Source organism: Schistocerca piceifrons, chromosome 3 (assembly GCF_021461385.2).
Source record: "Schistocerca piceifrons isolate TAMUIC-IGC-003096 chromosome 3, iqSchPice1.1, whole genome shotgun sequence".
NCBI lineage: Eukaryota > Metazoa > Arthropoda > Insecta > Orthoptera > Acrididae > Schistocerca > Schistocerca piceifrons.
In genome coordinates, this window is record NC_060140.1 from 218,449,846 (window position 1) to 218,578,312 (window position 128,467).

Genomic DNA, 128,467 nt, shown 5'->3' on the forward strand with positions numbered 1-128,467 from the left:
CTGAGCTCTTACTCTGTCTCTGTGACCTCATCATAGGTGAGACATTAAAATCTAATATTCTTGTGTATAACTGATAACTATTGAACAAATTTTATTCTAAATCTCCTCCGAAATGTATATTTAAGTCTACGTTCCAGGGAAGTCTAACGTGCAGCAGTACAGCTTTGTCACAAATGATTTTTGTGATCGTATCAACCTGTTTACACGCACTCGACAAGTGCAAATAGCTTCCAGAACTTTGTCATGCATGTGAAAATACTTTTAAAGAAACTAGAATGCTGTTATTTATTTCATGTCAGAAGCATATAAAAGTTCAATATGTGTGGCTATAAAATAAAGAACCTGCTGCTGTAGATCATTTTATTTCAATAACATATGTTTTTAATTAGTGTCACCCTCAATATAATCTCCTCCCTTAGTCCTAAAGCACTCCATGCGAATTTTCCATTGATGGAAACAACGATGGAAGTCTTCCTTTATGAGCTCCTTAATGACGCATGTTGCTTCAGTGGTCTGAAATCCTGTTCCTTTTAATGCAAATTTGACCTTGGGGAACTTATTAAAAGTGACATGGTGTTAGGGCAGGTGAATAAGATGGGTAGTCTAACAGTGGGCTGCTGTACTTAACTAGAAACCTCTTAACAGACAGTGTAGCACTAGCCACTGTGTTGTCGTGATCCAGAACCCACAACTTGTTCTTCCACAGTTTGACTCATTCCTTTTTTTTCCTCATGGAGTTGAACAAGAACCTCAAGGTAGCAGTGTTGATTAACAGTTTTGACCTCAAGGAACTCGGTGAAGATACACATTTTTATGACTATTGAAAAAACAATAATCATCACTTTGTATTTCGATTTTAGGTTGGACCCTTCCAGTGCATGGGTTGGCACTTAGTTTCTGGATTACAAGTGAAAAACTAGGGTTCATCACATGTTGTCACTCCTTCCAAGAAATCGGAATAATTTTCAGTGGTATTCAAAGTGTCAGTACAGACATTTTCACAAGCTCTTTTTTGTTTGGTCTTGAGAATTTTCAGCACCAGTTTTTTACACACTTTCTCATTTTAAATTGTTTATGTAAAACTTGCCTTACCCATTATTAGTTGATTCCTGCAGTTTCAGCAGTCGATCAGATACTCAACCGATGGTCAGATTGAATCAGATTATGTATTTTGCCAATATTTCCATGATGTTGAATGGTGTCCTGGGTGTGAATCATCTGCAGTGTCCTCTCGGCCATCTTGAAAATGCGTGAACTGCTAAAACCTCACATCATGATAAACAGTTTTTTTTTCTATACACATCTTTTAGTAAAAGATAAGTTTCATGTGAAACTACACAACCATTCATTGCTCTGTTATCACACATATCATGTTTCCAGCAAAACAAAATAACAGCTCATGCACAAATGAAGACCACAGCAAACTGATCCACACTTCACAGCTATTGATTGCTCATCTTTGGCATGTGCATACTTAATACTGTGACAGTATCAGTCCCAGTATTTTATAAAAACACCTCATATGTATATTAATATAGTATGACAAATAAGGTATAACACTATATAAAACATACAGTTAACAAAAACACCCAGACAATTTTATAAAACACAGAAAGTTAGACACTATCAGCCCAGTGTTGAGCCATGTTGTGTGCATTTGCATTTTCCTCAGTTAGGAGAAATGATCCAAACTGGAGTACCAATTTGTTACTGTGGATTAGATATGGGTCTACTACTTCACATTAGGAGCAAACCAGCATTTAAGTTAATGAGTGTAAGCCAGTACTGCAACAAAAGAAGAAGAATAATTAATTAATTAATTAGTGAAAAATGATTAATGAAAATTCTTTGTTGTAACTGCCAGTACATTTTATTTTTAAACAAATTATCATCACTTACAGGCACTAATTTGTCCTGCTTTAGAATGTATTAATACCCATAGTTTTGTGACACATAGATCAAAACTATAAACTGTTAGTGCAAATTACCTAGCAGTCTCTACTCAGTAACCAATTTCAGGTCAGAATAGATTTGCTTTCTTTTGGTGATCTTAAAAATCAGTTTGATTGCAAAATAGGGACAGTTACAGTCTGAATTAGATACCCTATTAATATAATGTTAACCACTTTGAGAGTTAGTGTGGCATTAGGATAACTGCCCACTTGTGTTTAATAAAAGACAAATTAGACATTTGGTAGAAATGTGCTGTTTAGTTATTTTTTTATTCATCCATGGATCACTGTTACAAGGATATTGAACATGTCATGGTGTCACAGCTTTCTTTTACTATTTCCTGTGTGCCTCTTTCTCTTGATGAAGGAAGTGTTTGAAAACTCCCCAAAGATAGAAATTCAGTACATGTATAATACGCTTTCATGTTTGTCAGCCCAATTCAGCAGATATTTTTGCTGCAGTTGGTAAGTGGACACTCCCCTCTTTCTGTCATGAATATATATTCATTTTGGTTTATTTATGAATGTTTGAGAGAAATTTTTGTTTCCGCTATGGCAGTGATGCAGATGCAAATAAATTCCCCCAATATAAATATTGGGGGAATGTGAAAATTTGCTTGTGAAACAAGCATTATGGAGCAGTGATAAATACAGAAACACTGTTATTATGGCACTGAAAGTAATAATCAGAGACATAAGACTAGTTGTGGCTGTAATATCAGGTAGTTAGTGATATTGCTAAATGTACCTGTTGTTATTTTGAAGTTAATCCAGGAAATAAATGACATTTTATGCATTTTTGTTGTGCAGATTGATTTCGGGATTCTGTGTGAGGTTGAATGGTTTCCTCAAAACCTTGTATCAATTTTATACGAGTGCAAGTTGAAACAAGTTGTTGTTCTGCTTTCTGTGATTACTTAAAAGGGTATGCAAATTCCCTACAGAAAAGTACCATCAACTAAAGAAAGTGTATTGTCACACAGTAATGAATGAAATAAATGCATGCAAACTGTATGAAATGTTGAACAATGCATGAACACATAGTCATAATGACATTCAACCTGGATGTCCAGCACTCACCACAGGTGATTTGAGTAATCAAGTGACTAAATAAAATGTTGCAAAGTAGAGCTGTAAACTAAGATGAATTACACATTTCTGCGCATCTCAAAATTGTGTCCAAATATTTTGCCTACAAAAAAATTTGATCCTGATGGCTTCTTTGACAACTGAGTGACCAACACAAAACACAGATGTGGCTGTAAAGGGAAATGAGTTTCTAGAACAAATTGTTTCAAAAGTCACTCCAATCAGTGGAGACCAATATTATCACAACCTAAGAAATCTAAAGTGAATCCAAAACCACAAACGTGGAATTTTTTTGATGGTATTGTGTTCCTTCACACTGCTGCTGGAACAAGACATTTGATTGATCAATTTAGACGGGATTTTTGATTGTGTATGCTACAGTGTGGACCCTGTTCCTTGGAGTTTCTGCCTTTATGAATCTCAGAAGCATCCCTAGGCAGAAAATGTTTCGGAGTCGAATAACTCAGTAAACAGCAGGCCTAATGGACGGACAACAGTTTACTCTGATATGAGATTTGTCCCCACCCCCCTCCATAAACACCTCAAAGAGTAACATCAATTCGACTGCTATGCTTCATTGCTTGGTGCTATATACACCCACACCATGCAGCTCAGAGTCTAATTCCTATTTCAGTTTTGTGGTTGTAATGCAAAGTCCCATTTCAGCTCAACAAATCTGGTCACTGCTCTTGGATTGCAGCATATTTGATTTGTGTTTGTTATTCACTGCAGTTGTAAAATTCAGTGTCTTGTGGTGATATTATTCATATTGTAAAATTAAACTCATATTGTAAAATTAAACTGTTGATTTTAAAAGATAGAATGGAGTGTTGGCTTAAGGCACTGCAATAAAATCCTGCCTCCAGAATTCAAAGGTAATTTGCCTGGAAGCTCAGCATCAACTTCAAAGATTTCTCATCAAGACTGTGAGATTCAAGGTGTTGATGTAATGACTTCATGCTCCATGGTTTCAAGCAGTAAGATATCTAAAGTGTAACATTACTGCTGGGAATTGGAGTAAATATAATTATTTGAAACTGCTAAATAGTAATGTTCACTTTCAAATCTTATTGAGTAGTCTCACCAAAATGAATAATAAAAGACAATCCTCCACCAGGTACAGAACACGATATGCTTGTACTGAAAATTGGGACTGAAACTGATAAGAATCAAAATGTCAGTAAAGTTCTTGGGTGATGTAAACTAGGCAATAGAATCTGATACTCAGCTTTTAGATCTTCATATCTGCTTTGCTGTAAGAAATTGTGACGATCTTACCACATTTTGGAAATCACCATTAAAAGTTCAGGAGTTGCAATAGATTTTTTTATTACTGTTTAGCTGGCATGCAGCAATGAACAGTTGGCATTTCAAACTGACTACATCTTGACTCTCTGAAAATTGGCTACAGTCTGCATAATGACAGCACTGTTGCACATCTATTTATATGTTTAATAACAGTCAATAGAATTGTTTAAGATGCAAATTTACAAAATTACTGTAGAAAATTAATACACATCGTAACTTAGGTACGTTATTTCCTGATGAGTACTTGTATGTATAGGTAGTTTGAGAAATAAACTGTTTAGAAGTCTGAAACAAGATAATACACGGGAATGAACAATGCAGATTACATTTCATTAATTTATAAGCAAAATATAAGTTGTGTCATTTTCCTAACATAATATGGAGTTACGAATTAAATATGCTGTTATTTAATAGTGGCCTCATAGTTCAAAATGATTGCTAGGGCTGAAAATCAGTATATGTTTACATGTATAATAAAGGTACTGCATAATTTCTCTCTAATTACAAACAATGTTGCACATATTTTACTTTGTTGATCTATTACACTGCAAACTTTGATTAAATAATGCATACAATGCAAACAGAAATGGGACAAATATAAATTATAGTTAACATTGGTAGTCATTAAAGGATTTGGCTAGTTAGTGGCTTCAGTGGCAAAAAAAAAAAAAAAAAAAAAAAAAAAAAAAAAAAAAAAAAAAAAAAAAAAAAAAACCCCACACATTCCCACCAATTACAGAGTCTGGATGTTAAGTTTACTTGGATCTGATGTCATGAGCTTTCTGTTTGGATTCTAATGAGAACTTCCTTACTAAACGCTGTGTAATTAGCATCAAATTGCAATATTAAAATGTTTTACAATATTTTATATGTGTAGTTGAGGCTTAATGGGTTCTTTGAGGTAGTCCTGTTACAAACGACTTACTGAAGGTGAAACAAAGAAAGTATGACAAAAGTTACATCAATTTCGAGTTTGTCAAGTCTTATGGCTCACTGCTCTGGATGTTACATAGCAACCTACTTTGAAATACTTCCATGGTACCTGCTAAGATGTGCTGACATTTGAAAAACTATACTGACCCATTGCAAAGACAAGAATGAAAAATTTTTTATATGTAAGAAAAAACAATTATTAAGATGTCAAGAAACTGTTAAGTATGCAACCCAAACTGAGTGAAAAAGCCACGGAGGCATCATATTTGTTCAACTATCACATTGCTCAAGTGGAAGAACCACACAGGATTGCTGAAAATTTAATAAAACTGTGTGTGGCTGACTTAACACAATATACAGGGTGTTACAAAAAGGTACGGCCAAACTTTCAGGAAACATTCCTCACACACAAATAAAGAAAAGATGTTATGTGGACATGTGTCCGGAAATGCTTAATTTCCATGTTAGAGCTCATTTTCGTTTCGTTCTTCCACCTACGCTCAATGGAGCACGTTATCATGATTTCATACGTGATACTCTACCTGTGCTGCTAGAACATGTGCCTTTACAAGTACGACGCAACATGTGGTTCATGCACGATGGAGGTCCTGCACATTTCAGTCGAAGTGTTTGTACGCGTCTCAACAACAGATTCGGTGACCGATGGATTGGTAGAGGCGATCCAATTCCATGGCATCCACGCTCTCCTGACGTCAACCCTCTTGACTTTCATTTATGGGGGCATTTGAAAGCTCTTGTCTACGCAACCCCGGTACCAAATGTAGAGACTCTTTGTGCTCGTATTGTGGATGGCTGTGATACAATACGCCATTCTCCAGGGCTGCATCAGCGCATCAGAGATTCCATGCGACGGAGGGTGGATGCATGTATCCTCGCTAACGGAGGACATTTTGAACATTTCCTGTAACAAAGTGTTTGAAGTCATTCTGGTACGTTCTGTTGCTGTGTGTTTCCATTCCTTGATTAATGTGATTTGAAGAGAAGTAATAAAATGAGCTCTAACATGGAAAGTAAGCGTTTCTGAACACGTGTCCACATAACATATTTTCTTTCTTTGTGTGTGAGGAATGTTTCCTGAAAGTTTGGCCGTACCTTTTTGTAACACCCTGTATACTTGATGAAAAATCTGTAAAACATCTTTCTACAGTACCCTTTTTGAATGACATTTTTCACACTAAATTAACTATCTCACAAGCTACATTAAACAGAACTAATAGGTTACCTTCAACACAACAAATTCGTCTTGCAAATGCATGAATCGACATATGTTGCTGGACTTACCATCTTGCAGATAATTGTACGGTATCCGTATAAGCATTCGCTCAAAGAAAACTTGCTTACGCACACATTGCTGCCAATTAACACTTTAGAAGAGAAATTTTGATTATGATTAACAATTTTATTTAAAAAAATAAACCATATCTTTTGGAACGATTGTATCGATATATGTACACATGGGGCAGAGGAATGAGTAGTAAAACAGCAAGAGCAGTAACGCTAATAAAAATTAAAGTACCAAACTGTAGTTCCAGCCATTGTATCCTGCATAGACAAGCACTTGTGATAAAGAAGATGCCATCAACTCTAAAACTGGTTCTTGATGAAGCAGTAAAAATAATCAATAATGTTAAATCATGTTGTCTTCAATGGCAGTTGTTTTCCGCATTGTGTGAAGATTATGGGAGCAAACGCAAAAACTACTGCTCCGCACCAAGGCTAGATGGTTATCTCGAGGTGAAATGTTTAGAAGAAGATGGTTCAAATTAAGAGCCAAATTACAAGCTTTTGTGAGTGACATTTCTTTCCAATTAAAAGACCGTTTGAGCGATGTGACTTGGAGTATTCAGAATGGCTTTTTTGGCAGATATATGTGGAAAATGAATGAAATCTATCTTCAGAAGGAAAACGTACAACAGTTTTCAATACTAATAACAAACTAACCACCTTAAGAAAATTAGATTTAAAAAATTAGATTTTTATGTTGTTTGTATTGGCAAGAAAAACAACTAAAAAGCTTTTTAACATGAAATGTGTTTGTTAATGAGACAAAAGCATTACCAAAAGAAATGCGTGAAGAATTGGCACAAGTTCTTCACAATATGTGGGCATCTTTTGAGGTGTATTTTCTTGAAGAGCAGAACACAAAACTGAGAATGATTTCATGGGTTCAGAAATGAATTCTTTTTAGAAATGACATCAGATTCATGGAATCATTGTTCAAAATAATGTTACTTAGTTATCTTTGGTGCAGGGTTCATGATGAATATCCAAAGCTTACCACACAGGTTCTGTCTGTTCTTCCCATGTTATCAACAACATACATGTGTGAAACAGGATTCTCAGCATATACAGTTAACAAGGCAAAATACTGCAATAGACTGGATGCTGGACCTGACATATCTCTTCAACTCTCTTCTGTCAAACCTGACGTTACACAGTTGGTCAAAAATATAAAATTACTTCATACCTGCCATTAAATGAAAACAATTTTATCAAGTTACAGTGGGATTGCATACAGTGTTATTTTGTGTTTTGTATGTTGTTGTTGTTGTAGTCAGTAGTGTATAGTGTACCTGTTTCTGTATGATTTTCATTAAATGGTTGTAATTAAAGAATGAACATAAAACCAGGTTTTGCTTATTTTAGGGCTCCGTAAAAGACCTAATGTTTCAAAGGACTTCCACTGCCAAAAGTGTTTGAGAAACACTGATTTAGAGAAACAACATAAGCTTCCAATTTGGAAGTTACACGTATTTGTTATTAAGATGTTTTTCTTTAATTTATTAATTCCATATGGCCGTTACTTCCTGGATTATCCCCATACTTACAACTTCTTAAATTTTGGTAACATTAGCTGAATATTCCTTAAAATAATCCGTAAACTGGAGGAAGTTTCTTCTGAATGAAAAGTATAGAGGAGTTAAGTTTGCTGGTTTATACATTTATTATAGCATTGACCGAAATATCAGTATAGTTTCTCACCCTTTTTCCTCTTGTGTATTACTAGAGCATTTTTATAATGTTTGTATTTGCATCATTACATCTGTTTCCTATTAATGTTTTTATTATCTCTATTTCAGTGATTGGACTCTCATGCTGTGTCAAGTGGACCAACAAATTGCATAATTTAGATTTTTTTTTATTACAGTGTTGTTAAAAGTTTATAAATCAGATACCACTCCTATTTTTTATTGTAACTTCATTGCAGTGATGTAGTAAAGCAAATACTTTGTTTTTAAACATACTTATACTTAATCAATCATTACTTCATTAAGATAGGGGACAATGTGCCTCAGTACATACTTTTAAACTTTTTATCATTACTTTGTAGTTATGAAGAGTGGCTGTGAGCAATAAAAAGTAGTTTTATTATTTGTGTCTCTGCTCTGTATAGAGAAATACTATTCTCAAATGATCTTACAGGCACATTACTCTAGTCAAGGATGCCATTCTGCAGCATGGTGTACACACGGACAAGGAAAAAAAATTCCCGAATTTTTCCCAGATTTCCCGGTTAAAAATACAGTTTCTCCCAGGTGAAAACACACTTTTTCCATGTTAAATGACATTATATTTTCTGTCGAAATTGTAAAACATATCAATCCCTTGAGTGGTTATGTTTTTATACATGGGTGTAGAATTTCCCGGCACTTTAGAAAACGAAACTCAGGGGGAGAAAAAGGTGTTTTGGAAAGATCTTTGATTGGCAGCAACATATACACTGCATATTTTCGTATTATGAAAGTATAAATTCGAATTCTACCAAACACCATATGTTACTTTCGGAACCATTGAAATCGAGATTTCGATGCACTTTTGGAAGCCAGTCATAACTCATGTCAAGTGATCTCGCCAGCCGATGACAGCAGATATTCAGACCATAGGGCACGTGATGTACTCAGCCAATAGCAACATCACTGTTATGTAGTGCAAATACACAAACTGGAAAAGTTAATGTTTTAAATTAATAGATGTAGTGTTGCTACTAGAAAAGCAAACCTATCACATACTGCAAGAGAAGCTAAGCTTTCATATATAATGTTGATCTTTTTTGCGTGTTTTACACTTTAGGATATATCACACAAATGTGCCAGCAAAATTTTTAGCCGAGTGTAGTGACTTGTCCTCGAAGTTTTCCACAAATAAATTAGTTGCCAGAGGTGAGAGAGTGCTCCCCACAGTACAACAACAATTTGCTCATAATAACGACACAGATGTCTGATCCTCTGGGCACAAAATTACTCTAAATGGCTTGTCACCAAAGAGTTGATTTAAATTGAGAGTCAAACATTCTGTGATTTAAGAAATTCATCTACATTCTCGCACGTAGTCCAACTTGCATAAAAATAAATTTACTTTAAAGTAACACTTTTCAAACCGCCAGTTGCAATATTTTCCCACGACATGTTAGAAACCGGTTTGTTTCAGTAGTTGCGAGAGAGCGCCAGATAACAGGCACCATTACGCTTGCGCAGCTACGACGATGCTGGAAGCTCGTATGTTTGTACATGTAAAACATTAAAAGATCTTACATTATGCCATAAAAGAAACAAGACATCAGAGGATACTCCAAGAGCATCGTAATTTCATGAACCATACTAAAAAGTGCACATTTAAATTGCATACTTAAAGTTCACATTCGTATGTCCAGATTCCCAATGAAGTATGCCTCGACCTAATATTAAGCTTTTCAGTGTGGTTTTCAGTACTGTATTGCCTCATATTTGGTTCTTTATTATGGCATAATGCCATACATGCTATAAGATGAATACGTACCCTTGAAATGCAGCGAGCAGTTGAAACTAGCCAATAGTGTGGAATTAAACACTTCGTTTCAAATACATTGACTGCCTCAGTGGGGGAAAAAAAAATTTTTTTCTTTATCAAACTGATAAAAATAACTTCATTGTTCTGCAAGATGATTAATGCTTGACTGTCAGAAAGGTGGAAATAAAATAAAATCTTAAACTAATAACATATTTTAGCCTTCTGCCATTATGTGAATGTATTTTAATTCACTTGATAGCTCCCAGCCACAGAAGTCCGATTTGTTTTCATTTGACGAGGAAGCAGTAAACGAAGAGGAAACAGCAAAATCACTAAAAGTAAACATGGGTCATGTGGAGATTGCACACTTCCCCACTGTAACTAATACTGCTCTCCGCATCAGCCCCGGATTTACGATATTTCCGCACCTGGGCATTACTAGATAGTGGCCCCCCCCCCCCCCCCCTCCCCCAATCCCGCCCTGCCCCGCCCTCCTCCATCGAGCGTTTGAAATATGATGCCAAAAATTTAAAAAAAAAATCGAATTTTCAAAAATATGTTCATTTTGTAATGCACATCTTTCTGAAGAGTGTGATACATAAAACACATGTGCTCGAGGAAATGTAAGACATGTTATTTGGTACTAAGTGTACCAAAGTGCAGTGTCATGCTTCTTCACACAGCATTCTTCTATGACACGTCACTGTATTTCACTCTGTGGAATTGAAATGCGTATATTTTGTAATGGATGCCATCAAACTATTATTCAGGACAGTGGAAATTAAAATACCCTGTGGTGCCTCTCCTGCTCCCAGTCGGCTGATTTGACATTCTGCACCTCTTAAAAAAACCTCGCAATTAATTCTTGATGGGATTATTTGTAATTGGGGAAACAAGAGCTCAGAATAATTGCACTGTTATTGACTATTAAGCAATAACTTTCTCTTTTGCTTGACATAAAACTAAATATAGGATACTTAAAACCAGTAAAGACAAGAGACAACCAATAATCTTGCTACAGCTTTACGTTGTGCTTTCCTTTCTGTGAAAGAATTGATTACCTCAACAAAGTTCGTCAAGTGTTTAGCTACACGAAAAACCAGAATGTCGTCGTCTAATACTGCGAAAGCTGTTAATGCAAATAGTAACCAAGACTGGTTTCTCAATCTGATTATGTCTATTTTGTCACTGTCTGCTAGATAAAACAAAATAGACCTTAAGTACCAATATCAAATGCCTATTTGGCCTACTACAAGTAAAAAGCTTCATGTTAGTTTCACATTTCATTCATATGCTCCAGTTTCTCAAGTGTGAGATTGAAACATAGTAGTACGAAATTTTTATATAAATATGGAATCACCATATTCTTCCATAATTTGTGTGATGCCCCTGATTCTTGTCCTTCCTCATTCTAACAAACAATCTTGTCTCACTAATTCTGGAACTATTCCTGCCACTGTCAAAACTTATTCGCCGGTTAACTTCACTAACCCTGCCAGAATCACCGGTGTACTTATCACACGATTATTCTTTGGTTATGCATTTTTACGTGTTCGTACAACACATCTTCCGTGCTACTTCCAGAATATAACTTAAGTGACTGCTAACTGGGGGCTGTGACTGGCCCTTACTAGTGCAGCGATCTGACCAAAAATTTTCTGTCAAAATTTCATTTTCTTGGATACACCGAGGAGATAATACATAATCTTTCTTACCTGTTATTCCTGTTGGTTGTTTATTTCCACTCTGGTAGTCTGAATCTATAAATTTCGCTAGTAATTATAACAATGCTGGTCATTCGCAAACCCAATCAACAACATAATCAGACAGGGATTGGCATTCACCCGTCCGGCTTTATTCTGCTCAGCTCATCTAGCCCCATCCCCTTTTGCCCACAGAAAACTTTATTTCTAGATACAACGAGGATTCCCCTAACATAGACATCATGTACACTATGCACGCATTCAAAAATCAACTTATTATTCTTTCAGAAATCAGCTTAGAATGTGTTCAAAAACCAGCAGGGATGCGTTTCAAAATCGTATGAGTAATCGGTAGACCAATGTGCGCTGGATGCTAGGCACTTTGTGAAACAAGGTTTTTTTCCTCAAGAATATGAATTGCCCCTTCAATAGATCCAGGCCTGATGCGCATGCGTGATTCTGGCAGGTTGGAGGCGTGATTAAAATTGTTCCCAGTTGCATCTAGCTGCTTGCTGCAACTGCTTACACAGCCAACAACCACATTTCTGTAGCCAGAAACAGGAGAAGGTACTATTCATCCCTGACTCAACTGCACATGCACATGAACCCGCTTGTAACTGCTAAAACGAATCTAAATGTAAACAGTTGTGATGTCACCTCATCGGAGGCAATTGTTGTTTTGAAGCATTGCATAGTCTCCCTAAAGACTTTGACACGTTTTGCTGTAGGCATACACCTGTATGAGCACTGTGTTTTGCTGCTGTATATTGCGCATTTCCTTCGCATTCTAAGTTGTTTCTCTCTCTCTCTCTCTCTCTCTCTCTCTCTCTCTCCCTCTCCCTCTCTCTCTCTCTCTCTCTCTCTCTCTCTCTGTCTAGTTTATGTTTATTGCTGCAGTATTATTCTGCAGTAATATCCTTTGTTAGGGTATCGGTTCTTACCAGTCAAATTTACAAAAAATTAACTGAAAACTGAAACAATTAAAAATTTCCCAATTTTTCCCGGTTTTCTCCCGGATTAAAAAATTACCAGGTTTTTCCCGAATCTCCTGGTTGTCCCAGGTTGTATACACCAAGTGCAGCCTTATGTTGATGTTAGACAGTTTTGAACCCCTTCAGTGCAAGAACACAATGCAACTTCTGCTTGAAATCCATTACTCATCTGCTAAGGAATTAAAAAAAAAAAGGAAAACAAATAAATCTGAAACATCTGTATAGAAAAAGAGTCACTCCAACATCAGTCAGTAAAGTTCTGCCCTTTTTCCATTTCTGTTGGTGCAATTAAAATTTAATATAAAGAGTACAAGCACACGCCACTAGGTTGCATGTAAAATTGTGATTTTACTCTCAAATGAAATGCCACCTAAACCATCATCACCAGTATGGGATGGAGGTCACCTCCTGAATCTGCTTACTGTAAGCCTTATTCTACAATAAACCACCACCCCCACCTCCTTCAAGTATCTAGCCATCTTATCCTTCTTTTACTCAGGCTGTGCCATAAATTTCTTTTTCTCCAGTTTGGCTCAGTACCTTCTCATTTGTTACTCAGTTTACCCATTCAACCCATCTAATCTTCAGCATTCCTCTGTAGCACTGCTTTTCTAAATATTCCATTCTCTCCTTGTGTTACCTCCATATCATCCATGTTTCACTTCTGTGCAAGGTCACATTCCAGAAAAATACCTTCAGAAAAGACATCCTGACACTTAAGTTTATATTTGATGTTAACAAATTTCACTTTTTCACAAACTATTTTCTTTTTATTGCCAGTGGACATTTTATATCCTCCATTCATTGGCCCTCAGTTATTTTGCAGCCCAAATATCAAAATTCATCTACTACTTTAGTGTCTCATTTCCTAATCTAACTCTCTCAGCATCACCGGGTTTAATTCAACTACATGTTATTATTCATTTTACTTTTGTTGATGTTCATATATCGTAACATCTTTCCAAGACATTGTCTGTCACAGTCAAATGATCATCCGATTCCTTCTTCATCTTTGAGGGAATTACTATCTCATTGGTAAGTCTCAAAGTATTTTATTTCTTCTTGCTGAACCTAAATTCCCTTCCCAAATTTCTACTTGGTTTCCTTTATTGCTTGCACATTGTACAAATTCAATAACATTGGGGATAGGTTACAACCCCGTTTCACTTCTTTCTCAACTACTATTCTACTTACATGTCCGTTGACTCTTATAACTCTGGTTTCTGTTCAAGTTGTAGATAACATTTCAGTTTCTGTATTTTTATCCCTGGTACCTTCTGAATTTCAATAAACATAGGTTTGTCTTTCTGTGGTCTATCTTCTAAGGTACTTCATAGTGTCAGTTTTATCTGGTGTGTCCCTACATTTCACTGAAAGTGGAACTGATTTTCCCCATGGTCATCTTCTACTAGCTTTTCCATTCTTCTGTAAATAATTCAAGTCAGTGTTATGCAACCACCTGTTTCACTAATATTCACACCTGTCAGCATCTGTCCTCTTTGACTGGTAATTGTTACATTGTTCTTGAAGTCTGAAGGGATTTTTCCTGTCACATATATCTTAAATACCAGGTAGAATAGTTTTTTCATAGCTGGCTTTGCACAGGATCTCAGGAATGTATCTACTCCAGGGGCCTTATTTCACTTAGTCAAATCGGCACTCTCTGAAATTCTTGTAATATCGTATCTCGCATCTCATCTTCATCTACTTCCTCAGTTACCTTCAAGATTCTTTTCCCTCATATTATAGACCCTCTATACAGGGTATTCGAAAATTCCTGTTACTACGGTAGTAACTTCTAGAACATCTAGAGGGGAGTGAGTACATAATATTTTGAATAGGAACCCATGTCTGGAAACATCTATTTCCATTCTGTGATGATTTCAATTCAGAAGTGCCATATCTTTCCATTCAAGCTAATTGGTCCTGTAGTCTTGAACTTTGTACAAAACATATTGGACCCATTCTTGGAAGCTGTGCCACTGAATGTCTGTCAGGATATGTGGTTTCAGAATGATGGTGCCCCACCTCCCTTCTTATGTGTGGTTCTGGCCATCTCAACAGACAATTTGGTGAAAGATGGATAGGTCAAGGTGGTCGAACTACATGGCCACCATGATTGCCAGATTTAATTCCTATGGACTGTGGGGTCACATGTAAAGTTCAATTTTCAACACTCCTGGCAGAGGCAGAGGAAGACTTATGGCACTACTTCCGGCCACTGCAGTAGATATTGAAGAGGTATCAGATGTGATGGAGAGTGTGTACCAGAACATGCTTCATAGGTACAATGTCTATAACAACACTGGTGGTTGCCACATCAAGCCCCTTTTGTAATGCTTCAGCACTGTTCTGTATACACAGTTTGCCGTGTTCTTTTTTGTTTTGGAATAATGTAAACAAACAGTGTTTAAGTGTGAATACAAACAAACGTGCTTAAGTGATAAATGGATCTTTCGTTAGGTTTCCTTTCAAATTGTTATCTAATAATTATATTGTGTCATGCCTAATTCAGTTCCTCAAGCAGACGTAGATGAGTTAAATATCTGAATTGATACAACCGTAGAAAGGAAACACTATATTTACGGACATGGATTCCTATTCAAAATATAATGTACTCCATCCCCTCTACAAGTCGTAGAAGTTTGTAACGGGAATTTCTGAACAACAAAACAAGTGAAGCATCCAGAAGACATGGTTGGGTGACAGTGTACACATATGCACTAATGGCTGGTATGTAAATAATTAGGATTGCCATTCACTGTGACAGCTAGTATGGGCACGAGAACATTGTTGTTGTTTGTGTTTAGTGTCGCTTACCATGTCTGGTAGGGTATTGAAGGCCCATGAACAGTGTTGGATGTTGAGTGATCACTGTGGAGGACATGGAGATGCCACATACTCGTGTGATACAGCGTTATCATACCTGACAGAGTTTGAAAGGGGCCTCATTGTGAGCATCCATTTGGCCAGCTGATTGAATCATACAGTATCCAGATTTTTTGTGCATTGTCATGAGACAGTGATCCATTGTGGCGCTGCATGGGAAAGTTAAGTCAGACAGACTCGTCAAGCTTCCAGTTGACCACACCTGACAACCACGAAGGAGGATCGCTGTGTTGTGCGCCAAGCACATCATAACCCCTTCACACCTTCACCTGCCATCCGAAAACAAATAATGAACTTCTTGCAACACTGTGTATCATCCTGCACCATTGGTCAGAGACTAGCAGCAGCCTATGGAATTAATGTCTTGTGTGCTGGCTCTATTATCATCTGTGACAGTACCTAACAGTTACTGTTACAGTAGTTGCTCTCCTAAACACCGTCCCATATGAGCAAACCTATTGCATCTTTACCTGTGGTTACTTGTACTTCAGGTGCCTGGGCTATGCATGACTCGGTTTAAGAAGAGTAGCTCAATGTACTCATAAGGTCGAGCCGCGCACATCTTTTTTCCCGCCCCACAGCTAATTCTTTGCAAATAATAACCTGTAGCTGTGATCCTGCAGTCAAATGTCTATACATTGGCTAGAATTTCAAGTCAATAAAATACGCGCACGCAAACGCAACTCACACACACGATCACAGTCTCAGGCAACTGAAACCACAGCAGCACCAGTGCATGATGGGAGTGGTGACTGGGTGGTATTAAGGAGGAGGCTGGGGCTAGGAGAGGGAAGGATAGTATGCCAGGGGTGGCGGACAGTGAAGTTCTGCGGGTTAGATGGAGTGTAGTTGGGGGGGGGGGGGGGGGGGGTAGCGGAAAAGTAGAGAAGTAAAAAGATTTAGTGTGATTGTGGAATGATGGCTGTGCAGTGCTGAAATGGGAACAGGGAGGGGCTGGATGGGTGAGGAGAGTGACTAATGAAGGTTGAAGTCATGAGGGTTACAAGCTAAGCTGCAACCAATGGATTCTATGTGGGCATGACAACCAACAAGCTGTCTGTCCACATGAATGACCACCGACAAACTGTGGCCAAGGAACAAGTGCTGAACAAGCTGCCAAACATGACATCCTTCATTTCAATGACTGCTTCACATCCTGTGCCATATGAATCCTTCCCATCAACACCAGCTTTCCTGAATTGTGCAGGTGGGAACTCTCCCTGCAATATGTCCTATGTTTCTGTAACCCTCCTGCCCTCAATCTTCGTTAATCACTGTCCTCACCCATCCAGCCTCTTCCCATTCCAACACTAGACAGCCGTCATTCCACCATCACATGCAGTCTTTTTACTTCTCTCTATTTCTGCTACTTCCCCCTCCCCCCCTCCCCCCAATCTCAACCTCTCCCCTGCTCTCCGTCTAACCTGCAGCACTTCACTGTCCCCTACCATACTATCGCTCCCCCTCCCCGCCCCAGCCTCCTCCTTATCCTCACCCAATCACCAATCCCATCATGCACTGGTGCTGCTGCTCGCAGTGTGGTTTCACTTGCCAGTTGCCTAATCCTGTGTGTGTGTGTGTGTGTGTGTGTGTGTGTGTGTGTGTGTGTGTTTATTTCTTTGTGTCAGGCTTTTTGTTGTGCCTATCTACCACTCAGCATCTCTGCTATATTGTGAATAGCAACTTTCCTTTTCATAATATTGTTACATTCAATCCTGCATTTTCCATTGTTTCAAGGGTTCTATTCTGATATCTGTAATTGATGTAGACAACAGGTAATTATGTTGAATAATGTTTACTTGTAAAGGGACACCTCAGATAAATGGGAAGTGGCCCAATGGTATTCAGTCAAAATACAGACAGAAAACACCCTTATCAAATGCATTAAAGTTATGTTGAGAGTATTACAAGAATGATTGAAAAATCCCCAAACTAAATAGTCATTACAGGTATGCAAAAACTAACACCATTTTATAATCACAATACATCAAATATTCACCTGCTCAAAACAGGTCTGAATTCTACACGATGATTTACAAATTAACACACGTGATACAAAGAAAAGTAACTGTTAACCTGTCTTTCCTAACTTATGTAATACAAGTGGAAAAAGTTGCGTTCCAACTCTGAAGCACATTCAGACCTCTAGAAATATAAAGTCTCTTCAGAAGTTAAAGTAAGGTAACGGCCGTTCACCATTCAAAACCAAACCCCTCCACTATTGAATACCATTATTTACCACAGGCAGGTGTACCTCCTTCCAGAAATTATTTAAATGTGCCCCAAATTGCTCCCTTGACCTCTTCACTTGAAAAAGTCTAGTCTCTATTTGACTCCTGTGTGTACTGCTACTGTCTGATTTCCCAGTGGCTGAAGGCCATCTCCACCAAAAATACATTGTTATCGAGTTCTGCAGACGTTATTTGACTCAACTTCACCACTTTGTGGACTAAACTAATATATTATAATTATATTTAAATAAAGAAATGTTATAAACATTCAGACTGTCCATAATACATATAAATATAGGTTTGTCCATAAATAAATAAGCCAGTATTCTCCCACAAGTGCACTAATGTTATGTGACAACAGATTGTTGTTAAATATTGTTCAAACTGTTATTTAGGCCTGCTTGTCAAAAGTGTCTTTTGGCACAGTTTTACAAAGGTGATGTCAGCTAACACATGTGACTGACTACTTCTTAAATTACCATGATTTTATATTATCAACTGCAATTAATATTTAAATAATGTTACTGGCAAAATAGTAAATGGTTCATTAAATAAATACACAAATATGACAGAATGTGAGGTATTATATTATAGAATGTGAAGTATTCATGCTGTATTCATTTGCTGTGTAATTGTGGAGAATGCAATGTTCTGTCAAATATTTGTGTAATAAAAAAGACAGATGTCATAAATCAATAAATAAATAAATAAAGAACAGTCGCCAGCAGGCCACCTCTGGGGAACCTGCTGCACTTCAGTTGTACAATGTTTTCTCAGGCATGCGGGGCTCTGTGTGAGTGGTCCCTTGTTTCCCTAGCTGCTCGTGGGACCCACTAAAATTTTCTTTTCCTCCTCCTGGCAGGATGGGTGGGCCACTGGGAGGCATTAACACCCAAATTAATAAGAGGGCTCGAGAAGCCAGCCCTCCAGATGTGAGAGTAAAGCAGTACACAGCAGTAAAGAGTAACAGAACAGAAGCCAGTATTCAGAATGTGTTTTTAGTAATAAAAAGAAAAGAAGGAAGTTCTGAGAAAGTCTCGCCTTTCTCACGTCCAGAAGGACTTAAAAGGAAATGTCAGGACTAAAACCTGTAAAGTGGTTGCGAAATGTTAAACTGTTGGTTGGAACATCCAGTTCTCAACAAGCTGTTAGCCTACAGAATGCTAAATGCCTGGGGGAATATGCCATTGACACAGAGCTCCACAGCACATTGAACTTCAGCAAAGGTGTTGTACCATTTAGGGACCTAGTTGATATACCAATCGAATAATTGAAGAATGAGTGGGCTTCAGAGGGAATTGTGGATGTTCAGAATGTTATGAAAAGGGTGGATGGTAACCTTGTGAAATCTGACTCCTTCATTCTTACCTTCAACACCCCCAAACTCCCAGATCAAGTTAAGGTAGGCTTTCTTCACCTAAACATATCGCCATATGTCCGAAACCCAATGCACTGTTTTAAATACCATCATTTTGGGCATAAGACCCTAGGGTGTAAAGGAAAAGTGACATGTGGCAACTGCGGTAAGGCTACTCATGAAGGAGTTGGTTGTTCATCTCTAGCCAAATGTATCAATTGCTCTGGAAACCATCCTGTGTGGAGTAGGGACTGCAGAATCTTTCTAGAGGATCGCAAAGTACAGGAAATAAAAACAACCCAGCTTGTCCCCTGTTGTGAGACCAAAAAGATCTGCAATTCCATGCAGCCTCCCACATTTGCTACATCTTTTGCGTCAGCACGTCAGAAGCCTACTCCAAAATCTGATGCCTTTACACAAACAAAAGTGATGAGTGTCAGCACTAACACTTGCATGTGTCAGTGCACTTCCAAGGCAGCAAGTGTTTCAGAGCCTGTAGCCCTCCAAGAACAGCAGACAAAGGTACAGTGGCCAACTTGGGCGAGCCCCAGGTACTGCCGAGGCTGTTCAGAAGCCCAGCACAGCCATCACGTATCCTACTCCAGCTCCAGGGAAGCCCGCAAAACAGCAAAATACTACTGTAAAGCAGCAGCAGCAGGTCAAATCAAATGGTAAACCGTCCGACCACGTTGACGTGATTCTACCTGATGCTTCATCCGACTCTTACCCAGAGCTGATAGAGTATTAGGTATGTGTGAACTGTGTCTCTGTCTCCATGACACTAATTTCCATCAATCATACACACACATCACACAGGAATTGGAGTAACAGTCATTAAAACAAAGCCGTTTTTCGGTGCGAGTGGGATCTTCTCACGATATTTCAATCACCAGTTATCTCCTTCGATTGCGAAAACATTCTGTTGGCACCCACCTACAATAGGGAGAATTGATCATCGTGATAAAATATGAGAAATTGGGGCTCACACAGAAAAATTTAAATGCTCGTTTTTCCAGCACGCTGTTTGAGAGTGGAATGGTAGTGAGATAGTTTGGAGGTAGTTCATTGAACCCTCGGCCAGTCACTTTATTGTGAATAGCAGAGTAATCATGCAGGCGTATATGTAGATGCTGGAGTAGTTCCCATAGTGTTGCCCTCACTTACAGCGTGGTAAAGTCCTTGGAGAAGATGATCAGCTGCCACCTTGCCTGGATCTTAGACTCCAGCCAACTCCTTAGTTGCTTTCAGTGTGGGTTCAGGAGGTATCGCTCCACCTTTGAAAACCTGGCCCTCTTGGAGATGACTATACAACAGGCTTTCCTGCATCGGCCTCACCTTCTGGGTATATTTTTTGACGTTAAGAAGGCCTACAATACTACTTGGAGGCATCTTATGCTCGAGCAGCTTCACAAATGGGGCTTATGTGGTTGCCTTCCCATTTTTATTTGGTCCTTTCTCTCACCACAGTATTTTTGATACTGAGTTGGTGACGCCCTATCTGATCACTTTGAGCAGGTGAACGGTGTTCCTCAAGATAGTATTTTAAATGTGTCTGTCTTTGCCATAGCTATTAATACCATTATGTCAGTAGTGAAAAGTCCAGTTCAGTTATCTTTGTTTGTGGATGACTTCTCTGTGTTTAGCTCTTCTCCAAGCCTTGCAACAAAACACATCAACTGCAACTAATTCTTCAATGTTTTGATGAATGGGCACAGAAGAGTGGTTTTAAGCTGTCAACTGGGAAGTCTGTTGTTTTCTTTTTAACCTTTCTCATTCCTTTTTAAACTTGGGTGAGTTGAGGATGAGGGACACTGTTCTTAATTTTAGTTGAGGATGAGGTACACTGTTCTTAACTTCAAAGGACACTTCTTAATTTTAAAGACACAGCGAGGTTTCTGGGACTCATATTTCACTGTAAATTACATGGTTGCTGTCTGTAAAGAGTCCAGTCTGCTGTACTGAGCACCCATTGTGATGGTTTCCTTTTGGGTTCCACTGTATCTGGCAGCTGAATCCAGATCAGGAAATAATCACTTCTGTGCAAATCGTTGACCACTTCCCATTGAGCTGTAGGAGCAATGGCTGGAGAGCAAACCGAGAGACGGATGCCAGAGAACGAGCCAGTTGCAGTGCAAAAGTGCATGCTCTCTCACATTATTAGCAAATATGCATACGCAACCATGTGAGGTCCTGAAAAAATCGTCACTTAAGACTCTTTAAGTATTTTAAAATGTCATAGCCACAGCACATGGCCAGCAGACAGGACTTGTGTGCTCCAGTTTTACAGGGCATTTATGCAATATCATCTTGATTATGGGTGCATGGTGTATGGGTCTGCGAGACCTTCTTATTTAAAGATGTTGCATGTGGTGCACCGTGAAGGGATTCATTTGGCCACTGGGGCATTCAGAACAAGCCCCATACCAAACCTCTGTGTGGAGGCTGGTCATCCACCACTTCATATCAGTCGATGGCTGTTTATGGTGCACCAGAAATATGAAACACTGTCCACATCAGATACATTCGCATACCATACCATTGCTCATCCTCAAATGAAAAGGCTTTTTTGGCAATGGGCAACAAGTCCCTATGGGATTTGCGCACAGGATTTTGCCTTTTAGAGTTATGTGTGGGCAGTCTTACGTTTTACATTGAGGTTGGAGCAGATTTCCACCTTGTCACCTCCAGAGGTCTGGAATTATTTTAGACTTGACTAATTTTAAGAAGGACAGTATGCCAGATTTTACTTTCCAATCTCTGTTTTTTAACATTTTAGATATGCATCACAGTTTAAACAGTAGCTTACACTGATGACTCCGAACAAGGGAACTTCCTTGTAAACTCTGTAGTGTTTTCTGACCAGGTCACAAGGATTCACGTGCCTGATGAATAAATCATTTTCGCAGTGGAGCTCCACGTGATCCTGAAGGCACTGGAGAAGATATGTTGTATTTGGGGCAAACAGTTTCTCACCTGCTCCGATTCCCTTAGTGCCTTACAATCATTACAGAACCTGTACCCGCCTGAGAAGGTGGCCCAGCTGATATATGACAAACTATACTTGCTCCAACAGTTGTGTAAGCAGCTGTCATTCGGCTGGGTGCCGGGTCATGTAGGGATAGGGGAAATGAACAGGCTGATTCGGCTGTCGAGGAGGCCTGCAGAGGGCAGGATGTGGAACAGGGTGCTATTCCCTTGCAGGCTGTCATTTCTTCACTACAGGAAGTGCATGCAGTTGTGGGATGAGGAATGGCTGGCGATGACAACCAATAAGCTGTGATTGGTGAAGTCAACTGCCCACCCGTGGCATTCCTCTTGCCACTTGCTCAGGTGGGATGAAGTGACCTTCACACGTCTTCGAATTGGGTACCGCCCTCTTACACATAGTTTTTTTACTATAGTGAGAGGATCCCCCTGTTGTGATGCTTGTGGCGTGCACATCTCTATGCACCATATTTTAATAGAATGCAGTTTATACTGTGATGCAAGGCCAGAAGCAAATCCTGGTGGGAATCTGCCTTGTATTTTAGTAGATGATGATGAGACGAATGTGACTAAGGTTTTAAAGTTTGGCAATGTGTCTGGACTCTGGCCCAAACTTTCAGGTGGAGGTTTTAGTGTGTTGCAGAGAGGCCGGCCCCTCCTTTTTTATTCTTGGTCTCAGCCAGCCACATCCGTCAGCTATATTGTTTTAGCTACTTATATCACTTTCTTCCTGTGTTATTAATGTTTTAATATCGATGAAGTACTTGCTTCTGTGCCAGTACACATATAGTTTTCCAACTTTTGTTTCCTTTGTTTTACATGCTGTTTGATCCTCCTGTTTAGTGTATTTTACCAACTCTCGTCTCAGTCTGTTTTTGTGCGGGCACTGAAGACCTTGCTGTCGTGCACCCATACCAGCTTATCAATCCATCCATCCATCCCGTTGCATGGGTAGCGACTGGTTATGACTTCAAGTCAAACCTGGTTGTGACTGAAGGAACTCTGACGGCACAACAGTGTAGTGATTCGAGAATTTCTGTGTAAATTCTAGAACCACTCAGCCTTATACCGCCTCAAAGACATGATATTCTGGATATGAGTGTGGGATGGTAAAATCCTACCTACTGTGTGTTCCATGTGTGTGTGGTGTGTGTGTGTGTGTGTGTGTGTGTGTGTGTGTGTGTGTGACAAGTAGAAAGAGGCTTGGAAATTCCTTTACCTAGCATTATTTGACAGAGAAGAAGTAGAGAGAGTTTCCAGCAGCCGGCTATCCAGTAAAGAAGAGTGGCTGCAAACTCCAAATAAGTCATCTTGTAAAGAAGTGTGAAGTTTGTATGTCTAATTTCACACTTTTAATTCGTCAAAACGTTAGAACAGTACCTCATAGACATCCTGAATTCTCATCTATTGCCTCTCTTACAACAGTATTGTGGTGCCATTTTCAGCAAGACAATGCTCATCTACACATGGTGCATGTGTCTACGAACCGTCTGTGAGATATTGAGCTACTCCCATGGCCAAAAAGATCCCCAGATCTGTACCCAACAGAAGCTGTGGGAACAGCTCAGACATCAACTCCCCCTACTGTCACTATCCAGGATATCAAGGACCAGTTACAAAAGTAGGGGGCGAGTTTGCCTTAGGAGAAGTTACAATGGCTTTATGACATCCTTCCCAACCAAATCCATGCATCCCTCCAGGCCAGAATGGGTGCAACATTATACAGCTAATTATACACATACTGCTAAGTTCTTTGTGAATCTGACTCAGTTTTGTATCAGAGAAATAATAGTACATACTCTCTCAACCCATGAAGTTTCTTCTCCGTCTGGGTGCTTCAGTTTTTTTCATTTTTATTTTTTTTAAAAAGCTCTTAATATTCATACAAATCCTCTCATGCTTCCAAAGGCCTCTTTAATTTTCCTCTAATCATTCATGCTTCTACAGGCGTGCATTTCTCATGTAGTCATTCCTGGTTTCCCGTTTTGCATCTCCTGTCATTTTTTTTTTAAAGATATATATTTATTCCAATTTTTCTTTCTTTAGTAACAGTCACTATCTCATATGTTACCTAAGTATTTCTACTGGGCATTGCCTTTTTTGCAATTGGACCCTTAAGCCTAGTTTACACAACAACACTGACTTGCGCCACTCATTGCGTGAAACGAGTTGCATGCAAATGGTTTCGTATATGTCTGTAGACTTGCTACCATCTGTGTATACTTCAGTTTCGTCATTGGTGAGTGCCATATATTGTTGTCTAAAATGAAAGTTTTGGCAGTTGCATGAGTTGTGGGGGAGTTAATGCTTCTTTGCATAAAAACGCTGCATAAGAAAAAAGATAAAGAATTCAGAAATGTGTCTGAGTTCACGAGTGGATCAAGAAAAGACATTGCTAAAAGAAATTGTAGTGGAAGACCCAAGAAGTTATTTTAATCACCTCTGAATGACACCAGACCAGTTAATGTATCAACTAAATACAGTGAGCAATGCAATAAGGAAAAAAGATACTGTAATGCATGAAGCATTGTCACCAGAGCTAAAGTTACAAATTACATTGTATTAGCTAACAAGTAGCAATTCATATTCTTCACTACGATACCTGTATTGTGTTCCTAAGTCGACAATTGCCAAATTTATTTGAGCTGTTTGTGATGTGATCTACATGGGACTTGCAGAATACATGAAGGTGAAGCATAACACTGTTTAATTGTTTTTTAATATTATTATTACAGATCAAAAAAATACATTTACTGTAAGACCACACCATTACAATTTAACTTAATTCATTGTGGCATCATAGTATACATGGATGGTTTCTGACTGTGACAACCCTCCTTCCCCACCTAGTATTTCCTAGGTAGCAACTAACTGTTCTGAATGGACCTGTTCTTTCTTTTGCTGTTTGGCCAAGAAAAGCTTCCGCTTATAGGTAATTAGGGACTGGATTTCCTCCATCAGTTCTATGTTATATTCTTCTGGCAATTTCCGCATTTGCTTCATAATGCTCTTGCAAAAACTGGTAATACCATCCTCCTCATCAGGCTGATTTGTAATTGACCTTAGTGCATCGACAGCATTTTCGAGTTTCTGGAAAGGATCTTCTACACGTCTTTTCTTTGTGCTGTGTTTTGATGCTGACTGCAAGCTACTGTCGCAAAATTGAACACTCACAAGGTCATTGACTTTGTCCATCCTTGATGTGGGTGGAGACTGTGGTTCATTTATTAGTGTGTCCTCCAATGCATACAGATTTTTATCTTCTTCATTTTCTGTTTTATCATCCTGGAAGGGAGAGAGTGTGATTGTTATAACCAGACTTGTGATATACCTGATCATAATTTAGTATCATTCTAATGAACTGCAATGTTTGGATCAGTAATTCTGATTACTTTTTTACAGGTATCCCAGACTGAAAATGAATGGAGGGACATACTGAAAAACTTCAAAGTTAGATGGGATTTCCCATGCTTTGGTGCAGTAGATGGGAAACATGTATTGATTAAATATCCACCAAAAACTGTTTCTCAATTCCACAGTTATAAGAGAACCTTCAGTATTGTTCTTTTTGCTGTTGTAGACAGTAACTACTGTTTTAGTTATGTTTATATAGGCGAAGCAGGGTGGGTGTCTGGTGGTGGCATTTTTGCAAGCTGCACATTAAAATCGGCAATAGAATCAAGAACTCTCAGCCTACCAGAAGATGCGGTTTTAGTTGGTGATGATGATTTCCCATTAACATCATATTTGATGAAGCCTTTCTCAAAATGTGGCCCACCCAGTGTAAAAGAAAAAATATTCAATTACAGACGTTCGAGAGCTCAACTTGTTGTAGAAAATGCGTTCGGGATTCTCGTGTCGAAATTTCGTGTTTTTGAAAAACCAATACCATTCCGCCCACAAATAGTGGACAAAATTGTCAGGGCTACTTGCGCTATCCACAACTGGCAGAGAAAAACAGCTCCCCAACAATGTGTACAGCCCCAATTGATATAGCAGGAGAATGCTGAAAGTGGAACTTATCAGCCAGGGACATGGAGGAGTATAAATGCTGGGGGCTGATAAATGCAAAGCTACAAGCCGGCAGCAATAATTATTCAAAACAGGCTGCATTAAGAACGGCATGGTTTGTAGACTACTTTGTTACAGATGGTAATGTACCATGGCAATTTAAGAGTATGAAAATATGTAGCAGTTCTACAAACTGTGAATGTTAAGCATTGATGACTTTTTAAATAAATGAATATTGAGTAAATAATTCGACTTACCAGATTTGTGTATCCTTTTCTCCTGTACACAAATTTCCTTAAATATGAATCAGCCATCTCGAACCATGGGATTTTCGTCTTGTAGATGTGGGCTGTTCCACAGCCAGATGTTTTGCTTGCCTGCATTTTTCGTAGTTCATTGGTATATGTACTCCAAAGTGAATGTATTTTGCCCTGCAGCTCAGGCATCATCAGTCCTTCAATGTTTAGATCACGTAGGATGGTCTCAAGTGCAGCAACACGTTGCTGCTTGTTTTTGTAGTCATAATCATTAAAATCCCACAAGCACTTATGCATAGCATAGATGTTCAAAAAGCGAAGAATTTCTTCCATTCTCCACTTCATATTTCTGATTGTTTACACTATACTGATGCACCTAACCTCAAATCTCATGCAACTAGTGTCACCGAAGTTGGAACGAGCCGAAACTGCTTAGTTTCACAATCTAGTTGCGCAAACGCGATCCGTGCTTGCGCAGTGGTCAGGAAACACCTTTGCATGCAACCTAGTGTCGTTGTGTAAACTAGGCATTAGCTACCTTCAGTACTTCGTCTCTTGAAGCTACCCATTTGCATTCTATCAAACAATGGAAAATCCAGGAGGGAATGTAACAATATTATGAGATGGAAAGTTGCTACTCACCATATAGTGGAGATGCTGAGTCGCAGATAAGCACAACAAAAAGACTCTCACCATTATTGCTTTTGGCCGTTAAGGCCTTTGTCAACAATAGACACACACACACACACACACACACACACACACACACACACACACACACCTAATGCAAATGCAACTCACACACACAATTGCTGTCTCAGGCAACTGAAACCACAGTGTGTGTGCGCGCGTGCATGCGTGTGTGTCTATTGTTGACAAAGGCCTTAACGGCCAAAAGCTGTAATTGTGAGAGTCTTTTTGTTGTGCCTATCTGCGACTCACCGTCTCCACTATATGGTGAGCAGCAACTTTCCTTCTCATAATATTGTTACATTTGTCTTCTATGTGTTACGTTCAATTCCCCCGACTAACTAGTCTCTTATTTTACTATGAGAAAAATAACATTTTAAAAAACCACAGAAGTCTCTTCTGTGGTTTGTTTGCATTATCTTTTCTCATTCCCTGGAGAATATATAAGAAGGAAAATTGGAATTGTTCATAATTTCAAGTTTATGTTGTAAGAGATTTCTCATTTAGCTTCTGGTCGATTACTCATTTTCGTTGTTGGCACAGTTTTTCCAATGGTATTACCCTGCTTGCAAAATCAAGGTTCAGGCTTTTCAATGCATGGTATTAAATGAAATGTAACATCCATTATCCATACTTTTCCTTAGTTTATTAGTAATCTTTTTTAATAACCGCATCCAGTCAACTCAAGTTCCAGATTACAGTGATGTACACAATCATGCTTAACACACCAATACTGCTTCAAAAAATATATTTTTGACATAATTTCACTTCTTCCTGCCAGGCAAACTCTCTTCAAAGTGCATATGTCAAAGACATCAATCAAGTCACAAATAAAAACAGCTCATTTCTATTGCACTTTCTCTTTATTATTATTTAGATGTTTTAATAAATAATCAGTAATAATAGTGACAAGTGCAAACATAATTTTTGACATTGAAAACATCCACATAAATCAATGTTACGAAAGAAGATCAAAATTTTTGTAATCTTCTCAAACTGACATCACTCAACTGCATATGAGCTATTTCTTTGTATTATGCTTTGATACATGTACATACTTTGTTTAAAAGATATTTAATTCATAAACGTGGGTGTAAACAAAATTGATGCTAAGCTTTATTAGACCATGCTGCAAATTAAATTAGTGTATTGCATATTTCAGTAGTGAATGTGAGTGTACCATTGAGCAGTTTCATTACACTTGTTCAGTCAGTTGTTGCCTAATGCTACCTTTGAAACTTTCAATTTATCCTGGTCCCATCTCCTTACTTTCCTACCTTTCTATAGTTTCTTCAGCTTTAATTTGCAGTTCGTAACCAGTAAATAATCATCAGAGTCCACATCTACCCCTAGAACTGTTCTGAAGTATAAAATCTGGTTTCAAAATCTATTTATTGTGTTATATAATCTATCTGAAACCTTTCTGTTTCTCCTGATCTTTTGTACAAACATCCTGCATGACTCCTAAACCAAATATTAGCAATCATTAAATGGTGCTCTGAGTGAAATTATACCAAGCAGCTACGCCTTTCATTCCTCTCCTGCAGCCAGTATTCTCCTACTACTTTACCTTCTTGTCCTTTCCATAATCAAATTACAGTCTCTGCCCACAATTTAATTTTTTCTTCCTTAACGTCTGAAAAATTTCTTTTATCTCACTATACATTCTTTCAGTGTCTTCATCTGCGGAACTTGTCAACACACAAAGCTGTACTACTGTAATGGGTGTTGATTTTGCACATGTTTTGGCTATGATGATGCTTTCACTGTCCTGTTCAGGGTGGCTTACGTGCATTGCTATTATTCATACTCATTGTTACACCTACTCCTGTGTCACTCCTAATTGATTTGTTGTTGCTAATCCCGTACTGACCTGACCATTACTGCCATCACACTTCACTAATACCCACTACGTCTGTCTAACTTCAACCTATTCATTTCCCTTTTTCAATGCTCTAACTTCCCTGGCCCCCAGAATGACAGTTTTGTTTCTCCTGATGACATTGAGTAGTGCCCCTCTGGAGGTCCTGGTAGTGGATTCAGCGGTGTAATCATTTGTGAAGTCTCCGATGCGGTGACAACCGGTTCCAATATTAGCAGCCCCAGGAATGTATGTCACCCCGTCGCTTGCACTTATTCGGTGGGGATACCAGCTGTTCATCCAACATCTGCTGACAAGGTAAGTTTCTTTCCACTTCGATGACGTTGTCGAGCACAAAAAATTCATTGTCGAGCACAGGAAATTCATGTTTTTACAATGTTGTTGAGCACCAAAAAATCATGTTTCACGAAGTACTGTCATTTTTTAGTTTGTCATGCGCACACTGACATATCTCACACTCACTCTTAACACGTTGCAGGCAGGTTTTGTATGTTTTTGCGCTTTGTTTTTGAGTGTCTTTCATACCATTGCATTACACAAAGTTTTTGTAGTGTCCTTTCCACATACTGTATACATAATAAAAAAATTAATAAAAATACAACTACAAAAATAAACTTACCCTATTCATTTGCTGATATGTAATTTTTGCTACTTATATACATTGCAGTCTGATTGTCATTTTATTTTAGTACATTCTGTTAAATTATAATTTCATTACATTGTTCATTTCCAATTATATGAGTACTTTTTGCTCTCATTTGGTTTTACATTATTTACATAAGATTCATACAATAATAGATTCATTTTTTTTCTTTATGGCATAAATTGACATACATTTCACTTCAATTTACGGTGACTTCTTGTTGTAGCATATTTATCATGTTCAAAGAATTAAAGAAGTAAACAAAAGTTGCTGCAACAGAGTCTACACGCTGCTTAAATAACTGTGCATGGCCTCACCTCTCTAGCATTCTCCAGGAAGGATCTACACACTACAGGGCTGAGGATATTTCACGGAAAGGCATTTATGTGGTCAGTTGCGTCTTTTTACTAGACTTAATTGTGATCCCCAGAACAAAATAGTTTGTTGTTTATAAACATAACGCAAACTTGGCAATACCAGTCGTATTGAATACTTATTCAGTCTTGTTATGTTCATTATATAAAAGATAACCATTTCATATGGTGAGGTAGGCAGAGTTGTATCATCAATACTGTATGTTATTTACAATGAGCATAAAACAGTGTTTATATAAGTAGCAAACGTGTATAAAAATTTCAATGTAAATCACGTGTTTGATGCTTTCATAAGTAGTCGACACTCACAGTGGTTAGGTTTTGACCCCTTGATTATTTGGCAGTTCTCTACCTTAGTTCAGCATAGTGGTATGCAATGTACTGCAACTATATTCTTCTACACATATTTTCACACTATCATATTCATACATATCATAAACTTACAACTATATTTACTTGCGGTGCGGCCCTTTCTTATGTTTATAAGATACCTAAGACTCGACAAGCATTTATCTTTCTTCACTTTAGGATGTGTTGATGCATCGTTCCCTGAAGAAAAAACTTACTACTAACATAAAACTAAATCTTCATAGATAAGTGTACAGAGGCTCGATGGTTACTAATGGCTCTTTCATATATTCAACCAAGTACTCATTTACTTTAGTGTGCAGTCATGCTATCACAAACTCATTTAATGTCATGTGTGCATTTTCTACTTACCTTATAAACCTGAAAGATAAAGTGTATTAGAGGCGTGATGCGACCTCTTATTCAGCTTATCACTTATATTGTACTCACTTGTTTACCCGCAGCAAGAGTTTTCTGGTCCCCCAATTCTAATCAGTTCGTGTACTTCCAATACTTAAATTTGTAAATATATAGATATAATGTACATAGTGTAGGATCCCTTTCCCTTAGCTTATCTTTGTTTGTGTGTATTGTGTAGATAGTCATAGTATAAGCTCTCCCTTAATTTTCCATGTCCCAGTTTATGCAATAGGCTTTAAAAATGCTACTGGAGGCCGTAGCTCAGAGGTTTGTTTGTTTTGGGTGCTCCAACACTTTCAGCTGTGTCTGGCGTGCATGCGCCTGTGGTTTGTTGACTAGCTTTCTCCCCAATGCGCATGTGCTGCATTGTTCTATTAACATTAACATCGTGTATTGCAGTTGTGTATTGCAGTGTGCACTACCATGTGTTTCACAAGTTCATTTATTAATTTACAACTCGGCTACGCACAAAGTGAAGCATTGTGTTTAAAGTATCGTTGTCTCTAGACACATCAAAGTAAAATTCTTCCTTGTTACATCCACTCATCTTATCGTTTACACATTTTACATAAAAAAAAGACCTTAACAGCTAACAACATAAATTCTGGAATGTGACTTTCCCGCATCTGAAAACTAATATTATTTTACATATATACAACATAGAGGGTATACCTACCTTGAGAGTACCTGATAAAGCAAGTCTCGATCAAGCTCATGCCCCCACTCCCGTCCAGGGTCACAGAATGGGGGCCTACCATGACAGGTTCAAGTTTTCCGGCGTCGCAGTGGCATCGACCTATAGGTTAGGCATAACTTCCTGTATGTTGACCCTTGGTGTTTGGTTACACCAATTAGTGTCCTGAGAGGCTCTCGACTGAAATTCTCTTTGCCTCTGCATGTTATTCAGCATATGTGTGTTACTTTGCTGGCCAAATTCTGATGTCTGTGGGTTATTCGGTTGTCTGTTATTGTTTTGCATTTGCCAAGCAATCGGCTGATTATTGATGGTGGCTTGTGTCTGTACATATTGTACAGGCTGGACATATGCTACTCGCCCAGTGTAATTGCTGTTGCTGAATTTTTGCCCATTTCTTTTATATCCACATTTGTATTTACAGCTTTTTCCATTGCCACTGTGATTACCGTTATGATTACCATAGTTCTATGTGGGATAATGTTGCCATCCATGTTTTACTACAAATCTGTTGTTTACTCATTGGTCTGTAAAGCATTCTGTGTAGCTATTGGCATATTAACAGGCTTTGGTTGTACTGGTCTCTCTTCTTATATTAAATCTATTGAGTCTAGTACAGATAGAAAGTATTGGTGTCGTGTTCTGGGATGGTAATGAGTTTTTCCAAAATGTGGGCAGGCAGATGGCTCTTTAAAATTTTCAGCATGTTTACTTGAGATACCAGGTTCGTCCAGTATCTGGTTTTATTCAAATATTTTTCAAAATAGCCCCTTAAGCTGCCACACTTGCTATTGAATGGAACTGGGTTGAATACTTCACGCCTGAGCCTCTCTTGTATGGCCTCAGACCAATACTTATCCAGAAATGCTCTCTCAAACTGCTCATGATAGTGGCAATGTTCCACCATGTCCATAGCCCATAGCACGTCACCCTGTGTGTATCCAACAACAAATCTAATTTTCTAGGCTTCGGTCCAGATATGAGGTAAAACATTTCAAAATGCTCTTATTAAGACTGTAGGGTGTGTTCTTTTCCATTCAGAAGTAAATATCAGAAATTGTCAGTGTCTAAGTAATCCCTCATCTGCACTGTTGGTGACAGGTGTGCTTATGTTCGCTAGTGGGGTAGCGCATGGCAACTGCACTTGCTCGACAGGTGCAACTGCCAGCAAGTGGTGTTGCATTGTGCAACATTAGGTACTTTCCTTCGATGGGCTAATCCAGTATTGTGGGTAACCAGTGAAGGTATGTAACTTCTCTAAAAGCATTGTTTTGTTTCCTGTCATATGTTGTCTTGGAATGTTATTAGTCTTAGCAACACAGCCTCGCAACCTTTCCTCTGTGTCCTTTAAACCTGAGTCGATTTTAGCTAGAAGTTGATTTTCCTTCTCTTTTAGAGCTTCTTGTACAGTATCTACATAAATTTTGCATTCTGATTCTACTTTCTCAGCAAGAGTGCTGCTCTTTTCCAGCATCCCAGCATCAGCTTTTTCATTTATTTCCTTTAAATTTGCCCACAACTTACCTCTCTGGTTTTTGACAAATTCTGACTAAATTTAACTGATCTACTCTTAGACTCAACTTGTGTATTTCATAGGTAGGTTTTTTCAAACATCTTGCAGCTCACTGACTGCATTCACCACATTTTTTATCAATGCATTCACTTCGGATTGCATCTCCTGAATTTGAGAATATGCTTCACTAAGGTTTTGTAACTACCTTGCAAGTTGTTCCTGTTTATAGTCTATGGATGTTACTTCTTCTCTTAACGTATTTATATTGGAGGACATGTTGGTAATTATTTCTTGTTTTAGTTGTTTACCGAACTCTGTGAATTTACTGGATAATTCGTCAGATGATTTTGTGTGTATAGTTTTGCTCACCTCACCTCACTGTTGACTAATACTATTCTTGAAATCCTTAAACAGCTGATATTACTGTGCAAACTGTTGTGTTATTAGTTGCATTAGCTGTGTCAGAGTGTGTGTCTCACTAGTATTTGCATTGCTTTTGTGAACTGTTTACTGTGCTTGCAAAAGAGGTAGAGAGATCTTCAATTTTTTAATAACTTTAGAGTCATCTGTCTGTCTGCCTGTCTGTCTGTCTGTCTCTATAAGCGGTAGTGGGTGGATGTGTGGCGAGTTCCGCCTCATTGGTATTGTTCAGAAGTGCATATTCCAATTGTGCGTTAGAAAGTATTAAAGAAATTTATTGAGATAGCAAAGTTTATTTGTATATTCACGGCGACGATACCCATCTGTTCATCTCTCCGTGAAGCGCCGAGAATCCTGCATCTAGAGGATCGAAGCAAACAAGAATAATTTGTGTGAGCAGAAGAGGGGCAATCCGGAAGCAGTGTTACCATACCAAACTCTATGCTCAATGCCGGCAACAAGAAAAAGAAGTACGTAAATTTAAATTTGAATAAATGTATTGAATATTGAAGGTCTGTTTATATTAGTGCCAGTGTGTACCTTCAATTTTTTTTTTTTTTTTTTTTTTCAATCACTCAAACGCCTGATGTCGGTTAAAGGGAATGTGTTGATCTCATTAAGGATGCTGTTAGAAGGCTGAAACTGACAAAGATGTCAAGACAGTGAATGATCTTGTAATGCTAGTGTTCGAGGCTGCTCTTGTGTTCCCATTATTTACTGTGGACTAGGCTAAGGTGCATACATCAAGGATGTACTGAATGATTAGTTGGGTCTGGGTACTGATGCAGAGGGCCTTCAGGCTGCAGAAGAAGAAAATGTGGGCGTTGAACTGCCACCAGTTGAAGGTGACAGTGAAGACACCTCTCAAATGGAGGCGATTGTTAAATTTGTTTCCAAGTGCTACTGGTAAAGAATGAATATCATTTCTCATTCTATGAATGCTGTAATTGGTGACTGGTATTAGTTGTCACTTTATTTATGTCATTTCATTGCAAGCTAGTAATTTTGGTACTGTTTTTTTGGAAAGAAAAAATGAAAGGTTATTGTGGGTGTGGAAGGACTCATGTTTGATTCCTGGTACTACCTCAGATTTTTTTCTGAGATACGGAGGTCTGGTACAGGGTCCACTCAGCTGTCGTGAGGCCATATGAGGTGCTTCTTGAATAAAGAAGCAGCATCATCATCATCAGAATTCATTTACTGGCAATAAAGGCTGGAGGAATTGGCAATATGCTGATCATATGTACCAAGTTGTAGACCAATCCTCATACTACCTTGTAGGCAGCAATCAGGACATACCAAAGACCTAATCCATGAGTGGTTTTTACATCTATGTTTATTCAGTAACCACTTCATAAACATCGGCAATAAAATTTCTTCTCAAATTGATGCTCCCATTCCCTCTTTCAGTTCAGACCTAGAGTTATCCCCAAAACATTGTTCTTGATCTAGGTGAAAGTTGCAGTACATACTACTGCTCTTGTGGTTTGGTTGCTGTCTTAAACAAATCTACTGAAATGTGTCTCATCCCCTGCCAGATGTGGTTCCTGTCTTTAAAAAAGGTGAAAAGAGTGATGTTAGTAACTTAGTGACCCACATCCAGGGTTCTTGAAAAAGCAGTATAATACAGTGCTAAGTTCTTGGAAAGCAATTATTTTTTGAGTCCTCATCAGTTTGGCTTTGAGAAAGGGAGTCAATAAATGGTGCCCTGTATCCATTTCTAAGTGAAATTCATTGTGCACTCAAAGACAAAAAACATGCAGCAGGAGTATTTCTTCATATTGCAAAGGCTTCCGACCTCATCAGCAATGAATTACTTATGTATAAACTGCTACAGTATGGAATAAGGGGAAAATGCAATGATTGGTGTGGGTTATATCTCTCAAGCAGAGTATAAAAAGTTGTAATCACCTCAAAGAAATGTTGGAGGGGCACAGTCAGCGGAGCAAGTCGCAAGTCAAGGCATTCCTCAAAGTTTCACACTTGGTCCTCTTCTGTTTATTATATGTATCAATGATCTGCCACAAACCATTCAAAGAGGCCTACCACTAATGTTTGCTGATGACAACCAGTATACTGTATTCAAACCACTGTGCTGATGAGGCCGTAACATTATTTCTGATACAAACTCCTAGTTGCTAAACTGGTTAAGCATTAACAGTACAGTGGTAGCACACTGGACTCACATTCGGGAGGACTACGGTTCAATCCCGCGTGTGGCCATCCTGATTTTGGTTTTCCGTGATTTCCCTAAATCGCTCCAGGCAAATGCTGGGATGGTTCCTTTGAAAGGGCACGGCCAACTTCCTTCCTCATCCTTCCCTAATCCGATGAGACCGATGACCTCGCTGTTTGGTCTCTTCCCCCAAACAACCCAACCCATTAACAGTTGTTGAATGAGGCTAAAACTGTGTGTGTAAATTTTTGCCTACCACTTATAGTTTCATCAGAGATAAATTATGTTAGATTTGAAAATGTACCTATAAACCAAGAGAGAACCACTTAAATCCTTGGCGTGTGGATAAATGACTGCCAATAATTGGACACATTTAAAAAAGGTGTTATGTATTTAATGTCGTGAGCGAAGGCTACGTCTACATCTGGTACTACATCCGTACTCTGAAAACCATGACAAAGAATACTACTTCCCATTGTACCTCATATTAGTGCTTCTTCCCATGCCATGTATATATATGGAATGCAGGAAGAATGACTGTTTGAATACCTCCTTGTGTGCTGTAATTAGTCTAATCTTGTGTTTGGAGTCTCTCTGGGAGCAGTACATAAAGGGCTGTATATATTTATAGATGCTTCACTTAATATTGGTTCCTGAAACTTTGTAAGAAGGTTTCTGCAGTGTGATGTACATCATCTACCAGTCCAGGTTTTTTAGCACTTTTGCTACACTCTCCCACTGATCAAAACACTTGTAGCCATTCAAGCTGACCTCCTTTGTATAAATTCAGTATCCCCTGTTTTTTCCTGTTTGGTGTAGTCAGATCCAGATTAGGAGTGCAAACCAGATCTTTCCCCTTCACAAGTAATGCTTTATCAACAAATTTTACAGAGCATGTCTCACAGCCTCTACTCAGTCCAGTAGGTAGAAACTGCGGAGCAGGTTATGAGTCATTCAAATGGTGTAATTGCTGTAGAACTTCTTGTAAAAACCAAAGAATGGGATTAGAAACACATTTCAGCAAATAGTTTTATATATCCATATGTTTTTTCTCTAAGCATATCTCACTTTACCACTTCAAGTACCAGTTACTTATTTAAATTTTCTTACCCCAGTGCCAGTCTGTTATCTCTTTCTCCTTCATCCAGTGCCAAGCATTTTGCTATATTTTGGCTCTCTGGCACAAACTCAAGAAACAACATGAACCATTTTTCTTAGTTTGAAATAAAACATAAATTGCTGTTTGAATAAAAATGACTGTAGTAGTTTTTCTGTTAAACTTCTCACCGCCACAGGATGTGAAAAAGAATGCCCATTTCAAGTGATGAAAAAAGAAAAGAAGAGAGAAGGCATTTTATTTACAAGTAGAAATTATCAGTTTAAGCTTCTAAATACATTGAAAAGGAAGAAAAATGTTATGGGTATAGTTTAGTATTTCAATTAGTTCTTCTTGACAGCACTATTGAAAGGATAGATTGGTACTCACCATTTAGAGGAAATGTTGAATCGCAGATAGGCACAACAAAAAGATTGCTAAACAAGTAAGCTTTATTCTGAATTATACAAGACACACACACACACACACACACACACACACACACACACACATGGGCGCTCATGCAATTGCAATACTCACACAAATGACCATTGTCTCTGGCTGCCAACACCAGATTGCGAGCAACTGTGCATGATGGAAGAAGCAATCAATGTGGTGGGGGTAAGGAGGAGGCTGGGAGAGGAAGAAATAGCAGAGTGTAGGGATAGGACATGGTAAAGTGTTGCTTGTGGGAGCATACAGGAGCAGAGAGGGATGTGGGAGGGTCGGAAAAGCAGAGAAGTAAAAAGACTGGTGAAACAGAAGGCTTTGTAGCTGTCTAGTACTGGAATGGGACCAGGTGGGTAAAGGACCAATATTAATGAAGTTTGAGACCAGGGGGATTATGGGAACATACACTATATTGGAGGGAGAGTTCCCACCTGCACAGTTCCAAAAAGCTGGTGTTGGTAGGAAGGATCCAGATGGCACATGCAGTGAAGAACCTCGTATTGGATAGTGTGCTCAGCAACTTGGTGGTCCAGCTGTTTCTTCACCACAGTTTGTTGGTGGCCATCCATGCAGACAGACAGCTTCTTGGTTGTCATGCCCATGTAGAACACAGCAGTGGTTGCAGCTTGGCTTGCAGATCATATGACTGGTTTCACAGGTAGCCCTGCCTTTGAAGGGATAGGTGATGCTACTGACCAGACTGGAGTAGATGGTCGCGGGAGGATGTAAGAAACAGGTCTTGCATCTATGCCTATTACAGTGATATCAGCCATGAGGCAAGAGGTTGGGAGTAGGTATTGTCTAGGGATGGACGAGGATATTGTGTAGGTTTGGTGAGCAGCAGAATACCATGGTGGGAGAGATGGGAAGGATAATGGGTAGGACGTTCCTCATTGCATGGCATGATAAGAGGTAATCAAAACCCTGGCAATGAATGTGATTCAGTTGCTCCAGTTGTGGGTGGTACTAAGTCATGAGAGCAATCCTCCTCTGTGGCTGCACAATGGGACTTTGGGAGGTAGTGGGTGACTGGAAAGATGAGGCATGGGAGATCTGTTTCTGTACAAGTTGGGTGGGTAATTACAGTCTGTGAAAGCCTCAGTGAGGTCCTTCGTATATTCTGAGAGGGACTGCTCATCACTGCAGATGTGACAGCCACAGGTGGCTAGGCTGTATGGAAGGGACTTGGGAACGTATGGTAGCTGTCGAAGTGGAGTTATTACTGGTGGTTGGTATGTTTGATATGGAAGGAGGTACTAAGGGGACCATCTTTGATTTGGAGGTCAACATCGAGGAATGTTGTTTGTCTGCCTGTAGAGGACGCAAAGCAAATGGGGTAGAAGGTGTTGAGGTTATGGAGGAATGTGGATAGGATGTCCTCACCATCAAACCAGATCATGAAGATGTCATCAGTGAATCTGAATCGCTTTAGGGATTTGGGATTCAGGATGGCTAGGAAGGATTCGTCTAGATGGCCCATGAATAGGTTGGCATTGGATGGTGCCATTCAGATGCCCATTGCCATACCCCATATTTGTTTGTAGGTGGTGCCTTCAAAGGAGAAGTAATGGTGGGGGAGGATATAGTTGGTCACAGTGACCAGGAAGGAGCTTGTAGGTTTGGAATCTGTTGGGCACTGGGAAAGGTAATGTTCAATAGCTGCAAGGCCTTGGGCATTAGGGATGTTAGTGTAAAGGGAGGTGGCATCAATAGTGATGTGCAGGGCATTGTGTTGTAAAGGAACAGGAACTGTGGAGGAAATGGTAGGTATCTTTTATATAGGAAGGTGGGTGGTTGCAGGTAATAGGCTGAAGACGGATCCTTGCCTGCTCCATCTGTGCCAATACAGAAAAGTTTCCTTATCCCTAGCCAGAATCCAGTCCCACAAACTGTTCCTGCATTGTTATTTTGCTCATGATATCCCCCCAAATGGCCTTGCCATCAAATTAACCATCTCCAGCTGCAACTCCTCCTTTCACAATAACCTGTGGCTGTTCAAATTCAGCAAGCCTTAACCATCACCAACACTGTCCTACGAACAATCATACTCTGTTCCAAACCTTATTGCAATATCTCCTCTCCATCCTTAAATTATCCTACTGTACAATCCCAAATTCCTGGATTGCATAAAATACGTTGCAACTATTGCCCGTCAGGAACTAGAGCAGCACCCACAACGCCACTTCAAAAACTCTCAAACTATTTCACTTCCTATTCCCGCCTTAAACTACCACTATCCACCACCTCTACAACAGCCTTCAAACCTCCCCCCACATCCCCTCACTGCTGACAAACCCTGCCTAGCAGGCCTGCTACATAACCCCACCCTTGAAACACCCTCCCACCACTATACAGAATGCAGAACCTAAACAGACCCGAAACTCAGTCATGAACCTTTCCTCCAGAAGCCTTAGCCCCATAGAAGTGTCAGTCTTTTCCAGAGGCCAAATCTTTTGCCCTATTCCCAAATTTAATCATGCTGGACTTGTTAAAGACCTCCTCTCCTTCTCCTGGTTCCTAAGTGGAAACACTTTTTTGACACCAACCCTACCAATGAGATTCAACCAAAGACCAGATTAAAACACTTCCTCACTCATTCACTCTTCAGTCCAACCAAGATCCACCCCAACTGTCCCCAAATCACCCCATTAACTTTCCAGAATTTTTTAACCATGAACCACATCTCATCATCCTCTCCCAAATCCCTCAACATGCAAGCTAACCTTCCATTTTCAGAAAGAACTACTATCCACCACCTAAAAACAGATATCTACTTTATAATCCTACCTGCTGACAAAGGCTTCACAACAGTTGTATTGAACATCGAGGATTAACTGGTGAAAGGACTCCATCAGCTGTCAAATTCATCCACCTGCAAGCCCTTCCACAGTGACCCATTCCAGAAATCCAGCAGGACTTCCAGTAGCTCCTCAAATCTTTAGGCTCATCCCAGAAACTCTCCCCAACATCATTCTTTCCCTACTACTATCTGCACTCCTACCTTCTACATGCATTCCGAAGTCCACAAACCCAACCACACTGTATGCCAGTTACTGTGCCACCACTGAGAGAATCTCTGTCTCGAGACCATTGCCTTCAGCCTATTACCTGGAACCTACCTTTCTACACAAAAGATACCAACCATTTCCTCCACTGACTCTCCACAGTTCTTGCTCCATTACCACATGGTACCCTGCTCATCACTATTGTTGCCACCTCACTTTATACTAACATCTCTAATACCATGGCCTTGCTACTATTGAACACCGCCTTTCCCGATGCCTGACAGATTCCAAACCTACAACATCCTTCCTGGACACCATGAGCAACTATATCCTCATCCACAATTTCTTCTCCTCCAAAGGCATGACCTACAAACAAATTTGGGGTACAGCAGTGGACACCTAAATCGCAGCACCCTATGCCAACCTATTCATGGCCATCTAGAGGTTTCATTCCTAACCACCCAGAATCCCAAAATGTTCATCTCATTCAGTTTCATTGATGACATTTTCAATATCTAGATTGAGACTGAGGAGACCCTACCCTCATTCCTCCAGAACCTCAACACCTTGTACCTTTTTGCTTCCCTAGTCCTCCTCAACTCAGCAAGCCACCTGCCTTGATGTTGACCTCCACCTCAGAGATGGCTACAGTCAGTACCTCCTTTCATATCAAACCTACCAACCACCTAGAATACCTACAGTTCAACAGGTGCCACCCATTCCATACCAAAAAGTCCCTTCCAAACAGCCTAAGCACCCATGGCCATCGCATCTGTAATGACAAGCAGTCTTTCTTGCAATACACCAGGGCCTCAGTCAGGCTTTCACATGCCTTAATTAAGCTGCCAACCTCATACAACAACAGATCTTCCATACCTTATCTCTCCAGTCACCCACCACCTCCCAAGGTCCCACTGTCCAGCCACAGAAGAGCATTCTCCTCATGACTCAGTAGCACCTACAACTGGAGCAACTGAATCAGGGCTTTGATTACCTCTTATCATGCCCTGAAGTGAAGAATGTCCTACCCATTATCCTTCCCACTTCTCCCACTGTGGTATTCTGCCACTCACCGAACCTACACAATATCCTCATCCATCCCCACACAATACCTACTGCCAACCCCTTGCCTCATGGCTGATATCCCTGTAATAGTCCTAGATACAAGACCTGTTTCTTATGTCCTCCTGCCACCACCTACTCCAGTCTGGTCACTAGCATCACCTATCCCTTCAAAGGCAGGGCTACCTGTGAAACCAGTCATATGATCTGCAAACTAAGCTGCAACCACTGCTGTGTTCTAAGTGGGCATGACAACCGACAAGCAGACTGTCTGTATGGATGGCCACCAACAAACTGTGGTAAAGAAACAGCTGGACCATCCAGTGCTGAGCACACTACCCAACATGAAATTCTTTGTTTCATTGACTGTTTCACTGCCTGTGCCATTTGCATTCTTCCAGCCAACACCAGCTTTTCGGAACTGTACAGGTGGGAACTCTCCATGCAATATATTGTATGTTTCTGTAACCCTCCTGCTGTCAAGCTTCATTAGTCATGGTCTTTTACTCACCTATTCCTTTCCCTGTTCCCATTCCAGCACCAGACAGCTACACAGCCTTCTATTTCACCAGTGCACTCACAGACCTTTTACTTCTCCCCTTTTCCAACCCCCCTCCCCCCTCCCCCCTCCACTCCTACCCTACATCTAAACTCCCAATTGCACTTAAATGACCTAACCTCTCTTCACCTTTTCCCTGTATCCTCTCACAAGCAGCACTTTACCGTCTCCCATCCCTACCATGCTATCTCTCCCCCACCCAGCCTCCTCGTTATGCCCACCATGCAGATTACTTCTCCCATGCGCAGTTGCTTGCAGTCTTGCCTCAGCAGCCAGAGCTTACTTATTTATCTATTTGTACGAAACACCTCATTGCATACTCCACATTGAAATGATGTCTTTCTCCTTTTGGCTACTCTTTCTCCTTTCTTCCCTCTGTCTGAGGACTCTCTGAATGTTTTCTGTGCTTTTTTCATTCCTGGTGATATTGGTACTCTCTCCAGCGAATGATTTGCAGCAACTGTGAAATCTCATCACCACTTGTAGAAGACTGAGTCTCATTACCACAGATCATTGACAGATATGCAAACGGAAATGATGAATTCCCTGGTACTAACTTTCTTTTTTGTAACTTGTGTATACAGTAAGTAATGCAACACCTCTTTTTTGCTGAAAGCTGACTGGCTTTGGCCCAGATTCCAATACACCTTATTATTCCCACTCTTTTGGTTACAAATTACATTGATCTCTGTTCAATGTGAAAGGCTTATGCCACCTTACAGGGAGGGTCTGTATGCCCACATAGTACCACTGTACTGGTCAGAATTGGTGCCAACATCTTGCATCAGTAACCTTGCCATCATTCACATACTGCTTCCTACATCTACATCTACATCTACATCCATACTCCGAAAGCCACCTGACGGTGTGTGGCGGAGGGTACCCTGAGTACCTCTATCGGTTCTCCCTTTTATTCCAGTCTCGTATTGTTCGTGGAAAGAAGGATTGTTGGTATGCTTCTGTGTGGGCTCTAATCTCTCTGATTTTATCCTCATGGTCTCTTCGCGAGATATGTGTAGGAGGGAGCAATATACTGCTTGACTCTTCGGTGAAGGTATGTTCTCAAAACTTTAACAAAAGCCCGTACCGAGCTACTGAGCGTCTCTCCTGCAGAGTCTTCCACTGGAGTTTATCTATCATCTCCGTAACGCTTTCGCGATTACTAAATGATCCTGTAACGAAGTGCACTGCTCTCCGTTGGATCTTCTCTATCTCTTCTATCAGCCCTATCTGGTATGGATCCCACACTGCTGAGCAGTATTCAAGCAGTGGGCAAACAGGTGTACTGTAACCTACTTCCTTTGTTTTTGGATTGCATTTCCTTAGGATTCGTCCAATGAATCTCAGTCTGGCATCTGCTTTACCGACGATCAACTTTATGTGATCATTCCATTTTAAATCACTCCTAATGCGTACTCCGAGATAATTTATGGAATTAACTGCTTCCAGTTTCTGACCTGCTACATTGTAGCTAAATGATAAGGGATCTATCTTTCTATGTATTCACAGCACATTACACTTGTCTACATTAAGATTGAATTGCCATTCCCTGCACCACGCGTCAATTCGCTGCAGATCCTCCTGCATTTCAATACAATTTTCCATTGTTACAACCTCTCGATGCACCACAGCATCATCTGCAAAAAGCCTCAGTGAACTTACGATGTCATCCACAAGGTCATTTATGTATATTGTGAATAGCAACGGTTCTATGACACTCCCCTGCGGCACACCTGAAATCACTCTTACTTTGGAAGATTTCTCTCCATTGAGAATGACATGCTGCGTTCTGTTATCTAGGAACTCTTCAATCCAATCACACAATTGGTCTGATAGTCCATATGCTCTTACTTTGTTCATTAAACGACTGTGGGGAACTGTATCGAACACCTTGTGGAAGTCAAGAAACACGGCATCTACCTGGGAACCCGTGTCTATGGCCCTCCGAATCTCATGGACGAATTGCACGAGCTGGGTTTCACACGACCGTCTTTTTCGAAACCCATGCTGATTCCTGCAGAGTAGATTTCTAGTCTCCAGAAAAGTCATTATACTCGAACATAATACGTGTTCCAAAATTCTACAACTGATCGAGATTAGAGATATAGGTCTATAGTTCTGCACATCTGTTCGACGTCCCTTCTTGAAAACGGGGATGACCTGTGCCCTTTTCCGATCCTTTGGAATGCTACACTCTTCTAGAGATCTACAGTACACCGCTGCATTGGTCTGAACAGATGGAAGTCAGAAAGGTGCAAGATCCCAGCTGTAGGACAAGTGAGGAAAAACAGACCAATGAAGTTTTGTGAGCTCCTCGTGGTTTTGCAGATTTGTGTGAGGCCTTGCTTTGTCATGCAGAAGGAGAAGTTTGTGTGTATTTTTGTGTTTATGAACACTCTGAAGTTGTTTCTTCAGTTTCCTTAGGGCGCACAGTCGTGTGTGGCCCGGTCGCATATGGCAGGTTGGACAGATTTTCGTGAACTTGTTGCGATGATAACAGACATCTCTCTCAACAACTCACCATGCTTTTGTTCACTTCCAGGTCTTCGTAAACATTCTGCAAGAGCCTATGAATGTCTACGCTGCTCCACTTTTTCCCAAACGAAACTCAGTGACAGCCCTCTGCGTGGAATTCATTTCTGTTACAGACAGCATTTTGAAGATTACATAGCACTTTGGGTCCTATCAGAACTTCATGAAACTATAGCAGCTGAAGCAGGAATATTCTACAATATCCCACAGCAAATTCCACATTTTTTCAGTCAAAATTGGTGGTGGAACAAAAGTGTTGCATTACTTATTCAACACCCTTCATGTAATATACATGCATATGAAACTGCTAGGAGAGTTAGATGGAACAAGAGCTTTCTCCACCATTTCACAGAGCAGTGGTCAGATATCTTATGACATAGCCTGGTTTCTAAGATCAGCACCGAGCTTGTTTTCATTGTAACTGAGCATTGCTGCTGGTTATCCAGCTTGTTTTCATAGTAACTGGACATTGCTGCTGGTTTGATGTTTTCTCTTCTGTCAGTGTCTATTCTGTTCCTCATGGTTACTGTGGTGTCACCGCCAGACACCACACTTGCTTTAAATCGGCCACGGTCCGCTAGTATACGTCGGACCTGCGTGTCGTCACTATCAGTGATTGCAGACCAAGCGCCGCCACACGGCAGGTCTAGAGAGACTTCCTAGCACTCGCCCCAGTTGGACAGCTGACTTCGCTAGCGATGGTTCACTGACAAATTACGCTCTCATTTGCCGATATGATAGTTAGCATTGCCTTCAGCTACGTCATTTGCTACGACCTAGCAAGGCGCCATTATCAATTGCTATTTATCTTGTGATGCATGTACTGTCAGACCGATGTTCACCAATTATGGATTAAAGTTAAGTATTCCAGAAGCTATGTACCTTTTTTACTAGTCTCATTTCCGTGTCCTGTTCCAGACCTCACGCCAGCCTGTGTGAGCTTAAACGCGTGCCCTTCGGCCTCCCGTCCTAGTGGATTGGCTGTCTTCCCAGTCCACAAAAGTTACCATATAAACTCCTCTCTTGTCTTTCCATTGTAATGCCAAAATGTTACCTTTATGGCAGAAAATAACTTCATTGCTTTCTTTGTATTTTCTGCCTAGTTTAGAGATTTGTCTGGTCTTGCATGCAGTGAATCATACCATTATCAATAAAATGGCAAATTAAATCTACTGCATACATTTATTGGTTTTGCAAATACCTTCAATTGACCTATCTGACTATCCATAAATGAAATTAATTTGTGATGTAAACACACACACACAAAATAACACTAACGAGAATGTTTAGTAAACATGTAAGCATACACCTTTCATCACTTTTCTACGTCATTACCTCCTGTGTTGAGACTTATAATTGGCTTGGGACACAAATATGCACACCTTGTTCTTAGAAATATCCCACCTCTGAGAACAACCAGCTGTTGACAGATTTTTCATCTTGTCATTGCCATGGAAGATTAGTTAAAAAGAAATATTTTGAGATGAAAAAAATATGTTAAAATAATTGGCAGCAGATCTGAGCTATAGGGACAATGAGAAAATTTCTCCCAGATAACAGTTAATGATTAACTCCTATGTTCTAGTTAACAAAATCCTCCACTCGAGTGGGTATACCAGTTTCCATAACACTTGCGGGCACATGGCATACTTTGCGCACATGTAAAAAATAGCTGTCTTTATGTTATGAAGGTAAATGTGTAAGAATAAAATCATAGTTTAATCTCAATTTAATTAAACACCAATTAAAGGAACTAGTATTATGTGAGCTAAATCACTGTTTAATTTTATTGTCTCACTCTGTTGCCATGTACAAGTTTTACCTCACACTAATGGCCCAGTGGAGCAGTTTCATCAGGTCCCAGCCAGATGCTTATTCAATCGCTAATTATCTTGTAGACAACTGCCTCATTATGGTATTGTGCATCTAGCTCATAACCTGGGGCATTTTCTTGCCCTGATCATAAATTTTTTCTCGCCTGCTTCCTGTTTATTTTATATTCCTGCTGCTTACTTGGATGTATTGTAACACAACTTGTAACTGTGTTAGCTGAAGCAATAATGAAGGAATAGGTATGGGCTCACAATTGCAAAACAACAATGGAATGGTACAAGACAATGTTATTTGCAATCCATGTACTTTATACATTGGTGCACTCACTCGAGGGTTAAAAAAGTGAAACATCATATTCTGTGTCATGTCGTGTCTTAACAATATTATGGAAAATTGGATGATACTCGGCATATAACGGAGATGTTTAGTCACAGATAAACACAACAAAGTGACTGTAAAACAAGTAAACTTTTGGCCAAAAGGCCTACACACACACACACACACACACACACACACACACACACACACACACACAGAGTCACTGTCACTGGTTGCTTGACCTTTTCATAATATTGTGATTATCCCATCCTGATTTTTCCAAAGTAGTGTCTTAGCTTTATATGTATGTGGCACATGCTTTATACAAATGACTGTTGGTGCTAACGTGGATTGAATTCCTTATTATTGATGTCTCCTCAGTGATAATGTGGCTGACTGTAGCCTTTAGCAAAGTCAGTTTCAGCAGCTCTGATATTTTTTCTGATAATTCAGTGTAACAGCTTCGAAAATGAAGTTGTGAAATACCTGTTCTCCCTTTCCACTGCATTAACCTATGCCAAAAATTCTTTATTAACTGTAGATGCTCACCAACAGGGAGTCTCCATCATGAACATTCCCGTGCCTGAACTGAACAATGTTGGGTGCAGATTCTGCACATGGATTTTGCAAAGATCATACATGTGAGAAACAGTATGAAAATGATTTAAAGAAACTTCTACTTTATATAACACTTGATGAGTCATGTATCTGGTTTATATATATTTTTTGTAGGATTACTCTTCCTTACTGATAATCATTCATAATATAAGCAATGCCTTATGATATGGATGAGCAGGTCGCTCACTAATTTCTGTGACCCACATACAGTTTTGCACAAAAGTACTTTATTTTACCAACTCAGAAAAGGTAACTCACTGAACTAACAGTTGAAGAGTAAAGACTTAGATATTAAGTTCACTGCACTTGCATGCAGTAAACGAAGCACGCATCACTGGTTAGTCCCACGTTCCCACAATCAGTTGTGGTCAAGTTTTTTGCATCCAGAAAATGAGACAATCCTGGAAACCTACATGTGGTAAACATTTTGATTCTCTTCAATGCACGTGTTTTTGAATGGGGTCCGCCTTCAGCAAAACACAATTTTGTTTTTTATCCCAAACATATTTGAGGACAATATTATGGAAATGGAAGAGGATTTAGATGAAGATGAAATGGGAGATATGATACTGCATGAAGAGTTTGACAGAGCACTGAAAGACGTTAAGTCGAAACAAGGCCCCGGAAGTACACAACATTCAATAAGAACTACTAACAGCCTTGGGAGAGCCAGTCCTGACAAATCTCTACCATCTGGTGAGCAAGATGTATGAGACAGGCGAAATACCCTCAGACTTCAAGAAGAATATAATAATTCCAATTCCAAAGAAAGCAGGTGTTGACAGATGTGAAAATTACCAAACTATCAGTTTAATAAGTCACAGCTGCAAAATACTAACGCGAATTCTTTACAGACGAATGGAAAAACTGGTAGAAGCCAACCTCAGGGAAGATCAATTTGGATTTCGTAAAAATATTGGAACACGTGAGGCAATACTGACCCTATGACTTATCTTAGAAGATAGATTAAGGACAGGCAAACCTACATTTCTAGCATTTGTAGACTTAGAGAAAGCTTTCGACAATGTTGACTGGAATACTCTCTTTCGAATACTGAAGGTGGAAGGGGTAAAATACAGGGAGCGAAAGGCTATTTACAATTTGTACAGAAACCAGAAGCCAGTTATAAGAGTTGAGGGACATGAAAGGGAAGCAGTGGTTGGGAAGGGACTGAGACAGGGTTGTAGCCTATCCCCGATGTTATTCAATCTGTATATTGAGCAAGCAGTAAAGGAAACAAAAGAAAAATTCAGAGTAGGTATTAAAATCCATGGAGAAGAATCAAAAACTTTGAGGTTCGCCAATGACATTGTAATTCTGTCAAACACAGCAAAGGATTTGGAAGAGCAGTTGAATGGAATGGACAGCGTCTTGAAAGGAGGATATAAAATGAGCATCAACAAAAGCAAAACGAGGATAATGGAATGTAGCCGAATTAAGTCGGGTGATGCTGAGGGAATTAGATTAGGAAATGAGACACTTAAAGTAGTAAAGGAATTTTGCTGTTTGGGGAGCAAAATAACTGATGACGGTCGAAGCAGAGAGGATATAAAATGCAGACTGGCAATGGCAAGGTAAGTGTTTCTGAAGAAGAAACATTTGGTAACATCGAGTATAGATTTAAATGACAGGAAGTCGTTTCTGAAAGTATTTGTATGGAGTGTAGCCATGTATGGAAGTGAAACATGGACGATAAATAGTTTGGACAAGAGGAGAACAGAAGCTTTCGAAATGTGGTGCTACAGAAGAATGCTGAAGATTAGATGGGTAGATTACATAACTAATGAGGAGGTATTGACTAGAACTGGAGAGAAGAGAAATTTGTGGCACAACTTGACTAGAAGAAGGGATCGGTTGGTAGGACATGTTCTGAGGCATCAAGGGATCACCAATTTAATATTGGAGGGCAGCGCACAGGGTAAAAATCGTAGAGGGAGACCAAGAGATGTATACACTAAGCAGATTCAGAAGGATGTAGGTTGCAGTAGGTACAGGGAGATGAGGAAGCTTGCACAGGATAGAGTAGCTTGGAGAGCTGCATCAAACCAGTCTCTGGACTGAAGACCACAACAACAACGTCCAAAACATGTTTCACTGCACTTGCAGCATCATCAGTGGGCTTTTATTTTATGGCTGTTAAACATAAAGAATGTTTTTTACTGTTTGTACACATGTAAATATTAGTTTTTGTATTTAAGTCTATACTCGATGTTAACAAATTTCTCTTCTTTAGAAATGCTTACCTTGCCATTAATTACAAATTTTTTGAAGAACATACAAAGTTATGCATTTACCACATGATGTGGTTTTCTTGAGGTATTACCGTATGTCTTTTTTTTTCACCTGAAAGTATATGCAACTCAATGTAGACAAATTACTTTAGCAAAAATTATGTGTGTGTGTGTGTGTGTGTGTGTGTGTGTGTGAAAGACTGAGAGAGAGAGAGAGAGAGAGAGAGAGAGAGAGTATTTTTGTCTCCTAATTTAGAGGTATTTCTATTTAATAAATTTGATTATTGTGATCTGGTAACATTGCCATATTGATCAGCTTTTACTACTGGAGCATATCTTCTTGACTTCACAAATGACATTTTCAGTGACTTTTCTCCAAAGACTTCTGAATAGCCAGTGTTCAAGTACAGATATATTGCCTTGAGAAAGTAGATTAATGATTATTGTTTGTCTTTCCCATTATGGCATAATGATTGTTTCATTTACACCAGACCGCAGTGCTGGAATCATTAGAAAATCTCTGTGGCAGTTTGCACTTACACAATGGGTAATATAATCATGTAGCATTGTTATATATTCTGGAGAGTTCTGTTAGTAATATTTCTTATCAAATTATTCTTGTGGTTTTCATTTACTACTTCTTTCCATGAATGCTTCAAATAGGCCACTGTTGAGAGTGTTACAGTCTTGTCTTTAAATTGTCATGTGAAACAGCATCCATGAACTACCAAGCTATTAGCATATAGATCACATTGTGAAACTGTGAGACACAAGAAAACATTTTGTGTGAGTGGTGTCCTTTATTGAAGAACCCAATATGTCACTTGAGTTTATTCTGTCTCTGATACACAGAAAAATTCAGACCAATGTTAGCTTTTGATGGCCTTCAAAATTCTTGGAAATGATGTGGAAAGTGAATAACAGTCATTTTATTTTTTATCCTGGTTAATTTCAGCCGAAAATTAAATTTCTGTTTTGTACAGTGTCTACAGCCCTTAAAATTGATGTGTAGCATTAATTTTTCTGTTACATAGTATCTTTGAATACAATCAATGAAAGTGGATGTTTTTTCACTTTCTCAAGAAGGGCCAAAGGTACACAATTTGGCCAAATGTTTATGAAAGGATTGAAATCAATAAAAACAAAAACATACAGTAATTGTGGTTTATTGCTGCTGCAAATAAAAGAAAATGGAATCACAAACTGATTGAAAAAAATAGACCACTGAGCATTTCACACACTATTTCACAAAAATTTTCTATACAACTCAGAACCTTTATTAGATAAATTTTAACAGCGCTTCTCTGATTCTCTTTAACTTCACAGAATTAAAGACTGAGAAACTGTCTGACACACTTAAAAAAACATTATTCAGAGCACGTTGAGAGATATTAACAGAGACAATTCTTAAAATTAACCATTTATAAATGAAAAGCATGCACAGACGAATGGTGATTTTCAGTTTTGTAGAACTCAGAATTAAGTGCATTTCTCTCACACAGTTTTTATTGATCACATGACACTATAGTGTACCAAAAATTTCAATATCTCACAACATCCAAGAACAAAAATGGATATATCTACAGGTCTCACACATTCCATTCAAGAACTGCCAGTACCGTAGACATTGCAGAAGTCGTCGTCCGAGGTAACATATCAGAATATTCTTAACTTGGTGTGGTAGTTGCACCAGTTGATGTTGCTGTGACAGTTGAAGTTGTGTCACTGGATTGTTGATTTTCTTTAATACAGAGCCAAGGTAGACGCTTTTGCAATTCAACCCTGGAATGATGGAAAAATACAGCTATAGTTGACAGTTGTTTATGGTTTTGTTTATGAAAGAAGTAAAAAGGAAATCCATGAACATTTTCAAAAGCATAACAAATTAAATATAGAACAGATAAAAAATTCTGCCAAACTGTTGCATAGATACATGACGAATGTATATTAGGATAAGAACACTGATGATCAAGTAACAAAAATCTGGAAAATTAGTTAAAAGTGGAGGAACATAGTTTCCTTTGCAAATCAGCAGGAAGAAAAGATCTTGTGAATGAGAATTTATGCTTCCACTAATTTGTATGAATCTCTGTAAATGTATCCTTTGTGGCTTGTTATATATATTCAGTGTTTAATAGATGTTGCGTAGTTACTTCAAACATTGAACACTTAAGGTGAAACCACTATTAAATCAAAAGGCTATGGGCCCAGAAGATGCAGTTAGTAAAAAACTCATGAAAAAACTACAAATATTCCATTTTGGAGCAATAAAAATATTTGTATCTGTATTGTTGTTGTTGTGGTCTTCAGTCCTGAGACTGGTTTGATGCAGCTCTCCATGCTACTCTGTCCTGTGCAAGCTTCTTCATCTCCCAGTACTTACTGCAACCTACATCCTTTTAAATCTGCTTAGTGTATTCATCTCTTGGTCTCCCTCTATGATTTTTACCCTCCACGCTGCCCTCCAATGCTAAATTTGTGATCCCTTGATGCCTCAGAACATGTCCTACCAACCAGTCCCTTCTTCTTGTCAAGTTGTGCCATAAACTCCTCTTCTCCCCAATTCTATTCAATACCTCCTCATTCGTTATGTGATCTACCCATCTAATCTTCAGCATTCTTCTGTAGCACCACATTTCGAAAGCTTCTATTCTCTTCTTGTCCAAACTATTTATCGTCCATCTGTATTGCAAGATACAACATCAGAACATCTTTTAGCACAAACTAAAAACACATGGCAGAAAAATTAAAAGAGACAGAGAACTGAAATATATGGAAGTTTGCCTTGAAAACATATCATCAACACAAAAAGTAATGGAAATACATATCAGGCAAAATAATGGATCAGTCGAAAGTACGTAGTGCTGAAACAAATACAATATTTAGTTAAACACTGAATTTTAAAGTGAAAAGTTAATAGGTAGAATTTATTTTGATGTATCTGATGGATACAAATCAATGATAGTGAGCCTAGCGGACTCCAGTATACCAACAACCAGAGACTCTATGAATGTTAAGTTATTACGGAAAATGATGAATGAAATGTGCTTATCAGATATTGAATAACAGTCAGCTCTTGAATTTCACAGGAAAGATAATAGAAATAACACATGTGATATACCCAAGGCACTGAGGTCTTGCTATAATTATAATCACAGCGGGGGAAAAAAACCTTAGCAAAAGCAAGGTAAGTGGCAAGTCACCAGCAAGGGATGCTTGTATGAGATGTTCGTCACTGCTTCCAAGTCAGGCAAACTAGATAATCAGTTAAAAGTTAAATTACCAGGAGACAGAATGGCTGGCCAATACTTACCTTCTGGGGACAAAATTTCAAGTTCTGCAGAGGGAAATGCACCGAGAGATGACATTGACCGTGAATCTAAAGAAAATCTAACAGACTACTTTTAAATGTGCCTATCCACTGTTCAGCTCCCCTTCTATGTGGTGAATAGTAATCTATCCTAATTCATTTTGTTAAAAGTAGAAAAATTATTTCAAACCTCTGTAACTTTTGTGTTTCTTTAATAGGGAGGAAAGAGGGACTGGTTAATGAAGACTGGGTAGGAGCAGCAGGTCACTCCAGGTTAAGAGTGACCCACCTGTTGTGAGGACAAACTGGTGTCAGTTTCAAATGATGCTAACTGGTAGTTTAGAAAATTGCAGAGCTTAAACCATGACAAAGTAGTAGCTTTACAGAAAAATATGGCCAGTGACATTGAATATATGAGAACTGTTGATTCTCCATGTGTTACATGATTGCAAGATAAACAGACAAGATTACCTTACCAACATGCCAGGTTGAGAATGAAAGGTATACTTGAATTAATACATTCTGAAATGAGCATGCTAAATATTGTCTGATGTTAGCAGATGTTTGTTTGAATAAAGTGACTCTGTTCACACTCAATGTTAAAAACAAAGTACCGGAAATGATCAGAGGGTTAAGGAGATACATGGAAAACAAACTAGTAGAAAAGTTTGCATTTTGCACCCTGATAATGAAAAAAAATATATGAACTGGAATCTAGTACATTTCTTAAACAATGAAGGCATAAAAAATCAAATGATGTTAACTTACACATTAGAACAAAATGGAGTGGCAGTAAGGTTCAACAGAATTACAGTAGAAAATCCAGACCCTTTTTACTTGATACAGGATTACCTAACAAATATTAGGGTGAAGCAGTCTCTATGAAATTGCATCTTGTTAAGAGAAACAGGCAGAGAAAATTGTGAAATTAAGGAAGATAGCTCAGAAACAGTTGAATCTGAACCTATAAATTCTGAGACTAGAGCTGACTCAAGAGATATGTAATTTGATCAAAACAACTCAGAAGAATAAAATCATCCAAGACTAAAATACTGTATCTTCACTGAGAATTCAAACCCTTAGATCATAAAGATTTCCAAACCCAATAAGGATGGATGATTGTGCCTCCTATTACTCTACAAATGCATAGGGCAGACATCCATAATCATCAGAAAAAGCCTTAGAAGGCAAAGATTCACACGAATGCTTTCACATAATTCAAAAAGAACTATAGTTACACAATGGAAACAGCAGTTTTGCTCTCAGATAAAAAGTGAATTGGCATGAAGAGGATTTTCAAAATTAAAAAGAACATACAAGTACACATTACTAGATACAAAGCACATATATTACTTTCAGGTTGCTCACAAAGGTTTCGAAATGGAGAGACATTCCTTAGTAATCCACAACTATTTATACTGATATCTATTTAGTTTAACTGTTAAATAATATGATTTAGACACAGATCACTTTCATGTTGTTATTGCATTCCTACAAGGCAATTTTAAAAAAAGGAAATTTACATTAGAAACCCAGAAAATGATTCTGTTATTAGAACTGTTATGAAGAATGTATCAAGTGGCATATGTAGCTATTAAGTATACAACATCATAGAATGATTTAGGATGTTTGACTCAAAGTATGAGGATTATACAGACATTTATTTTAGTGGAGGAGTTGTAAATGAGAAACTATGCCTCCACTGTTTTTTATGTGTATTTGCCAACATATCTATGCAAGCTTGTTATGCATGCTCTTTTTTTAATGATTGTTATATGGATTGCTTCAAACCATAATCACTTTGTTTGAAACTACATTAAAACAACAGGTTTCAATTTATAAATTTTGATGAACAATATGTACACCCTTTCAGTCCTTAATTTTTTGTTGGAGGAAGGAAAATTTTTCTTTATGCCGTAACGCTCTTTGATGATTTTATAATGATTTTAGATATAAGATTTATACAAAAATATGTACCCATTTTCAAAATATACTTCGTTTTCTTTTTATTGACTAAAATTGCTAATGTTGAAATATTAGCTTTTGTAAAAAAAAAATAAATAAATAAATAAATAAAAAATAAAAAAAAATTAACTGATCATTCAATAATTACCATCCAGAATAACAATAATAATGTTTATTTATACAGTGGAATGCATCTCACCAACCACTTATGTGTATTCTGGCAGTTAAAAGCTGCTGTGCACTGCTACATTAATTTGTTAATATTTTTATGGTGAAACCCAACAGCTGGCAACACTTGTACATGATAAAAAGATTGAACATTCTCATATGTGTACATGAGGTTTCCACTGTGAAAAATGCTTTTGCTGCAACTAAGAGAAAGTAAAATTTAATGTGGGTCTGAAAGGGTTAATGAGCTGTCTTCTTGCTTTATGCATCGTAAATGCCTTTGCAGCAATTTTAAGTTAAGATACCATAATGTGCCTTGTCGGCATGAAGCTGGACAACTATCTTGTTTAGAAAGAATAATTACAGTTGTCTTTCTTGAATTATGGAGTTACAAATTTTTTTACACATTCATATCCATTGGAGTTAGAAATTTTTCTTAAACTTTCAAGTGGTTCATAGACTTCTCTTGAAACTGCACATGTACATAGATTTCTCTTGACTCTGCATGCAAAAAAATTTTATTATTTGAGACTTGCACATAATCTGATATTTCTTGCCACTTTGTGGCTACTTTTTTTATTGACTTGACTATACATAGACATGATAATGTGCTTCATCGTTATTAAAAATGTGCAAGTTTCCCAAAGACTTCTCATATATTTTATATTTATATATGAAAATTAAAGTGGTAAGGAAAGTTCTGGCAGACTGTAAATAATTTAGGAGTAAAGGAGACAGTTCACCAAATAGTTGATACATTGAATCATCAATAGGCACACCAAAAGGAATAAAAACTTTGTTAGCATTTGGATGAATAACAAACTAGAGTGTGAAACATATGTGCCTTTGTGCATGCCGCACACTCTTCCCCCCGCCTCGCCCCTTCCACCTAACCCCCCCCACTCATACACACAGACACCTGTGCAGCCACATTGCCCAAGTTGAATCTGTTCAGATTAGTCAATTCTGCAGTCAAGAGTCAAAATTTCACTGTTCTGTCCAGGAGTATAACTGCGGAGTGCATAAACAGACTCTGTTGGCATGATTAAAAAAAAAAATCACTCAATTTACCAAAAACTGTCACATACAATGATTATCTAAAGTGTTGTAACTGCATCTTATAGTTCACAAGTTAAATGCACTGAACACAATTGTACATAAGACCAAGGCTGAGGTTGCTTCAGCAAAGAACATCCTTGGAAAGGCCTGATGTGCCTGCAAACTGCATTAAGGATTAACAATACAGTTTAAGTAGCCTTGCACTGATGTGGCTGGCAAACATGTTGCAGACATATGGCATTTGTAGGAAATAGTGATTTTCTTGAAGAGAAATATCTAACAAGATTGAACTCATACTCAAAAAAATGCCAATGTTTCAGCCTGTATTTCTTTTTAGGGGTGTGCTATACCTTGTAAAAGATTGTTGACACCTCTGTACACTAGATGTTTGCAGTATGCCTTGAGAACCCAAACCAACAATTGTGGACCAGACAGGTCACATGTTTATGAGCTGCTATGTTGAATACTCTCAAAATATGCAACTGCAGATAACAGTCTAACCAACAGAAGATGCAACCAGTTAAAGAAAGCCAAATGTGTTGAAACATTTTTTGGTAGTTAGTATTCCAGTGTCAAATGATTTGTCAAAATTTTCATTGTCATAATCATTTCAACATGAATTGCGGGTATTCTTTGACTAGCGCAAAGAGGATAAGCTCAGAGAAATTCCAGAAATGGGACCACACTATCTACAGTGATACTGCCAGTGAACCTAATCTCTTTCTGCTTCAGAACTCCTGCTTGATAGAAGAATTTTTGATACATCACCAGTAAACTGGAAGTGTAAATAATACTTACATAAAATCTACATCTACACCTACATGATTACTCTGCAATTCACATTTAAGTGCTTGGCAGAGGGTTCATCGAACTACAATCATACTATCTCCCTACCATTCCACTCCCGAACAGCGCGGGAGAAAAATGAACACCTAAACCTTTCTGTTCGAGCTCTGATTTCTCTTATTTTATTTTGATGATCATTCCTACCTATGTAGGTTGGGCTCAACAAAATATTTTCGCATTCGGAAGAGAAAGTTGGTGACTGAAATTTCGTAAATAGATCTCGCCGCAACGAAAAACGTCTATGCTTTAATGACTTCCATCCCAACTCGCGTATCATATCTGGCACACTCTCTCCCCTATTATGTGATAATACAAAATGAGCTGCCCTTTTTTGCTCCCTTTCGATGTCCTCCGTCAATCCCACCTGGTAAGGATCTCACACTGTGCAGCAATATTCTAACAGAGGACGTACGAGTGTAGTGTAAGCTGTCTCTTTAGTGGACTTGTTGCATCTTCTAAGTGTCCTGCCAATGAAACGCAACCTTTGGCTCGCCTTCCCCACAATATTATCTATGTGGTCTTTCCAACTGAAGTTGTTCGTAATTTTAACACCCAGGTACTTAGTTGAATTGACAGCCTTTAGAATTGTACTATTTATCGAGTAATCGAATTCCAATGGATTTCTTTTGGAACTCATGTGGATCACCTCACACTTTTTGTTATTTAGCGTCAACTGCCACCTGCCACACCATACAGCAATCTTTTCTAAATCGCTTTGCAACTGATACTGGTCTTCGGATGACCTTACTAGACGGTAAATTACAGCATCATCTGCGAACAACCTAAGAGAACTGCTCAGATTGTCACCCAGGTCATTTATATAGATCAGGAACAGCAGAGGTCCCAGGACACTTCCCTGGGGAACACCTGATATCACTTCAGTTTTATTCGATGATTTGCCGCCTATTACCACAAACTGTGACCTTCCTGACAGGAAATCACGAATCCAGCTGCACAACTGAGACAATACACCATAGGCCCACAGCTTGATTAGAAGTCACTTGTGAGGAATGGTGTCAAAAGCTTTCCGGAAATCCAGAAATACGGAATCAACTTGAGATCCCCTGTTGATAGCAGCCATTATTTCGTGCGAATATTGCACAAGAACGATATTTTCTGAAACCATGCTGATTATGTATCAATAGTTGGTTGGTTCCATAACTCAAAGGATTTACCAATCTACTATCTTCTGTTGCCAAACAAAGACAATTGTACACATGTGCTGTCTCAAAAGAGATATTGCTTTTCTCTCTCTATTGGCATAACAACAATTATGATTCATATCTCCGTGTGATTTTTAGGATCACTGAATAATGAATAAAATACATTGAGATCAGTTTCAAACTGTATTTACCTGTATCGTGGATGGCTGATGGCATACACGTAAGGATCCAGACAGGCTACTGCTTTACATGTACAAGCTGGAATCATTGTAACACCTGGAGTCAGCAGCGCTCTGTAAAAATGGATAGTATGTGTTTACCTTCTGCAATTCAGGTTGGCCTTAGATCAAGCTTTTAATCACAATAGTAGTGTGCATCATCATTGTTTGTAATTTAAATGTACTTACTTATTTCCAAAGGCACCAATAAGGGCCATTACAGCATATGGAGTCCACGAAGCAACAAAGAGGAAGCATATTCCAATAGCAGCTTTGGCTATCCTAATTTCAGCAGATGTCTGATTCTGTGCTGTGTTGCTGCGTAGAGATTCTACATTCATCTTCTTAGCCTGTGAAATTATTTCAAGTGCATTAAATATTTGGAAGTTGTGTTATTTGTGAATCTCTTGTTACTTTGCTTTTGTGAATATACTACCACTACTACTACTACTACTACTACTATGTTCTCAAGGTTGCACTGTACCTATAAAGGACAGGACGAAACAGTTTCATACACTGCAGGAGGATTCTAGGATGACTCACATGAGTGTTTGGAAAGCAAATTTCCTAGTATCCTGCCAATAAAACAAAGTTTCCCACCTGCTTTATCCACAATTGAGCCCCCATGATCATTTAATTTAATATCCCAACATATTGTTTGAGTTTATTGATTCCAATTGAGACTCATTGATTTTCTTGTCATAGGGTTTTTCATTTCTGAATTTTGTGAAGTGCACAATATTACATTTGTGAACATTTAAAACAAGTTCCCAGACTTTGCATCAATTTGAAACCTCTTTGATATCTGAATAGCTTTTTTTCAGATATCACTTCATTATAGATAACTATATCATCTGCTAAAAGTATTAGATTATTATTAACATTGTCTGCCAGGTCATCAGTATACAAAATTGACAGCAAGGATTGCAACACACTTATCTGGGGCATGTCTGAAGTCGCTTCCAGATCTGTCAATGACTCACCAGCCAAGATAATGTGCTATGTCTTCCCTACCAATAAATCCTCAATCCAGTCATTTGATTCTGTCTATGACCTTACTTAGTCAGCAAGTGTTGATGTGATACTGAGTCAAATGCTTTTTTTGTAATCAAGAAATACTGCACTTGTCTGATTGTCATGATCCATAGCTATCAAGATGTCAGTTGAGTTTCACATGGCTAATATTCTTGGAGTCCATGCTGGTTGGCATGAAGGACATAATTCTATTCAAGATACCTCACAAATATTTGAGGCCAGAAAATGTTCAAAGATTCTTTAACAGATGAATGTCATTGATATTGGATGGTAGTTTTGTGAATCATTTCTGTTACACTTGTTTTAGATGGGTTTGATCTGTGTTTTGTTTCAACTACAGTGTACAGATTCTTACTGAAGGGCTCTACTATATATTATGGCTAAGAGAGGGGTCAACTCAGCCACACATTCTGTATAGAATCTGAAATAGATTTTATTGAATCCTGGTGCATTGTTCAATTTTAGTGATTGCATATAACTGGAACTAATAAGAGTATGCTCTTTCTGTTGAATGCCTCCTTCACTATGGCAATTCGAGTTTTCACCTCCTGGTGATATCTCAAGTCTTCAGTTACTGTGCTTCCAAGATATTTAAATGCACTTACATGGCTAATGGTAGATTGTCCTATTTTAATATTGGACAGTTTGCGTCTTGTACTGATGACCATACTCTTTGTTTTTGCTGTGTTTATTTGCATCCCATATTCCACACAAGCTTCATTCAAATCTTTCAGCATGTTATTCACTGTCTGCTCACTTTCTGCCACTAATACCATGTCATCAGCAAATCTTATGCATTCTATTCTCTTTCCACCCTTACATATTCCTCTTTTCCCATCTAAGCCTTTCGCAATAACCTCTTCAAGGTATGCATTAAACAACAGTGGGGAAAGGCAACAACCTTGTCTAATGCCTCATCCAATGCTGCTTCCTTCTGACATTTCATTTCCAATCCTTATCCTTACTTTCTGGTGTAAATATAGATTCTGTATCAGTCATCTCTCCTTCCAATCTATTCCTATCCTCTTCAAAATGTCTATCGGGTTGTTCCACTGAACTCTGTCAAAAGCCTTTTGTAAATCTATAAAAACAGCAAAGATTTCTCTACCTCTTTTTTCATATCTCTTTCCCCTATAGTTCTTAACAGGCCAATAGCATCTCTTGTTCCTTTTCCTCTTCTAAACCCGAACTGTTCCTCTGCAATCCCTCTATCCAGCTTGCCATATAGCCTTCTATTGAACACACTCAGCAAGACTTTAGCTGCATGAGAAATTAGACTGATGGTCCGATGCTCTTCACATTTTTTAGTGTTTCTCTTTTTCTCTGTTAGTATCATAATTGTTGCAAGTAGAGATGAATAATAACTCAAGACTTTAAACATGGCTGAAACAGAACTGTTGGAATTCTTCATGGTAAATGATTACAGTCATCATTTACCATGAAATGATAACTCACCAAATGGTGGCAGGAGAACACACACACAAAAAGTATTAACTTACGCAAGCTTTCAGAGGCAGTGGCTCCTTCATCTGGCAGAAGAGTTGAAAGAGAAGGAAAAGGACAGAAGAGGTTAAGGAAAATGGGTACAGTACAGGAAGTCACCCAGAACCTTAGACCAGGTGAAGATTACCGGACAGGATGGCCTTTTCCTAAACACCTACAGTTTCACACCTACCATCACCCCTCTTCCTTCCCCTTCAACTCTTCTGCTGGAAGAAGGAGCCACTGGCTCCAAGCTTGCATAAATTAAACCTTTTTGCGTGTGTGTTCTCCTGCCACCGCTTGGTGAGTAGATTTTTGTATCTATTCAATTACATTATATTGTCAATAATTGATTGTTGTTATAAATAATAACCCAGCAAATCATAAATGGTTCATACATGTCTGTGTCTCACAAACACATGAATCACGCTTCACAAAAATCTTGATGTATTTACCCAGTAACGTACAATGTATGACAGGTGCAAATTGTAAAACTAAATTGATTTTTCCCTTCGTAACAACTTCTTCATGACACACGACTTTGGTAGCATGTGTAAAGTACATGACAAACGTATTGTTGGTAAATTAAGTATTTTAATTAGCACATTTATATTGTTTAGGAATAATGTGTAAACTTGCTCTTAAATTGAGATTTATTTCCATAGATGCAAGTGCTGTGTAGTAGATGAACTTATTTATTTTCATTACTGACTGTTTTATTGGGGTATGTGATAATTTGTAATGAAGTGCATACATCCAAATGCATGGGTATCATGTGGAAAACTTCCTCTAATGAATATGATGCTACAGTAAATTGTAAGATGAAACATGCTGAAGCAGTATTGCATTTCTTGTTAAGATGAATCATGGATAAATTTGAGCCCAATCACATGGGGACTTAATCGACAAGTTTACATTTCAAATATACCTACATTACTTAATAGCTGAAACAATCATCCAGTCTCAGTTGCAGGTTGCCTGTTTCACAGCTTCCAGGGGCAACAAAACTTTGATTACCAGTATTTCAGGCAATTAATGAGCGAATTTAAGAATTAAAAATGGTGTCACAATCTACACATTAAGAGGTGTAACCTGATGTTAAAAGATTTAACACAATAAGTTAACTATGAAATTCAGAAACTGTGTATATTTCTTGAAGCTGCATAATTCATGACATGCAAATTACCCAGAGTATATTCGTCCAGTTTTTTCATAAGGAGAGCACTTAGTGAACTTCAACAAACTTTACAAATAATTTCAAACCTTCATGAAACTTCTTATTGCACTAAAGGTTCCAATTGTGTCTAGCTGCTGGTGTACTTTACATACGTGGTATGACTAGAATCTTGGATTTTCTCCCAGATTCGGAGGTAGATTTTGCATTCTTATAAATTTGGCATGCTTCTTTCATTGCTTCTACAACAGGCTTCTGACCAGTTTTGTAGATCATGGGGAATCATTTCTGCATCTTATTAATTTATTTTGTGTAAATCTCTCTATTGCTGTTGATACTATTTCTTTGAATTTCAGCCACATGTAGTCTGCACTTACGCAGTTGATTCAGACAGAATGGATGCTATCTCTTAGGAAGGCATCAAACAAATTTTATCTCCTTTTATAAGCAGATACATTTTGCATTTATTTTTGGTGGGTTTGGATGTTATGGCATTCAGTCTCTCTACAGTGACTTTTTGGTCAGTAATCCCTGTGTCCATCATGATGCTCCGTATTTGCTCTGGATTATTTGTTACTAAGAGCTCAAGTATTCACAATCATTTTCATTTTTGTTAGGTTCCTAAGCTAATTGCTCAAAATAATTTTCAGAGAAAGCAATTAGGTCAATTTCAGTTATTGTTTTATGGCTGCGACTAGCTTTGAACGTATATTTTTGCCAACATATTGTGGATAAACTGAAGCCACCACCAGCTGAAATTGTATGAATTGAGTACTTATTTGAAATGAGACTCAAGGTTTTTTTTTTTTTTTTTTAAATCCTGCAGCAACCATAATATCTGAGTTGTATGAGAGGGGGGGGGGGGGGGGGCAAGGGGGCAGGGGAGGAAACAAATTTTTATTTATTCTGGTTTTCAAGTCTAGCCTGTGTCCATACTAACTCACAGCAACTATTTGTGTTAATTTCACTACAAGATAAAATACTTCTAATATCACCAAACAGATCACCACCAACTGAATTTAATACAGCCTCTCTGAACGTCATTAGATCCTCAGTAGAAACAGCAGCTGAACTTTTCTCCAACTTTAGCCAGCTTTTGGTACCTATAACTTCAAAGTCAGTGCTTTCTATTAGCACCTGGAGCTCTAGTTCTTTCCCAACACAGTTTATAATTATAATCCTGATGTTTCTTAAGACTATCCTTGTTCTCTGTTTGACCTGCATCCTTTGGGACTGAACTCATGCTTGTACTTTCCCAAGGCCATCTAACCTAAAAATAGCTGCCCAGTCCCCACCAAACAGCCCCCATGACTGCAGAGTCTCAGAACTGTCTGAGCCTTTTATTCAGACCCTCCACTTGTCTCTGTATCAAAAGTCTGCTACAGGTCTTATCAACAGTGCTCCAAATGATGAACTCTGCCTACATCTTGCAGGCAAGACAGGCTGTTTTTATCACTTCAAATAGCCACCTGGAACCAGAGAGAATCTCTTCTTATCCAAAGGGGCACACATCATTAGTATCAATATGAGCCACGTGTGGCAGTTGGTTGTACCCTGTGCTCTTATGGCATACAGAAGACCCTGTTCCACATCTAGGATAACTCCCCCACCCCCACCCGCCCTATCAAGGTATTCACACAGAGTGCATACTGAATTTTGTTCTCTCCTTGTCAGCTTTCCCCCAAGGGGCTCCGTCACATGGCTGGCATTGGAGCTCCCAGATGCCAATAACACAACCCTCTGTGATGCCCAGACCTTGCATGCTGAGAGGCTTTCACTTAAAAGGGAGAATGATAATAGCTGGCTCAGGATCTTTATCAGCCACATATGACATTTGAAAACTGTTTGTCGGACAAACCAGGGACGTTTCACAATCGGTACCCTGGAAACACTTTTTCTGCCTGTCACACCTTGAAACAATCTTCCTCAAGCAAAGGTGAGGGGTCAGCCTCAATGTGGGCCCTTCACAGCGATGCCCATTAGCAACTGTCCCAAGCTGTGTGACTGAAGACAGCATCGTCTGGGGCTGTGAGTGAAGAGCCACCAGCTCAGCTCACAACTGAACATAGTATGTCAGTTTATGATAGTAATCATGATACAATCTGTAGAAGGCAGATTATCATCATGACAGGTTGCAGCAGTTGTGCTGATATGAAGTGAATAGCTACCAAGTGACAGGAACAGAGAGAAACATGAAAACAAACTTACAATTGATGACCAAATCAACAGTTGATCACTATGTCTTTCGATTCACATTTATTTCAAATGTTTTCCTGGTGTGTTCAGTTTATGGAATAGGTTACAATTTTATATTGAGAAATATGGCAGAATAAGTTCTTGTAGTTGATGACATTTGTCTGTGAAACAGGCTGCTTCCTAATGTTATGTCCACTACTGTGATGAACCTCTGTGATGAACCTCTTCACAGCAACCATCCATAAAATTTCTGGAGTGACGCTGTATAGACTTTATTTTTTCGTTTTCTAATATTTCAATGGTATAACTTTCAGCCATCTTCACAGTGAGCCAACTGAAGCTATAGGACACTACAGTGCTTGTACCATCATTTTAAACCACTAAAAATATAAGCACCAGACACTACAATCAGCGGCAAAGAGTATGTATAAATTGAATCTGTGGTTAATTCTTGCTAGAATATCAGTGTGTCATTATTAGCTGCACTGGTGCTTAAGTTTCCTGTTGTTTAAAACAACTTAACAAGTACTATATCATACTGTAGCTTCTGTCAGCTCACTCTGAAGACCAGAAGATATATGGCTGAAGTATTATAAAAGGAAGAAATAAAGTTTATGCAGCTATACTCCCAAAATTTTATGGAATGAACATGGATCGTGTTTGCTGCAACTGTGAACACTATGTTATGAACCAGTATGTCTCATAGAAAATGGGCACTAAACCAGAGAAGCACCTCACTTTTTATAGAAATGAACACTGCTAGCCATGAAAATCGCGATCAATTACTCATGAAATATCAGATTTTACAATTATGAAAATAACTTTGTATTGCAACAGTATGCTAGAAAATTATTAGGAAATTGAGAAAGTAGCATCAACAACTAACTACAAATAGTAAAATAATAAAAATTAAGATAAAGAAGATAAATAAATTTTAATGAAAGGAATCAGAAAATTAAATTCCCCTTCCTGTGCTCTTAGAGAGCTGTGAACAACAATCTAATCATCATTTAATATTAAATAAATATTTTTGTTTACTAAGCTATCTTATCAATGTACATACCTGTTCTCGAAGAGATTTCTCATGGCTTACAACATGGCTAACAATTTGAGAGTAGAAAAACATGATCAGGCTCATGGGAATTACATATGAAAACACGAAGATTGTTAGAACAAACATTTGATTGCTTGGTGAGCTGGTTAGGTAATCAAATGTGCAGCTAGTAAGGTAGCCCTCTGTAAATAAAGAACATATGATATAGCTTTCCTGTCCATAGTGATGAAGAAGTTAATAAACAAAAAGAAAATTAACATCATATCTTATAATAATAATAATATCATAACTGCAGCAAGCAAGCGCCATTACAATATTTTATTTCATTGTAATAGCTGCATAAGTGATAGTAACACTTTTCTTTTTTGTGGCTACCTCTCTTTCCTCTCTGACAAAGAAACTAACATTTCTGAAAATTAGTAGTAGTTTTCTCATAAAAAAAAAGAACTGGAATTTTGCCTCCTGGGGCTAAGTACGAATAACCATTTTGTTCCTGGTAGTTTTAAATTTTCTCAAGTGTGTTCTCCTTTTGATATAATGTGATATAGTCTCCATGGTTTCTCAGATACAGCTATTTCAAACCTGTGTGTGCCATACTGGACAGCTGAATTAATCTGTTGCTGAAGTATTTGGAGAAAATCTTTCTGACAACAAGGACAGAAATGCACAACCAGTATTCTACATATTTCTCAGCCTATTATACTATACCTCAATGAAATGTATTTGTGTGTTTAGTTAGTCATGGTGATGTTTGCAGAATTATTTGATGCTGGAAGTCTAAATAAAAATAATTTAAACATGGGAGTAATTGCTTGCTTTCATTAAAATATGCTTATGCATGTATCAAGCGAGAATACTAAACAAATACTTGGTAAGATAGCTGCTAACATCATTTAATTCAGAGTGATGATGACAGTATGACCACAAGTTTTGATGGGTAATTGGAAGGAAAACACAGTAATTTACGATCTGTTGTAAGCATCATTTCTGCATCACAGGTCATTTCCAATTGATGTAGCTGAGAAACCATTGTGAACAGAGCATATACTTATATTAAATTTTTCCTTTAGGAGGAATACTCATAGCATTTGTTAACAATGCTCATCTGCAAGCAATATGAACTATATTCACAGTGAATAAATGGACACACATACACTTCTCTACTGTAGAGTACTAGCTGATGGTAAGGCCAAACATATGTTTCATATTTTTTGCTGGCACAGCATCCTTCTTAATACAACCTTACAAGGACAGAAACATGTTATGTTCAAATTCATTAAAATGATCAATTTTAAATGTGAAAACAGACAAGTATGTATTTAACAACATATAAACAAGTATAATGTGATATGATACAAGAGGCAAGTGTACTAAATGAATCTCTGTAATTTATACCACAGGAAGCATTGAATGATTTACCTGGTGCAAATCTGCTCCATATTTCAAGAAGTGGCACTATCGCCCAAGGTAGGGTGTAAGCCCAGATGAGTAGTACAAACAGAACAGCAGTCCCAGTTGTTAGTTTACCATCAAATGGCCTTGCTATTACCCTACAGTAAAAAAATTACACCTCTCTTATTTTTTAAATATCATATCATTACAAAAGAACTGTGTGAATGTTTATAAAGTTAATACTAATTATTGTACAGTTCCCAGATATTATCATCAGTCTTTTATCTGGCTTATGACTGCTAATATAAAGCAAAACATGAACAGTTTTTTTTTCTTATCAGAGACTGCTACAAGTTGTTAACAACACAGATTTCTCTAGAGCAATTGCTTGGATCATTAAAACTCTGCTAAATTGAAGAAATATGGAAATGGACTAAGAACACAATACTTTTAGAAATCATCCAGTGGAAGACTTCAGAAACTAGAAACATAATAGATTTGAATTACCATTCACCAAAACAGGACCCAAACTTGTAACCACATCTTGAAATATAACTACCACAGTTAGGTTGTAACAATGTATTTCTATAGCTTATCTGATCACTTTTTTGAAATTTTAGTATAATTTTTGTAGATAAGTGACATTTTTTATTATTTTTTACTTTATTTTATAATTGGCAGTATTAATAACGACTGTTAAAAATACACAAGTATGACTACAGATCATTGTCACTGCAACCTACACTCCAAAAAGATATAGCCAGAAAAAAAATTGTAAGTGTTCTGTTCTCTTTTTCTCTGTGCTCCTATGACGTCACACATGACATCATCATTACGCCATAGGATGAAGGCGATATCCCATATCACTAGACTCAGTTGATCTCCCCTGCCCCCGGGCTACCCTACAGATCTGTCACTACAACCTGCATTAAAAATATATGTACATATGCAAAAGAATATTGTCAGTTTTCTGTGCTCTTTCTGTTTTTGCATGTAAGACATCACATCCCATAACATCATTATCCACAGAACAAAGTTGACAGCTGGTTTCAGTCGACCTGCGTGGAACTCTTCATTGTTTACATTTCACTAAAATTTCAAACTGTGACTTTTACGTAAAACCACAATATTCATGTGGGTAAGTGGAGAAGCCCACTGTAAGTCATATAAACTCAAAAACGATATTTGTATTTCACAATTGATGGCATCTTTCAGGAAGCCATGATATACAGTTGTATAACACATAAGAAGTACAGTCTTGATCACTGTCTTTTCTATTTTTTAAATGATGATTAGTTTTGATCTGACTGGCAGATCATCTCCATGTCTAAGTTTTATCTTTTATTTTGTTGTACACCAGACATATTGAAATGTATTAGGTTTACTATTTTTTATTTTAATAATTCTTTTTATTTTATAGTAGGAGAACCTTCTTTACACTTTATAGTGTACTTGCACTGACTTGCGTATGTCGCATGATTCCTTATGTAACCTTTCCCGTTGCATCCTCTGTACCTTTTGTCATAGTTTTGTGATCCATTCTTACAACTATTGATTAACAGCACCTTGCAGTACTGTGGATGAATAAGTTTGTGGTGTTTTAATATTATCTGTAGTACCTTGTCAGTATTTGAACCCATGAACAATAATAATAATAATAATAATAATAACTGTAAACACCAATCCAGAGAATGTTTTTAATTCATTATGAAATTAGTAATTGAAAAAAATGTATAAATTTGAATATATCAAGACTATTTTGTGAGAGAAAACATGTTCTAAGGTGAAAGAACCAGGCTAAGAAAATGTAATAAGAGGAATTATGCAAAAATTATTTAAAACAATGAAACTAATTATGATGAATTTCTAACAATGAAAGATTATGAACTGCATATTAAGAAAATGTAAAGTGGCAGAGGTCATGAGGTCTTGTTGCTGGTCTTGTCTTGTCTTTAGTGCCTATTGTGATGTTGAACATCATTCTTTAAAGCACAAATGGTATAAAAAAAGTGTCCTGTTATTGAGTGAGGCAGTGGAACAACACGTCTTGATACGTAAGATAAATATTTCAGAATTACCTCTAACATTTCTTTCTACTCATTGATATAGTATTGCTTTTGTGCTCCAAAACTCACCTTGCTGAATAAATTATTTCTAAAATTATTAATTTTGTAGTATATACTCTTTTTGATGTTTAGATGACACACATTAATAATGTAAATTTGGTGTATCTCTGACATTAGTGTTTTACATGGCGTATATCATGTTTAGCGTATACATAAATTGAGATGGTCCCTCATGATATGGGTTAGCTTAATATTGGTCTGGCCATAAAATTTATTATTATGACATTAATCCTACTTATGAATATTGTAAACCACCTATGATATAAGACACAAATTATTAGGAATTAAAAACAGTATATGATATCATGTCAGGTGAACATGCAGGCCCATGGAAATAGCTGTTCCTGACATGTTTTGAAGGAGATTTGCATAAATCTCACCACATGTGGCCAGACATCATTCTGCTGAAACATGCAGGTGGAGTCACCTACCTAGGGGTAATAGATTAGGCTCTAAAAGTTTCTTGATGAAGTTGTTGTCATTCATATTGCTCTCAATATTTATAAGTCAAAATTTAATGTTGGATCCAATGGCTCATCAGACAATCACACTTTGGCTTTTTCTGGTATGCCACACAATAATATCACCAGACTACAGTGGTGCAGTGGTTAAGACAGATGACTCATTTTCAGAAGGAGATTTAGATTTTCTATGGCTTCTCTAAATTACTTAATTTCAACACCAGCATGATTCCTGTGAAAAGCCCATGACCCATATCTATTTATTTATTTATTTATTTATTTCGTATTCCATTAATCCGTATTGTGATAAATCACAAGGATGTGGAATGAGTCATGATTACATACAACAGATATAATACACATATATAAAATGACAAAAATGTACCATAAGATTATGAATAAGTTTGTAGGTTAAAATCAAATCAAAGGTATAGCTCAAGTAATATAAAACAATACCTAAAAAGGAAATATAGTACATTTTCCAAATTAAACAAATAATACACATATATAAAATGACAAAAATGTACCATAAGATTATGAATAAGTTTGTAGGTTAAAATCAAATCAAAGGTATAGCTCAAGTAATATAAAACAATACCTAAAAAGGAAATATAGTACATTTTCCAAATTAAACAGTTAATGTGATCTATAGCAAACAAATTTTTATCAGTATAAAAAATCATTGCTTTATCTGTAGATACTCATCAAGAGAATAGAAGGAATTTACCATTAGGTATTCTCTCAATTTACATTTAAAAGTAGGTAAGACATTAATGTGATCTTTAATACCTGATGGAAGGGAGTTGAAAATTTTTGTGGCTGAATAATGAACACCTTTCTGAACAAGACTTAAATGTTTCAGATCCCTGTGTAGATCATTTTTAGACCTAGTATTATGATCATGACATTCACTATTAGTTTTAAAAAGAGATAGGTTGTTAGAAACAAAAATCATCAAAGAAAATATGAATTGAGAGGTAAGTGTTAATATTTGTAACTTATGAAACAGACTTCTGCAAGAATATCTTGGATGAACACCACTCATGATTCTAACAGCTCTCTTCTGTGCAGTAAATATTTTTTTGGCTAAAGGCTTGTTGCCCCAAAATATTATGCCATACGACATGATAGAATGAAAATAACCAAAGTAGGCAGCTTTAGTAGCGTCCTCATCACCAATGGGGGTGATTACACGCAGAGCATAAGTTGCCACACTGAGCCTTCTATGTAGGTCTAAGATATGCTCAGACCAGTTCAGCTTGCCATCAATTAGAATGCCCAAGAACTTAGATGATTCACAGTGTAGTATATTTTGGTTACCACAGTTTAAGTGGCATACTTCATTTTCTTGTTGAGATGTGTGAAATTGCATATACTGAGTTTTCTGAATGTTTAGAGTTAGTCTGTTGCACTTAAACCAGTGTAGGATGTCAATGAGTACAGCATTACATTTATTTTCTAGGTCACTGTTAGTTCGACTTTCAAGCAGAATAGTGGTGTCATCGGCAAAAAGAGTAAATTTACACTCGGTGTCTGTGCAAAGTGGGAGATCATTGATGAAGATAAGGAAAAGCAAAGGTCCTAGGATGGACCCCTGAGGCACACCACACTTTAATGTGCCCCAATCAGAAGAAATGGGACTATCATTGGCACCATTAATTATCACCTTCTGTTTTCTGTTTTGCAGATATGATTCTATCCATCTACCAATGCTACCTCGCAAGCCATAAAAATTAGCCTTATGTAAGAGAATGTTGTGGTCCACACAGTCAAAGGCCTTAGACAAGTCACAAAAAATTCCAATAGGTGACATTTTATTATTTATTGACTCTAAAATTTAATTTGTGAGAGAAAAAATAGCCTGCTCAGTTGATCTACCTTTTTGGAAACCAAACTGGTTTCTGTTGAGTATGTTGTGGCTGTTAAGATGTTCTACAATTCTTGTATACATTAGTTTCTCTAATACTTTTGAGAAACTACTTAGTAGTGATATTGGACGGTAGTTAGATAAATTAGTTTTGTCACCCTTCTTGAAAAGTGGTTTCACAACGGCAAGCTTTAATCTCTCTGGGACAACACCTTGCTGGATAGCCTCATTAAAAATGTGACACAGGACTTGACATATGTGGTCACTACAATGCTTCAGTATTTTTGGTGAAATGTTGTCAATACCAGTGGAATTTTTATTTTTTAAGGCCTTGATGGTATTTTTAACTTCAGTAATAGTAACTGGGGCAATACAAATTGGGTCATGCGTGTTAGGGTTAGCTCTGTGTAATAAATGCGTAGCAGCATTTAAGGAACCGTTACAACCTACTTGTTCTGCTGCAGTTATGAAGTGATTGTTGAATATGTTGGAAACTGTTACAGGATTATGAATAACCTCATCCTTATAGCTTATCTCTGTGGTATTAACATTCTTGTTACTCTTGCCACACTCTCTCTTTATAACATTCCAAACTGCTTTTATTTTGTTCTCAGATTTATCAATTTCAGACTTAATATACAGGCTCTTGGATTTGTTTATCACCCTTTTTAAAATTTTACAATATAACTTAAAATGAGACCTTTCAAGGGGATCATTTGATACTCTTAGTGAGGCATGTAACTCCCTCTTAGTCCTGCAAGAAATTTTTATACCTCCAGTAATCCATGGTTTACTGGAAGAAACCTCATTGTTCTTTCTGACAGTTTTTTTTGGGACAGCCATTTCAAATACAGATATAAATTCATTTAAAAAAAGGTTAAATTTATCATTAACATCTGATGTGCTGTACACTGGCTCCCAATCTATCTGTGACAAATAGTCGTTAAAGGCAGACACAGTTTCAGTGTTTATACATCTATAGGACCTATAGGTGTGGGAGATTTTATTGCACAAACTGATGTTATTTACTTTCAGAAGTTGTCCATCATGGTCAGACAGGCCATAAATTACTTTACTCACACTAGCACTGTTGACTCTATTCTTGTCAATGAAAATATTATCTAGAAGGCTCTTGCAATTTTCTGTAACTCTAGTGGGCCAGGTAACCATCGCAGCCAAGTTGTAAGAATTCATTAAGTGGTCCAGGTCAGTTTTGAGGTTGTTATCAGTTAAGAAGTTGACATTAAAGTCACCTACAATTATTAAATTTCTAGTTTTAGAGAACAATACAGTCTTGTCCAGTCTGAAGTCATGCTCCATATCTTAAAGACTATTTTGTTGATGAGTGTTCACGCCTAATCTTCTTTACATTTTATCCCATTTTTGTGATTTGTATTACTGAAACAGTTCATAATGTATAAAAAAACTCTGTCCTCTCCCAAGAAACCAAAATACTTTTTTTGCAAGGAATGACATAAAATATATGTTACTGCATTTCAGATTTGATAAGCTTTAATCTAAAACAAGGTTTTAGCTGTTTTTGGTGTAGCTCCATATCACATTACTTAAGTCTGCAATCATAATTATTTAAACTTATTTTAATGCTTTATATCAGACAAATATTTTTGAAACATAATTATCAAAGCTTCTTGTTTTCTGTATATCTCAACTCCAATTAATACATTTTAAAAATATTTCTTACCTGTATCTGTCATATGCTATAGCTGCATTAGTTGTAGCAGCTCCAATCCCAGATATTGATCCTATAAATGCAAACACTTGACATCCAAGATGTCCTAAAGCATATCCAGTGTTGAATGAATTGTAGATGAAGATAGGTGTTTTCAGCATCATTAGAAAATCACAGATTGCCAAATTGACTACAAACATGTTCGATGGTGTGCGTAATGATTTTGCACTGAAAGAGAAATATGTTTGCAAGTCTGTAAAACAAGTCTTTATTAAGACAACTAACATAATTACTGGAAAAACAGCCTGATTGTACTTAATTTAGTAAAATAATATTAAATAGCTATTAAGCTACTGTTTATCAATAATTACATGGGCTTTTTATGATATCTAAAATGATATCATTTTGATTTCTTCCTTAATGAATTGTTACTCTATTGACTTTCAGAGCCACCCTCTTTCTGCCAGCACCCTTGTTAAAAAAGAAGATGGAGGAAATAACAGAGATTTGGGGCACCATCTTGCCTCTGCAATTGCAATGATCAAAAGCAGTAGGATGCAGAAGGAAATGGAAACTACTACACTAAAGACACATAATACATATTCAGATGCAATGTGACCAGTAATCATAAAAATGTCATGAAAATATGAAGGGCTTATTTCAATAGTGGTGCAAGTCTATTTTTGTTCATATTGAGATACAGAGTCCTAAAGTTAAATGAGCACTGAAAAATCTGCAGTTGAGATACCAGAAATATTCAAGCATATGGCTTCTTGCTAGAGATGAACTTTTCTTTCTGTTTGTTTGGCTCATTAATTTCAGAAGCGTTATAGACAGAAAAGTGGAGGTAATGGACTTGTACCACTATTGAAATAAGCCCTTCTTATCTCCAATGGCAAAAGTTTCCAGCTTAGTCCACCATTTGAATTCTGAGAAGGTCTGCCAAGTCAGAAAAGACCAAGACAAAAAGATTCAAACATGAATGAACTGGTAACAGTATTTGGGAGAAAATGTGGAGTATCAAAAGTCTGAATGTAGTATGAAAGCTAGAAAATCTGAAATGGGGAATGCAAAGACTGAATCTAGATATAGTAGGGAACAGTTAAGTGAAATGGAAATGGGATAAAGATATATGGACAGATAAATATAGAGTAATATCATTAGAAAGCAAAAGGGAACTGCTTATTGCCTTGAGTGAGGATGAAATGGATGTCTCTTTGGAAGGTGTAGGGTCAAAGTTTAACACAGCTTTGGAATACTTGTGGTAAAATAAGGCAGAGGGAACACATAATTCATAGTTGTAGAATCAGTGAGGGAAGTGGCAGCTAAATGATTATACCAGTAAATGAGTGTCATCAACACAATCCAAATTATAGAAACAGAAGATAAATGCAAGAACTATCACACAATTAGCTGGACAGCTAATGCATTCATGTTGCTGACCAGAATAATATACAAAAGAATGGAAAAGAGAATAAAGAATCTGTAGATGATGCTCAATCTGGCTTTAGGAAAGGCAAATGTACTTAAAAAGGCAGTTTTGACATTACACTTGATAATCAAGATGCCTTCATAGGATTTGTTGACCTAAAAAAATGTCCAACAATGTAAAACAGTGCATGATGTTTGAAATCCTCACACAGTAGGTATACACTACAGGGAAAGATGGACAATATACAAAAATCAAGAGGGAACAATAAGTATTGAAGACAAAGAGTGAAGTACTCAGACTTATATCAAAAAAGCAATGTAGGAAATAAAATAAAAGTTTCGCAAGTGTGATTATAATTCATAATGACAGGATATCATGATAAGGTTCATATATGGTATTGCTGTGCTCTCTGAAAGAGAGGCAAGATTATAGAAGCTGTTGAAAAAAGCAATGTAGGAAATAAAATAAAAGTTTCGCAAGTGTGATTATAATTCATAATGACAGGATATCATGATAAGGTTCATATATGGTATTGCTGTGCTCTCTGAAAGAGAGGCAGGATTATAGAAGCTGTTGAATGGAGCAAACAATTTACTGATGAGAAAAAGATGGCAAGTGCCGTTAGCAAATTTTCCTGAAACTTCCCTCAGTGGAAGAGGGACCAAAATAAGTGGACATGTATCACAGCTTATCTGTATATACTCAGCCATTCCTGAGAAAATTATGGGCAAAGTTTTTGAAGTACTTTATGTGCTTTTTATCAAGTAAATAGTGCACTCAGAGCTGTTGTGCATTAGTTAGCATCATGTCTTCACACTTTTGCACCCCATGTTCAAAGCATTATTATCATTTTTATTTTTGTTTACCATTTATTTACCACTGTCCATAGAAATTGACTACACAAATATTTTCCAATGTACATTGAAATAATATTGTTCTTATTCATCTGTTGAGTGAATTAATAGAAAAAAACAATAAATGGAAGGAAAAATAATTTGAAATTGTTTTTGGTGAAATTCATGTAGTGTATCTTGATTCACCATCCAAGAGAATGTACCAAATCTTCCAGAAGAATAAACATGAAAATAAAATATCTTAATTAAAATTTGATACAAGAATGAAATATAAGAATATAAGGATTTAAAAAGATTGTATAGCCTGACAATGCCATACACACATATCATGTAATAAATGTTCTATGCTTATTGTGAAACCCAATTGTAATTTTACTATTAACATAAAAACTCAGTTGTAGTTTTACGATTAATATAACACTCTTGTATCCCCTAACTTGACAAGAAACTTTCATATAGTAGCCTTCTATGGACGTGGGTAGATAAAGGAAAAAATAAAATAAATAAAAACAATAATCAGGTTTCGAACACAAGACACAAATGTAAGAGGGTGCAATGCTAGCTATTGTGCCACCAGTTGAGCTACGCTTATTGCATGCTGAAATGCATGAAAAGTACATTGAAAACTTTGACAGTCATTTTCTCAGAAATGTTTGAGTATCACTGGATAAGTTGAGTCATGTGTTCAGTTATTTTCATTCCTCTGGCACTGAGCAAAGTTTCTGGGAAATCAGGTTATGGCACTTGACATGTTCTCCTCATGAGTATCGATTATGAACTGAGACTAAACCAAAGACAAATGAATGTGTCAAGGACCAGCAGAAATGAGACTAGCAATAAACCTAATGTGAAAATTGGGTACTAGGTATATAACAAAGTGAAGAAAAACTTCTACCTTGGAAGCAAAGTAACACATGAGCAACAAAACAACAAGCAAATTAGAAGCAGACTAACACAGGAAAAGGGAGAATTCACCAAAAGAAGTCTACCAGTAACAAACTGTAGCCACTATGTAGTTCCATTCTATTAATGATAGACTCGTTCGTATTCTTAATGTTCAACTTTATTGTGAAGCAATGAGCCAGACATTAACAGAGAACATCTAATACAAAAACAAACACAAAGCAAAGAGTAAATGATTATGTGCACACTAGAGTCTTAGCCGCTGCCCCTGTACTGTGCACATGCAACTACTCGTCAGCGTGCCCCCACAAAACATATGAGAAAGAAATTTCAAAGAAAGTACATATGCATCACTGCATTCTACGAAAGTGAATCAGGGAGTGTCGGAAACTGAGAAAAGAAGAGGCTCAAGGCATTTGATAATTGGTATTACAGATGGATGTCGATAATTGAATGGACTGGGAGGATCAGCAATGAGAAGACTTTTCACAAAATTGATGAATAAATAAACATATATAAAAGACTAACTGCAAGAAGAAACAGGATGATTGGACTTGTAGTAAAACATCAAAATCATGGACTACAGGAATTTGTAGAGGGCACAAACCACAAGAATGATAAAGATATGATAAAAAATTACAGGTAGTTTGGAAATGACTGGGACCATTTGTATGTAGTGTGTTTTCAGATAAGAATTTAATTTCTCAAAACTTATCAACATTTCCCGAAGAATAGTTAATTCCTTTTAGCTGCTCAGAGTTTATTATTCTTTAGTATTTTTGGTCCTTTGTGGCCATGTTGTGGGACAACAAGGATTTACTATAATTCTTACAACAGAAGTCCATTTCAGATTTTTTATACACAATTTATGGAATAAAATAATGAAAATAAAATTTGTAATAAAAACTTTGGGGTAGTTAGTGTTCTGATCGTCACTAGAGTAGCATAACATGTTTACTGGCTATTTCTTTCTATTAATATTCCATACAATCTTAAAGAAGAATGAATGCTTTTTATGATTTATTTAAGTGTATGAAAAGCTAAGAAGTCACATGTTTCACCATAAGCTGCAACTACAAGATTTGACATTATCTATGTGGTACTTGAAGGTGAAATGTAAGCCCTCTAAAATAATATAAATCCATAAAACGGCAAAATTAAACAGAGACGAAATTTCTCATATTCAGTGGTAGTTCGCCCATGTCTTCTTTACACCATAAAATTGCTGCTTGCCATATGAGTAATCAAACTGTCATTTTGAGTACTGCTAGTGTGCTACCATTCATAGTTTTCTTAACAGTTTACGTATGTTATAAGTGCATTGTATGTATTAATTAATATTTTGAATTTTTTATAGATTCCAGAGTGTTAAAATTTGTAAGTAAAGAAAATCAAATTTCAGATTTCCATATTTACTTTTAGACAATTAATTGTAATTAGTTTTTCATACTCAGAAATTAAGCATTATAATTTTTATTACATAAATACTGGTGCTTTAACGCACAAACTTGCAGAGCATCCTATTAACACAGAGTTGATCATGCAATTTGATTTCTCTAAACATGACATACCTTTAAGGATCATTGAGAACAAAATTATTGTTGAATTCTTTGAATTGGCAATAACAATTTTGCAGAAAATTTAACTGCGCCCTACACTCAAAAAGTAAATTGAAGTTTTACTTAAATGAGGGAAAGAGCAGTACGGAATAACATCAATATGGAATTGATAGATTGGTACTCACCACATAGAGAACGTGTTGAGTAACAGACAGGCACAATGAAATAGAACACTAGTGGCCATGTGTGTATGAGTCATTACTGTGTGCTAGGATGAGAGTTCTACTTCTGAAGAAGAACTTTGTCCAAAAGCTGAAAATATTTGTAATGTTCTTTTTCACTGTGACTGTATGCAACGCAATGCCTCCTCTGTGCAGTGAGTAATAATGTATCCTTTCCATATTGTTGAAGTTTTAGTTAAATAGATATGAACTTTGAATTTCATTGTTAGATCTTACCTGCTGAAGATCCAAATGACAAGGCCATTGCCAAGGAGAGCAACCAGCATGAACATAATATACAGTAGGCCAAGCACATAGTTAAGCAATGGGCTAGGTTCTGGGTAGGATAGCCAATGGTCGGGGATGTGGATTAGCTCCTCAGCAGGCACATTCCACCCCAGTAGCCGTGGTGCAACCCTAAAACAGAAAATGCACTTTTTTAAACTTTATATATAGATTATTCATGTAGTAAATGAACTGTGTTCTGAAATTTTTATCAGAGGAATACTTTACTTGAAGGCACAAATAATTACAAAAAATGAGTATCCACTAATTCTACTGCTTCAGTATTTTAAATAACAGAACTTTAATGCCTAACACTGAAAAATCAAAACAAGTCAATTTCAACCAATTCCTAACCCATTCATTAATAGGGCAAGATAAAGTACAGTCAAGAATACTGAGAGAGGCTCCATAGTCATTTATAGATTATATACTCATGTACAGAAAAGCGCAGGACGGCTTTAACTAGAGATAGGACATTCACATTCACAGGCATGTACAGTAGTATGTTGTGCAGAAATGATCAGCATTTGAACCAAGTAGGCTCATGGGTTCAGGGTCAACATCAATATAGCAGTGCAATGCCATCTACCAGTAAAATGCGCCTATGGCTCTCATTGTCACTATAAGCTGAAGGTAATGGATCAGTGTGACTTGCTCAGGTGTGCAATATACCTCCCAGATGTATGCATGAACTGTACCATCTAATCAGTGAGATTGAAAGAGGATGCATTATTGGCATGAGAGAATGTGATGCATGCACCCATCCAGGAAATTGCTGCTCATGTAGGACCAAGTGTTTGCATGTGATGGTTGTGCACAGAATGGTTCACAGAAGGCCATAGAACATGACAAGATGGGTGAGTTTGGACCACCCAGACCACCCCCTGAGAAGATTGACCCCTCATCCTAATGGCACTGCAGGACAGATCTGTGTCGTCCTCAGCTCTGGCACAACAGTGGAACAGTGGAACATCATACACTATCAAGGGTGACAGTCCATCGCCATTTATTGTGGCAATGGTGGCTGCATTTTAGTTTGCCCCAAACAGGGGGAGCAGCGCCACAGTGACTGCATTTGCACAAGACATACAGCACCAACTTGAGGCCTTACAGTGTGGGGTACTACTGGGTGCAACCAAAAATCACAGCTGGTGTGTGTCTATGGTACTGTGACCATTGTGACCTACGTGAATGACATCCTGTGACCTGTAGCCATATCCTTCTGCACAAACCCCAGATGCCATTCTTCAGCAAATTAATGTACGACCACATGTTGCTGCACAAACACATGCCTTCGTGGTGTCACAGGATGTCAGCCTTTTTCCCTGGCCTGCCAGATCACCAGACTTGTCACCAATCAAAAATGCGTGGGATATGGTGAAACGATGGGTGCAGCACTGTGACTCAGCACTGACCACCACAGATGAACTAGCATGCAGGTGAATGTAGCGTGGATGGCTATACAACAGGACCATGTTTATGCCTTATGCACGTCAATGCCATCATGCATGGAACAAGTAATCAGGGCCCCTGGTGGACCCTGTGCCTACTAGGCAACAGGACACATGATGAACCAAGGTGACTGAAATGCTAATCGTTTCTGCAGAACTTGCTAATATACAGGGTGTTTCAGAAAGGACTTTACAACTTTTTAAAATTCACATAAATTAATTCATAGTGCCTACAGAGGTGATTGTAGTGTCAGTTTGTAGGGAAATACATTAAGCCTGGTCTCGCAAAGTTCACTAGTGCCAAACCGCACCATAAGGAGTGCTAGCAGAGTTGCATTAAAGATGGCTGCCTTCACAGGACCAAAGGTGCTAGCTGTGTGTCTTTTGGTTTGAAGAATCAAAGTTGGCAACAACAGCTCAGCATAATTTCCACACCAAGTACACTAGAGATCCTGCTAGTAGGCCTACAGTTTATGAGTGGCATAAATGTTTTGTAGGTATAGGGTGCTCATAAGACATGGGAAATCATCAGGTCATCCAAGCACATCTGACAACGTCATTGAACAAGTGAGGCAACATTTTGTAAACAGCTCTACAAAACAGACCGGGCATGCATCTCGCGAACTGCAGATCCTACATACAGCTGTTTGGCATGTGTTGAGAAACCATTTGCATTTGAAACTGTATAGATTGATGATAGTACAAGCAATAAAATACACTGATAAAATTCCTCACAAGAACTTAAGTGTGGGTATGTCAAATCAATTACATGAGGATGAACATTTCTTAGACAAAATTATCTTTTGTGATTAATTGACTTTTCACTTAAGTGGCAAGTTTTGAACACATAACTGTAGGATTTGGGGCAGCACTCAAACATTGAAACATGTTCGTGATAACCCTAAACTGAATTGTTTTTTGTGCATTGAGCAAGAACAAAGTGTATGGCCCATCATCAGGATAGTGTCCTTGGATATGTTACAACAATTTTTATGTCACAGATCAATGAGGATGATCAAGAACGAAATATTTACTTCATGCAAGATGGTGCATCACCCCGCTACCTGGCTGATGTCTGGCATTTTCTCAGTGACTTCTTTCCACGTCAATGGATTGGTGGTGACATGCCAGTTGCATGGCTCTCACATTCCCCAGACCTGACACCACTCAAATTATTATTATTATTTTTTTTTTTTAATGGGGGTTCATCAAGGATATCATGTTTCTACCTCCTGAGCCAGCCTCTTTACCTGAACTTAAAGCAAGAATTTACACCACCACTGAGCAAGTTACACCTGTAATGATACAGTGAGTATGGGAAGAAACTGACTTCCGATGGGATGTGTGCAGGATAATCGACAGAAGCCACATACAACATCTGTAGTTTAAGGTGAAAATGCTTGATATATTTCCCTACAAAATAACACTAAACCCAGTTCTACATCCTCTTTCAATAAATTTATTTGAATTTGTAAAGTCCTTTTTTAAACATCCTGTACATATCCTGTGAATATGAATGTCTCTGGTCACTCAAGGTGTTCTGTTTTCTCTGAACAAGAGTGTATCAAGTTTTAATATGAGGTAAAGGCTCATTTAAATTTATTGCTCCTCCAGAATCTTATGAAGCATTATCTATTATCTTAATGAACATAGTGTTTTTAATGAGTAATGCATTGTACAGTATCAGCACAGAATTGCTGAAACTGAAACTTGTCTCCACAGGAGCTTGCATTTCATAATGTATCTATGCACATACAGGGTGACTTTACTGCCTTTCTATTATGGTTTACATATCTTTGGATCCGCTAGAGCATGGAATTGCTGAGAGGGTTATTCAGTGAGAAAAAGAAAAGACAAATTAATGGGAGGGAGAAATAAAGCAAGGAATCTGTGTTTAACACAATTTCTCAGTGACACACCTTGGTTTCAGAAAGTCTTTATAATTTTAAAAGATGAGTGATGCAGTTAAATATGTCTCTTAAATGCAAAGGTGGTGGCTTTAACCAACCAAGAAACCAAGAAACTATTGTTAGTGTGATAGTAAAAATACTAAGTGGAATACAAAAAATCATATGATGAAAGACAACTATGATCAATCCATGGAATGTCAACACAGTTCTCAGTGAAAGACTTCAGTGATGATCATGTTACTGACTGCAGTTTTTACACCTAATAGTGAGACCTAACTGCACAGTTATCACAGATATTCGGTTGTCCTCTACACATTAGATATGGCTCTCCTGACTGCAGAGAATATATGAATTGTGTGAAAAAGATTTTAGGAGAGATGAAATTATAAGATCCTGAAATGAATGCTCACTGATACTCACTCACAAAGAAAGTATTGAAATATTTAATGGGACATGGAGTATCTGTAAGATAACCTAGATTTTATAGTAAGTGGAGCATTTATTGCAGCAAGCAAAATTGTCAGTCCTTGAAAGGTTGGAATTGATTCCAGCTGTGAACGTATTTAGAAGAGATCAATCAGCCAATATCTTAAATTAATAATCAGATGTTTTATCACACCTTCAAATTGATTATCAAGTGATTCTGTGCAATATTTAAGACATTTGACTAGTATTTTTGAGCAGTGTGACTCAAATACCTTTCTTGCTATCCTGATTTCTCTAAATTACTTCCAGGAAATGTTGGTATAATTCCTTCAACAAGCCCATAGCATCTTTTCTTCCAGTCATCCTGATACAGTCTAGGCTACTACTCCATCTATGCTGACTAGTGCAAGGAATAAATTAATTAACGTTTTGTATACACATAGCATACTTACAAGATGTAGTGCACAGAGTGATCATGTGGGAACACTTGACGGAATTTATTGACAAATAAAATTACATGTTTTGTTTTATTTTTACACAAAATAAAATATTTTAATGATAAAGCATATTTATTACAAGTTAATTGTCCCTTTCTAAAAGGCTCCAGTAATGTTGTACCTTCAGTTTATGATGTTTTTTGTGTATTACCAGCCAGAGTTCAAAACCACCAAAAAACAACTACAGAAAGAATTTCTATCTATCTCCATGTTACATGCTAGACTGCAAAGCATATTCAAATCTCACACAAACTATACGCTCTCTGTTAAGAATGACACTGGGGGCAATATTAATAATTTTAGTGATTAATAGACAATATTTTTCAATAGCTTCTAGGTTTGTCTTCTTCCATCCCCAGCACATCTCAGGTTCAGGATACACTTTCGTGTAGTACTGACTTCATTTATTGGTCCCTTTTCAAACAGCTTTGTAGTATTACCCTTAGAAATTAGAATGAAATGTCATGCTACAGAGGTTTACCCTGTATCATATAATATGGTGCATTAGGTTTTTTTTTTTTTCTCTTTCGATTACAGACATTATTGCATAGGTATTCACATTTAAAGAGCACTGCCATCCAGGACATGTGGTAATACCGTCAAAGTTGTGCTGTATTTCCTTCTGATGACACACCTGTGTGTATTTGTTTACAATATAGTTCTTATCAGTGCTTGATTTGTAAAGTGGGAGGTTCAGGGTACTGTGACCTTCCAGAGGCTGTTTTTGAAATCTAGACTTCTTAAAACATTATTTTAATGCTTTTCTGACTGATTTAAAAGTGTGAATACAACATTTGTTTTGCATTACTTCAACAGAGCAAAAGTTCTATCGTCTCGCATCTGAATATCGGCAGTTCTGACTTTTTCCATCAGAGGTACTGGTATAGTGCTGATTCTTATTACCTCAGCAATAATCTATTATTAAGTAATTTCAGTGTTCTGCTGTATCCTACTTAACGTGAGTGTAAATGTTATGTAGGTCAAAAATTGCAATTTTGTTTTTTGAGCCTCTATTAGTATTTGGACTATGCTTTTTATTTCTGCAACTATTTCATTAAATTCCCAGGAAACACAGTTGCATCAGATCCCAGTCAAACACATATTCAATTACTAATTATCTTGTGGACAACTGCCTCATTGTGCTGCCAGCTCAGAATCTGCAGCATTTTCTCGCATGGATCGTAAATTTTTTCTCACAAAACTCTCTGTTTGTTTTATATTACTGCTGCCCACATGGACATATGACAACACAACTTATCACTGTGTTAGCTGAAGCAATAATGAAGGAATAGGTATGAGCTTGCAATGGTAAAACAACAATGGAATGGTACAAGACAGTGTTATGTTTGGTTGGTGCACTTCATACAATGTGTGCCCCCATGAGGGTTAACTATGAATGAGCCTGAATGATTGCTTTGTTTCACATCCCCACAAAGTTTTACACTCAGGCATTTGTATGAGTTGATCAGTTCCCACTGTCAGTCACTAATACTGTAGTCATAGGATTCTATGTTTTTATCCCTTTCAAAAGTACATAATATTACTTCACTGAACATTTAAAGCAAGCTCCCAATCTTTGCATCACTTTGAAATCTTATCAGTATCTGACTGAATATTTGTGTAATGTTTTTCTGGCAGTTCTTCCTTATAGATAACTGCATCATTTACAAAAAGTCTGACATGATTAATATTGTCTGCAAGGTCATTAATATGCAATGTTAACAGCAAGTCTCATAACACAGTTCCTGCAAGCCACCAGAAGTTACTTCTACATCTGTTAATGAATCTCTATTAAAAATAACATATTGCACCTGCCCTACTAAAAAATCCTTACTCAGTCACAAGTTTCACTTGGTAACCCAAGTAATTTTACTTTTGACAATAAGCTTAGGTGTGGTACTCAGTCAAATGCTTTTCACAAGTCAAGAAATTCAGGATCTCTTGTGAAAAAAATGTTTGTTGGTTTCACATTATCATTGTGTTTTGGAATGCATATTGGTGAACATGGAGGAGGTAATTCTGTTTGAGACACCCCATTACCTTTGAGCTCAGAATAGGTTGTAATATTCTACAACAATTAGATGTCAAGGATATCATATGGTAGTTTTATAGATCAATTCTGCTACTCTTCTTGTAGATGGGGTGATTTGTACTTTCTTCCAACTAATGGGCATAATTCACTGTTCATGGGCTCTATGATAGGTTATGGTAAAAACAGGGGTTAACTCAGTCAAAAATTTGGTATTGAATCTGCTAGGGATATAATCATGCTCCAGAGCTTTGTTCAGTTTTAATGATTTCAGCAGTTTCTCAACATCTCTGATATACAATTAAATTGAGGCAACATGCCATTTGTAAAGTGTCACTTAAAAATTGAGTTCATTGTTTTTGCTTTTGGTTTCCTAGCTTCAAAATCTGTGCCTGTCTCATCCATGAGCATCCGGACGCTAACTTTTGGCATGACTGACAACTTTAGATATGACTAGAATTCCTTTGGGTTTCATGAGAGATCCTTCAAAAATATTCTGTTACAATAGCCATTAAAAGCTTCATGTAATGCACTCTTGACAGCCAAATGTATTTCATTCAGCATCTCCCTTTGTATAGCCCTATGCTTCAATTTATGCATATTATGTAGTCTGTTTCTTTAGAAGTTTTTTTTTTTCAGTGACTGTATACCACAGATGGCCTCTCCCATAAGCAACTGATCTAGTAGGTCTATATCTATCAAGGGAATAGTCAACTATTCCTCTAAACCCAAGGCACAGTTCTCCTAAATGCTCCTCTCCAGAACTAAATGTTTTGATTTCCTTATTGAGATGTGATACAACTGCCACTTTATGCAGTTCACTGAACATACAAATCCTTCTACTTGTTTTAATTGCCCTTTTTGCTCTGGTAATCATTGTTGCTGCAACTGTCTCATGGTGGTTGATATCAGTTTCCCTACGAGCTTCTGAATAATCTGTTCTAGGTAATTCTGGCAGAACACATTTAGTAATGTTTCCCAGGATGTCTTATTTGCCCACCTCTTACAAAACAGGAGTTTTGTTGATTAATTGTTGAATGATTAAAGTCTCCTATACTGATAACAACATGAGAAATTTAAGTAGTAGTGAACTTAGGCTTTCTCTAAAGTTTCCATTTAAATCTGGAAATGAATCTAGTGGTCAATAGAAGGATCTGATTGTAAGTTTATTCCCATCCTTGATACTGAGTCTTATTCAGACAATGCCACAATCTGTTTCCATGTCTCTATTGGTGGCTCTGAATTTCTTGTCTTTACCATTACCCTATCTTTTCGACATATACTTCAACTTTCCTCAAAGGTTTCAGTGTCATTAACGTTGAGTTTTAACCAGCTTTCTGCAGTTAGTATTTTGTGAGCTCCACTGTTTTTGAAGAGTGGTTCAAACTCTAGCACTTTGTTGTGAATGCTCTGGCATTTAATAACTCTTGTCTGTTGGGGGCATTTCTTTGTGCCTTATACTGACACTGTGCCCCACAGCTATAATTATCTGGACTAGATGGAGAGTCACTTAATCTAAAAAAGTATCCTTGTTTGCACCCCACTAAACAACAGTCTCTGATGTAGTACACACCTGATGCAGCCGGACACTACAATTCCGAACTCCATGGCACAAGTCCAGGAAGTCACACCCGAGCTTCTCACAAAACTTTTGAAGTCTCTGGTTCAATATTTCCACTTGACTCAGAACCAAGGGATTACAACCAGTTCTGGGAACAATGCTGCAGATTATGAACTTCACTGAAACTGTGTGAGCAAAGTTGGTCTTCTCAACCTTCTCTGCCAGTCACTGACAATGCTGTATGAGGCCCTCAGGCATACACACTGACTGCACCCCATGTTCCTTCCCAACCCTTGCTGCCATTTCCCTAATGGGTACCATTACTCAACATCTATCTGAACTGTTTACAACTGCATAAAATAAGCAGCACTGTAATATACATGGCCAACAGCTGTTCCCAGTTTCCACAATTACATTTCCGTCTCCCTGTTGTACAATTTCATCACAACAGTAGTTTATCTTTTCTCCTTATGCAAACAAAACCATAATGGCTTGGTGAACTATATTCAGTTTTAAATTGTAGAGCAATTTTAGTAGACACAGAAGAACATCCCAATTTGATAAAATCTAGAAGAAAAGTGTAAAATTTTGAGTTCAAAAAATATTTCCTGACCAAGCAATGAAATGTGTAACCCATTTGGCATTGCTGCACTGTGACATCTCAAACAGGGGAGAAAATGGCCATCTTGTTTCAATCCTAGGCTGTTAAGTTAGGTCTATTGGCCAATTTGAGGGTGGGTTTGGAAGGTTTCGCACATCCGTCTAGTTTAATACTTGCTTTGGGTTACACTTTATACAAAGAAACTTTCATAACAAATTTTGTTCAGTTTTAACTATGTAATTCAACATTAAGAAACAGAAGACATGAAATTATTTCAATAAATCCAATGCACAATTTAGTAAGTGAACATGATATTGTAAGCAGCATCAGAGTTGTATAAGTACTTTTTTAAAGTTTACTTCCTGCTTCTCCACATGTAAAAGTATCAATCAATAATATTTTTTCCTGATATCTAGCAAGATTTCCTCTGTTGTTCTGACTCTTTCTCAGTTTATGACTTTAAATTTTCATTGTCTACTTGACATTATTAATATACTCTTCAAATACACTTCATTTAGTGATATGAGCTGTAATTTAAGACTGTTAACCCACAAAGTATGCCAGCCACAACCACGATCATATCAATATTGTGAAAAGGCATACTTTGTAGATACTATTGAAATATGCTAACCATTTAGGTATAAAAGTTTGTGAAACAGTCATAAAGTTCTAATTATCACCTCAAAAAATAAAGCTATGTAATTAATTTTTTGCTTGTTTAATGTAAATTTAATGTTTTAGCTTAGTTTATAATTAGAATTAACATACAGTAATGTAAAATCATTTCACTGTATTGCAGTTAAATTAAATTATATGTACATCTTTGAGTTCTCTCCATATCCCACAGACAAATCTGTTGGTTCCATGTAATATTAATAATGTAATGTAAAATGTGTATCTCTATTCTTGGTAGCACACCACTAGGGAAGACAAGACAAAATGGTGCAGCACAATAGTACAGTAGAGTATTGCACAATAATTCATTTTCTGCATTCTAAGTGGAACGGTGCTGAGGTGCTGAGATGGTAGAACTGTAGAGTGACAATGCATCATCATACAACAGTAGCTTCCAGTGTGACCAAACAAGACTCAAGGCTGAATAATGAAATGGCAGATCATCTGTCTGTGAACAATCACAAAACAAGTGGAAGTCTTGGTGGTTGAAGAATGAAATGTCACAATTGAGGCATTACTGTAAAAAGTGATAATCAGTCATGGCTCAGTTTTCCACATTTTGGACAACATTTTGAACATGACAAAGATCACCACCTGCTGGATTCTGTATCTGTTCACAAGCATTGAGAAAGCCTGCTGAACTGAGACAGCAGTGAAGAGAGTGCATCAGGCCAATCCAGGGGACTTCTTTAGCCCCCTAATCATCATGGATGAGTGCTGAGTGTATCATTATGACCCTGAGACAAAGAACGGAAGAAAGCACTGGAAACATGTAGATTAAACAATGCCAAAAAAGATGAAGACCAAACCATAATTGAGAACGGTGATGCTAAGTGTTTTTTATTGATGCTCATAAGGGACAACCAGTCTCAGGAACATACTTCCAAAATCTCATGATGAGGTTCTGGGAGGACCCAGCTCAATCTGTACAGAACATTGCCACATATACTTCTTCTTAGAGTTATCAGTTTTGTCTCACCTCCACATTTTCCTGTTCTAAACCACCTAAATGACTCAAACGTCATTGTTCTCGATATTCCACACAGGTATGACTTGCATCAATTCTCATGTTTTAACAGGGCAGCAGCAAATACAAACAGTCAATATGCAGAAATTTGCAACTGTTACACAAATGTACAAATGGTTAACGTGCAAAATGTTAGTAGAGAACTTTACGCCACTCACGGCTGTCACCTCAATCGGCGCGGCAAAAGTCACTTAGTGTCCATTATTTGTGAAATAATTGTAAATGCTAGGAACAATATACTCAAAACACACACATTCGAAGAATGAGTGCTCCACAACACAAGAATACTGCAGGAATTGGTATACACAGACGACATTGGACAAATGGGTGCTGAAAACACCAGCTAAAGCTGATTCTTACCAGTCTCCCAGTACATGGAAACAGACGAACTTGAATAAATGGATAGTGCAAAATACCAAACCCAATCTGTCAACTGATATTTCTTTTTTAGGGATAAGTGTGTAAGTGGTTCTGGAAATCAAAATTGGATTATTTACCATCAAAACATATGTAGCCTGAGCAACAAGATTAATAAACTCTTAATTAATATCCAAGAGGCATGAGGTATAGATTGTGCCCATGTTATGTGCTTTTGTGAGCACCATGTTATGTCAGATATTGAAAAACTTGTTATAGACTATTACTGCTTAGCAACATCTTACTGTAGAAAATTTATAGAAAAAGGTGGAGAAGTGATCTATGTCAGAAACAGCATCACATGTAGTGTAATTAATGTGCTGAATTTTTCAACAGTTCAAAGTGTGTGCTATAGAGCTGGCTTTAAACAATTCTTACATAGCAGTAGTAGCTTTATACAGGGCACCTTCAGGTAACTTTAGCATTTTTTTTGAAACAGTTAGATGCCCTTTTAATATACATTTTTAAACTCAGTGGAGATGTCATAGTTGCTGGAGACTTCTATGCAAATTTCCTAATGAACTCCAGAGACAGAATAGATCTAGAGAACTTGATGTCCTCATATAATCTTGCTTCTGTTGTAAATTTTCTCACCAGAATAACTTCACGAACAAAATCATTAATTGATAATGTTTTCATTGACATAACCAAGATTGATGATATAGCTGTCAGGCAAGTCCTGAATGGTCTCTCTGACCATGATGGACAAAGACTCACCATTAACAATTCAAGTATTTGTGAGATTAATAGTGGTCCCAACTGGAAAATTACTAGGAAATCTACTGATGACACTACTGAGATCTTTAAATCACGTCTCCAAAACGGGGACGGGGGTCCAGCATATAATGTAGAAAATACCAATTCCAAATACAACTTTTCAGTAATGAAGTGGCGAAAGTACCTTCCCAAAAAGAATATATAAAATCCATACTAAAAAATCCACAAACAAGTGGATTACCACTGGAATTAGGATTTCTTGCAAAAGAAAGAGAGAGTTGTACATTGCCTCAAAAAAATCAGATGACTCTAACCTTTTAAATAACTATAAAAAATACTGTAAAATATTGAACAAAGTCATTCAGAAATAAAAAATTATGTATCTGTGCTCAAAAATTAATAACTTCACTAATAAAACCAAAACTATATGAGAAGTGATACGAAATGAGACTGGTGCAAATTATCCCAACAAGACCCAAAATGTTGCTCTTAACAATGAAGGTAAGCTAGTTCAAAATCAAGATATTGTAGCTAAAATCTTTAATGAGCACTTTTAAACTGTTGCTGAGAAAACAGCATGCAAAGGCTCTTCAGAAAAGGCAATAAAAACTCTGAAAGAACTTTTCCCTAACTCTATAGACACGATAGGGGTGGCACCCATAACCGTGCAAGAAATTAAAAAAACCAAAGTGTCTCTAAAAGGTAAAAATTCATCAGGAGTAGACAATATTTCCAGCAAACTGCTAAAAGCCAGCTGTAATCAACTCTCTAAAGTTCTAGCTCATATATTCAATTCCTCTCTAAATCAAGGTACATTCCCTGACAAAATGAAGTATGTTACTGTGAAGCCCCTCTACAAAAAAAGGTGATCCCACAGATGTTTCCAACTATCATCCTATCTCTCTTGTAACAGCATTTTCTAAAGTCTTTGAGAGATTAATATACGTCAGGATTGTCAATCACCTTAAAAAATTTGCACTAATTAGTAAACAACAATTTGGTTTCAGATTAGGTATATCTACAACTGAAGCAATTTACGCACTTACAAATCACGTTTTAGAATGCCTTGACAAGAGAAAATTACCCGTTGTCATATTCTGTGACCTGACTAAGGCTTTCGACTGTGTTGATCACAGAATACTTTTAGGAAAAGCAGCCCAATATGGAATCCGTGGACAAATGGGTAACTGGCTCAGATCATATCTAGAAGACAGATAACAAAAAATAGTATTAGGTGTTAACAATCTACAAGAAGGAGAGGTAGAGTCTGCCTGGGGAACAGTACATCATGGAGCTCCTCAAGGGTCAGTCCTTGGTCCCCTCCTATTTATTATATATATTAATGACCTACTCCTGTCCTCAAACAGTGCTAGCAATAACACAATGTTTGCAGATGACACAAGTATAGTGACAGCCAGCAAAACCTCCACTAACATAGAGTTAAATGCCAACCAAGCACTTGCAAATGTTCTGAACTGGTTCACAGCAAATTCTCTAGCAATAAACCTCAGTGAAACAAATTACATGCAATTCCAATCCATTTACATAAGCCCAGAAGAGATTAACATTGTACAAAAGAGCCAACAGTTACAGAGTGTTCAGTGTACAAAGTTCGTAGGAGTTCACATAGACAACCGACTCAACTGGGAATTCCACATACAGCAAACACTAAAAATGCTTAGCTCAGCAACATTTGCCATCTGAATAATCTCCAAAACTGCAGACATCAACATATCAAAGTCTGCATATTTTGGCTACTTTCATTCAGTGATGTGCTATAAATTAATCTTTTGGGGCATCTCACCTCTTTCAAAAAAATTTTTTGTAAGCCAGGAAAAAGTAGTCCGAATTAAATGTAGTGTTCCTCCAATAACCTCATGTCACAATCTTTTTAAACAGTTAGGTATATTAACCACTACCTCACAATATCTCCTCTCACTCATGGCTTTCACACTTCTCAATTCCTCTGAATATGAAACAAATGAGGCATATCATCATTAACAAGACGAAAAGGTAGTATGCACTGTGAACAGAAAAATCTCTCTCTGGTACAAAAAGGGGTAAAGTACACAAATACAAAAATCTTTAATGCAGTCCTGAGTAATATAAAGTGTCTAAAAGAAAATAAAACACTATTCAAAAAAAAGCTAAAGGAATTCCTTCTGGAAAAATGTTTCTACTCTTTAGATGCTGAAGACAGCTGAAGACAGCAGAGATAAATAATTTGAGTAATAATTCAGATTATTTCCTTTGTCATTGAATTTGTATTGTTTTTTATCATTATTGTATTTTTGTATTGTATTGTTTATTATCTCTATTATATTATTGTATTGTACCAGTTTTGAATCGTTCATCTGCCATGTGTAATATACCAGTATGTTTTGTACTGTATGATATCTATATTGTATCTGCTTTGACTCATTCCACATCTATGCGTAATCACGCCATACTGGATCTATGGAATATGTATCTCAAATAAATAAATAAAAAAGACAAAACATTCTTCTCTGCCATTGATCGTAGGGAAAGATGTATAATATTGAAGGGTGAATTTGTAGAGAAGGGCTAACACCAACACCAAATTTCATGGTCATATGTTCGTTTCTTAGACATTCTGATTAAAATTTGATTTCTATCCCTCATAATTCATCTTCAAAAATATGTTGACTGCAAATTATCAGTTGTTTATGGTAGTTTAGTCTGTGAAATGTAGCTCTTAGCACACAGGCTGTCATCAAATTCACTGAACCAGTTTATAAAAAATGGCTGTTTTAGAACCTTTTCCTGTATTGCACAAAACCTAGTCCATAGCATCAACAGCTCTACCAAGTCAGAGGCAAGAGGGGGCTCTGCACCCTTGTGCAAATCAAACTTGCTTCCTTCTCCCTCCCTCCTCCCCCTACCCACCCACCCACCCACAGGCACACACACAGGCAGACATACTAGTTCAGATCACTTTGAATAAAGTCAGTACATATGTGCTTTATTCACTGAATCACTACATAAAAATTGTAGTTTTAGAATTTGCACTTGTCTTGGGCACCCATGTCCTGACGAACCTTTTCTTGCTGTTAGCTTTGCGTTATTGACCTTATAGAGCAACTGGACTGCGGCAGTTAATATAAGTGAAGAGCTCAATTGAGAAAGTTTGAAAGAACTGCGGGGTCCATCTAAATGAGTCAGATGTGCATTACACGTTAGCAGCCGCTGCCCAAGTAGCTGACAGAGTGTAGAGTGCACACAAGTTTTTATTTTTCTTTTAATTGGTGACTCTCCGTCCAGTAGGCCTATCGGTAAACATAGCTGTAGGAGACTCTGGGGTGTAAGACACAAGGCAATGCCCCCAACTCTCCACCCCCACAGATGAGGAGTTAAAATTCTAGTAATCAACTATTGATGCCTTCAAAACAAAATCCAAGAGTTTGAAGCACTCCTGAAAAGCAGTGAAGCTCATGTACTACTACATGCATCAAGCTGACTAAAACCTGAAATTGAAAACAATGAGGTTTTTTGGGTACATCTAGTCGTATACAAAAAGGATGGGGATATAGTACGATCTGTTGCTCCTATCACCACTACAGGTCTTTCTGCTGCAATTTATTCTCATGATTGTAATTATAATCAGCTTAATATGATTTATTTAAACGCATAATTAATTTTCTTCTTTGATTCATCTGAATGTCACCATTTTCTTTTCAAACTTATAAGAACTTCTTTAAGTTGTACCCCACAGCTTTTACATCATCTCCAGATGGTAATATTCTGTCAAAACTGGCTGCCCGACACTTAAGGATTTCAGCAGCTTTGTGATTGTTATGCATAAAACTAACAGTGATTGAAAGTTTGCAACTGTTTTTTGCGTTATTCTAAAATGTAAACTGGGATCAAAATGCTCATTTGCAGCTCACTTCATAACTTATTATACTCTCCAATAACTAAATAACAAATTGTAGTGGTTTCATACTCAATTAATATTTTTTATAGGACAACATTTTTGATTTGGACTGTAACTTTACTTAGAAATCACTGTAAACATTTGAATATCCATACATACATGCTGTATGACAACTCTTACAGCAGACTTGTTTAAATACAACTGGAGATTTTATGGTGACAATGTTTAATGGATTTACTCTCCTGTGTTTTATGGATTTCACAAATTCTAAGCAGAGCTATAACTTGTTGTGGTTTCATTTCATTTCATTTATTATCATCCTTTTCATCATTTACATGATATAGGTTAGTTTCTTGCTATTCTTCCCACTTGAGCCAACTGCCAAGTTATTGTTTGAGCAGTGCTAAAGTGCTCCATGACATACTGGGAAGCCTTGGGCCTTATTGAGATCTGCAGCAAACTGTAAAAACCCCAGAATCCTTTTAACACTAATATTGTTTACCCAGCCCTACAAAAAGGAGATTTGTCAGCTGTGTATTAAATATTTCTGTGTTGTTAGACAGCAAATTTTCTGCTAATCAGGGTTATATTAGTTCTTCTTTTTGTTCCATAGAACACAATTGAGGATATCCTAAAGAAACATTTCAGTGGGTCCTCATGAATGTGAAATAATTCAAAAAAATCTTTAAGATATTCTCATTTAAAATGTAATAACAGCTTTGTCACAACATTTGTAAATTTATGATACACTGAGGTGCATATTATAATTTTTAGAGTATTGCAGCCACAAATCATTCAAGAGAAAAATCAATGCACAACATGCATGTACATGTGTCACACCACTACAATGAAGACAGACAGTCAGATTATACGTAATACATTATTTGATATTATAAATAATACACATATATCAGTCAGGTGCACTATTAACTTCATCAATGGAACAAAAGTAGCTGACCAACAATAGATCTTAAGGCTTCTTTGAAACTGAATTTTATAAGTAGTTAAACTTCCCATGACCAGCAAGTTATTGAAACTACATGTACATGAATAATTGAAACCTTTCTGGATCAAACTAAGCGACTTTAAATCTTTGCAAAGACTATTCTTATTTCTAATATTGTGTCCATGAACTGAACTGTTTGTTTGTTAAAGAATTATATTATTTATGACAAATTTTTATTAACAAACAAGACTTTGGACAGCAGTAGACAGTATCACCAGTTCCTTGAGTAGGCTTCTGCAGGACATTCTTGAGTTCACACAACCTTTCTTTTGATGTGGAAAACTATAGCTTGGCGTGATGAGTTACCCCAAAAAAATGATCCTATATGACATTGTGGAATGGAAATCAAAACGAGTATGTCAGCTTTTTTTATTATTACAGCACCATGTCTGACAACATACATGCTGCAAGTAGAGGTTTGTTTAGGTGCTTCAATAGCTCTGTGGTATTCTACTCCTAGATGAATTTATTATCAAGCTGTAATATCAAGAATTTAACACTGTCAACGTCTTCTATCTGCTTATTGTCATATTTTAGGTATGTACTCGTGGGGAACCCCTTACAAGTTCTGAACTGCATATAGTGTGGTTTTTCAAAGTCTTTCAACAAAGGTTTGCGTGGAAGAATTTATAAATGTCCCTGAAAATTTCATTAATCAACCTTTCTAAACTACACTTGACTTGCTATCAACATAATTTTAGCTGCACTTTTGCATTCCCAGGGCATTCATAAACTAAATCTTGTAGTTCAAAGGTCTATGTCTACACCTACATCCGTACTCTGCAAACCATTGTGAAGTGGAAGGAAGAGAGTACATCCCAGTTATTAGGGCTTCTTCCCATTCCATTCTAGTATGGAGCACAGGAAGAATGACTGTTTGCATGCTTCTTTGCATTATGTGATTAATGTAATCTTGTGCTCATCACCCCATAGCAATATGTAGACAGTTGTAAAATATTCCTAGAGTCATCATGTAGAGACAGTTCTTGAAACTTTGTAATTAGGCTTTCCCAGATAGTTTTTATCTATCTTCATGCATCTGCTGTGTCAGTTCCTTGAGCATTTCTGTGATGCCATTCTGTGGAACAAAGAAACCTGTAAATATTCATGCTGTCTCTCTCTGTATATGTCCAATACCTGAGCAATATTCATGGATGAGTCACATAAGTGATTTGCTAGCAGTCTCCTCTGTAAACTGAATTTTCCTAATATTCTAGCAATAAACTGAAGTCTGCCACCTGCCTATGATCATTCCTTTTCATATACCTGCAAACTGTAATACCTAGGTATTTGTATGAACTGACTGATTGCAACTGTGACTCACTGGTGTTGTGGTCATACAATGCTATGTTTTTTCCCACTTTCCAAAGTGCACAATTTTACATTTCTGAACATTTAAAGAAAGCTGTCAATCTTTGCACCACTTTGAAATCTTATAAAGATATGACTGAATATTTGGTCAGATAACTGGGTCATCAAATAGGGGTAATGCAGGAGTACATTTAATAATGAATAAAAAATAGGAATGCGGGTAAGTTACTACAAACAGCATAGTGAATGCCTTATTGTGGCCAAGATAGATACGAAGCCCATGCCTACCACAGTAGTACAAGTTTATATGCCAACTAGCTCCGCAGATGATGAAGAGATTGATGAAATGTATGATGAGATAAAAGAAATTATTCGGACAGTGAAGGGAGATGAAAATTTAATAGTCATGGGTGACTGGAATTTGATAGTAGGAAAAGGAAGAGAAGGAAATGTAGTAGGTGAATATGGAATGGGGGTAAGAAATGAAAGAGGAAGCCGCCTGGTAGAATTTTGCACAGAGCATAACTTAATCATAGCTAACACTTGGTTCAAGAATCATAAAAGAAGGTTGTATACATGGAAGACGCCTGGAGATACTCGAAGGTTTCAGATAGATTATATAATGGTAAACAGATATTTAGGAACCAGGTTTTAAATTTTAAGACATTTCCAGGGGCAGATGTGGACTCTGGCCACAATCTATTGGTTATGAAGTGTAGATTAAAACTGAAGAAACTGCAAAAAGGTGGGAATTTACGGAGATGAGACCTGGATAAACTGACAGAATGAGAGGTTGTAGAGAGTTTCAAGGAGAGCATTAGGGAGAGCCAACCCTGACAAAACTCTACCATCTGGTGAGCAAAATGTATGAGACATGCGAAATACCCCCAGACTTCAAGAAGAATATAATAATTCCAATCCCAAAGAAAGCAGGTGTTGACAGATGTGAAAATTACTGAACTATCAGTAGGATATCCAACAACTCTTCCAATTAATGCCAAGCTGTGAATAAGTGCTTGCATGAGGGCCAGAGGTGGGTCAACACATTATTGACCTGCTCAATTTGAAAGCTCCTTCTCTTGAATATATCATCAAATTTTTCTGGAACTGTGAACATTTGTTTGTCTGTAGATGTACATACATCTCCTGATGTTTTTTCCTTAGTGTATTTCCAGCACATGTGGGTTACCTAGCTAGTTGTTAAGGCAGTTTTTCAAAAAGTGCTTCAAACGACTGTCTCTATCACTTGCAGTATATCCACGTACTTTCAGTCTATTCATGCTAAAGTCACCACTAATTAATACTGTATGATCTTGGTACTTCCATATTACTGAGCATAGGCTTTCCTTGAATTATTCTACACTCCCACAGTGGGTGCCTTTTCGCATCAAGTTGTTGTTGTTGCTGTGGCCTTCAGTCCAGAGACTGGTTTAATGCAGCTCTCCATGCTACTCTATCCTGTGCAAGCTTCTTCATCTTCCAGTACCTATTGAAACCTACATCCTTCTGAATCTGTTTAGTGTATTCATCTCTTGGTCTCCTTCTATGATTTTTAGTCTCCATAGTGCCCTCCAATACTAAATTTGTGATCCCCTGATGCCTCAGAATATGTCCTACCAAGTGATCCCTTCTTCTAGTCAAGTTGTGCCACAAATTTCTCTTCTCCCCAATTCTATTTAGTACCTCCTCATTAGTTATGTGATCTACCCATCTAATCTTCAGCATTCCTCTGTAGCACCACATTTCAAAAGCTTCTATTCTCTTCTGTCTAAACTATTCATCATCCATGTTTCGCTTCCATACATGGCTACACTCCATACAAATACTTTCAGAAAAGACTTCCTGACATTTGAATCTATATTCGATGCTAACAAATTTCTCTTCTTCAGAAACGCTTTTCTTGCCATTGCCAGTCTACATTTTATATCCTCTCTACTTTGACCATCATCAGTTAGTTTGCTCCCCAAATAGCAAAACTCCTTTATTACTTTAAGTGTCTCATTTTGTAATCTAATTCCCTCAGCATCACCTGATTTAATCCAACTACATTCCATTACCCTTGTTTTGCTTTTGTTGATGTTCATCTTATACCCTCCTTTCAACTCACTGTCCGTTCAGTTCAGCTGCTCTTCCAGGTACTTTGCTGTCTCTGACAGTATTACAATGTTATTGGCGAACTGATGCATCATTAGACCATCAAAATACTGAACTGGTTGGAGGGCTCTGTCCATAATAGTCCAAACATTCTTAATTGGGGAGAGATCCGGCAACCTTGCTGACCAAGGTAGGGTTTGGCGAGCACAAAGATAAGCAGTAGAAACACTCGCAATGTGGGGGCAGGCATTATCTTGCCGAAATGTAAGCATGTAATCCCAGGATCGCAAAACAGGGCATAGAATATTGTTGATGTACCACTTTGTTGTGAGCATGCTGCCGATGACAACCAAAGGGGTCCTGCTATGAAAAGAAATAGCACCCAAGACCATCTCTCCTGGTTTTCAGGCCACTTCATAGATGACAGCCAAGTTGGTATCCAGCTGCTGCTGGGACATTTACAGACACATCTTCACTGGTCATCGAGGCTAAGTTCAAAGTGGAACTCAACACTGAAGACAATCCTACTTCAGTCAATGAGATTCCAGGCTGAAGACTTGTCTGGAGACACTCTGGACAGAAGTGAAATACCAGTCTGACTGTCATGACCATATGGCCTGAAAACCAGGAATGATGGTTTGGTGGTGCCATTTCTTTTCAACGCAGGACTCCTGTGGTTGTCATCTGCAGCACCCTTACAGCACAAAAGGACGTCGATAATATTGTATGCCCTCTTTTGTTGCCATCATGGTCTTACATTTCAGCAAGATAGTGCCTATCCACATACAGCAAGAGCTTCTTCTGCTTTTCTTTGTGCTTGCCAACCAGCAAGATCACCAGATCTCACCCCAATTGAGAACATTTGGACAGCACTGGTTTTGACAATCTGACATGCTAGCTGGACAGAATTTTGCATCGTACCCTTCAAGAAGACATCCAACAACTCTATCAATCAATGCCAAGCAGAATAACTGCTTGCATAAGGGCCAAAGGTGAACGAACACATTATTGACTTACTCAGTTTATGGAATTCTGTCTCTTGAAAAAATTGGCTAATTTTTCTAAAATTGTAAACATTTGTTTGTCAGTACACATACATCATGTCTACCGATTTCCATCTCATTTGGATAATTCCTTTATGATGCATCATCTTTTTGTCTTACAGTGTATATTATACCTCATAGCTAGAAACAGGCCTGAACTTCTTGACAGGGTCAATATAGAAACAGGAATTAGTGACCATGATGTCATCATAGCAATGATGGTTATTAAAGTTATTAAATCTGTCAAGAAGGCTATGAGAGTGTTAACTTTATGTACTTTTTCAAGAAACAGGAATATCTCTATCATAATTGCCCTCAAGTTCTTATCCAGTATGATTTCTGCAGCGGATCTGTGAGTAATAATTTCATCAAACTTAGGATTATTAAAACTAACACATTCTTGCGAACACATTTTGTACTTTACTGATGAAAACAGGTACTTGGTTCAGGAGGTGCAGTCTAGGAGAACCCAACATATATCAGCAATAAACAAGGCAATAATGCGACTAACAATAAAACATTGTAAGTTTGGTAATTTAAGTAGTGTTGGGTGGTGGTATAAAAGTATTCCACCAGAACTGACCTTGAAAAGTGACCAAAAATTCTCATGTGGTCTGAGAGAACACACCTCATGAGTTAAAGGATAATAGCCAAATTCGGAAAATGCCGAGAAAGCAGCGATTGTTACACTCTCACTTGAAAAAAGAATATGCAAATGTTAACAGGTGAAAGGTAGTAGAAATTCATGTGACTGTATGAAGATTAGTGTGTGAAGCATACAACTTACACTGTCATACCATAGCAAAAGATGTTGCTGAGAAATGAGAACATTCTGGTCATACAAAATTTCACAAAGGAGATCAGAAGCTTCTACTCAGTCATCAACTAGTCCAAGGTGGCAATAGAGGACAGAAAAAGGAAAGCTGAAGTTTTAAATTTCATGCTTAAGAATTCGTTCACACAGGAGAATCGTACAAACATACTGTGTTTGACTGTCATACAAATTTCCAAATGGAAGACATAGAAATAGGCATTCTTGGAGTAGAGAAGCAATTTAAAGGGTTGAAAACAAATAAGTTGCCAGGTCCAGATAGAATCCCCATTTGGTTTTGCTGAGAGTACTCTGTGGCTTTGCCCCCTTACTTAGATTGCATTTATCGTGAATCTCTTGCCCCGAAAGAAGTCCCAAGCTACAGTAAAAAAGTGTAGGTGACTCCTGTACACAAGAAAGGTAAAAGAATGCACCTGCATAGTCACAAACCAACATCCTTAACATCAGTTTGATACAGAATTCTTCAGCACATTCTGAGTTCAAATATAATAAATTTCCAGAATGAGATTTTCACTCTGCAGCGGAGTGTGCGGTGATATGAAACTTCCTGGCAGATTAAAACTGTGTGCCCGACCGAGACTCGAACTCAGGGCCTTTGCCTTTCGCGGGAAAGTGCTCTACCATCTGAGCTACCGAAGCACGACTCACGCCTGATACTCACAGCTCTACTCCTGCCAGTATCTTGTCTCCTACCTTCCACACTTTACAGAAGCTCTCCTGCGAACCTTGCAGAACTAGCACTCCTGAAAGAAAGGATATAGCGGAGACATGGCTTAATCTGCCAGGAAGTTTCATATCAGTGCACACTCCGCTGCAGAGTGAAAATCTCATTCTGGAAACATCCCCCAGGCTGTGGCGTCATTTTTCAATTCTCGCCTAAGGCGGCAAAACATCTGGCACTGACCCCGCCTCTGTGCAACGCAAGAACACCTGGCCGTCCCATTTCACCATGAGCCCGCACTCTCCAGGTCCTGAACAGGCCTGCTCTAAAGGGTAGCTAGTAAATGTGTGAAGGCCATTTTAAAAAATCCCTGCAAAACATTGTTTTGAGTGTTGTGAAATGGGAAAAACAAAAGTCAAATGACGTCATAAATACTGTGTGCCAATAAGTGAAGATTGCGATATAAATTAATACTGTAATACCTTTTTTTTTCTTTTTTTGCTAGGGATGATTTATATTTCGACTCTAGTGGTAATAAAGCAAAACAAGACGAAAATTGTGGCAAAGATAACCAGCGACCTCCAAGGACAGTAATTCTTAAAAATTTAAGTTATTTACGTCGCCACACAAAAATTATCCTACAGTGTATGTTCTCTTGTCGCTTAATTAATTAATACCTACTACGATATGTACGGTAATCTTATTAGCGGGTTCTCGTAAATCAACGACGCTGACGAAGTCGAGCGGTTGTTTCAGAAGTAGGCTTAAAAAGAGACACAGGCCGGTCGTAGGATAACACAAGTAGTAGAGTTAAATCGAGCGCGCGTGTATGGTTTCTTCTAAGCCAATATTGCCCAGGGCCGGATTTGGGCAGTGGTCAGCCAGAGCTTATCTATCACTCAGAAGCCCCTTTAGACCGTAGCGAATTCGCATTCGGTGTTCATTAGCATTCACTTGTATCTGCGAACAAGCGTTTACACGAGGGGTAAAGAAAGAGAAAACGAGATAACGAAGACGGCCTATTTAAGGCGCGTTATTATTATTTGGCACCAATAAATGACACACGATGTTCAGCACTGTAGGCTACATTTAGAGCCACGATGCAATATTGAGAGAGGGAGAATGTTCGTGTCTCAGTCTGTACGTAAATGTGAAATGCCTGAAGGTAATTCACTTACCACCGAATCGCAGCTCCAACTTTTCTTGGTATTAGTCCAAACGTTTGCACAGCGTTGACGTTTTTCGCTTGCTTCTGATTACAAGGGAGGAGTAAATATAAAAGCAGACACTCATTACTGACGAGCAACATACTATAAGCTGAAGAAAGGCCAGAATTTACAATCTTGTGGTTAACAACTGGAGATATTTATGTTCCGTACTGATTGTTTTGCATTTCAGTAGCTGCTCTTTATCAGATAGTTTCAGATGTGTGCAGTGACTTATGCCAATCATTTCAAGGATTTCAGTAAAGTACGCGTTAGGAAGATAATATCCATAAAATATAATTGATGAAATGTGAAATTCTGTATACAAAAAAGACTGCAGTATGGTTTGCTGGAGGGCAGTTAACATACAATGACTCCGAAAAATTATTTTTATTCGTGATACAAAAATCTTTTAACACAACATGATATATTTGCCTGTAATTACAGTTACAATGAACGTAAGCAACGAAATGTCTGGTCTTTCGTATATTTTTATTAATTTTAATCAGCAGGATAGATACATATTTACCATTGTTTACATTTAAGAAATTTATCGTGCTTTTTGAGTTCTTTCTCGCAGGCAACAAGCATTCATGAATTTATCGTCTTTTCGCGTCTCCAGTCAGAACACTGAGAGCTTTGCCAATTTTCTACGAGCCATATTTCATTTGTGATGTAGGTCTCTTCAGTATTCTTCTATAATCAACGAAACATTCTCTTAAGAACATTCAATCGCTCACGCAATTAACGTCAACAACAAAAGTAGACAGCAAAGCAGACGAAACTGAAAGCTTTCTATATTGCTACCGCCTAAGTGGAAGACGCGAACTTCCTTCGGCGGGTCGCTAAAAGAGCGAACACGAGCGAGCGCATGCGAATGCGAGTCGAAGACAACCGAATGCAGTCGGCTCAAGTGCGCCTTAAGAGAGAATCATAGATCCTCTGACGTCATTGTACGGAGGTTGCTGTCGTAGTGGCACAGATATTGGTGGATTCCGCTGGGAGAGGCGACACGAAACATGGACTGTGGGAAACTGATACGTTTAGTCGAAGGAGTAATTTGTGGCATCCTGAGGGTGAAATATGTTATAACCGGGATGTAACTCGGAATTTATGGACTGAAATCGCTGGTTTATTGTATACCACAAGTACGCAAAATCTTTATTCGTAACTTTAGTATTGATTATAACCACGAAAAATAATTTGTTCAAGTCACAAGAATGGTGTATCTTACTACTAAAGTTGCATTCGTGGATCTTTATGGGTTGCGGTATGTTGACATTAGTTGTTGTTGTTGTTGTTGTTGCGGTGTTCAGTCCAGAGACTGGTTTGATGCAGCTCTCCATGCTACTCTATCCTGTGCAAGCTTCTTCATCTCCCAGTACCTACTGCAACCTACATTCTTCTGAATCTGTTTAGTGTATTCATCTCTTGGTCTCACTCTACGATTTTTAACTTCCACACTGCCCTCCAATACTAAATTGGTGATCCCTTGATGCCTCAGAATATGCCCTACAACCGATCCCTTCTTCTAGTCAAGTTGTGCCATAAATTTCTCTTCTCTCCAATTCTATTCAGTACATCCTCATTAGTTATGTGATCTACCCATCTAATCTTCAACATTCTTCTCTAGCACCACATTTCGAAAGCTTCTATCCTCTTCTTGTCCAAACTATTTATCGTCCGCGTTTCACTTCCATACAAGGCTACACTCCATACAAATACTTTCAGAAACGACGTCCTGACACTTAAATTTATACTCGATGTTAACAAATTTCTCTTCTTCAGAAACGCTTTCCTTGCCATTGTCAGTCTACATTTTATATTCTCTCTACTTCGACCATCGTCAGTTATTTTGCTCCCCAAATAGCAAAACTCCTTTACTACTTTAAGCATCTCATTTCCTAATCTGATTCCTGCAGCATCACCCGATTTAGTTCGACTACGTTCCATTATTCTCGTTTTGCTTTTGTTGACGTTCATCTTATATCCTCCTTTCAAGACACTGTCCATTCCATTCAATTGCTCTTCCAGGTTCTTTGCTGTCTCTGACAGAATTACAATGTCATCGGTGAATCTCAAAGTTTTTATTTCTTCTCCATGGATTTTAATTCCTATACCGAATTTTTCTTTCGTTTCCTTTACTGCTTGCTCAATATACAGATTAACATCGGGGATAAGCTACAAGCCTGTCTCACTCCCTTCCCAACTACTGCTTCACTTTCATGCCCCCGGACTCTTTATAACTGCCATCTGGTTTCTGTACAAATTGTAAATAGCCTTTCGCTCCCTGTATTTTACCCCTGCCACCTTCAGAATTTGAAAGAGAATATTGCAGTCAACATTGTCAAAAGCTTTCTCCAAGTCTACAAATGCTATAAACGTAGGTTTGCCTTTCCTTAATCTAGCTTCTAAGATAAGTAGTAGAGTCACTATTGCCTCATGTGTTCCAATATTTCTATGGAATCCAAACTGATCTTCCCCGAGGTCGGCTTCTACCAGTTTTTTCATTCGTCTGTAAAGAATTCGTGTTAGTATTTTACAGCCATGGCTCATTACACTGTTCGTTAATTTTCATATCTGTCAACACCTGCTTTCTTTGGGATTGGAATTATTATATTCTTCTTGAAGTCTGAGGGTATTTCGCCTGTCTCATAGATCTTCCTCACTAGATGGTAGAGTTTTGTTAGGCCTGGCTCTCCCAAGGCTGTCAGTAGTTCTAATGGAATGTTGTCTACTCCTGTGGCCTTGTTTCGACTTAGGTCTTTCAGTGCTGTGTCAAACTCTTCACGCAGTATCATATCTCCTACTTCGTCTTCATCTACATTATCTTCCATTAGCTGTCTTCGAATTAGTGTTACCACTTACTGGCGTTTTTATGCCAGTAGTCTGGTTATTCTGTTCCATAAATTGCGTAGTAAATGTGGTGCATGTATGTTTTTCCATTTTACAGTGCTTTAGGCGTGCAGAGTATCTTATGCCAGACTTCGTGTTTGTCTTTCACAAGTAGCCTATGTCTGCACAACTTCAAATAAATTCTGGAAAACAGAGATCTAGTCCTTGCCTAGAAGTGCGATTTGAGCTCTGTTAAAAAATCTAATATGTACGTTAAAGATGAAATTCTGGATCAAGTAAAACTAAAAGTGATACTTTGATATTTGACATCTGGCGATTACGTCTTTCCCATGATTTAGGCCTTTCCCGTGTTCTGATAAGCACAGTTTCAAAGTTTTTGTGTGACATGTTTGATGTTATTTACCATACCCTAAATACTAATTTAAAAGGTAATATTTTTACTCCTGCATCCCAAAACACTCGAAATTGGGAATTTATTCTATAAATTCAGTTTTGGACTTATGCATCGTACAAGTGTCCTGAAATACACTGTAATATAGTTGATTTTATATATTAAAAGCTACTCTCAATCTGAAGTAATACTGCCACCAGAAAACTTGTTACGTCATTCTCAAATCCACTAGGCAAGTGTTTAAAGGGCAGTGGTGTTGCCAGTACAAGAATCTGATTATCTGAATATAACTATTGCCAGCATTGCATTACTGTACACCGTTTTTTTAGAATAAAGTGAGCTGCTGTGAAACTGCAAATCAATTTTCATAAATTAAATAATACTAGCTAGCTTAATCACATACAAATTTTGTCCGTTCATCCTATAACAGAAACATCTACTTTCACCAAGTAAATTAACGACTATGTGCACATAACCTCGGTGGAAAAACCTTTATACAACAAAGTCGCCATTGTAGCATAACAAAACCATACTCTGAACAACGTGTATTGAAGAGATCTTTGTGTGGCGTATCAATAAACCCACATGTTTTCGTAATACTTGGGTATTTCGTAAAATTTCTCTGGTAATACCAGCAGCTCAGTTGAAGACAAAGTGTACAGTACTCGAAACGTTCTTTTCGAGACAGATATAGCAGAAGACAAAGTGTACAGTACTCGAAACGTTCTTTTCGAGACAGATATAGCTCGTTAGGCATCTTCTTAATAGCAAATGCCGCACTGCAGCACTCGTCTTCAAGCACAGAGGAGTCGTGGTATCCATCCCCACGCATGGAGGTTACAATCTAACCTACCTCATACTTAGACTAGATTCTAACCTTACCTAATCTGCTCGACCCAGCCAAAAGATGAATGAGGTCGGACGCACCGACCAAGCTGTTACAAGCTGCACTTAACTGCAGCAATTGCTTCTCGGAGACCATAACAGAAACTACGATTTTTCCATTTCAGTTCTCCAGGATATCGCTGTGGACACTTTTTCCGAACGTCTCATCTTTTTGGATGAATCGACGTTACATGTGTGGGATAAAGTAAACCGCCATTATGCAACAATTTGGGTGTCGGGAAGTCCTGGTGTCGTCGAATACGAAAGAGACTCACCAAAACTGTATGTGTTTCGCGCCATTTCTATTCATGAAGTTTATGCTTTTTTTCCATTTCACGAAGATTCCAATGATTTCATTTTTGTGCATGACGGCTGCCCCCCCCCCCCCCCTTCCCTCAATTTCTCTTTGTGGTGTGGCGTTATCTTAAGAACTCTATAGGAAGAGACAGTCAACAAAATACTGTTTGTTGCTTATGGCCTCTTATGTCACTAGATCTCAAAGCTTACAATTTTTTTTTTTTTTTTTCGTGGGAACGCGTATAAGATGCTGTCTTTGTCCCACCTATGGCAGCCGCTTTTCAAGATCTGAGAAACTGAATTGTTGAAGCTGTCAGTTCAATAAACAGGGACCTGTTGATTCATGGGGTCAATTCTAGTGTCCGATTCCACCCGTCGGCTTTGAGCAATGGCGTCAAACCTAAGACAAAGCCTCTACACAGAGGCAATCTTTGAAAGTAACCATCGAATGTAGCATACGGTAAAATTACGATCACAGTTCACATGATTAATTACTCAGCCAAGAATTATGTCGAAAGCATATGAAGGTAATTAAAGTAAATAAGAATAAAAAAAGAGGATTGCACGTGTTTGAAAGAAATTATTATTGTAATTTATGTGAGTGAGAAAAGTACAGACAACACTTAAATCCATTACATTATATAACACTACTAAGTCGTAATATTGTGAAATAGCCTTAATTTATTATTAAATAATTATTGAATTAACAGGACTACTGCAGGAAAGTGGGGTATTTGAGCTGGGAGAAACTAAAATGTAACACAACAACGGAAAAAGTGAAATAAATAATTATATATATGAAAAATTAAAAATCAGAAGCCTTAAACGTGGAGAAACCGACACAGAAATCCTAAAAGAAACGCCTGTACACAAGTAATGAAAATTCACAAAATATAACAAATATTGTAATCGGTAACTAGGATTAAACTATATAGGTCAATTCTAGTTACCGATTTCAACTATTGCACTGTTCATTATACAGGTCGTTTTTGCAGCAGGTGTGGGCACTGAAATGTAATAGGATCGCCGCACTTCTAATTGCTCTCTGAACTCCTCCAAAAAACTAAAGAATATTGTAATCGGTAATTATAATTAACGTATATAGATCGATCCAATACTTGTTACTTGTTGTGAATTTTGTTATTTATGTACTGGCTTTTGTTTAAGGATTTCTGTGTCAGTTTCTCCAAAATTCATGGTACTTTTTCATATATGCTATTATTTATACTACTTTCCCGTAGTTGTATTACATTTTTGATTCTCCCTGCCCAAAAGTCTCACTTGCTAGTGGTGGCCCCGTTAGATTCTATAATTATTGTTATAAATTTATTCTATTTTATAATATTACGACGAATATTATTTAAAGGTTCTCTGTGCTTTTCTTAGTTGCATAAATTACAACAGTAATTTACTTCACGCATAAATATTTCTCTTTGGTTTTGCTCTCATTTATCTCCGTCATCTTCAGTTCGTTTCGATATAATTCGTGCCTAAATAAAGCGTGAATTGTGATCGTAATTTTTTTCCCTTTGTTTACGAACATAATCCGCTACTTTCAAATCATAGACGATAGACTGTGCGTGACGTCATTTTAATGAAGCCAATATCTGAGTCACGTGACTCGGGACATGAAGCCGAGGATGTCATTAGGCATTTATAGCGCACAATTCGACATTTTTGTTACAGATCAACTGTTCTGCTTTTTACTAGATGCAGAAGCAATAATCTTCACATATGCTCATATTACTCTTGTTTTGTATCCTGCAGATTATGTATGAAAAAAAATGTATAGTGACGAAAATCTCAGATGGGTAAGTGAATTACTTTAAAATAATTGCAGAGGTATTTTCACAAGTTGAAATTTAAGATGGGTGTTGATCCTTGGATGTGAAACTATGTGAAAGACTAAGATTCTGAGACAACATATCGTTAATATCTAGCACACTACACCAGTGTAATCAACGTTTTGCAATATATTACGCTTCCTATTTTGATACTGTTTCAGTATGTGTACTAGATGAAGCCAAAGTCAGCCGCGAGGTTTGAGACGCCATGTCACGGATTGTGTGGCTCCTCCCGTCGGAGGTTCGAGTCCTCCCTCAGGCCTGGGTGTGTGTGTTGTTCTTAATAGAAGGTAGTTTACGGTAGTTTCAGTAGTGTGTAAGACTACGGACCGATGACCTAAGCAGTTTGTTCCCTTTGGAATTCACACACATTTGAAGCAAAAGTCGGAAAAAATACGTGCTTATCAGGGGCGGTGGCAAAGGGGGGGGGGGGGGCTATAGCCCCCTCCCCCAATGGAGTATCATATTTCACTGGATAAAATGACTTCAGAAATTAGCGAATATATTACTCCAAAAGATTCAATCATTTTTTTAATAATTATGTAGCAATATATTTGCAATGTATTTCAAACACATTTTAACAAAAGAATAAGAGGGGCAGTTAGCTTACTATCTAAACCAATAAATATCATTTCATTTAAAATGGGCGTCTTATTATTTATTAATATACATTTTTTACCCTGAACACCAAAACAGTTACCAAAAATCTACTTCCGGCAAATCCAAATTTTACCATTTTGTCGGTGGAGGACTACAACTCTCCTTTTGTTAAGCTATATTCCATTTTCCCAAACCCCACATTATCCCCCCCACCCTTCACCAACTTCTAGAATCGCCCCTGAATTGTTAAGCGATATTCCATTTTCCCAAACCCCGCATTATCCCCCAACCTTCGCCAACTTAATAGAATCGCCCCTGTCGCTTATTTTGTGTAAATAGCTGACATTATGCATATACACGAATTTCCTTCCTTAATAAAGCATTTCACACATATTCTTATGGAACCGTTAGAAAAAAAAAACTGTGGAAGCCGTGAACTACAAGAATTCAAAGTACAAAAAGAAGAACAATTATTCACTAAAAAACATCCTGTCGCTTGTCAAAAGAGCTGTCAATACGTTTCAGCTTGACCACATATAAAAACGATAACCACCGCTCTATTATCAGGAATTTGTAGAAACTAGGTTAACTGCACTACCACATGTGTAACAGTAGTGCTACAGTTAGTTGAATTGTCAGAATCAATGCTTGTTTTCAGCTATAAATGAGAGAAACTGTAACAGTCAGCTCCACTTCACACACCGCGTAATGACAGTAACTCTGCTTTCTGCCCCGAGCCACGCGACTTAGATGTCGGTTTCAGGTGTTAACACGACAGAGATAGGGACATGCGCAGTCTATGTTATATATGGTCTATGTTTCAAATATTGCCTCTATCTAGTGTCCTTGCCTCTGGTATAACGTCATTTCTCAAGGCTGACGAGTGGAATAGGACACTAGAATTTTTCCGATTCATGTGTGGCATGAAATGGACTACCGAATGTTTCTCGAACAACGCATGGTTCTAATGCTGACTACATAGTACAGTGTCTGCCCGAACATAAAACTTGGAACCTTCCTCTACCCAGTGACATGCGAAAAGTATTTCTGTGGATTGCCACCTAGCGTTAGCCGCACTGCAGCGGCCCGCCCTGTCTGCTGAGCTGAGGCAGCCGGCACGTAGCCGTGTCGACTGCGGCTAGCTGGGCCAGACACCATTGGTCTCGGAGGCCGGCACGGTGGGCTGGTCTGCACTACTCTAAGGGGAATTCACGTTCGCTGATGCAAGTTCGCTTAGGTGTAAAGTGGGCTTTAGAGAAGTGCAATGGCGAAAAGCGCCTAGCTGTTTACACTGAGCGTTACACTGTCTTTCTGTTCACATGTTATTTTTCAAACGAACTCGGGTACCGGCAGTTGCTTAACTTGCGATTATTATGGCTCAAATGACTCTGAGCGCTATGGGACTGAACATCTGAGGTCATCAGTCCCCTAGAACTCAGAACTACTTAAACCTAACTAACCTAAGGACATCACACACATCCATGGCCGAGGCAGGATTCGAACCTGCGACCGTAGCAGTCGCGCGGTTCCAGACTGAAGCGCCTAGAGCCGCTCGGCCATACCGGCCGGCCATTATGGCTGTTTATGGTCAAATGTTTGAGCGGAGCGAAAACAAGGCTTCCTCTAGATTACATGATGCGTTTTTGTTCGAATTTTCACGACCAAACGAAGAGTAGGAAATGGAAAAAATTATTGTTTTAAAGTAACCAATGGACCGTAATTAAGAAAAGATAATTAGTGATTTGAGAGAAAATGGAATATTTCACTAGCAGCTGCTGCTAACTATGTAAATGAAGTACCGTGAAGTTCAGCTCTTCAAGACCTAGCCGTTTCGGGATAAAAAGTTGCATTGTTGTGTCATCTAACTGTCAAAATGGATTCCTTCAAATCAAGTCCTAAATCCAGGGCAGTATGAGATTAGGAGACGGCAGAAAAGCAAACAGGGAGTCAAAAAGATCATGATTTCTGAACAAAACACGAAAATGCAAAACTGGAAAAAGCAGTGTCAAACTTTTGGCCGGCATAAGTGGCCGCGCGGTTCTAGGCGCTACAGTCTGGAACAGCGCGACCGCTACGGTGGCAGGTTCGAATCCTGCCTCGGGCATGGATGTGTGTGATCTCCTTAGGTTAGTTAGGTTTCAGTAGTTCTAAGTTCTAGGGGACTGATGACCTCAGAAGTTAAGTCCCGTAGTGCTCAGAGGCATTTGAACCATCTGTCATACTTTCGTGAAACGATTTGTCTAAAAGTAAGAAATAAAACAAATTAGACAACCATTTGACGTGCCCGTCGAAAGCTCGAAAGATTGAGTGCTTAAAGTTCAGTGTTGAACTTAGAATGGACTAGAAGACATTTGTCTGGTGTATTATATAGACCACATGCTGTTTGCTGTTGTATGCGTTTGACGTGTTTATCTGTTATTGTTGCCCAAAGGTGTGTCAAAAATTTTTTCATAGAGATTCTTTCGAATATCAGGTAAGGAAATGGGCGTTATCAATCTGCATTCCATTTTCTGTGCATAATTTCGAGAAGCATTCAAAAGGCACGTCAAATGTTGCTGTAACATCTTTTATTTCTTACTTTCAGACTAAAAATTTGACTATTTTCTTTTCCCAAATATTTTGTATTCCTTACGTTTTATGATACATAATGCGAGAGGTCATTCTTACACCCAATATAGGGGCAAATAATGGTACCGTTTTATATTGAGAACTTTTTGTATAAAATGTTCAACATTGGAAACTATTTTCTCTATCAACAATGAATCATCGCTCAATTCTGACTGTTCTAGTCTATACGAAAAAGATGTTTGAATATATTATATATTTGTCAGTTCCGTATCTTCACGTTAACAAAGCTGTTAATTTTTCATTTTGAAATGAATGTTTTGCACAGCAGAGAGTCTTTAATTCTTTACATTTGCCTCCATTTGCCTAGTGATGAAATAATTTCGTGTTTTTGCGAAAAACGCCTTAGTAATTTATAGTTTCGATACCAATTAACTATTACCAAAAACCAAGATTTTCTACTATAGAATGGTCATAATGCCTAATAGAATATGAAATATTGTGTAGCACTTACTAGTAAGTAAAGTACCATTTGGACCTACTTTGATTTCATGACTTTCATAGGAGTGGTGCAATGGTGGAAAAGACTTATAAGATACCACAACTGAAGGAAATTCTACATGAATGACATTCCCTTATTAATTGTGTGAGTGGTTATCATCTTCACTGTCACTAAATATTCCATCAAATAGATTTACTTACTTTACTTCTTGCAATCATGCCCAGAGGACCATGCAACAGCATACTTGAGGCTCTCCATTTGCTTCTGTCTTTTGTTACTTGTATCCTGTTCTTTAACAATGTTGGCAGCAGCAAGTCTTGTTTTACCTCATCCATCCCTCTCTTCCTCAGTCTTCCCACTGTTCTGCTGTCTGATGGGATCCAGTCCATTGCAGTTTTGGGCCATGTCATTTCTCTCATTTACGCTATATGGTCCTGACCTATGGAGTCTTTTCGTTTTTGTCACTCCAACTATGTTAAGCTCTTTGTATTGTTCATCTAGTTTTGAATTGTGTATTGTGATGCCTTCTCCATTTCCCAGTAAAAGGGGTTCAGACTGGTCCACGCATTAGACCTAACCTCTCTGATTATTTCCATATTGAAACTGGTATCAGTGACCATGGGCCTGTAAGTACATGGACACTAACTGTGGTTCCACCAACAGCTTTTACACATGACCACAATTTCTGTGTTTTGTGAGAGATCTTTCGGTGATATTCTGCTATGACAGCAAGACTACACACATTTATTTCCTGACAAGTAAATGTGTTGCATTCTCTATCTATAGCCCCATGCTTTATTTTACACCTATTATGCAATGGTCTCTTTCATTAAAAATTCATCTAGAGTGAGTGTATGCCTTGGAGGGTCCTTCCCATCACAAGCTGTGGTCAGTTTTTCATCTAATTTTAGCTATAGTTCCTTACTGAGCTAAAACACTGTTGCCTTGACACAAGAACTGAAAGTGAGGGCAGCAAAGCAAAAATGCTGAAGTCTGCATTCAAATGTATCTTTACAAGTCCATGAGTATTGCCCCAATTTAATGCTCATGCCATCGCACAGGTGGGTGAAACACACATTAGTGTCAAAGGCTTAGAGAAAAAGCTGAAATTGTTAAAAGTGGACAAAGGTTCATGGCCTGATGGAATACTGATATTCTATACTGAATTTGTAGTTCTTTTAACCATAATATACCATAGATTCCAACAAAAAACCGTGCTATGTGGTCAGAAAAAAAGCAGAAGTCATACCCATCTACAAAAATGGCAGCAGAAATGATCAGCCAAACTACCATGGAATATCCCTGACATCCACTTGTTGTTGAACCTTAAACATATGCTGATATCTCAGATGTAATGGCTGTCTTGAACAGAATTCCACCTCCCCTCTGCCCCATGCCAACTAGCATGACTTCTGAAAATATTGGTCATGAGAAGCCCAACATGCTCTTTTCTCGTGTGACATATTGAAAGCCATGAATCGAGGGCAATCAAGTAGGGTAGGTGCAGCATATCTTGATTTTCAAAAAGCATTTGATTTAGCATCAGAAATACTTATTATCAAGAGTCCGACAGTATGGGGTATCAAGTAAAATTTGTGACTGGATTGAGGACGTGTTGAAAGAGAGACTCAGCATGTTATCTTGAATAGCAAGTCACCAACAAAATAGTAGTAACTTCAGGTATGCCCTAGACAAGTGTGTGAGGACCCTCACTGTTCATGTTGTAATTTAATGACCTAGCAAACCATATTAATAGTAACTCAGACTTCTTGTAGATGAAGCAGTGTAGTGCTGTCTAAAAAATGTTGCACAATTGTTCAGTCAGATCTTGATAAGATTTCAAAGTGATACAAAGATTGGGAACATGCTTGAAATGTAAGATTTTGCACTTCGGACAGTGAAAAAAATAAAAAATAAAAAAAAGAGAGGGAGAGAGAGAGAGAGAGAGAGAGAGAGAGAGAGAGAGAGAGAGAGAGAGAGAGAGCCATAATATTGTATGACTATAAAATCAATGAGTCACAGTTGCTATTAATCAACTTGCACAAAACCAAGGTACATCATAATTTGTGGGGATATTAGGGATATGAAGTGGAATAATCAAGTAGCTCAGTCGTAAGTAAAGCAGGTGACAGAATTCAGTTTATTGGGGAAATACTAGGGAAATACAATCAGTCTACAAAGCAGATTGCTTACAAAACACTTAGGTTACCCATCCTAGAATATTATTCAAGTGTGTGTGACCCATACCAAAGAGAACTAGCAGGGGATATTGAATCTACAAAACTGAATACAGCACATCGTCACAGATTTGTTTGACGCAAGGGAGAACACATCCAGGTTCTGGAAGAACTGATCTGGCAAACACTTGTAGTTAGACACAAATTATACCATGAAAGTCTACTTAATAAGTTTCAGGAACTAATATTAAATGATTAATGTAGGAATGTACTGCAGTCACCTACATAGTGATCCAACAGGGGTGGCAAAGTCAATATGTAACTAAGTACAGCATGCAAAGAGATGTTTGTACAATCCTTCTTCCCACAGGAATAAACCTTAATAACTGGTACAATGGGAAGAGCGAGCTACCGTGTGCTCAACAGAATAAGAATGTGTGTACAGATTTTATGGGGACATAGATGTACAAAATGCAATTTAAAGGACCAATAAATTCACAAATGCAAGGCAAATAATTTATAATCAAATTTGGAACAGGTTTACAATGAACAGACAAGGACTGCCATTTGGTGTATGAAAAGAAGTGTCGGCATTAACTTCAGGAAATGGTGCAGCATATGGAATGTGTTCGATACTGTTGAGGATAGTGGCTTGGATCACTGTCAAAATTTGGTATTTGGTATATAACAATGACTTCTAGCTCATCTGAAAAGCAAAATGTGGCTACCAGCATTCACACTAAACTGGGCCTTGCCAGTTAAGAGAACAGTCATCCATTGATATGTAGTCCACTGCAATTGTTAATATGACCTTTGCAAGCACTTTTTTCAGTGATAAACTGTGTCTGGCATTTAAGTTATTTGTCCCATTGAATTACCTATGTGAAGCCTCCTGCACACAGCACTGGTGATATCACCATAATTAGGTGTACCATAATTAGAATTAGGTTGTGGCTCTATTCATTTGAATGCACATCATCATAAATATTGATCATTAACAAGAATCATACAGAGAACATGGTTGCTCTTGGCTGATGTTTCTGTATCCTAACAAGCAGTTAAAAATAGTAACCCCAGTTTAGGAACAATAAACAGGAGTGCATTTAACTTCCTGCTAGCATACATCTTAGTTTGACCTGCCTCTAATGTGACAATAGCCATCCATTGTAGTTTTGTCATTGATGCGTTGATCTTCAAGTCATTATATATATATATCAATATCCATAGTTTGTAGATCCATAAAATGTACATGGCAAAGGGAATTTGATATAGTTAGCCATCTCAATGCTTGCCTTCATAGCCAAATGATCAACGTGTCTGATTGGATGCACTCAGCCTCATGATACCAATTTAGTGGCTACTTGAATGAAAAGTAGAGGATCCAAGGTCTGAAAAGTTGAAAACAGTGCTGACCCCATGCCCCTCCATACCACATCCACATAGTGTGAGATGACAGAATGACACACCAGCCAGTCACCATGTGGTCCTCAAGACTTGATTAGCTTTTTTAATCATCTCAATGCTTCTCCCTCAATCTTGGAGTAATAAGTGTTGCCCTAACCACAAGCATGCAATTATCTGCCATATACTAATAATGCAAATAAACTGCATCACCCCTAGTTTGCTTTTCTTACTTTTGTGCTGCACTAATATGATATCAAAATACCCAGATTTTATGTCAGTTAATTTTTGTTTTTACCAAGCAAGGTGGCGCAGTGGTTAGCACACTGGACTTGCGTTCGGGAGGATGACAGTTCAATCCTGTGTCTGGCCATTCTGGTTTAGATTTTCCGTGATTTCCCTAAACCGCCTCAGGCAAATGCCGGGTTGGTATCTTTGAAAGGGCACGGCCGACTTCCTTCCCTATCCTTCCCTAATCTGATGAGACCAGTGACCTCGCAGTTTGGTCTCTTCCCCCAAATCAACGCAACCAACCAATTTTTGTTTTTCTATGTTCCTTTTGGTTTTGTGACTTTTCTCTGATTTATGGAAACCAGTTTACATTTTAGAGCCTCTTTTGTAAATAATGTATTTACTCATATAGTTACCCAGAATTGGAGACTGGAGTGAAGTAAGAACACTGCTTCCTGCAGACACCAAAGTCATTTGCTACATTTTAATAAAATTCCACAGCTGTCACCTTGAATGATTAAAAACGTCTTTTCATGTATACAGGATTAGCTGCTGTCATTCACCATTGTTGACATGTTTATTAATCTACCAAGTTAACATCAAAGCACAGAGAGCATATTTTCATTCTGAGGAAATGAAAGTATTGTGGTAGACAAAAGTCTTACATGCTATAGTTAATATAATGTAAATGGACAGATAAAAAATCCACTCACCAAGTGGCAGCAGGAGAACAAACACACAAAAGGATATAATGTTTACAAGCTTTTGTAGCCAGTGGTTCCTTCTTCTGGCAGAAGAGCTGAAGAGGAAGGAAGAGGGGTGAAGGAAAAGGACTGGAGAGGTTTAAGGAAAGGGGTACAGTTCAGAAAAATCACCCAGAACCCCAGGTCAGGGGAGACTTACAAGATGGGATGAGAAGGAAAGACTGGTTGTTGGGGACTGCACCGTGGGAGATTTGAAAACTTGAAGGCTCTCAGGCTTTCAAATCTTGTACTGTGCAGTTCCCAACAATCAGTCTTTCCTTCTCATCCCGTCCGGTAAGTCTCCCCTGACCTGGGGTTCTGGGTGACTTTTCTGAACTGTACCCCTTTCCCTAAACCTCTCTAGTTCTTTTCCTTCACCCCCCTTCCTTCCCCTTCAACTCTTCTGCCAGAAGAAGAGTCACTGGCTCTGAAAGCTTATAAACGTTAAATCCTTTTGTGTGTGTGTACCCTGCCACTACTTGCTGAGGAGATTTTTTTTATCTATCCATTTACTACTTTCTACAGTGATTGAAAGCATAGATATTAGTGACCCAAGAAGTTTTCAGCCAAGACAATGGCCTTTAAGCTGAATCAGTAATGTAGTGGCTCTAAATGTAGCCATGCAATCTCCACCTCACATTGTAGAATACTGCTTAAACAATTCACATTGACTGTTGCAAGTCACTTCTCCACACTTTCATCTTTAGCTACCCTCAGAGGCACACTCTCATCACAGCAGTTTTGCATTCCTCTTCATTCTGTGACAATTGTTTCCACTGTGTTATATCAGTTTCAAGAACATAGATGGATAGTCCATTGTCCATTTGAAGGCCACCTTTTGAACTCTTTTCATATCCAAGACCATGATCCATCTAAGAGCATGTCTCTTTGAATTCTATACAACATCTAATATTGACCTTTGAGATGACATGCTAACCTCACAGTTTGCCCCAAGTAACTGAGTTATTGGGTATTTCACATTCAGTTATCTTTGACTCTCAAAGGTCTTGTATGATATCACTCATTCAGCACTTCCAAGGTCTATGACATGGATTTGTTGCTTAGTACCTGGCTACCATCACAGCTCTGGCAGGAATGTGTTCATGTTTATGAGCCACATTTCCTGCCCACCAGTGTGTTCTTGCTTCAATTTTTTGGACAATATTAAGCTGCTAAATAATTTCCAAAAGCCATCAGTGTCCTGTGCTGGACCAAATATTTTCTTTGTCATTTTGAGCTAAAACATATTTTCTTGTCATTTGCAAATGCAATACTCAAGGTTTCAGTTACATATAACTCCACAGTTACTATTATCAAACTATATTATTATTTTATTCACGGTTGTTATTTTTCAGCAGCTGTAGTATATATTTCAGAATAAAATTCAGTCATCAGTCGCACAGAGTTTATTTCACTTTACCGGTTTCAACAAATTAATTTTTCATCTTAGAAGCCTTGATGTTAGTGTTTCTGTTTCATACTTTGAAGTTAAGCCCTGGGTGCATATATAATCCATTGCTCTACATACAGATTTATGTTGAGTTCATTTGAGCAGGTATCTCAAGTTCTTTACTGCAGCAAATCTCAAATCCATAACTTGAAATGGATCAGTCTGAGTTTTTCTTCTACGACTATCATCTCTTGTTTCTTTCCAGCATTTGCCTATTTATTTTGTTATTTATTTATTTCACATTTTGGTGTTCAACATTGTAAATACACTGCTGGGAAAAAATTAGTACACCTGGAAGGACATCAGTTTACATCCAATGGTGGCATATGCCATCTGTGGGATAGTAGATGTACTGATAATGGTTTCAGCATCATCTGGCAGCAGATAGCATAATGGCAAGGCTATCAGAACGCCATCAGTGTCTACCCTTTAATAGGGAATGCTCACAGCCAGAAAGCTCAGGGTGGCGCAAATATGTGAAACAAGCAAGCAACCGTGCCACTGTGACACAATTGTGCTTCCAACAGCCCAACTGAGTGAGTTTGAAAGAGATAAAATTGTGGTCTTCTGAGTGACAGGAGATGGTTCTTTTGTAGAATTACCACAAAGTTGGACCTGCTATGTCAGTTTGCAATGATGCTGGTATCAGTGGTCACATGAACATTCTTACACCTGTAGATGAAGTTCTGGACGTCCACACATCCCAGATGCTCACCAGGATCCTGGTATTGTAAGGGCAGCAGTGGCAGATCATATAGCTACCACAGCACCGGTAAAAGAGCTTGTGAGCCCCGATGTGACAACACCAACTGTTGCAAACTTGTTATTAGCACTGGAAATATGGGCATGCATACCTCTAGCCCATCTTCCTCTCATACCACAGCATCAATGTCCATGGCTCGGCTGGTGCCACCAGAGGATCACTTGGAAGATGTGCCATGTGCCATGGTCCTCTGCGATGAAAGCAGAGTCTATCTGCATGCAAATGATGGTCGTGTGTGCGTACAACATGGAACTGGTGAGTACTGAGTTGTAGAGTACATTCTTCCAAGATACACTGGCCCCACCACACGGCTTATGGCCTGGGGTGTGGTAAGCTACAACTCTCATTCTCGTTTGGTATTTCTGGAGGGAAGACTGATCAGTGCTCAATAGTGCAGAATCTCGTTAGGTCAGTTCTTTTGCCATTCTTGCACCAGAAAGGCGATGTGTTGTTCCAACAGTATAATGCTCAATCAAACACTGTCTGTGAAACTTAACGTCCTCAACAAGACATGCAGCAACATCCCTCACCAGCACAATCTCCAGACTTTTTCCAATTGAGCTCATGTGGTATATGATGGGACAAGAAGTGACTCATCAACAAACAACTCTTACAGAACTAAATGAACAGGTGAAGCAGGCGTGGCACAGTGTATCCCAGAACAGTATTAACCATCTGTACAATTGACTGGATGCCAGAGTCAGCACCTACATTGCCGCCCATGGCGGCTACACCACTTACTAATATGGGTGTTTCAGCATGGGTCGATACCTGGTACCTCAGAACTGCTTGTGCTATTGATCTGTAAATGTAATCATTTCATGTACTCCATACCTACTGTTGCACACAAAAGCTTGAATGAACTGGACACCCCTAAAAGTGTGGCTACTATTACAGAAAAATTAATATTGCAGATAATAAATATTAAAGAAAATTAATCTTGTACAGAAAAATAAATATGTTAATTTTTTATGTTAAGTGTTAATGTTTTCTGGCCTTTTTACCTTTAAATTTACCTGCTGTTTTATTTTAAGATTTTTGACCACATAAGCATAGTGCTATCAAAGATGACATTTACTCAGAGATTGTAGCTCCCTCTTGATGTCTAACATCTTTTTCAATATTATATCATCTTTGACAACAATAGTTACTAAAAGTCTAATTATGGCCTTGTAAGCCAAAAACTGGTTAACTAAATGAATTATTACTGTAGAACATCCACAATAGCATCCTTTTCATGTATAATTATGATGTTCTTCTACCAAGAAGTGGTGGAAAAATAAGTTAATGTCATTCCAGAAAATTGTTTAAGAGGGCAATATTTTTAGATAATACTGGTGAGGCTTTGATGTCTGGAAAAAATTTATGTAAGTATGGCAACAAGGCACTAAAGAGAATTTTTTTTATACTTTTATAACACAATGTTTTGAAAGAATCTTGAAGAACTGAGACTAGGCACAAACTTTCTAAGGCTCCTTTAGCTATTCAAATCAGGGCTATAAGAGATTGTTCATATTGGTGAGGTTTAAGAGAAAGAGAGACTGTTAAATATAGAACACATAAGGATTGTAAGCAGAAGAGAGAGACAACATCATGAAGGCATGATCTGCTGTGGTATCAGAGCTTCAATATTGTGTACCTTATTCCTGAAACTGTTTCAGTAACCTTCAGAGGACTTTCACCCCAATCTAATAAGGCAATAGCATGTGAATGTGAAAAGAAGCTGATGTTATGAAAATGAGTTAATACAAAGCACCACTGACTGATCAAATAAATGGCAACAACTGTCTGTTGATCTGACATTTCAGAAGAGGCTTGTGTTGGGTGGGTCACAGCCAAAGGTTTTACTTTTGTATGCTAAACATACTAATTTTGTTACTATATTTTGGACTAAGTAAGATCTTGAGTCTGATAAGAATAAAGAAAACATAACTCTTCTTTATCTCAGATGTGATTGGTAATAATTATTTAACAGAAACTTTATTGCCTGAATTCTGGTCTTTTGTACTTAGCAGGAAGTACAACATTCTGAATGCATTCATCTATAGTTAAAAGCAATCCAGAATGTACTGCTTACACCACTCTTACTCTTACAAGAATGTTTAGGCTAGTCAATTTTTAATATTGTACTGTTCACAAGAAAATTGATTGCATGCTAATAATGAGCTCATTAGCCTTAACATGATGTTAGCTGATGCAATAATGTGTTGATTCATTGTAATGATGATGCCATCACATCACAATGCCAACTAATTTTCATAACAAATAATAGAAAAAAATGAAGGATTAATCAATGTGTTATAATTAAAGTGACAGTTTCCCAGTGAGAAGCAGAATCAGTTTGAGGAAAGCCAGAAAATGTAACGGATATAGACTACTAGAAAATGTAGCAGAGCCATTCATTGTGAAATCTCAAAATTATTGCATCATTCAACACAAAACTGATGTAAGTTGTGTCCCCCTAGTTGAAATCCTGGCTAATTTTAGCTGCCTGGCAGCAGCTTCACAAGATCTTGCTCTGTCAACATACTCTGTACTAGACATTAATCATTATTTATCTGCACTGTGAGAACTACACAGGGCTGATTTGAGTGTTGGGATGAACATGCTTGCAACCATTCACAAAATGAGGTACTAGCTGCCCAGGTACTTCACAGTCTGTTTTCTATAAAACATACACAAGTAGTTTCATCTGGTTATCATAGTTTATAGATATGTGTGTGTGTGTGTGTGTGTGTGTTTTCTCTTTTAATTTAATGGTGTTCCTTCATCCTGAAAATTTAAAGAATGCAAGGATAAATGAAGCTATCAGAATTAAGAATAAAAAATTTCACTTGACTTTATATCTTCATTTGTGCACATCATATGTACTGATTCTTTGAAATTCTCCTTTTTCTTAGAATTATTATTGTGTCTTTATACATTGTCTTAATATTTGACATAATTGTTGAAAGGTGAGTACAATAAGTGCCTCCAACAAGTTTGTTGCTAAGATCAAGTTAGCAGGTTGTTTGTGGTAAATCCATTCACACCTTGTTAGGGTAAATTAAGACAAGACAAAAGGATTATGTCGTTTGGAGAAAAATTCCAATTTGGGACCTCAAAAGGCAATTTAGTTCACAGTTTTGGAACTACACATCTATATCATTTCTAGTGAGGACACTGACATTAACATGTAATGCTGAAGTTACGTCCAAGTAAAAACTTGTATCACACATAACCATGATCATATTATTGTCATCACTATTAAATATGCAAACTTTGTCCATGGATTACTACTTTTCTATGATTTCACATCTATATATAATTTATAAACAAAAATGTAGCTCCAGATAGTGTTTACTCTCTGAAAATAGAGAAATTTTCCCTAATATGGTTAAAAAATAGGTAGTTACTTTTAAAAGTGAAAAATCTTGATTTTTTTTGTGTACCTTGCTTCGGGTCCCACCACGGTGGAGTTTGAATAATCACTGCTTTGGAGCTGCATCCTGGGCTACTACAGTTGAGTGTAATCCAGGTCTCCTTTTATATGTGTGGTGACTTGGATGTATCCGATTAATAGGAGATTAGACCTCCGTACGTAAACAGAGCCAAGATCAGCAGCTATAGAGGACTATCCAATTACCCAGCTGGATAAGCAACTGGATCTATTACTGAAAGCCAGGCATTTATATAGGCCAGTGTACTCCTATCAGTGTAGTGGTTGAGGTAGAAGCAGATTACTGATACAGCAGAACATTAAGCCTGAAGCTTGTGAAGTGCTTGTGCCATGTCAGCTGTGAGAATAATCCTTTGGATGATAGAATTATACAATTCACAATAGCAGTGTTAAATCCTCTTCGCAATGTTAGAGCAATCTGACATCTTTGTTGTAATAATATATATGTACTGTAGAGTTTGCAAACATAAAATGCAAAAAAGGTATTCAGTGGACGAAAGTGATACACAAAATGTGAAAATATACAAAATAACATTTCTTCCCTAATTAGTATAATGTTCTGTAAAAATCTCAGTAATTTGAAGTAGTAGTAGCATGTCACTTGCTGTTATTAACAGGATTATACTGGTTCTCCAAAATAAAAGTTTTTAGGATGTTGGAATTACAGCTAGAATTCAGAAGAGTAGCTCTAACATACTACACCATATTATAAGCACCACTAACACAGATAATTATTTTAGAGATGTGAAAATAGGCCATTATTAAAACTCTTATAAGAAAGACAACATTAAATATGTAAGTAACTGCTATCCAATTTGCTTACGGAATTTTTTTCTCAAAACATTTTAAAAAAGTTGTCTACTCCAGAGTAGAAACAATTTAACATGTGCACTATGAGTTCTAGAAAGGGTTCTCCACTGAGAAGTTAGTTAGTTAGTTAGTTTCATGTTCCATGGGTCATTTTGCACGATAAATCATAATGATGCAGAATGAGTCATTTTACATTTACACCAAAAATTAATTTGCACTTATGGTTACATGCTGAACATTTCTATTGTCTTTTTTTCCACTTATACATTTACTTGCAAAATATTACAAGTCTTAATCAATAAAATGTCACCTGTTGATTTTTTGTGATCTTTGAAAGGAATTTAATTGTGCAGTCCATGATCATCTTTTAAAAAAGCTTAAATTTTATGGAATTAATGGTATTACAAACTATCTTTGAAAGGAATTTAATTGTGCAGTCCATGATCATCTTTTAGAAAAGCTTAAATTTTATGGAATTAATGGTATTACAAACTATTGGTGTGAAATAGGTGCAAGGGAGGAAATGCAAAAAAATGTTAGTAAACAACTGAAAAAGTTATAGGAATCAGAAGAAAATTCAGTGACTAAGGAGAAATCATGAATGGTGCCCCACTGAATTCAATCCAATCATTCATGCATGTGAATGACATCTCACTTGGCATAAATCAACCAGAGTTGATATTTTTCTATGCTGACACAATTTTTAGAATTAATCCTCTTAGAGAAACATTAGAAGAAATTGTTAATAATTTTTTAAAGAAGCACGTAAACAGAAGTCTTCGAATAGGGTGGAAAGCTCCAAACTTTTTGATGTGCATAGTGATGAAAATATGCACAAGCTTTTTAGAAATGAATAAGTTGACTTCTTAACATATTTAGCACATTTGTACTCATTAGCACAAAAGTGAACACAGAGAATAATACAGGATGTCAATTATGAACTGCCTGCCATTACTGGCGATGATGTGATGCAAATGAATAGCAAAATTCTGTATGACTTGCTGAGGTGTCGGAACATCGATGCTGTCGATGACCTCCTGAATGGCTATTTTCAGCTCACCAATGGTTTTGGGGTTATTGCTGTACACGTTGTCTTTAATGTAGCTCCACAAAAAGGAGTCGCATGTGATCAGATCTGGAGAATGTGGCGGTCAATTGAGGCCCATGCCATTGGCCTCTGGGTACTCCAGAGCCAGAATGCCATCCCAAAAGTGCTCCTCCAGGACATCAAACTCTCTCCTGCTTCAATGGGGTCGACCTTCATCTTACATGAATCACATCTTATCAAGATCAGGGCCATTTTGGATAATGGGGATGAACTCATCTCCAAAAAGGTTCACGTACCATTCAGCAGTCACCATGCCATCAAGAAATATTGTGCCAATTATTCCGTGACTGAGCATTGTGCACCACACAGTTCCTCATTGAGGGTGAAGAGACTTCTCAATTGCAAAATGCAGATTCTCAGTCCCCCAAATGTTCCAATTTTGCTTATTGATGAACCCATCCAAATGAAACGGGGCTTCGTTGCTAAATCAAACAATGCATGTGCATGCTAATGCTCATCATGCCCTGCGATCAATGGTGCAGTTTGAACATCCTAATGCAAACCATTCACAAGTTATGGTGATTTTATTTCATATAGTTCAGCAATTGTCAACATGTATGTGGTGTTTACTTACGGTCATCTTGTAATCATATCTTCAAAGAAGTCGGCATTAAAATCACAAGGTTCAGGTTTGTATACACTAATGAAATTCAGTGTAAATAATCCACCACATTTTTTTTAAATGTCCATGACTACAACACTAGAGGAAAAGATGACCTTCAGTAGTAAAGCTGTCAGTGGTGAAGAACAATGTACTGTATGTAGTCACAAATTACCCAGTAATATACATGTATGAGAGATGGGAAAGCAGATTTTAAGTATGCACTGAATTCCATTCTCCAGAAGATAATATACTCTATAGTCAAAATGTCAATTAAAATTACGATAATGTATATTATACAAGACAATCATTTTCACTGTGGACCCTGAGTTTGTCACCACTTTAATTCGAATTGGTCCATAATTATACATAGTATTCTAACTATTTGTTCTCATGGCTTAAATTTATGTGTGATTGCACTCTTTGAGTCTTTTTAAAGTGCTTCATTAGTTTATATAACAACAAAAAAATCAATTTTTGATCTTATAATGTAGCTGGATGGATAAAAAAATCCACCCATCAAGTTGTGGCAGAACATGTACATAAAAAAGGCTACAATTATGCAAAACTAATCCCTGACAGCACAAAGGATATCAAACAACTAGTTAATAGGCTAGAGTCTCATTTGTTATTTGAATTAACCAGACAAAGTGCTCCACCAACTAAGAATGGCCATGCACCACCACCCACCAATTGAGAACGAGCTATCAATCTGTCAATCCTTCTGGTTTCACATGACATCCTTCATGCTTTCAGCATTTATTTTGGCATAATTATAAACATTTTTTATGAGTGTGTTCTGCTGCTTGGTCATTAGTTTATATGTTTTATCATGCATTCTGTTTAATTCATATTCTATATTGTTCATATGAGTAGCCCAGCTGCAAAAGCGGCTAAGCCAGTTTTAAAAGATTTTTGGGAAAAGTCGAAAAACATAGCCTTGCTCTCACAGCAACTTTACAATGGTGACTAATGTCTGAAAAAAATGAAAAAAAACTGTAGAAACCAAATAATAAATGTCTCTATAATCTTACATTAACCCATTATTAGTATTTTTATGTAAAAATTTGCACTTAGCCCGTTTTGCAACTGAATGGGCCAGTTAGCTGCTTCTGCAACTGCATCGGCGACCATGATAGGATACAGTTGGTTGCAAAACTGGCCGAAAAATTAAGTATAGTGTTTATCTGGCTATGTCAGTAAGAATGATGAACTACAGTAGTATACTAAAATAATGAGAAAGGAAGAAAATTAAATGAACAAAGTGCTGAAATACTGTTTCATTTTAAATATTTAAGAAGATTGAAACCTTTACATAAAAAAACTAAACATGAACTACTACAAACAATTTTAATATTACTCAGATTTAATCACTGAACCCAATCTTAACACTTGTCATGAAAGTGAGAAATCTTTGGAAACAAATCTTGGGAAAATGAAATATTACAAAGAAACAATTACAAGGTAAAATGAGGTATACAGTGTGTAAGCTATGTTTAGGGAATTGTCATCATCTAAGACCTCAAAATCAAGTCCTTCATCCTCACCGTTTTGACATTCATCTGTTTCCATGATCTTCTGCTGCTCAAAAACATCAGTGTAGAATTTTAACTTTTCCTCCTTGGGTCATGTCTCTCCCCATTGTAGTTCTAAGAGCCACTTGATGTCCATAATTTTAGCTTTTTTCAGTGGGACACCTTTTGAAATCCCCTCAGGGAGAGTTTCTTTCATGATATGTTTGCCTCTTTGAAGAATATATTTTGGCTCTCCTCTTTCAAAATTGAAGAATGCTTCTCCTTGCACAAGACATAATTTTCTGTCTGCTGTCTTTGTGATGATAATTCTCTTTGACTTTTGAAACTGGAAGTGCCATGATCCAGGATCTTTGATGATGTCAGTGGTGATCTTCTTCCAGTCTCTCACTTTGCAGTCATCTGACCCCAAATGCATCACTGTGGCAAATTTTTCCATTATGCTGACGTATACTGCAGGGTTTTTGATTATGCTCAATTTTGAAAATTTTCTCTCCATGTTTCCAAAAACTTTATCAGAGGTATAAAAGAATGACTGACAATTGAGAACCACACTTCAATGCTCTCTACGTGTATTGGAGCAGCGTACAGGAACCAGTACATCAACATCCCAATCATTGTTGTATTCTTGTTTTGCCCACTGCATCCATCCAAAAAGAGATGTAGTTTGGTGACACCATGCAAATTGGTGTTAAGCAGTTGATGATGAAAAGGTGAAGCAATCTGATTTGACCACTTTGCAATTTCATTCTCCAGCCAAACATACGAGGTCACATTGTCTGTCATCTGGCCGCTCGAAGAGGAATCTCGGCAAACCTTTAAATTATATAAGTGTCTGGAATAATAAGCCACCTGCTCTGGGACTCTGGGAAGGACTAAATTTTTCTGGCAGTCATAACTTAAAATTAGTTGACCTTCGATGTCTTCCTTCAGTCTATCATAAAAAACATTGCTCCGAACTTTGTGAGCTGTAAGCTGTTGTTCCAAATTTTTCTTTTCCAATGGCTGATTTTCCAAGGAAATCATGCTTTGTAGGGACGAGCATGTAGAGCACATGTCAATATCAGGTGCTCCGAAGCCAATATTAAAATTATTGCGGAATGTTGTCCGGTAGTAGTCATACTTCATGTCCAGATCAGGATGTTTGTCACAGAACATTACCCACATTATTTTTACATTTAATTCAATGGGCAAATATTGGTGACACAGCATTTTTCCTCTAGAATAGTGACTTTTCATCAGCTTGAATTGTTCAGTGTGTCTGACAACTGCATTTTTCCTGTCTTCATACAACTTCATTCTTCTGTCACTTCCTCTTCTTTCAGCAGTTGCAGGTGAGGAATCGTTCATTATACTCTGACAAATTTTGTTGAGTCTCATTTTTTTGATCTGCAAAATCTCCATGAAGGTCGCTCTGCAAATCCTGATGTTTATAGAAACTCTTTCACCTTTTTTGGGGAGCACAAACTTCATATATAATTGCTTTCTTGATACTTTGTCTCCTGTAAGCTTAGATGTTCAAGGAGATGACACAGTGACATGCTGTCAAATGTAGTTGCTCTGCCATTCTCGATTATTTTGTTTGTAAAATTTTTGATGGATCTGTCTTACTTCCCACATAGTGAGTTCTTTACATTTCAGCTTTCCAGGAGGATGTTTACAGTTTGGAATCCGTTGAAACTCTTTTGGTTGGTACCTACAGATAATAGTTTTATGTCAATGCAATCAGAAGTTCAGTGTTTCTATTTTCAAGTACGTTGAATTTACAAGACATGCGTTCCAGAAAAGGTTAGGTAATGTTGCTAGGTCATTAATTCCAACCACATTAAACCTATAATGAATATTTGAATATTACTGCAAACAGTGGTCTTCCTTACCTCTTCCTTTTCTCAATGTTTTGTTTCCATTGCTGTACATTCAGTCTTCTCGTCCAAGAAGTAGAGTTTCTCGTAGCATCTTCCCACTCACCATTAATCCTAATCTCAGCTCTATTGTCATTGGGTTCATCGAAATGTAATCCAATAGTAGAAATTTCTTCTTCATTATCCTTGTCCATTTCAAACTGTCCTACAATAAAACTGCCTACAAAGTCATTTTAAAATACACGGTGGAACGAGTGTACTGGTAGGTCTTTTTATCCTATAACAATGCCTTCTTGCACTTTCCTTCCTACAACATAGCAATAGAAGCAAAAACATATGAGAACCTACACAGTATTGATAACCCAAACATTTTAGTCACATGTTGCTGAAAATCGGAAGTTTTAAAAAGTGTTACGTGTGACAAGACGATATGTCCAGTTCTGCAGCCGTACCCTTTGTTGGCGACCATTATTCCATTAAGACTCTGCCTCTATTGCAACTGAATAGGATTGGCCGCTTTTGCAACCTTATGCGATTTTTTCACCTCATTCTAAAAGACTTAGAACCATTTTTGAAGCCTGATCGATGCATTATTACATAGAGTGTGAAAACCTGTACAAGAAATTGCCTATAACTTAATTTCCGATTTTTGGTCACATAGCCACTTTTGCAACTGGGCTACTCATATAATGGTCCCAACTCTTTAATTACATTCCTAGTTTCTCTCTCTTGAGTATTAAGTTTTATCTTCCTCTGTGTTTGTTATGAGTATGGCAAATTTGTCATTCCAAATTGACAGTCCTTTATACATTTCCCTTTTGTACTGTGAGATTAAAACTTTTATGATTACATTCTTTAATTTTTTCTGCTCAGTTTCAACATCAAGTACTGTTGCTCTGTGTTCTGTTTTCGTATCTGATCACTGACAGTATAATCTTTGTGTACCAGGCTGTCACAGGTGGTGTATCTTGACAGTCTGTGGAAAATAGTCACTGCACACCTCCCTTTTAAAGGAAAATTTATTTAAGTTATTACTGTAAAGTGGTCGGAGGAAATGTCATAACTTCTGTACATCTTAGAGTCTTGAAGTATGGAACTTTATTACTGTTATTAGGTAATCTGTAATGTACTTATGAAGCGCACAATTTTACATTTCTGAACATCCAAAGCGACCTGTCAGTCTCTGTGCCACTTTGAAATCTTCTCAAGTTGTAACTGGATATTTGTGGTATT

The 128,467-nt window shown here is 37.7% G+C and overlaps 2 protein-coding genes across 3 annotated transcripts in view; one reads left to right on the plus strand and one right to left on the minus strand.

Annotated features, from left to right (window-relative positions):
* LOC124788127 (syntaxin-8) overlaps nt 1-8,675 on the plus strand; it is a 66,445-nt gene extending 57,770 nt beyond the window's left edge. For both annotated transcript variants that reach the window (XM_047255265.1, XM_047255266.1), the window contains one exon: nt 8,384-8,675. In XM_047255265.1, the coding sequence (XP_047111221.1) occupies nt 8,384-8,460 (77 nt within the window). In that variant the 3' untranslated portion in view covers nt 8,461-8,675. The remainder of the gene's footprint in view (nt 1-8,383) is intronic.
* Nucleotides 8,676-50,509: 41,834 nt separating this feature from the next.
* On the minus strand, nt 50,510-121,510 carry LOC124789086 (opsin, ultraviolet-sensitive). Its single transcript, XM_047256377.1, has 8 exons — nt 121,314-121,510; nt 77,772-77,951; nt 72,578-72,793; nt 66,449-66,579; nt 65,039-65,211; nt 58,278-58,438; nt 58,062-58,163; nt 50,510-51,141 (listed from the first exon to the last, which is right to left on the minus strand). The coding sequence occupies exons 1-8, from the start codon at nt 121,367-121,369 to the stop codon at nt 51,027-51,029; spliced, it is 1,134 nt and encodes a 377-aa protein (XP_047112333.1). The 5' UTR covers nt 121,370-121,510; the 3' UTR covers nt 50,510-51,026.
* Between the last annotated feature and the right edge of the window lie 6,957 nt (nt 121,511-128,467).

What these genes read in the sequence shown, in the direction of transcription:
- LOC124789086 (XM_047256377.1), bottom strand. Translation starts at nt 121,369, where the DNA reads ATGCAGCTCCAAAGCAGTGATTATTCAAACTCCACCGTGGTGGGACCC. An exon ending in ATAGCATATGACAGATACAG is followed by an intron (nt 66,580 to 72,577) that starts GTAAGAAATATT and finishes TTTTTACTGTAG; the next exon opens with GGTAATAGCAAGGCCATTTG. An exon ending in ATCAGCCATCCACGATACAG is followed by an intron (nt 51,142 to 58,061) that starts GTAAATACAGTT and finishes CCATCATTCCAG; the next exon opens with GGTTGAATTGCAAAAGCGTC.